We start from the raw sequence: 110409 nt of genomic DNA, 5'->3' as shown, positions 1-110409 counted from the left end.
ACAGACACAGACAGACAGACAGACAGACAGACACAGACAGACACGGACAGACAGACACAGACAGACAGACAGACACAGACAGACAGACACAGACAGACAGACACAGACAGACAGACACAGACAGACAGACACAGACAGACAGACACAGACAGACAGACACAGACAGACAGACACAGACAGACAGACACAGACAGACAGACAGACACAGACAGACAGACACAGACAGACAGACACAGACAGACAGACACAGACAGACAGACACAGACAGACAGACACAGACAGACAGACACAGACAGACAGACACAGACAGACAGACACAGACAGACAGACACAGACAGACAGACACAGACAGACAGACACAGACAGACAGACACAGACAGACACAGACACAGACAGACAGACACAGACAGACAGACACAGACAGACAGACACAGACAGACACAGACAGACAGACAGACAGACACAGACAGACACAGACAGACAGACACAGACAGACAGACACAGACAGACACAGACAGACACAGACAGACACAGACAGACACAGACAGACACAGACAGACACAGACAGACACAGACAGACACAGACAGACACAGACAGACACAGACAGACACAGACAGACAGACAGACACAGACAGACACAGACAGACACAGACAGACACAGACAGACACAGACAGACACAGACAGACACAGACAGACACAGACAGACACAGACAGACAGACAGACAGACAGAGACAGACAGACAGAGACAGACAGACAGACACAGACAGACAGACAGACACAGACAGACAGACACAGACAGACAGACACAGACAGACAGACACAGACAGACAGACACAGACAGACAGACACAGACAGACAGACACAGACAGACAGACACAGACAGACAGACACAGACAGACAGACACAGACAGACAGACACAGACAGACAGACACAGACAGACAGACACAGACAGACAGACAGACAGACACAGACAGACAGACAGACACAGACAGACACAGACAGACAGACACAGACAGACAGACACAGACAGACAGACACAGACAGACAGACACAGACAGACAGACACAGACAGACAGACACAGACAGACAGACACAGACAGACAGACACAGACAGACAGACACAGACAGACAGACACAGACAGACAGACACAGACAGACAGACACAGACAGACAGACACAGACAGACAGACACAGACAGACAGACACAGACAGACAGACACAGACAGACAGACACAGACAGACAGACACAGACAGACAGACAGACACAGACAGACAGACACAGACAGACAGACACAGACAGACAGACACAGACAGACAGACACAGACAGACAGACACAGACAGACAGACACAGACAGACAGACACAGACAGACAGACACAGACAGACAGACACAGACAGACAGACACAGACAGACAGACACAGACAGACAGACACAGACAGACAGACACAGACAGACAGACACAGACAGACAGACACAGACAGACAGACAGACACAGACAGACAGACACAGACAGACAGACACAGACAGACAGACACAGACAGACAGACACAGACAGACAGACACAGACAGACAGACACAGACAGACACAGACAGACAGACACAGACAGACACAGACAGACAGACACAGACAGACAGACACAGACAGACACAGACAGACACAGACAGACACAGACAGACACAGACAGACAGACACAGACAGACAGACAGACAGACACAGACAGACAGACAGACAGACAGACACAGACAGACAGACACAGACAGACAGACACAGACAGACAGACAGACAGACACACAGACAGACAGACACAGACAGACAGACAGACAGACACAGACAGACAGACACAGACACAGACAGACAGACACAGACAGACACAGACAGACAGACACAGACAGACAGACACAGACAGACACAGACAGACAGACACAGACAGACAGACACAGACAGACAGACAGACACAGACAGACAGACACAGACAGACAGACACAGACAGACAGACACAGACAGACAGACACAGACAGACAGACACAGACAGACAGACACAGACAGACAGACACAGACAGACACAGACAGACAGACACAGACAGACAGACACAGACAGACAGACACAGACAGACAGACACAGACACAGACAGACAGACACAGACAGACAGACACAGACAGACAGACACAGACAGACAGACACAGACAGACAGACACAGACAGACACAGACAGACAGACACAGACAGACAGACACAGACAGACAGACACAGACAGACAGACAGACAGACACAGACAGACAGACACAGACACAGACAGACAGACACAGACAGACACAGACAGACAGACACAGACAGACACAGACAGACACAGACAGACAGACACAGACAGACAGACAGACACAGACAGACAGACACAGACAGACAGACAGACACAGACAGACAGACACAGACAGACAGACACAGACAGACAGACACAGACAGACACAGACAGACACAGACAGACACAGACAGACACAGACAGACACAGACAGACACAGACAGACACAGACAGACACAGACAGACAGACACAGACAGACAGACACAGACAGACAGACACAGACAGACACAGACAGAGACAGACAGACAGACACAGACAGACAGACACAGACAGACACAGACAGAGACAGACAGACAGACACAGTCAGACAGACACAGACAGACACAGACAGACAGACACAGACAGACAGACACAGACAGACACAGACAGACACAGACAGACACAGACAGACACAGACAGACACAGACACAGACAGACAGACACAGACAGACAGACACAGACAGACACAGACAGACAGACACAGACAGACACAGACAGACACAGACAGACAGACAGACAGACAGACACAGACAGACAGACACAGACAGACAGACACAGACAGACAGACACAGACAGACAGACAGACAGACAGACACAGACAGACACAGACAGACACAGACAGACACAGACAGACAGAGACAGACAGACAGACACAGACAGACACAGACAGACAGACACAGACAGACAGACACAGACAGACACAGACAGACAGACACAGACAGACACAGACAGACAGACACAGACAGACACAGACAGACACAGACAGACACAGACAGACACAGACAGACACAGACAGACACAGACAGACAGACACAGACAGACACAGACAGACACAGACAGACACAGACAGACAGACACAGACAGACAGACACAGACAGACAGACAGACACAGACAGACACAGACAGACAGACACAGACAGACAGACACAGACAGACAGACACAGACAGACAGACACAGACAGACACAGACAGACAGACACAGACAGACAGACACAGACAGACAGACACAGACACAGACAGACACAGACAGACACAGACAGACAGACAGACAGACAGAGACAGACAGAGACAGACAGAGACAAGACAGACAGAAGACAGAACACAGACAGACAGACAGACAGACACAGACGACACAGCAGTACACAGACAGACATGACAGACAACAGACAGACAGACAGACAGACAGACAGACAGACAGACACAGACAGACAGACAGACAGACACAGACATAGACAGACAGACACAGACAGACAGACACAGACAGACAGAACAGACAGACAGACAGACAGACAGACACAGACAGACAGACACAGACAGACAGACACAGACAGACAGACAGACAGACACAGACAGACAGACAGACACAGACAGACAGACAGCAGACAGACAGACAGACAGACAGACAGACAGACACAGACAGACAGACACAGACAGACAGACAGACAGACAGACACAGACAGACAGACACAGACAGACAGACACAGACAGACAGACACAGACAGACAGACACAGACAGACAGACACAGACAGACAGACACAGACAGACACAGACAGACACAGACAGACAGACACAGACAGACAGACAGACAGACACAGACAGACAGACACAGACAGACAGACACAGACAGACAGACAGACACAGACAGACAGACACAGACAGACAGACACAGACAGACAGACACAGACAGACAGACACAGACAGACAGACACAGACAGACAGACACAGACAGACAGACACAGACAGACAGACACAGACAGACAGACACAGACAGACAGACACAGACAGACAGACACAGACAGACAGACACAGACAGACAGACACAGACAGACAGACACAGACAGACAGACACAGACAGACAGACACAGACAGACAGACACAGACAGACAGACACAGACAGACAGACACAGACAGACAGACACAGACAGACAGACACAGACAGACAGACACAGACAGACAGACACAGACAGACAGACACAGACAGACAGACAGACAGACAGACAGACAGACAGACACAGACAGACAGACACAGACAGACAGACAGACACAGACAGACAGACAGACACAGACAGACAGACAGACACAGACAGACAGACACAGACAGACAGACACAGACAGACAGACACAGACAGACAGACACTGACAGACAGACACAGACAGACACAGACAGACACAGACAGACACAGACAGACACAGACAGACAGACACAGACAGACAGACACAGACAGACAGACACAGACAGACAGACACAGACAGACAGACACAGACACAGACAGACAGACACAGACAGACAGACACAGACACAGACAGACAGACACAGACAGACAGACACAGACAGACAGACACAGACACAGACAGACAGACACAGACAGACAGACACAGACAGACAGACAGACACAGACAGACAGACACAGACAGACAGACACAGACAGACAGACACAGACAGACAGACACAGACAGACAGACACAGACAGACAGACACAGACAGACAGACACAGACAGACACAGACAGACAGACACAGACAGACACAGACAGACACAGACAGACACAGACAGACAGACAGACACAGACAGACACAGACAGACAGACAGACAGACAGACAGACAGACACAGACAGACACAGACAGACACAGACAGACAGACAGACAGACAGACAGACAGACAGACACAGACAGACACAGACAGACACAGACAGACAGACAGACAGACAGACACAGACAGACAGACAGACACAGACAGACAGACACAGACAGACAGACACAGACAGACAGACACAGACAGACAGACACAGACAGACAGACACAGACAGACAGACACAGACAGACAGACACAGACAGACAGACACAGACAGACAGACACAGACAGACAGACACAGACAGACAGACAGACAGACAGACAGACAGACAGACAGACAGACAGACAGACAGACAGACAGACAGACACAGACACAGACAGACAGACACAGACAGACAGACACAGACAGACAGACACAGACAGACAGACACAGACAGACAGACACAGACAGACAGACACAGACAGACAGACACAGACAGACAGACACAGACAGACAGACACAGACAGACAAACACAGACAGACAGACACAGACAGACAGACAGACAGACACAGACAGACAGACACAGACAGACAGACACAGACAGACAGACACAGACAGACAGACACAGACAGACAGACACAGACAGACAGACACAGACAGACAGACACAGACAGACAGACACAGACAGACAGACACAGACAGACAGACACAGACAGACAGACACAGACAGACAGACACAGACAGACAGACACAGACAGACAGACACAGACAGACAGACACAGACAGACACAGACAGACACAGACAGACACAGACAGACAGACACAGACAGACAGACACAGACAGACACAGACAGACACAGACAGACACAGACAGACACAGACAGACACAGACAGACAGACACAGACAGACAGACACAGACAGACAGACACAGACAGACAGACAGACAGACACAGACACAGACAGACAGACACAGACAGACAGACACAGACAGACAGACACAGACAGACAGACACAGACAGACAGACACAGACAGACACAGACAGACACAGACACAGACAGACAGACACAGACAGACAGACACAGACAGACACAGACAGACACAGACAGACAGACACAGACAGACACAGACAGACACAGACAGACAGACAGACAGACAGACACAGACAGACAGACAGACAGACACAGACAGACAGACACAGACAGACAGACAGACAGACAGACAGACAGACAGACAGACAGACAGACACAGACAGACACAGACAGACACAGACAGACACAGACAGACACAGACAGACACAGACAGACACAGACAGACACAGACAGACAGACACAGACAGACAGACACAGACAGACAGACACAGACAGACAGACACAGACAGACAGACACAGACAGACAGACACAGACAGACAGACACAGACAGACAGACACAGACAGACAGACACAGACAGACACAGACAGACACAGACAGACACAGACAGACACAGACAGACAGACACAGACAGACAGACACAGACAGACAGACACAGACAGACAGACACAGACAGACAGACACAGACAGACAGACACAGACAGACAGACACAGACAGACAGACACAGACAGACAGACACAGACAGACAGACAGACACAGACAGACAGACAGACAGACACAGACAGACAGACAGACACAGACAGACAGACAGACAGAGACAGACAGAGACAGACACAGACACAGACACAGACAGACAGACAGACAGACACAGACAGACAGACACAGACAGACACAGACAGACAGACAGACAGACAGACAGACACAGACAGACACAGACAGACAGACAGACAGACACAGACAGACACAGACAGACAGACAGACAGACAGACACAGACAGACACAGACAGACACAGACACAGACAGACAGACACAGACAGACAGACACAGACAGACAGACACAGACAGACAGACACAGACAGACAGACACAGACAGACAGACACAGACAGACAGACACAGACAGACAGACACAGACAGACAGACACAGACAGACAGACACAGACAGACAGACACAGACAGACAGACACAGACAGACAGACAGACACAGACAGACAGACAGACACAGACAGACAGACACAGACAGACAGACACAGACAGAGAGACACAGACAGAGAGACACAGACAGACAGACACAGACAGACAGACACAGACAGACACAGACAGACAGACACAGACAGACAGACACAGACAGACACAGACAGACAGACACAGACAGACAGACACAGACAGACAGACACAGACAGACAGTCACAGACAGACAGACACAGACAGACAGACACAGACAGACAGACACAGACAGACAGACACAGACAGACAGACACAGACAGACAGACACAGACAGACAGACACAGACAGACAGACACAGACAGACAGACACAGACAGACAGACACAGACAGACAGACACAGACAGACAGACACAGACAGACAGACACAGACAGACAGACACAGACAGACAGACACAGACAGACAGACACAGACAGACAGACACAGACACAGACAGACAGACACAGACAGACAGACACAGACAGACAGACACAGACAGACAGACACAGACAGACAGACACAGACAGACAGACACAGACAGACAGACACAGACAGACAGACACAGACAGACAGACACAGACAGACAGACAGACACAGACAGACAGACACAGACAGACAGACACAGACAGACAGACACAGACAGACAGACACAGACAGACAGACACAGACAGACAGACACAGACAGACAGACACAGACAGACAGACACAGACAGACAGACACAGACAGACAGACACAGACAGACAGACACAGACAGACAGACACAGACAGACAGACACAGACAGACAGACACAGACAGACAGACACAGACAGACAGACACAGACAGACAGACACAGACAGACAGACACAGACAGACAGACACAGACAGACAGACACAGACAGACAGACACAGACAGACAGACACAGACAGACACAGACAGACACAGACAGACACAGACAGACACAGACAGACACAGACAGACACAGACAGACACAGACAGACACAGACAGACACAGACAGACACAGACAGACACAGACAGACACAGACAGACACAGACAGACACAGACAGACACAGACAGACACAGACAGACAGACAGACACCGACAGACAGACACAGACAGACAGACACAGACAGACAGACACCGACAGACAGACACAGACAGACAGACACCGACAGACAGACACAGACAGACAGACACAGACAGACAGACACAGACAGACAGACACAGACAGACAGACACAGACAGACAGACACAGACAGACAGACACAGACAGACAGACACAGACAGACAGACACAGACAGACAGACACAGACAGACAGACACAGACAGACAGACACAGACAGACAGACACAGACAGACAGACACAGACAGACACAGACAGACAGACACAGACAGACAGACACAGACAGACAGACACAGACAGACAGACACAGACAGACAGACACAGACAGACAGACACAGACAGACAGACACAGACAGACAGACACAGACAGACAGACACAGACAGACAGACACAGACAGACAGACAGACACAGACAGACAGACAGACACAGACAGACACAGACAGACACAGACAGACACAGACAGACACAGACAGACACAGACAGACACAGACAGACACAGACAGACACAGACAGACACAGACAGACACAGACAGACACAGACAGACACAGACAGACACAGACAGACACAGACAGACACAGACAGACACAGACAGACACAGACAGACACAGACAGTGTTTGTCCATGATGTCCATGATGGACACGCGCTCGGCTCTGCGGACCTTCTCCTTTTCCAAGTCCCAAGTCGCGCTTTTTATTAAGTTTCAGCACTGATGTCATGAAAAAGGTACAACAATCACTGAGACATCTTAAAGACATCATTATGATTATTGACAGGTTGTTCTTTGTTATAGGGAATTTGGATGTCACGAATCCTTGCATAATCTTTCAATCCGTGTCACGGTTAAATGTCATAGGGACCTTCAATCAATATTACAATCATCAGTGTCACCACCATCATAGGTGTCATTAAGTGTCACTGCTTGGCTGCGGATTTGTCATAGAGCCAATAAGAAATATGTATGTCCTTTGAAATGCACTTGTTAATGTTTTACGCAATTTTATATGTGTTCATTCCCAAAAACTCCAGGAAAAGCCACCTGTTCTAAGCAAAAGAGTTTACTAACTTGACAGAAGAGTCACAAATAGTGCCCTGGGGCAGTCCATTACCATCTCAGTAGCTGAGATGTGTTAAAATGACAAAACTCTCTTGTAAGCATTTTTATACAATGATCACTGCTTTTACAAAATATTTTTAAGGTGATCTGTCAGTCATGATATGGTAAAGAAGAGCTATCAAATTTTCACGCCTATAGGGCACAACGACTTAAAGGGTGCTATCTCAGTTGCGGGTGCAACTTCTGTATTTAGTCCATGCAAAAAGCGCTCTTGCTCTATCGGCCAGCGTATCTTTTAAAAAATCGAGCAAAACTGAGTTTGAGTGTGCTTTATTGAATGTGCATTCACGTTAATATAATTCAAAGCATCCAAACACCTGCAAATCCTTCAGGCCCTCATCTTCTGAATCCGAAATAGAGTTTCGCTTAGTAGGCGAGTTCTCCATCCAACGTGGTGGCATTGCCAGCTTTGGCAAAAGCTCAAACTATAGTGATAGCTGACACTTTATTCCAGGCATCCACAAATCGTCGCGTAACTCATCCGACGCTGCCTCCCAGTCTTTATGTAACTAGGTTCATGAATAATTACTCTTCTGATGTAATTATCAATCACTGCAGGCAGACATCTTATTCAATTATTGACATTTAATTAAATAGATTGCATCATGGATAAGGACCTTAAGGGAAGATGTAGCAAAGCAACAAAACTTCCCCCTTGTCTTCACGTATCCTCTCGAAAAGTAATTCGCGTTAGGTTTTAAGGCCATAAATCAAAACAATTACAAGGTTGTTGATTAATTCAACATGCGTAAGCAAAAACAACATTTGTAACTATAATAACAATCAAGGTATTTTAACAATAACAGAACAGGAAACTAAAACCAACACTCATTTGGATTAAAACAATCACGCCTTCATTTGACCTAACAATCCTATAACAATTACATAAAGAAGCCCGAAGTGCGTCACGAGGTATGCACACTATACCAGTGTTATGGAAGTGGCAGTTATCCCGAGTCCTTGCTGCCTCCCGATCAACAGCCCTCAGAGCCCGATATTGGGTGAGATGTAGGATAAACAATCCTTGGATAAGAAGTCCACGTGAGAGTGGACCAGGCGGCTGTTTATGACCTCGAGCCGAACAATAGGAAGAATGATTTAACAAAGAAATGGATTACTACACATACATGTATAATAGTAATACAGAATAAACCCAACATTCACCCGTTTTATAATATGTCTGTTAATAATCATTTCTTAGTAATCACAAATGGAAATGTCGGGTGACTGCGATTTTATCCGCCTACTCCTTACTCACAAGGCTGGTCTGATAAAGAAAGAACATGATCATTTTCGTCCAATTTGTCCTCGGAATTACCGTACTCCTGGACTCCACTGCTTTCCCCGGTACGTTTCATAAGCAGAGATATACTTAGTGTAATTTAGAATTTGTAGTGGCAATTGCAGCAGTTATAAGTCGGCTTAGCAAGCAGCGTAAACAGGATAAGACAACACCCACACAATGTCAAGGTAATAGCAAAGATGGCTACAGAAAACGCAACAGATATGGCCAAATCCTTACATTTTCCAATGGTCTTATACCACCAGTCTGCAAAGCGGACAATTCTACTCCAGACTGCTTTTGCATATTGCGGTTTTAGGGTCTGCAGGCCACAAATGGCCCTGGTTAGGGACCCATCGGGTGTCGTGTTGTTCGGTATGAAGGTGCAACATTGTTTTCCAAACATTTTGCTCACGCCCCCTTGCTCCGCAAGGAGCTTCTCCACCGCTATGCGATACTGGAACGCCATCAGACTGGTAGCTGCCCATTGCTCCTTTATGGCCACGAATCCCTGTTCAGTATAATTTCCAAGTTTTTGGACATTGTAATGCAGGTAATTTATCCCATCCACATTTTTGTTTTGGGGACCGCCATCCTGCTGCGATCTGATAAGCCAGCTTATACTCATCTGGAACGCCCCGGGGGATGCCAATCGCATCAATGTATGTTGGATCTCCTTCCCTCCATGCCGCTCGACAATGTCGGGAGGGACCCTTCACCACACCAGATTTCTGAGCAGCCTATTGGATCTCCTCCACTGTAGATGGAAAAACAGACACCGGTAAGAGCAGTGAGACCAAAGCACCTAGTCCTGCCGCATTTCGGCAGGAGTCGTATAATTTATCTCCACCACACCACCACCATAGGTCAGAATGTGGTATCAGGGGTGCAGTTTGTTTTAGAACGCCGACACCCCACGTCTCATTTATCGCCCCCAGCTTCAGACCAAGCCCTGTTGGGTTTAAGCAGGTAAAATGATTAAACGGTGGAAAAATTGACTTCCCATTTACTCCGTAACAGGATAGACACTGTTTCAATATTTTTCTGTACAAGTAGGACGCGTTTTTCATTTGTAAAAATACTTTTCCCAAAGAATGGTGATTGAGGGAGTTTTTATATCCGATCGTATTTTCCCTTGTCTGGTAGTTTGTTCTAATCCTTTGTAAGACAGTTTAGTCTCAATTGAAACCCTTTCGCCAATGGAGACGTCAAACCCAATATAAAAGAGTTCCCTATAGTTTTATGGTATTGCTTGCTGAGCAATAATCTTTCCAATCAATATTTGTGTTTCCCGAATCTTATTGAGTCAGAAAGTTTATCTTACCCGTCCCCTCAATCTTTCAATTGATACCACCCTTTTACAAAAGCAGCTCCACAAAGTGCTTGCCCCTTTTCTTTACACTCCATTAACAGCACCCAATTATCCCCGTTTGGGAAATCTCTGTTTCAGAAATAAATTTCACAAGTTAATTGGTCAGTCCAAGCTTTCCAATCTTGACCAATTTCTGCAACATGGCTTTTCCCAATCTCCATTTTGGGCTGTTATGTACCATACATTTCCCACAATAGATTGATCCCTTGTATGGCAACCGGGACGTTGCCGAGTCCAAATATATATTTTCAATCTTGAATGCATGTCTGGAAATTTGATTTAGTAGGTAATGTTAATCAAATGTAAATGTTGCTCGCTTTACCCTCCCGTAAAAAGGTGTATCCTCAATTGAAACGCCTCCACCTTTCTCTCCAACTGGAGTAAACAACCCTACTGTGGAGAGGAATAGAATCACAATCATCATTAATCTCATTGCCCCAAAAGCAATAATTGTTTTCAACATGACTTTTTGTCTTTGTTTAGGGAGTTTTTCTCTTGAAACATTTCGATTTAGACAACCTTCCTACTGTGGGAAAGGTGCATCCATGTCCCCCTTTCAGCTATATGATAGCCGTTGGCGTGGTTAGCAACACTTGACATGGATCCTCCGACTTTGCGTTGCTCCAATGTTTCTTCTTTATGCTGCGTATCAGCCCCCAGTCTCCAGGAATCACCGTCACTTCGTCAGTTTCCTGTTGAATCTCCCTCTGATAACTTAAATTTGGTGCGTTTTTTTCTAAAGATTTCCTCACGTATTCGGCTAGATTTGCCTCATCATCCAATTCTCATTGTGTAGTGAATAATAGCAATTTGTAAAATATACCAAACAGGACTTCATATAAGGTCCGCCAATTGTGGATGGTAGGCGCAATAATTTTGCAACAAAATATGAAACTTAGTGCCAATTTCTTCAATTATTTTATTAACAAAGTGGGTGCCATTATCACTATACATAGTTTCTGGAATTACCTATCGTAGAATGATATCTTACTTAATTCAATAAAATCCAGATGTATCTTTTGAAATGGATATGTAGCTTTTGAGCATTGCCCGCGTTTTGGCCGTACAGCCCCATTGAGGTTATGCCTAGCATAAGTCAAACATGCTATGTATATAGATTTAAACCATAAGCTTTGTAGTGACGTTGTAGCAAGGCCACCACCCTCCTTGTCGAGACATAGGACTTCCCTTGACTCAAGCTAAGCATGCTAAGGTCCCAATTTGTTTTGTTTTTACCAATTTCTCCCGCCATTCCCAAGGCCTATTGGCGATTTCAGAAATCAATTCCAAATTCCCAAATTATTTTCCACCTTGATATTTTATTGATAGATTGTCTCGGTGGCCTGCCAATCAAAAAACACAAAAAGACAAACCATCATTCATGCTCACACTCATAAACAGAAGAATTTAGTGTTCAACCAGTCTAGCATCCATAATTTCCTTTTGTGGGAGTAAACTGGAGTACCCAGAGAAAATCCACAAATTCTTGAGGACGCCAGGAATACCCCACATTCCGGAAGGTCTGGATCCACTCCGCATTCATTAGTAGATCTTTGAACCATAAGGTTGATGCGCTAATCATCAGTCCTTTAATACACACACCCCCACTCTAGCATTTTAACCGTTTGTAAAAAAAAAAATTACCTTCATGTTTCACATCAAGTTATACCCTTTTTAATGCTACCAGTTTAGCTGTTTGTTCCCAGAATTGAGGTGGCAATAGTTTCACCTCTAAGGTTTTTCTTTTCTTTAATTCGCACTCAAATTCAATTCACAGCCGTCATGACCTAATGGCCCCCTATCAGTTTTTTGGAAAATCCCAATTCCCTCTAATAGCATGCCAATAACCTTTTAACGCGGCCATTCAAATTTGTTTCAACTTCATCCTGGTGATAAGATAATGTCCCCCATTTGAAAGACAAATTCCTCCACGCCAATTTTATGCGACATGACGCCGTCTACGGCCTTTATCACGTCGTCTTGAGTCCAAATTATACGAACCAAAATAAAAGGGGACTGCTCACTCCCCACATTAGGGTTGGCAACCTCGATCACCGTCAAATTTTCCCATCCCATTTTATTCATAGACCACCCATCTATCTAAATCGTCACTTGTTTCAAAACATGAAAGGCCCCACTAGAATTTGGGCATCCAGCGCAAAATAGAGCCTATTTACACATTTGTCTCGAATTTGTTTTAGATATGGGTTCCCCAATTCCCCAAATATTCCAGAATTCATGCACCAATACATCCTGTCAAAACCCAAAGCGACTACCATAATCTATTTCTTAGCCAGATTTTATCGTAATACAGAATAAACCCAACAGTTTGTCATCGGACATCCATCGTTCCCAAATCGTTTGTCTTATACCAGTGGAACCTCAGCGTTGTCTTTTTTACTTGTGGAAGCTGATTTTCCTGCTTCCTTCTTTTGCGAACCATGACCTCTATATGTTGAGTTTCCTCGCTGTATCTCGATTTCCATGTTCCTCCAAATCAAATCAAAAGCCTTTATTGTCATCATACACAGTTGCATAAAACAAAATTGGTGGTGCTACTCCACAAAGTGCGTTTTCCAAGTAAAAGCTGTGAAAATGTGAAAATATAAAAAGTCACGTCCTGGCAAGGTAAATTCTAAAATATTGCACAATATAAGATATTGACAATAATATTTATGATATATATAAGATATAACAGCAGAATGCCAAATTATGAGTCCAAAATTATCACTTATTTGGGTCTTTTGCCGAGAAAACGCACCTTATGGAGAAGCACTACCAATTTGGTCATACGTAGTTCTGGGTATGATGACAATTACGCTTTTTTTGTTGATGACGATGACGACAAAGTCTATGTTCAATTATTATATTGCACATTGTTATTGCACAAAAGGGATTGTCTATCGTGCCAATGCAAGTTCCATGTCCCGATGGCTGTGAGAAAAAAACTCCCTAAGTCTATTTGTCCATGCTTTGTGAAACCTGTAGCGTCTGCCAGAGGGCAGCAGCTGGAACAGGTTGTAGTATGCGTCCCTAACATTGTTTTGCTGAGGTGGGCTGGCAATTGTCATCCAGTGAGGGCAGAGAATAGCCGATGATCTTCTGGGCGGTGTTGATCACTGTCTGAATGGCTTTTCTGTCTGCTGCCGTGCTTCCAGCGAACCACACTGTAATGCAGTATGCCAGGATGTTCTCCACAGTGGCTCTATAGAAGGTTACCAGAAGCTTAATGTTCAAGTTGTTTCTCCATTGTAAACCTGAGTACTCATTTCTGGGCCTTCTTCACCACAGCCGTGGTTTTGGTGGACCAGGAGAGCTTGTCCGTGATGTGGACGCCAGGAGTATCAAAAACTGGACCCTGTCTACACATACTCCATTTATGAGGAGTGGGGCAAGACCTGTGCTGCATTTTTGAAAGTCCAGGATTGTTTCTTAAGTTTTCGTGGTGTTCAGTGTGACATTGTTAACCGAGCACCACAAAGACAGTTTGTTAACCTCATCTCTGTAGGCCGATTCATCCCCTCCTGAGATGTGTCCGACCACAGTGGTGTCATCGGCAAATTTGATGATGGAGTTAGACTGGTGGGTTGGTGTACAGTTGTGTGAACAGGGAGTACAGAATAGGACTCAGTACACAGCCTTGAGGGGAGCCAGTGCTCAGTGTAATGGAGGAAGAGAGATGACCAAGTCTAACAGTTTGTAGTCGGTTGGTTAAGAAGTTCTCTATCCAGCAGCAAATGGAAGAGGGTAGTCCAAAGGGGGAGAGTTTGTCAATCAGAATGTCCGGTTTTATGCTGTTAAAGGCTGAGCTATAGTCAATGAAAAGCATCCTCACGTAATTCCCACTGTGTTCCAGGTGGCTCAGTGCTGTATGTAGAGCAATGACGATAGCTTCCTCAGTGGACCTGTTTTCTCTATAAGCAAACTGGTGAGGGTCAACTGAGGGAGGGATTGTATTCTGATATGACAGTCGACCAACTTTTCAAAGCACTTCATGATCACAGGCGTGAGTGCAACAGGCATATAATCATTCAAGCTGTCAATGGTTGGCTTTTTGGGGACAGGAATAATGGTGGCAGATTTCAGGCAGGATGGTATGATGGATTGTTACTCCGTCAGGGCCAGCAGCCTTCCTGGTGTTCACAGACCGCTTTACCAGTCTCACTTCCTGTTCCTGAAACTTCAGTGTATTGCTGCAGGGTGGTGGTGGGGGTGTTGAGCCTGGGTCTGATTTGTCAGTCTCAAAGTGGGCAATAAAACGGTTCAGTTCCTCCGCTAGTGAGGCATGTGCGTTAACAGACATATTATTGTTATTGTAGTTGGTAATATGTTGTATTCCCTGCCACATTTTCTTTGGGTTATTTTCTGTCAAGGGCTCCTCAATTTTCTTAGTATATGCTGCCTTGGCCTTTTTAATGCCTCCTTTCAGCTCTGCTCTGGCAGCTCTATATTTTATCTTGTCAGAGGGAGGTGTTACGGCATTTGATGAGTGCCTGTGTGTCATTGGTCATCCTGGGTCTTAGGAAAAAACGGTATCTGTTTATTTATAGTGATGTTATCAATGCAGTTTTTGATTTAGGGAAAGTACAGTGTCTGTGTAGTCCTGGACGTTGTCGTGCTCGAAAAGTTCCCAGTTGGTGTGGGAAAAACAGTCCTGCAGCTGAGAAAGGGCCAAGTTCTTATCTTTATTTGTGGCCTTGTTAGTCTCCGGAGTGGAGTGTATGCGGGGATGATGGATTGGCAGAGATTATCTTATCCAGCCAGGTGAGGGAGGGAAGTGGCTTTATAGGCATGTTTGATATAAGAATTAACATGGTCAAGAGTTTTGTCTCCTCTTGTGTGATACTTTATCTATTGAATAAACTTAGGCAGAACAGTCTTTAAACATGCTTTGTTGAAGTCACCAGCGACAATAAAGACTCCATCGGCGTGGTCAAGCTGCTGTTTGTTTACAGCCGATTGCAGGAGGTTAAGTGCCGTGTTAACGTTCGCATCCGGAGGTATGTAGATCGCCGTTGCTATAATGAGCATTAGCTGCCTAGGTAAATAGAGGGGTGTACGCTGTATTGCCAATAGTGTTGACGATCCAACGGTCACAACACCATTCACCGTGTATAAACACGCAAATGCCCCCTACTTTGCTTTTACCTGTCAATTCATTTGAACGTTCATTTCAAAATAGCATTTGGCTAGCTAACAATGACGCAGCATCAGGGATTTGCGGGTGTAGCCACGTTTCCGTGATGAGAATAATGTTACAGTTCCTAACAAAGCTTTTGGTAGCAATCTGAAGTTCCAACTCACCCATTTTGTGGGTGATGGATCTGGCGTTGGTCATAAAGATACTCAGAAGCGGTGCTGGGTGTGGTTGTTGTCTTAGCTTAGCAGCGAGGCCCGCCCGGCATCGCTTTTGCTTTCTCTCTCTTCGCTGCCTCCTACATGCTCTGAGTTGGCTCGGGGGTTTCGTAGGTCCGTTGGTAGTCTGTTGTGAATTTGGATATATCGCGTCTAGGTCCGAGAGTAATTAAATCCTGGCGACTGTAGAATCACTGACGACACCAAACTCGAGAGCATAGAGCCGCTATGTTCGTGCGCGCCGCCATCTTGGATCTGAAATGAATACCAGAAGTTTAAGATTTTGTGGCAGCCATAATGCTTCTAATGTCAACATATCTCAATTCTTATGATGGTTTAAATTACTCCAATAGTTATCACTTTTGAACAATAAAGTAAACTGAAGAAATTGGAATTCCGTTTTATTTAAAAATCAAGGCTACTCGCGTCTAGCCAATTCGAGCACGTTTAACTACGTAGGTTTAGCCAGCAGTGCCCTAGGTAAGATGGCCGCGCCCCAACCTAGGTAAGACTGCCCATGCCCTGAGCAAGCAGTGATAGGAACGTGAGTTTTTTTTTTTTTACATTTTGATGCAAGATACGTACCATATTTTCACCCCTATAAAACACACCGTGTGATACGGCGCAATCTCATTTGCGGGTATATTTTCTGTTTTTTTTTCAATACATTGACGCCTCGTCCGATAAGGCGCTAGCACTACATTTGGCTTGCATATTTTATGCTAGCCACTAGTATACCTTTGTTACACTATCCGCTAGTGTATGTAATACTACCTGCTAGCGTTTTTTTAGGCTAGATACTAGCGTGTTTTTGTTTAAGGCAGCACGTGCAAAACTAAGTTTGATAAGGCTTTATTGAGGTAAATAGTATACTCTGATACAAAGAGTTCGGCGTTTAACATGCTAGGCTCCACTGTCAGTCAGAGTGGGAAATCTTTTTGTATCCATAAATTTCTCAGACCTGCCATTTCTTGCTCTTCTTGACGTTTTCTACAATTTAAATAGAATCCTGAGACTACCACGGATCAGGTGTATTTACACCAGGGGTCTCAAACTCAATTTACCTGGGGGCCGCCAGAGGCAGAGTCTGGGTGAGACAGGGCCGCATCAGGATTTCCACAAGAAAAGCGCTGATAAACATTCCAATGTTAACAAATATATTTATTTTTGAACAAAAAAATAATGAATTAAATAAATTAACTTAAAGACGAATAACGAAAAAATCAATCATTAATACAGAAATAAAATCATAATGAGCATACAGTAGATATACAGTGGCTGGCTAAGTGGAGAAAACTAATTATTTAAATTCCGTTTCAAATGTTTGTGTTAACAGCTCTTAACCTTTAACTTTCTGAACTTGAATGGAACATTGAACATGAAGCGCTTCTTCTCACATAGCTGAGTCACATTTGGCTTGAGGGAGGAAGCAGTGGAGACCCTCAATAGAGCTTGAAGATGCTCATCAGTAAGTCTGGACTTATTGAAGTTCAAGGTGGAGAAGAGTTTCTCACACAAGTATGTGCTCCCAAAAAGGCACATGGTCTGCTTGAACATTCGGGAAAGTTCAGGGAAGCTGGAGGTCAACTCTCTCAAAATTTGCCCAAGCTTGTCTGCTTCTCCAGTCACCTCCCTGAACTTGGCTTTGAGTGCAAAGTTGCACTGCAGGTCAATGAGCTCCATTTGAAGCTCAGGAAGGGCATCTTGCACATCAAAGGAGAAGGGGTCGGCAAAAATATGAAATGTGGCTTTGTGTGTTTTAAAGTCTGCAAATCTGTAATCAAATTCCTCCTACAGCTTCAAAATGGCCTCAACATATTTCTCACCACTGAATGGTGTGCCTGCATCCACAAGAGCCTTGCATGCTGGGAAATGGCAAAGGTTTGCCTGAGAGAGCTGGGCTTTCCATAACACAAGTCTAGTGCAGAATGCTCCCACATTGTCATAGGCAGCACTGACAAGTTGCCCCTGGCCTAGTAGCTTCTTGTTCAGTACATTAAGCTCATATGTGATATCAACAAGTAAAGCTAAGCCATTTGGGATCACTTAGCACAGGAACAGCATCCCTGTCTATCTCCATGAAGTCTTTTACTTCTGCTCTCAACTCAAAAAATATCTTCAAGACGTTTTCCCTTGCTGAGCCAACATACCTCAGTAAAGTAGAGCACATTCCAATCTCTGACTCCATTTCCTCTTAAAAAGCATGGAACCTTCTGTGCTTTAAGCCCCTGGATCTGATTTGGTTGATGCATTTCACAACGACAGACATCACATTGTCAAACTTCAGGCATCTACTGCAAAGGACTTGCTGATGGATAATGCAGTGCAGAGCTATTGCCTCCTCCAGACCCTCCTCTTCCAGTTTTTTGTGCTCCCAGTCCATTCTTCCTCCTCATCATTGATGGGGCTCCATCAGTTGTTATTCCAACAAAGCTCTTCCATGGCAAACCGGTATTCTCAATGGCATCATAAAGCTGGTAAAACAATTCCTTAGCGGTGGTCTGGCCATGCATTGTAATTACTGTGCGCAACTTCTCCATCACTTCAAAATTGGCATCAACACCACGGATGTATATTGCGAGCTGGGCAGTGTCTTTGATGTCTGTGGTCTCATCAAGTGCCACTGAATATATACTGAAACATTGCGCTTTCTCACACAGTTGATCATAAAAGTCAATTGACGGTTCAGAAATGCGCTCTACCACGGTGTTGGCAGAAAGGCTGATGTGGTTGAACTGACTTTTCTTTTCTGGACAGACAATATGTGCAGCCTGTAATATGCACTTTTTGATGAATTCACCTTCTGTGAATCGCTTTCCTGCTTTAGCAATCAGCCCACAAACAGCGTAGCTAGCTTCGACTGCTGCATTACTTTCTTTGGTAGCCTTCTTGAAGAAATCCTGTTGCCTCAGAAGACATGTTTTAAGATTCGCAACCTGGTTGGCCTGGTATTTTTCGTACTCAGCATGTCTCGTAGTATAATGACGTTTCAAATTGTATGCCTTGTGCACCGCAACTTTTTCAGTGCAAATGAGACACGTTGGGGTGCCCCTGTGCTCAAAAAAGAAAAATTGCACTCCCCACTATTCTTGAAACTGTCTGTGCTCATCACTGACTCTTCTCTTCACGGCAGGCTTTGAAACAGACATCTCTGGGGCTGTAATGTGTGTTTTCACTTGGAATGAGTTGATTGAACTTTTAACTTTCAGATGCGGGTCTGTGGCGCATGCGCACCTTCGCTCTTCGATCGTATTGGATTACGGCAGCTCTCCGGATTTCTCAATTGTAATCATTACGCACTTACTGTTAAGTTTCAGTTTCACTCGCGGAGATGGCTGCAGACACAGACACAAGCTGGATTGAGACCCCTGATTTACACGGAGACATTATACACAGGTTGATTCTATTCACCACCAGTCAACATTGATTGGATCTTTCAGAGATCTTCACTGAACTTCTGGAGTGGGTTTGCTGTACTGAAATTAAATGGGCCACATAATATTGCATGGGCACTTTTCTAGAGTAAAAGATTTACAATGTAAAAGAGCATTAATATCAAAATATCGCTCGCTCCCGGCAGATCTATTGGCGTGTGTGTATATGCTTTCACTCGCTCGCTCCCAGCAGAGCATAGCAGATAGTTTACTGTTGAAAGCAATCAACCAGGAAATCTCTCACTCTCAAAATTATCATCATGAGAGAAAGAGCATGTGCACACACACTGTTACGACTCCCCCTGGGGTATGATATACCAGGGAGTCGCAACTATCACAGCAGACAGGTTAGGTCAATGATGAGTTCGGACAAACACTGCAAGTAGCCTTAGTTATATTTTATTTACAATAAAGTCATTAAAACAGACTACGGGATAACATAGGGGAAGCACAAGATATTAAAGTGGCACCCTCAAATAAACACGGTAAAACTCCCTCCCAGACAGGTGTCCAAATGAACACCCACAAAATACAGGAAATAAGACCGAAGAATGCCACTGTTAAACTGATGTAATATAATCTAGACAGGGGAATAACTGTGTCTAAATGCACAAACTATATGTATGCCTGCAAAAGCAGCTGTGTTGGCCTGGGCAGGGCTTTGTCACAGGGGTGGAGCCACAGCTGCAAGTACCTGAAAAGAAAATAAAGCACACACCTCCTACATAGTGTGTGTCCAGGCTGCCAGCCGTAACACACACCAATAGATCTGCCGGGAGCGAGCGATATTTTGATATTAATTCCCTTTTGTACTGTCCATGCAATTGCAAACTCACTCTTTCTCTCATGATGATAATTTTGGTTGCTCGCTTTCAACAGTAAACTTTCTGTCTCGCTCCCTCTCTCTCCCTCTCAAAAGAGGGAGCGAACCCGGCGACTACAAGACCGGCGACCAAAAGACCGGCGACCAAAAGACCGGGCAACCAAACATCCCGGCGGCCAAAAGGCCGGCGACCAAACGTCCGAGCACCAATTTTAGAGTGTCCAACTTTAGTGTCCAATTTTAGAGTGGCCTACAATGCATCTTTTTGGGATGTGGGAGGAAAATGTAGTACTCAGAGAAAACCCACGCAGGCCCAGGGAGAATGCAAATTCAATACAAGTGGACTGACCCGGACTTGAACCCAGGACCCCAGAGCTGTGAGGCTGACGCGCAAACCACTCATCCGCCTGGCCGCCCATTCATGGATATTAATCATTACATTTTATTATTACTAAATCATTTATGTGTAGTAGACCTGCACCTGCTGTGGCAGGTGTGATACTGGTGTGTGCCCATAGTGAGCAATGATGATGTTGCTCACATTGGTACTCAGTGTGCAGAGGAAGGTTGTCTTTCTGCCCAGACAAACTAAAAATTAGAGGGAACATTGAAAGACAGGCATATTAACTTATGATATTGACCTTAATTATATGTATTTGATTCATACATTATCTCAGAAATATCGCAAGATGGTTATTCTTAAGATTTTACCTTCAAAGTAACACATTTATGCTCCCCATTAAAACCATAAATATGGAGGTAAAAATTCAGAATCAGGGGGCTGTTTATACGTGAGAATTTGTAAAATTCAACAATTTTTAGGCAATTTTAGGGGTCCGTCTTATACGCACAGACGGCTAATATGCGAGTAATTACGGCAATTAAATTCGAGAAACATGGCAGCACTCCTCTTTAAGTGGCACAATACGGTATCAACCGGCAGAAGGAATGGAAACGGAATAGTAGTGTCTGTTAGTCACTGGCACTCACTTACTAAATCCACAACGGGCGGCCAATGAGAAGCCAACTTACAAAATGGTCAATGTGTACATTGGTAAATAGGCTTTTATATCCTCATTTGTAATCATTCTTATTTAAATCTCACTAAATATGCCCTTATTTCACATAACTGTCTTATTCCTCCCTAGGTACAGAGCCCCAGAGCTCCTCTTAGGAACTAAGACCCAGACTACATCGCTGGATATGTGGTGAGATTCAACGCAGAATGATATTAGACTAGCTCGCAAGCTTACACCATTTACTTTTTTCTTTGCATATCCAAACAGTGGAATAATTCTGCATTACCGAATAATTTAATGTCATTGGACCATAGGGCTGTAGGATGCATCCTGGCTGAGCTTTTGGCACATAAACCTCTTCTGCCAGGAACATCTGAGATCCAGCAGCTTGATCTTATAGTTCAATTGTTGGGGACACCGAATGAAAACATCTGGCCGGTGAGAGAATCCATTTCCGTGAAGGTCCCCTCATTTTTTTTTCCACTGACCACTTTTAAAATGTCATATTTTTTCAGCTTTTATTTTGATGTTGACCCTTACAAGCAAATGCTTTGACTGCTGTTGGTGATTTGACCCAAAAGAGGATAACCATTTTTGTTTTCATACTGTTTGGCCTTATTTCTTTTCACATTTTAAATTTAATTGTCCAAGTCTAAAAGGTTGTGTAGGCTATCAGTCATGAGAGAAAATGTGTCAAGAACAAATTTTGCTCCACATTCAGGGTAATCAACTACAAACTGCAGTATTGGCATGTATACAAGAGACCCCAAAAAAGCCTAATTGTCATCATACCCAGCTGCGTATGACAAAACTGGTAGTGCTTCTCCATAAGCTGTTTCCCGGCAAAAGACCCAAAATAAGTGATAATTTCAGACTCATAATTTGGCATTCTGCCGTAATGTATACATCGCATCACCTCACGAGCGGATCACTTACCTCTCACTGTTTCTCACAGTCAGCCAATAGGAGGCAGATTACCGCCCAACGTCTTTTCATGTTAACTCACGAGTAGTAGTTGGTACACAGAAGAGATTGGGTTCGGGAGGGGTGGGGATTGGGTAAAATAGGGATTGGTATTCCTCTATGAAAAGGATTACGCGTGCACTGCTGCAGTTTGTTGAGTATTTTAACGAGTGTCCATACGCAAAGTGGGGCATTAAAAAAAACGGATAAAATATAATTAAAGACAGGACATACCTTTCTTTGCTCCAAATGATTTCATTATTTGAATGGATTCATGACATTTGGTGTCATTGTGTATTGACATGGTATAGATAAGATATATGGCATACCTATAGATGTAAAACTCGATTTTTTGCAGTTTGTAAAAGAATGAATGGACATAAATCAAAGAATAACAGAGCCAATCACAGCATAAATACAACCTAGATATTATCGCCATCCATAGGATTATTGTGCCTCTGTAAGGCCGGCATCTGGGCTCCGGGTCCCTTTTCTTCGATCACCCGCTGATGATCAGGACAGTGTCCGTTAGAGGGACCCCAGGTCAGAAAAGTCGCCCCTCGTTGTCTTGGGACGCTGCTTTAGCATGCCACATGCTGGAGTTGGGCGCTCGCTCCACCTCTTCCCATCGTCAGCCTCCTGGTCGGATCCGCTTTGTTTAGACTCCCAGGAGTAAAGTTTATTAGCAAAGGAAAAAAATCACTTTCATATTGATCATAGGCTCGGACATCAATGCTCTCACCTGTAGGTTGTGTAATAAATGGATATTTGTCATACACATGCAACACAATCATACACTCACGAATGGACACAGTCACATGGACTCCCCTGAAATGTCTACCATTCTTTTGAATAGGTTGTCATCCTTCTGTACCCAGGTGCATAGCCGAAGTCCAGCCATTTAAAAGAGTCTTCACTAGATGTGGGCTCAGGCGCTGGGTCCTTCGGCATACTGACTGCAAAGCTTGAAAAACCAATGAATACAATAAATGTTAGGTTTGTTAATAGAGAAAATAAGCTAGCGTCGTTGAATGTCACTAAATCAAGATCTAACGCAGACCGCGGATCAATCCGGATAGTGGAAATAGTAGTAGAAATACAGTTCAAAAGAAAGCAGTGGTCACAGAAAAAAAAAAAACACTCCTCTCCTCTGCCTAAAACTTCCGTTAAGGGAGGGGTGCGTTGCCCCGCTCCCTCTCTTTGCTTGGCTCCTCGGCAGTCATATCGCGCACTGACACACACTCACTATCCCAGACGTGCGCGCATAGCACTTACACACACGGAAACCTAAACTTTTTTATGATATTCAATAATACGCATATAATTAATTGGTCTGTTCTCATTAAGACTGTTGTGACTTATTTCAAATACAAGCTGGTTTGAATGCTCATAGGTGTGTCCAACCAAATGTCAAATAGAAATATTGACTCGAAATCACGGTTTCTTTTTAGTCACAATCAGAATTGATACTACGTTTCCTCCTGATGTGTATTCGGAGAACGTGACCTTCAATTCTACCGAGGTGCTCAACCTGAAATAATGTTCAAACAGACGTTACAATTAATCAACAGTCTATGGCTTCAACTAACCATTTAAAATTTTTCATTAGCTTCCGGAACAAAGTGATTCCCACGGGACAAATGGCTCGGGATAACGGCGACAGGTGAAAAACTGCCTTAAAAGCTCTTTTCCTTTTTCCAATGAGATTCCAATCAGCTGTTTACCAGCAAGACTCGAGCCATTTTATTTTTATTTTTTTATAAAACCCTACTCTTTTTCTTTGCCTTAGTGTGAGTCGGTCCTTGCCTCATGTCTTCTTCAACACAGGTCCTTTTAGAACAACATCATCAACAACAGCCACCCACACACACACCGTAAGGCCAATGAAATGGTAAAAAATCGTACCTTTTTAAAGCCGTTGACCCGCAATACGGTGTGCGTGCGGAGCAGCCAGCATTTAACGCTTCTCCCCGCTGCTCCGTTACGTGATTCCAATTATTGAGGTTCGAACAGACTGCCCGCTCAGGCAGGTAAGGTCTCATTCCACAATAGTTACAATATGTAAATAAAACTATGTTAGGGACACTCAAAACTCAAGAAGCGTGACGTGACAAAACATGGTCGAAGTCACACAAATCAGAAACTCACCTACAGCTGCAGCTGACAGGCTCATATCTTGATTCACTAACTACTTTGACATCGAAACTTGCTGCTTCCAATTGCCTTACTCACGGCCACAAGATTAAAAATTGCTGGAAAAATGGGCTGAAAAATTTGGTCGGACGCTCATTCTGCTCGCTACTCCATTTGGAGCTGGCCTGGAAGTTGGCCGCCCGGAAATGCCGTTTTCAGGACGGGCTGGCGAATCGGCCAGTGAGGTATTGGGAAATAGGCAAAAAGCAAATCCAGCATAACATTTTAAAAAGAAAACATTCCTGACATACATTAAGTGTATTGTAGCGATGCTTATGTGAGGCGGTGTGATGCTTTCGCAGGTGCAAGAGCTCTTGTGCACTACAGCGCTACCATGAGTGCAAATGGGCATGAGGCTATCCTGTTGCAATCCCTGGATGTTTCAGTGGTCTGAAACTAAAGCGGAGTTATTTTGCCATGTTCTCTACCTGTAGATTAAGAATGCCACACTAAATATAAAGCAAGAAGGTGGAAATATGTTGTGGAGCTGTTTTGGTTAAAAAAGACCTGGATCTCATAGAGGAAAAAAAAACCTTACATGGAGATGTTAAGGCAACACCCTAATATATCGGTCGTTGCCAAAATGGACATTGATCATAAGCATTTTCCAAAAATGGTTAAAAAAAAGTGTCTCGAGGATAATAAAGTCAATTTCTTGACATTGCCATCACAAAGCTCATCTGATTTCCATTAATAAATTGTGGCAAGATCCAAAATGGCCTATGCGAACAGTTCTCTCAGGAGGATTGGATCAGAATTCCAGCAGAATACTGTGCGAAAAATGGAAATGTATTTCAGTGAGAGCCATATAATATATTTTAAAATGTTACATCAACTAAATGTCAATATAATAAGCCTCTGAATGTATTCTTTTAAATAATGTCGTTATAACACTCACCATTAATGTGACTTCTGGTGCTGCATGGGTTTGCTAATGTCTTTGTAGTCGGGTTGGTACTTGGTGAGGTTAAGCATCATGCAAGCGTTGAGGTTTTCATCCTTTAAACGTGATCGTAGGTGTGACTTGATGTTTTTAAGATGTGAGAATGACTGCTCACATGCATACGTAGATCCGAACATGGTCAATACAGCAATACTCACACGCTGCAGTGTGTGGTATGTGAAAGAGAGCGCGTTCCAAGTTTTGAAAATCAGCTGGTCTTCGGGTTGGAGTTTTTTCATTTCTGTCTACGTGTGCTTGTTCGCCAACTCCGCTTTCTGTTGTGTGATTCTTTCCAAATCTTCATTCAGTGACTTGAACTTATTCACCCACATGTCTGAGGCCTTCATGTCAGCCACTTCTGCTTCAAAATCTCTGACGGAGACACCAGGGATTGAATTCAGGTCGGCTATGTTCAGTGAACACTCGTTTTGGAGGGGTGATGAACTCAAAAAGACGAGTGTGCTCACGAAATTCTCCAAAGCATGCTTTGAAGGACTGTAGGAGACTGGATGTGCAGCCAGCTAGCTGGTGGACATCAAGGTTTTGAAATGGCTCACTTGCTGTGCATGCATCTTTAAATTGGCTCAGTTTTTCAAAAGGTTGTAAACGACCTGTTTCAAGATCCGTGATGAAAAGCTCCAGCTTGTTTTCAAAAGCAAATGCAGCTTGTTAAAGGGATAGCACTGTATTTCCAATGCCTTGCAGTTTCACGTTGAGCTGGTTCACATGTTCAGCCAGAGCTACGAGATAGTAAAACTTGAGGAGCCACTCGGTGCTCAGAATGCCCGACGCCTTTCATTTCAAGGAAAGTCTGGATTTCGTTCAGGCAAGCCGCAAGCCTCTTGACCACCAATGCACATTGCTGTGCAAAAGCAGACCAGGATAGTTATTTACAACTTCATCCAGCAGTGTTTTAAACTGGCGATCATTTAAGGCTCGGGCAACCATAAAGTTGATCACACGAATGACCAGCGACATCACTTCGCCAAACTGCCTGTCACACATCTGAGCACAAAGTGCCTCCTGGTGTATGATGCAATGGAAATGATGTAATTTTGTCATTGCAAATTAGACACACCGCAGAACCCGCTCTCTCCACAGAGGCGAATTCTTCGGTCCATTCATCCTAAAATGTACGATACTCGTCGTCTTTTTTTTCTTTTCGCCATCTTCTTCGTCGAAGGGTTAGCTTTGAGCTAATTACTGAGCAGAGGGACTAATTCAAAAGGGGGCGTTTACCTGTTTTACCCAGCAACGGCAAACGTAGGGCAGTATCATCCAATTAAAATAATGGACAATTGGCCCTGCAGCCCTGAACAGGACATACACAGTGAAAAACCGATGAATGGATTAAAACAAGTGAGAATATTTTGTTTTATCTGCGAGCCATATGCAATCATCAAAGTACCATTCCTTTGAACTGCATTGTTCAAATGAATGCTAAATAATACAAATGAAACCTTTGACCTCAAAATAATTACATATTTTATTTTCTTTCTGGTTAGCAAGGCAAATTTAAATCATTTCTTCAACCCTCAATGACCTGAAACAAGAGTTTGTTCTGAATTGTTTTCAGACAGTGGGATAAAAAAAATGAAATGCGAGCTGATAAATTATGTGTTGTGTTTTACGCAGGGTTTTTCTGATCTTCCCCTTATCGAGCAGTACACTCTGAGGAAGCAGCCCTACAACAACCTGAAGAATAAATTCACGTGGTTGTCTGAAGCTGGACACAGACTGCTTAACCTGCTTTTCATGTACAATCCACAGTGCAGGTACACACCACACAGTATGCAAGCTCAGAAAACATGCAAATTGTCAAGAGTATTTTACTCTTAGTAACTTCTGCATCATTATCCAAGCACTGTGTATTATAGGGCAACAGGTAATGTTTCCTTAGATATTAATAACATTGTCAACGTGCACATGTTGCCTGTAGATATTACTAAAACCCAAGTCCATTATGGAATATTCTAGTGAACATGTGGAAATTATTATAAGATATCCCAAATTCTAAAACACACAATGTGAGGAAATATCACTACATGTACAATTGGAGCTGGGCGATAAAACAATAATAATTTTTGCCAACAAAAATAATTGCTCGCTCTCGCTCATTCTTTATTTTTTCTCTTTCTTTCCTTTGTTTCTCATTTCTCTTTTTTTCTCCGATAATTCAATCATTTTAAACTGCAATTACACCACTCGACCGCCACAAAGAACGGGGGCGCTGATGACACATTTATGTTCGTGTTTTTAGCATGGTTAGCAGTAGAGGAGCTAACACGGAGCATGAATGCAAAAGGACAATAACAGCCAAAATGAGCTATTATGAGATGGCCAACACCGAGCCCACGCAGGAAAAGATCTAAGTGAATTCTCCCCTTTTCTTTTCTTTCTTTCTTTTACGCTCGTTTGCTCTCTCTCTTTCGCTCTCTTGCTCTCTCCCTTTCGCTTGCTGTCACGCTTGCTCGCCCGCTCTTGCCTGCTATCTCTTTCTCTTTTCTCTCTCTCGCCCTCTCTTTTCTCTCTTTCTCTTTTATCTCTCTCTTTCTTTCTCTCTCGCTCCCTCTCACTCCCGCGCTCGCTTTTGCCTTCCCGCTCTCGCCCTCCCGCTCTCGCTCTCCCGCGCGCGCCCTCCCGCGCTCGCTCTCGCCCTCCCGCGCATGCTCTCGCCCTGCCGCGCTCACTCTCGCTCTCGCAGTCGCACTCGCTCTTGCACTCGCTCTTCCACCCGCTCTTGCACTCGCACTCGCTCTCTCGCTCTCGCAGTCGCACTCGGTCTTTCTCGCCCTTCCGTGCTTGCTCTCGCCCTCCCGCACTCGCTCTCTCGCACTCGGTCTTTCTCGCCCTTCCGTGCTTGCTCTCGCCCTCCCGCACTCGCTCTTGCACTCGCAGTCGCACACGCTTTTGCACTCGCTCTCGCACTTGCTCTCGCAGACGCTCTCGCACTCGCTCTTTCTCACTCTCACGCACTCGCTCTTGCACTCGCTCTAGCATTCGCTCTCTTGCACTTGCTCTCTCGCAATCGCTCTCTCGCTATTGCTCTCTCGCACTCGCTCTTTCTCGCCCATCCGGGGCTCTCTCGTACTTGCGCAATCCTTGGTGTGAGCTGAGAAAAAGTGAAGAAAAAAAAACATTTAGTCACAAATTATGTGACTTTCTACTCAAATAAATACGATATATTGGGAAATCTTTAAGGAAACGCATCACATTTAGGTTAGCAGAAGGAGATTGTGCTATCTAAAAGGTAACGGACCAACAGTAGTGCCAGGAGACTGGATGCTCATCTGGAGCACCAAGAAGAAACACTGGCACGACCCAAAGTGGGAAGGTCCATTCCAAGTGTTCCTGACCAACCAGAAGACCTGAAAATAGCCAAGAGGGGGATCTGGATCCACTTTTCATACTGTAAGAATGTTATCTTAGTTGAAACGTTTGAGGAGAAAGGTGAGGGAAAAATTAGCTTTTTTCTTTCCACGACAACGCTCTGGTAACCAAAACAAACAAATTTAAATTCACTTGGATTAATATATACAGACACTCAAACATACGTTTAATGTAACTTAACACAAAACTGAATTCTAATTAGTTGTTTGCCACGCCTCTACCCTCACGTTCGCTATCGATGGACTGTTTGCTGTTGTACTATGTATTCCCTTCAAAATATTCTGAAAATGATGCACACAAATGTCCTCACAATAGGATAACGCACGACCACTTGCCAACGAGAAGTAGTCATGTAGAATTAGCAATCGCTCCGCTACTCATTAGAACAAAAGTGCCTCTGGCCCACAACTCCCCGCTTGTAATATCTCTGGTCGCAACCGCTTTGAACGGCGACTATGAGAGAGAGTTGCGACCAGAAATATTAAAACAAAGGAATTGCGAGCCAGTATACCGCTGATGTTCTTATGAGCAGCGAACGAGAAGTAATATAATAATCCTCGTATTTGATAATAATAACAGGAAATGCAACAGCTGAGCTTACTATTGATTGTGGGCATTGAAGTTTTATTCTGAGAAAGAGTGCAATTGCCTATCGGCGTTGTGTGCACAAGTATACTTCATTACCCAGAAAGCCCTCTTTTTGCCCGTGCATGCGCGTTTCTTGATCGAAACACATCTGTAATTGTGTCGCGAGAAAATAATTGATCGAAATTTCCGTCGTAAGACGAGCATGTCGTATGACGAGCCGTCGCATCACGAGGTACGGCTGTATTGCCCTGGGGTTTATGTGGAGCACAGATCAAACAATCCCATCAAAAGGATTTTATCAGACTTAAATCATGATCAACCCACTGAATTAACATCTAGAAACCTTAAAAAAATCATAACAACATTCCACTAGATGCAAATCAATACATTGCCTGGACACACTCCACAGTCCTAAACATAGTATAACCCAGCAAACACAACACTTTGTGTGGGTTTATCTGCTGTTATGACAATGCTCTTCCGTTATACATTTCACTCCTTTGTCTAGTAATTTTTCATACTTTTCCCATAACGCACAGACTTGGGCAGATAAAGGAGAAAACAATAGTGAGTGGGGAAAAAACTACTGACCAAGTTTTATAGGAACAAATCACACTACATACAAAATAGATGACAGCCATGAGAACATTGGGAGACAGAAAAAAAGGACAGAAAAAAATCAAGACATACAACTGTCACACCCAAGTTTGACTGCACTTATAACCAACAAGCAGGGGGGGCTCGGCTTTACCGGGCCCCCCTGCTTGTATAGAACCAAAAGACAGTTGTGCTATTAAAATTCTCTGTTGAAAAATGGGTTAAATATGAAAAGAACATTTCAGTTACACACAGCACAGCAAACGTGTATACAGACGCTCCCCTACTTATGAACATTCAACTTACGAACAAATAGTACATACGAACATGTCTGCACATTGCGTTTATGTCGAAAAATGTTCACAAGTTTGATTTTGTATTGCGCGCCTTTTTCCAGAGTAGTGCTTCTTTTCGCCGCTAATACCAACTCCTGGTGCTATGAGAGCTCAGCTCACCCAGTTCGTTGCAGTGCGGAAGTGCGTGAACGTATCTCCAGTGCGCAAAGAACCTTTTTCATTATATTTCATCATATCTCGTGCATCCATTATTCAATATGGTTGGTGAAAAGCGAATGGCTTCTAGTGGGGGAGGTGCAAAGGAAGAGGCAAGCCATTTCATTTGAAACGAAAGTGGCAATAATAAAGATGCTTGATGCGCGTGAGAAAGTGGTGACTGTTGCACGGGAATACTACAACTTGAATCGTTCGACTGTCAGTACCATTTATAAACAGAAAGATCGAGCAGCAGGACCCAAATATTGAACGTTGCACAAAGGTTGCAAATCAATTGAATGATGCCATACCGCATCGTTTATGATGAAAAAAAAGAAACCTGTGCAATCATCATTAGGTAGCTTCTTTCGACCAGTTTCTCGTAAATCTCTCTTTCCATCTCTGTAATGTATGTATACAGTACTGTATGTATTCTCTCCATTTTATTAAATGATTTTTTCAGTACAAACCAATGCTGATTACCTATACAAACCTTAAACATACAAAGGCACTTATATAAACCTTCAATATACTTATATAGGCCTTAAACATAAACTATAATACAAAATATAGCACTGAATCAACTTCAATTTGAACAATTTCCACTCATGAACACTTTCAACTTATGATCAAGCGCTCGGAACCTAACTCGTTCGTAAGTAGGGGAGCGTCTGTATAATTATGTACAGGTATGATACAGAGGAAGTTCAGTAATTCAAATCAAACAAGCAAAATGTACAGTTATCATGTGAGGAGCAATTCAGCAGTTCAATTCAATCAAGCCAAAGCATCAAAATAAATCAAATTTGATATGGGACTTCAGCTGGGAAAAAGCGCCATCGCGTGTCCAATCATGGTTAATACCTTCCTAAACTACATAGGGTTTTTACTGGTATCAGAAGACATAGTAACTGCCGAGCTTTGTCATTGGCCCGGAAAGGGTAGATCGCGTAAAGTTGGCTCCCTGAAAAGTAGATCTTTGAGCAAAAAAATTTGAGCGCAACTAATTTTGAGGAATACGTCCAAATTGAGGGCGGCCCGGTGGTCCGAGTGGTTAGCGCATCGGCCTCACAGCTATGGGGTCCTGGGTTCCAAGTCACGTCCACCTGCGTGAAGTTTGCATGGATTTCCTCTGTGTATTGCAGTTTCCTCCCACATTCCAAAAACATGCATGGTAGGTTGATTGAACGCTCTAAATTGCCCCTATGTATGGGTGTGAGTGGACCTGAATTTTTTGCAACTAACAAAAAATGGCCCAAAGTTGCACTTTTCCAAAAACAAAAAAAATTCAACACTCTCGTAGAAATATCAGTTTTCTGAAAAACTGGGGTCCATATTTAACAATAGTCCGCTATGCATCCCTAGAGACATACATTTGCCAACTTTTGGTGAAAACCCCATTCAAATCGGACTTAAAATCTTGTCTCCATTTCATACACGCACTCACAAAAATTGTAATATTTATAGATTAAGACAAGACATTAAGTTATGTCCTACTCTTTTCTCTATTAGAACACCCAGTTTTCCTTGTTTGTCTAAATAACTACCTTTATCTATTTTCTTTTTTAAAACTCTTTTGTGCTGAATTTACTTTTTCCTGCTCGTATACCTTTTCCTCATTTTATTGAGGTGTTAAGCGCTTTGATTTTTGTCAAATTTTCAATCTTACTCACTACATGCTGTTTTGGGTTTGCATCAATAGCCCCCATCAATCAGGGCAGTAATTTCCCCGTTTTTTTTTAATTATATTTCCTTCTTTGTTTGTTTTTCCCTAGGCCAGGGGTGGCCAAGTCTGGTCCCCAACAGCCCCCATCCAGTCTGTTTTCCATATATCCCTGCTCTACCAATCCTGAATCAAATGATAAACTCATCAGCAAGATGTCCAGAAACTTCATGCCAATCCCGATTAATTGATCCAGGCGTGTTGGTGGAGGGAGACATGGGAAACTGACTGGATAGGGGCTCTAGAGGACTGGGCTTGCCTACCCCTGCCCTAGGCTATTATCACACACGCAACACAATCATACGCTTAGAATTTACCAATCCGGTAGGACCCCGACGCCCTTTTATCAGTTGCATCGACTATAATCTGTCTCTTCACCTATTAGTGACTGGTAGTTACAGGGTTTTACCGTCCCCCGGACGCGATCTCACCCATTCGCAATCCCCTCACAAATGGACCTTCATATGAATGATTCGCCCGAGTCGCCCATTCAATATGCTTTAATGAATTTATATTTATGATCGATTAATTGAACTCACACATTTGGAAACTTCTCACGAATGGACACATGGACTCCAAAATGTCAACTCTTTTTGGATAAGTTGTCAACCTTTGGTACCCAGGTGCAGAGCACAGGTCCGGCCCGTTAAAAATGTCTTAAATACCGTGGCCACGGTCTTCCCCAGATGTTGACTCTGCCCCTGGATTTCTTCCGTCATATTGATTGCCAGGTTCGAAGGACAAATATTTTTGATAGGTTAATGAAAAGGCATTCCCCAAATGAACGCAAAAATAAGGAAAGACAGTCTTCTGGAATTTTCACTTGCAATGAGAACGGCCATTGAGGCAACATCCCAACCCCGTTCTGACCTTACAAATGTTTTCAGTATATTATTACATTTGATGACCCTGATCACTATATATGTCTCAACTCTCAGGGGAGGTGTGAAAACAGAAGTGAGATGTCAATACTCAAAACTAATTAAGGTCTGGAAGTCTTGTGGATCCTGTGGTGGACGCAGGTGCAGTTCCCAGATCAGATTCGCAGCACTGTGAGGCGTTCTGGATCTTTGTTTAGACTAACTAAGGTTATGAAGAGCCAAGATTTTTCTTCGTTTCAAGCAATCATACAATAGTACCTTGCAATCCGAGCTTAATGCGTAACGGTCCGGGAATGAGCTCATCGTTTCCCATAGAAATGAACTAAAATCAAATTAATTTGTTCCAACCCGCTGAAAAAACACCAAAAAACAATATATTGGAATGGAAAACATTTTTATTTGTTCTAATTCGCCATATATGAACAAATTAATAAATAACTAGTGGTTTGATGTTTAATAGTACTAAAATTAGATGGATTTTGCGGAGGGCAGAGAGAGGACAGAGAAAGAGACTTTTTGCATGGCAACGCGCTCGCAACAAAGAAATTTAAATGAACTTGGATTATGATACAGACACACACAAAAATAAATTTAATCTAACTTTACACTAAACTTTATTCTAATTTTGTTTTGAATTTTTATACCTTTCTTCTCCCAGCCGGGTTGGCTTTTTTTGCCCCACCTTCACCCTGACTTTCAGCTGCAGTTTTTAAAAAGAACATATCATGGATTGTTTGCTTTTGTCTTCCCTTCAAAAACATTCGGAAAATGACGCACACAAATGTTCTTACAATAGCATAACTCACGAACACTTGACAACAGAAAGTAGTATACTCCTCTCGACCATTCTGCACTGACTAACGGGGAAAAAAAACGAAGAGTGAAGAGAGTGCTCAAGAGACATTTACATGAACGAGGGAGTTGCGGCGAGATGTTCTCATAAGCAGCCTGTCACATGAGCTGTATTCTTGTATATCAAAATTTGTCTCATATCTCAAATTGCTCGTATGGCGGGGCACTTGTATGTCAAGGTATTCCTGTACAATACAATTAAACCTAATAATGATGAGCAAGGTAAGTTTAATAATAGAGCAAAGCATTTCTCCATTGCAAGCAAATGTATTACAGTAATATGACATAATATCCGGACACTGGGAGGCAAACCCAACATGTGGAATAAGGTGCTCTGGTCAGATTAAACCAAAGTCAAACTTTTTGGCCACGCTGCAAAACGAAATGTTTGGTGTAAAAGCAACACAGCTCATCATCCTGAACACACCATTTGCACTTTCAAACATTGTGGTGTTAGCCCAGACATGGGCAAACTACGGCCCGCGGGCCATGTAAGGCCCTTAGGCTTTTTAATCCGGCCCGCCGACGTTGTCCAAATAGTTTTTGTTCCAGCATGCCGACGCCAGTGGCAGTAGCTCTGTCCAGTCTTTATTGTTTTTCGTGTTTTACAGCCCCCTCTATCTTTTTATAAATTACATTTTAATATTTCATAATACATTCCTTTTTACTTTACTTTGTACTTAATACTTTTTACTTTAATGATGAGTGATGAGTATGTTAACTCTTAAGTCCTTTTTTTCTGTTTGTTTCATATGTACTGTTAACGGATGCAGTTTTTTATGTATCTTGTGCGGCCAATCTGTCAAATTTTTAAAGTCATTGTGGCCCCAGACCGAAACGTTTGCCCGCCCCTGCTCTAGTGAATTTAACAATGCTGTAAAGTCAAATTAAGATGAATAAATAGTTAGCTTGGAAGTAAAATACTGTTGTTAACAACCCTCAACCCTTAATTCCCCATAAATTAGTGATGTTCACATGACCAGTTATAATGACCATTATTTAGACCTCCATATAAGTGCAATAACACTTAAGAATAGTTTCTCTTCTAATCTTGTATCCTTGGCCAAATGTTGCTTGTAACAGCAAAGGTTAAATCTTAAATCAGTCAATTCATGGTGGCTGACAACAGAATAAATGAAGTTGAAAAGATTTCCATTTGTGCATTTTGCATTTAGTCCAGTACTGTGACATGACGTGTTTTCACCAAGAAAGGATGGACCAGACACTACATTGTCCACCATGACTCAACAGTTAATTCTGCACTAATAATTAGGTGAGATAAAATACTGTTACAATTGAATGTAAATTATTGAGTAGAAAGAGCAACAACCCCTCTCACCCTTCACACAGCCAAAAAATAAAACCACTTTAATCTGTTAGGAAGGCTGTTATAAGAGCATGCCATAAAAAAGTGAAATCCAATGTTTTCCAATGTTTGACTGCTCAATCAATGACATATTTGCAGTGAGGGTCTTGAAATGATCAGAATGGCAGAGGTGTTTTGGGGAACAGTTGACCTACTTAAGGTCAGGTAAAGAGGTGAGGTAGGGCTGGTGGCGCTTGCTCAGCCCTCCATCCCAAAGTCTTCTGTAAACTTCTTGACCTTGAGGAGATCATCAGTGTTTTTCCAATGACGAATGAGCAAGACTTTCAGTTTTTCAATGTGCAAAACTGATAGATATACCCCAAATGATTTGCAGCTGTAATTGCAGCAAAAGGTGGCGCTACGAAGTATTAATGCAAGAAGGCCGAATAATATTGCACACCACACTTTTCAGATTTTATTTGTTCAGAAAGTTTAACAAAGTTTAAATTATCCAATAATAGAGTCGGTTAGTGTGTCGGCCTCACCGATCCGGGGTCCAGGTTCAAATTTGATTGAATGGGCCTGCATCGGTTTCCTCTGGGTACTTCGGTTTCCTTCCCACATTCCAAAAACATGCATGGTTGGCTGATTGATCACTCTAAATTGCCCCTAGGTTTGGGTGTGAGTGTGCATGGTTGTCGGTCTCCTTGTGCCTTAGGATTGGCTGGCTACCGGGTTGTCCCCTGCCTCGGAGACAGATGGGATTGGCTCCAGCATCCTCCGTGATTCTAATGAGAATAAAGCGGTCCAGAAAATGAGATGAGATAATAGAGTCTGGTGCTGGAGTTTATCCCAGCTAACTACGGGCACCAGGTGGGAGACACCCTAAATCGGAGGGCACAAGCAGACAGAGGAAACTTCATGATCACACCCATACCTAGGGGCAATTTAGAGTTCTCAGACAGCCTGCAGTTTTTGGAATTTGTGAGGAAACCAGGGTACCCAGAGAAAACTCACGAAAGCCTGGGGAGAATGCAATGCCTCGAAGCATCTGACTTAGTAAAACACACCTTTTAAAAAACTAGAATTAAGTGTCTTTGCACATTCATGGTGGGTTTTGTCCGGCTACTCCGTTTTTTCTCCAACATTCTAAAAACATGCAGGGTAGGCTGGTTCAAAACTCTAAATTGTCCATGAATGAGTGTGAATGGTTGTCCGTCTACTTGTCCCCCGCAATTGGCTGGCCACCAATTCAGGGTGCCTCCGGCCCGCAGTCAGTTGTGATCGGCTCCAGCACCCCCCAGCAACCCTTGTGAGGTTCAGAAAATAAATGCATGTAATGATTATCCATTTTACACGACTTTCAAGTATGTTGAACCACCAACGAGTAGTGTTGTACTTACCTTCAGTTCTTTTTCACATGTTGGATTAAAGTCTTGTGTTTACCCAGAGCAAATGCCAATGATTGTTTGGAGAGCTCCTACTTCAAGGAGAAACCTCAACGTGAGTAAACTGTTGCTAAATGCAATTGTTCCTTACGGTCTACTAATTTTAATCTGAATGTTATTTCTTCCTCTGTGTTGTGCAGCTTGTGAGCCTGAGCTGATGCCAACCTTCCCTCACCATCGCAACAAACATACTGCTTGTCAGCCAGAGAGCCATATGAAACGCAGCAAGATTTAGCAAAAAATGGGTGGACCATTCATACTAAAACTCAAATGGTGCAGTGTTTTGTACAGAGCGCTAGATGTCACATGCATGCGCACGGGGTATTTATTTCATGTGCATGAAATAGGTGGTGAGCTTACAAAGTCAAATAGCGCATCGAGCACATCTTTACAAAATCATCTTTAGAAAATAAAAACTCCCATCTGTGAATTTCACATTGATTCTTTTTGGGGTCTTTCCAAACGTGGAGCGTATTGGGGTAGACCTGCCAACTGGTTTAATAATTGTTTGTTCATGTCCAGCCAATGTGGCCAAACTGGTTTTACAATTGTTTGTTAGGACAGTGGAATGTAGGAGAAGCCAACTAGCTGGCCTTGCAATTGTTTGTTCGCATCACGAAGTGTAAGATAGCTAACTAGCTGGCCTTGCAATTGTTTCCTTGTATTGTGGAATATGGCCAACTCGCTTTGGAACTGTTTGTTTGAAACGCGCAGCATAAGATAGGCTGCGACAGTTTGTGTGAGCTATAAAAATATCATGTTTGCATACAACTTAAACCTGCTAATCTCTAACCATATTAGCCCAAAGTTTTGTTTACATAAATTCTGTCATGCATCACTGTTTCAGAAATACATCACTTTTTTAGAAATATTAACCTGAGTTCCTATATAAAGACTGACCTAGTGTTCAGTCAGAGAGAATGCAGTCCGGTAATAAACCTATTTCCTATTTAAATTGATCTCACTCTTTCTTAACCTGCTCCTGAAGTTGTATTTTCAGACCTATCAGAGCGCTCAACGCAGGAACCGTTTCATGCGTAATGTTTAGAGATGAGCACAATTATACGTGCACACGCCCAATTGTTCATGTGTTGTCGAGTGAGTTTTTGCCGGTTTATTTTCTTTAACAAAGACAAATAAAAACTCCCATCTGTGAATTCCTTTGTCATCTTTTTAAAAAAAAAAAATAATAATAATAATTTTATTCATTACCTTTTAAAAAAAAAAAAAAAAAAATTGTTCACGAGTCCGGTGACGAACCGTCCGGGGACGAAGCGTCTGTCGATGAAATGCCTGGTCACGAAAGTAAAGGGGTTGAATAATGTTGCACACCACCACTTTTCAGTTTGTTAAAAAAGTTTAAAATATCCAAGATATTGTCCCACTTCATGATTGTGTTATCTGTGTGCTTGTTGTTGATTCGAGGCAAAAAAATGTTTTTATATCTTTGTCACCCGAAATGTGGGGAAAGGTTTAAAAGTTCATGGGGGCCGAATACTTTTGCAGGGCACTCTATATACACACTATCATAATTTATCTTGTTTGCATTGTAACTCAAATCATGTCTGTAAAGACACTGACATTTTACTTGTATATATATAATGCCGAACCCTTCTCAAATAATGTGGTGGTCCAATGTTTGGTACATTTTTACCTTATGTCATAGGCCTTTTAATTATTTGAATTGAAGGGGAATACACAACTACTTTAGCACTTCACTCCTAGAAGTCAAGTGTTAGAGGATAGTCGCGTATTGCCCCCTTCTGACCCCTTCCAGGTGCCCAGATCTGTAAGATCACATGCCTTGCTATCTCTTAAAATGTAATTTGAGTTATGATAAACAAGATAACTGGTCGATGAAGGCATAAATATGGCTACGGATTTGTAAAGTATAAACACTTGGAAGCTTATTGACCAAATTGCTAAATACAGAGTAAATAATAATAATAATAATAATAGTAATAAAGCAATGCCAAATTAATTTACCAAGTGGTTTATTTCTAGATCAGATGGTGTCATTTGTGACTCTCTGAAGGTGTGCTCGATGTGTTTTACCCTTGTATCCATTACAACAGGGTTCCCCAAACACCGGGCCGGGGACTGATACCAGTCCACGAGCCACCAGTGCCAGTCCCTCAGAGAAATTTGTTACTGTAAATTAGAGGAGTTGTTATTATAATAATGATGGATATAATGCTTGGCTCTTTTTTTGGCATTGTGGACTGCCCTGGTGACACAGTCAAACACCTCCAAGTCCACAAAGCACATATTGGCTGGTTGGGTGAAAGCTGAGGACCCCTTTGTGAATGTGATGTTACCTATGCACCTATCGTTCCAGACAGTTTCTTTTTGTTTCTGTAATACAAGAAGTTCACATTAACCTCCTGACTACCAGGAAAAAATGTAGTCCAATCACATTCATTTTGAAATTCCCCAATCTAATTGAAGTAATTAGATTACTGCAAAAGAAATTTGGTTTCATTGGAAAGCTCTGAATGTTAGGTGTTTCCCAATGACAAGCATTGAACACGTGACTTTTGGACCCAATTGGCTTAAATCTGCACACCAATTTTGCCAACCTCAACACAACAATCACAAAAGATGTCCACGTCATTGATATAAATCTTTATTAATTCCCCATAAATTAGTGATGTTCACATGACCAGTTATAACGACCATTATTTAGACCTCCATATAAGTACATTAACACTTAAGAATAGTTTCTCTTCTAATCTTGTATCCTTGGCCAAATGTTGCTTGTAACAGCAAAGGTTAAATCTTAAATCAGTCAATTCATGGTGGCTGACAACAGAATAAATGAAGTTGAAAAGATTTCCATTTGTGCATTTTGCATTTAGTCCAGTACTGTGACATGACGTGTTTTCACCAAGAAAGGATGGACCAGACACTACATTGTCCACCATGACTCAACAGTTAATTCTGCACTAATAATTAGGTGAGATAAAATACTGTTACAATTGAATGTAAATTATTGAGTAGAAAGAGCAACAACCCCTCTCACCCTTCACACAGCCAAAAAATAAAACCACTTTAATCTGTTAGGAAGGCTGTTATAAGAGCATGCCATAAAAAAGTGAAATCCAATGTTTTCCAATGTTTGACTGCTCAATCAATGACATATTTGCAGTGAGGGTCTTGAAATGATCAGAATGGCAGAGGTGTTTTGGGGAACAGTTGACCTACTTAAGGTCAGGTAAAGAGGTGAGGTAGGGCTGGTGGCGCTTGCTCAGCCCTCCATCCCAAAGTCTTCTGTAAACTTCTTGACCTTGAGGAGATCATCAGTGTTTTTCCAATGACGAATGAGCAAGACTTTCAGTTTTTCAATGTGCAAAACTGATAGATATACCCCAAATGATTTGCAGCTGTAATTGCAGCAAAAGGTGGCGCTACGAAGTATTAATGCAAGAAGGCCGAATAATATTGCACACCACACTTTTCAGATTTTATTTGTTCAGAAAGTTTAACAAAGTTTAAATTATCCAATAATAGAGTCGGTTAGTGTGTCGGCCTCACCGATCCGGGGTCCAGGTTCAAATTTGATTGAATGGGCCTGCATCGGTTTCCTCTGGGTACTTCGGTTTCCTTCCCACATTCCAAAAACATGCATGGTTGGCTGATTGATCACTCTAAATTGCCCCTAGGTTTGGGTGTGAGTGTGCATGGTTGTCGGTCTCCTTGTGCCTTAGGATTGGCTGGCTACCGGGTTGTCCCCTGCCTCGGAGACAGATGGGATTGGCTCCAGCATCCTCCGTGATTCTAATGAGAATAAAGCGGTCCAGAAAATGAGATGAGATAATAGAGTCTGGTGCTGGAGTTTATCCCAGCTAACTACGGGCACCAGGTGGGAGACACCCTAAATCGGAGGGCACAAGCAGACAGAGGAAACTTCATGATCACACCCATACCTAGGGGCAATTTAGAGTTCTCAGACAGCCTGCAGTTTTTGGAATTTGTGAGGAAACCAGGGTACCCAGAGAAAACTCACGAAAGCCTGGGGAGAATGCAATGCCTCGAAGCATCTGACTTAGTAAAACACACCTTTTAAAAAACTAGAATTAAGTGTCTTTGCACATTCATGGTGGGTTTTGTCCGGCTACTCCGTTTTTTCTCCAACATTCTAAAAACATGCAGGGTAGGCTGGTTCAAAACTCTAAATTGTCCATGAATGAGTGTGAATGGTTGTCCGTCTACTTGTCCCCCGCAATTGGCTGGCCACCAATTCAGGGTGCCTCCGGCCCGCAGTCAGTTGTGATCGGCTCCAGCACCCCCCAGCAACCCTTGTGAGGTTCAGAAAATAAATGCATGTAATGATTATCCATTTTACAGGACTTTCAAGTATGTTGAACCACCAACGAGTAGTGTTGTACTTACCTTCAGTTCTTTTTCACATGTTGGATTAAAGTCTTGTGTTTACCCAGAGCAAATGCCAATGATTGTTTGGAGAGCTCCTACTTCAAGGAGAAACCTCAACGTGAGTAAACTGTTGCTAAATGCAATTGTTCCTTACGGTCTACTAATTTTAATCTGAATGTTATTTCTTCCTCTGTGTTGTGCAGCTTGTGAGCCTGAGCTGATGCCAACCTTCCCTCACCATCGCAACAAACATACTGCTTGTCAGCCAGAGAGCCATATGAAACGCAGCAAGATTTAGCAAAAAATGGGTGGACCATTCATACTAAAACTCAAATGGTGCAGTGTTTTGTACAGAGCGCTAGATGTCACATGCATGCGCACGGGGTATTTATTTCATGTGCATGAAATAGGTGGTGAGCTTACAAAGTCAAATAGCGCATCGAGCACATCTTTACAAAATCATCTTTAGAAAATAAAAACTCCCATCTGTGAATTTCACATTGATTCTTTTTGGGGTCTTTCCAAACGTGGAGCGTATTGGGGTAGACCTGCCAACTGGTTTAATAATTGTTTGTTCATGTCCAGCCAATGTGGCCAAACTGGTTTTACAATTGTTTGTTAGGACAGTGGAATGTAGGAGAAGCCAACTAGCTGGCCTTGCAATTGTTTGTTCGCATCACGAAGTGTAAGATAGCTAACTAGCTGGCCTTGCAATTGTTTCCTTGTATTGTGGAATATGGCCAACTCGCTTTGGAACTGTTTGTTTGAAACGCGCAGCATAAGATAGGCTGCGACAGTTTGTGTGAGCTATAAAAATATCATGTTTGCATACAACTTAAACCTGCTAATCTCTAACCATATTAGCCCAAAGTTTTGTTTACATAAATTCTGTCATGCATCACTGTTTCAGAAATACATCACTTTTTTAGAAATATTAACCTGAGTTCCTATATAAAGACTGACCTAGTGTTCAGTCAGAGAGAATTGCGAAGAAGGCAGGCTGTGAGAGGTTCACGGCTGTCGGAGCATTCTCCAACCATCCTGCAGTCCGGTAATAAACCTATTTCCTATTTAAATTGATCTCACTCTTTCTTAACCTGCTCCTGAAGTTGTATTTTCAGACCTATCAGAGCGCTCAACGCAGGAACCGTTTCATGCGTAATGTTTAGAGATGAGCACAATTATACGTGCACACGCCCAATTGTTCATGTGTTGTCGAGTGAGTTTTTGCCGGTTTATTTTCTTTAACAAAGACAAATAAAAACTCCCATCTGTGAATTCCTTTGTCATCTTTTTAAAAAAAAAAAATAATAATAATAATTTTATTCATTACCTTTTAAAAAAAAAAAAAAAAATTGTTCACGAGTCCGGTGACGAACCGTCCGGGGACGAAGCGTCTGTCGATGAAATGCCTGGTCACGAAAGTAAAGGGGTTGAATAATGTTGCACACCACCACTTTTCAGTTTGTTAAAAAAGTTTAAAATATCCAAGATATTGTCCCACTTCATGATTGTGTTATCTGTGTGCTTGTTGTTGATTCGAGGCAAAAAAATGTTTTTATATCTTTGTCACCCGAAATGTGGGGAAAGGTTTAAAAGTTCATGGGGGCCGAATACTTTTGCAGGGCACTCTATATACACACTATCATCATTTATCTTGTTTGCATTGTAACTCAAATCATGTCTGTAAAGACACTGACATTTTACTTGTATATATATAATGCCGAACCCTTCTCAAATAATGTGGTGGTCCAATGTTTGGTACATTTTTACCTTATGTCATAGGCCTTTTAATTATTTGAATTGAAGGGGAATACACAACTACTTTAGCACTTCACTCCTAGAAGTCAAGTGTTAGAGGATAGTCGCGTATTGCCCCCTTCTGACCCCTTCCAGGTGCCCAGATCTGTAAGATCACATGCCTTGCTATCTCTTAAAATGTAATTTGAGTTATGATAAACAAGATAACTGGTCGATGAAGGCATAAATATGGCTACGGATTTGTAAAGTATAAACACTTGGAAGCTTATTGACCAAATTGCTAAATACAGAGTAAATAATAATAATAATAATAGTAATAAAGCAATGCCAAATTAATTTACCAAGTGGTTTATTTCTAGATCAGATGGTGTCATTTGTGACTCTCTGAAGGTGTGCTCGATGTGTTTTACCCTTGTATCCATTACAACAGGGTTCCCCAAACACCGGGCCGGGGACTGATACCAGTCCACGAGCCACCAGTGCCAGTCCCTCAGAGAAATTTGTTACTGTAAATTAGAGGAGTTGTTATTATAATAATGATGGATATAATGCTTGGCTCTTTTTTTGGCATTGTGGACTGCCCTGGTGACACAGTCAAACACCTCCAAGTCCACAAAGCACATATTGGCTGGTTGGGTGAAAGCTGAGGACCCCTTTGTGAATGTGATGTTACCTATGCACCTATCGTTCCAGACAGTTTCTTTTTGTTTCTGTAATACAAGAAGTTCACATTAACCTCCTGACTACCAGGAAAAAATGTAGTCCAATCACATTCATTTTGAAATTCCCCAATCTAATTGAAGTAATTAGATTACTGCAAAAGAAATTTGGTTTCATTGGAAAGCTCTGAATGTTAGGTGTTTCCCAATGACAAGCATTGAACACGTGACTTTTGGACCCAATTGGCTTAAATCTGCACACCAATTTTGCCAACCTCAACACAACAATCACAAAAGATGTCCACGTCATTGATATAAATCTTTATTAATTCCCCATAAATTAGTGATGTTCACATGACCAGTTATAACGACCATTATTTAGACCTCCATATAAGTACATTAACACTTAAGAATAGTTTCTCTTCTAATCTTGTATCCTTGGCCAAATGTTGCTTGTAACAGCAAAGGTTAAATCTTAAATCAGTCAATTCATGGTGGCTGACAACAGAATAAATGAAGTTGAAAACATTTCCATTTGTGCATTTTGCATTTAGTCCAGTACTGTGACATGACGTGTTTTCACCAAGAAAGGATGGACCAGACACTACATTGTCCACCATGACTCAACAGTTAATTCTGCACTAATAATTAGGTGAGATAAAATACTGTTACAATTGAATGTAAATTATTGAGTAGAAAGAGCAACAACCCCTCTCACCCTTCACACAGCCAAAAAATAAAACCACTTTAATCTGTTAGGAAGGCTGTTATAAGAGCATGCCATAAAAAAGTGAAATCCAATGTTTTCCAATGTTTGACTGCTCAATCAATGACATATTTGCAGTGAGGGTCTTGAAATGATCAGAATGGCAGAGGTGTTTTGGGGAACAGTTGACCTACTTAAGGTCAGGTAAAGAGGTGAGGTAGGGCTGGTGGCGCTTGCTCAGCCCTCCATCCCAAAGTCTTCTGTAAACTTCTTGACCTTGAGGAGATCATCAGTGTTGACTGTTGGCCGAGTAATGGAAAGAGATCGCAGCATGTCTGTCTATGTGGGGAGGGGGAAAAAAAAATTCACACCAAGTTGGGTCTAATTGTCAGAGCACATAATTTTTGTACATAGATTTTTTCAGGTATTAGGCCAGGTACATTTTAATGAATATTAATATTTTTGTAAATGATGTATTATTGCAATTTATGATTTCTATATGATTTGGGATAAATTGGGACATTTTCATATTCAAATAAGTGAAATACACATCGATTAAAAAAAAGTGTGCCCCTACAAAGGAGCGTGTTTCATTTGACATGCAAACTGGCATTTTTATTGTTTTGTTGTACAATTTGAATTTTTTCTAAATTTCTTTGAGTTATTACATTAGTATTTTACAAGCAGCCATAGGTTGGATGAAAAAAATTAATATTTAAACAAAAAAATATTAAAGTGATCTCTGCTGGTACCTCCTCCAGAAATGCTCTGTTTACAAATATCCAATACTATGATTAGTTTCTAAAGTGAAGTAGTCCCGACTCAGCCAAAATCTTGGGACCACATTCAATACTGTCTGAGATTGACTCCAAAAACAATTATATCAGGTGCCAAAAGGATCGGGACATTGCTTGTTTCTATAAATGTTCTTTCTTTAATGTTACTGATTTACACAAAAAATGCCAATGTCAATTGAAATTCAAGCGAAGAGTCCAGTAAGGTTTATATGACTTCACATCCCCACATCAGTCAACTTGGCCTTAATATTTAAGTTTATAATATAAAGTTATGGCAGAACAAGCTATCTTCTATGCCATATAATCTATGGATATGATGACAAAGAAATACATGTCCGTTACCAATCAGGTTGAAATATGATAAATAGAAAAAAAATACCTAGGTATTTAGTTGATAAGAGAGAATATGTATCTAAGACCCTGCTTGCAGCAAAGTTATCATATTTTGTCATTTAATATACCTGGTATGTTAAATGATTTTTGCTTTTTTGAGCCTCACGTTTGTGCGCCGTTTAATATACCTGGGTATATTTAATATACCTGGGTATATTAAATGGCAACTCAGCTTTTTTGGCAAGATTTGTATGGTGTTCATGGGGAGATAATTATAGAATATTAAGTTCATTAAAATTCCAAGTCAGACTTTATTCAGCGGTAAGTAGTTTTAATCTGAGCAGTAATTAGCTTTAGTTTGCAAAACGTTGATGCACCCTGTCACGGCATAAAGAGTGCGTAGTGGATCATACCTCCCCGTTTGTGTGCCATTTAATATACTCGGGTATATTAAACAGCAAAATACGGTACTTCTTTTTTCAGCTGAGAAACAAAAATTGGACCTCAAACACAAAGATGAAAGGCCACTGATACATTGTTTGTTTGAAGATAATCAAACAAAATGTAAAAACACAACACAGCTCATGAATTGTTAGGTTGAAGCTAAAAGAGACAATTAATTAGACATCATCATCACCTAACGCTTATCTGGGGTTGGGTCAGCTTCAGCAGGGAAACCTAGACTTCCCACTCCACAGCTAATTCATCCAATTTTCCTGGTAGGATCCCAAGGCGTTCCTAGCCCAGCCAGGAGACATTGTCTCCCCACGGCCCTGAATCTGACACGGATCATACAGGGACCGTACCCCATGTAAAAGTTTTCGGTAACTTATAAACACAGTGTGCTCCTGACAAGACGGCTCTGGGAGCACGGTTGAACGCCTTCTCCAAATCCACAAAGCACATGTAGATTGGTTGGACAAAAAGTGATGAACCCCAATATAAGGACACCGAGCCGAGGGGCAATGACTATGCCTACAGCTGCTTGTTGCCTCTCATCATGAGCGACTCCAGTGTGGACGAGTGTCCATCCCCCTCGACAGGAGTCGGACCAGAGTCCGAGCTGTACTTCTCAACCTCATGCACCCAACAGACCAGAGGTGACATTCCACATTCCGTATCGATTGGACAGCCAAAGATCCCTCCTTTGGCCCAACTCATCGCACCCGACCTGTTTGGGTCCTCTCACAGGCGGGGAGCTCATGGGAAGATGTGGCCTCTTCAGGCTGTGCCTGGTCGGACCCCAGGAGTTCAGGCCAGGCAGTCGGCATCGTGCCCTATCCTACAGGCCCGGATCCAGAGAGGGGCCCCGCTCATCTAGGTCCAGGAGAGGGAAAACGTAGTTCGCTATTCTTATTCATCATAAGAGGTCTTCTGATTCATTCCTTGTCTGGTCGTTACTTCAGACCAGTTTGTCATGGGTGACCTACCATGGGCACAAGGCCCCAGACAACACGGTTCCAAGAATCATTGGGATACAAAACTGAATAAAATGTTTGTTTGGTAAATCCTCCAATATCAGGTCTTATACAGGTTATTGACCAAAATGCGCCTTTTTCTGGATATTGAGTTAATTTCACCAAATCAAAGTCAATGCGTCTAGATAAAGTAAAACATCCACCAACCATTCTTAAACCTTTTCTATTCCTGTGGTCCTCTTCTGGCTTTGTATACCTAGGGATACTATGTATTACGCCTGAATTTAGTGATTAGTTTCAAGATGATTTCATTTGATAAGGGAAAAGCTTTGGAGAGACAGATTTTAATCCTATGGCTGGGATGGAACTCAATTTGAAAATTTTGCACGCTACTATACCCAACATGGCGGCCAGGCACACGAGTGGTTAGCACATCAGCCTCACTGTTGTGTGGTTCTGGGTTCGATCCCAGGTTCAACCTTGTGTGGAGTTTGCATGTTTTTGTGTAGATTTCCTGCCCAGGCATGAGTGGGTTTTCTCCGGGTACTCTGGTTTCCTCCCACATGGCAAAAACATGCAAGGTAGGCTGTTGAATACTCTTGTCCGTCCCCTTGTGGCCTGCGATTGGCTGGCCACCAATTCAGGCCGTCCCATGCCTGGTGCCCGAAATCAGCTGTGATTGTCTCCCGTGACCCTTGTGAGGATAAGCGGTTCAGAAAATGAATGAATGAATATACACAATATAAATCCCCAAAACGTAAATGCATTTCTTGTATCTGTTATTTTAGTTTGAAATTGTCCGCATAACATTGCGGCCAGCTTTACAGTAATTCCTCGAATATTGCGGATATTGTAGACCAGACATGGGCACAATAATTGAAAAACCGCAAAGTATGATCACACCATTTATTACTACATACCATACTACAAGTTTTCACGCCTATACGAGAATTCAAGTACAAAACTAAAATTATCAAGAAATGTATTTATTAAATATATAAGCATATGAAATTACTGTAATGTATTAATATCTAAATAAATTGTCATGTTTTTTAAAGTAAATACTTTAAATACTGTACTATATATATATATATATATATATATATATATATATATATATATATATATATATATATATATATATATATATATATATATATATATATATATATATATAGTTGGGTTTATTCTGTATTACTATTATAAATATAGTTGTATTAAGTCATTTCTTTGTTAAATCATTCTCTTATTATTCTCAAAGTGTTGAGGTCATCAATAACCGCCAAGTCATCTTTAACCTGGACTGCTTGTTCCAGGATGTTTATACAAACAATTCACCCAATCTGAGTCTTCGAGATTCGGTGGTCCCTTTTGTAACGAGTCCAGGGCTTGTTATTTACAACATAGTGACGCACTTCGGGTTTTTCTTTATGTAATTATTATATGATTCTTAGATCAAGGAAGGCATAATTGTTCTAATCTAAATGTTGTTAGGTCTAGTCTCCTGTTTTTGTTATTGGTGAAATACTTTGATTGTTATTGTAGTTCCAGATGTTGTTTTTACTCATACGTGATGGAATGATCAACAACTCTGTAAATTGTTTTGATTCATGGGAATAAGAGTCGTACGAAAATGTCTATTCGGTGAGACGTTCGGAAGTTGTAGGAGAAACTCTGGCTTGCTGAATCTCCCCTCTGAGGTTTTATCCGTGATCCATTCTATTTAATTAAATGTCAATAATTGAATAAGATGTCTGCCTGCAGTTATTAATAATTACGAACGAGGGTAATGATTAATGAACCTAACATTTTTGGTCCTTCGGAGCCATGGAGGTCAATATACCGGAGCGAGAACCCAGGCGCTGCTGCGCACGGCGTCTTCAAAACCCTTGGTGGGCCGGAGTTTTCGACGGGGGCGCCTGGATTCTCGGCGGTTGAAGACTTTTCCTGCTGGAGGGAGACATCTGATGGATCTCGGGTAAGTCCACATTAATGTCTGCATGTTGTGACGGTGTTTCCAAATGCGTTAAAGGGACATTGTATGTGAGGTCCATTGTGGGCTGGTTTCGCGTCCTGGGTGACGGCGACAAAACCCTGTGTTTATACTAGTCAATGGCAGGTACGGTGGGGCACTTTGCTGGAAAGTGTCCTGTGTCTCAGGGGTAGGCACGAATATATTGTACTGGAGGTACAATGTTGGGGCTGGAAAGTGTCCTGTGTCTCAAGGGTAGGCACGAATATGTTGTAAATGTTGTATGGTGTTTGTTTGGTTTCTGCAGTAAAATTAAGATAAGCCAAGGAAATACAGTTGAAGGGGTGATAATATTAATAATAAATATAATAAAGTTAACTGTGTGAGGCACACGAACTCACTACAAAAAAGTAAAATATGGGAAACACGTGTTGTAAGGCGGGTTTGGATGACGATCCAAAAAATACGTCTAACTTGTAAGGATTGGAAAAAATTGGAAAGACAAAGCGCTTTAAAAATATTACACAGCTATATTTATGGATAAATAAATATGGGTTTGCTGGCCAGCTTAAAATGCATAAAATGCAGGATAATATATGCACAAATGCATAGAGGTAATATACATATATAAATAATATGTGAGTGGATAAAAGTGTAACAGCTTGTTCCACAGACACTAATGGCGAAATAAGGCCGGGGAGAAGTTAAAAATACTATTTTGGGAAAATAGTGGGGGCTCCCTCGGATAACGGGGATATATTTAAGACCGTGGCGGCGGGAAAGTACTGTTTGGTAAGGAAAAATAGCGGGGCCTCCTCGGCTGACGGGGAAAATATTTACCGAGATAGGTGACGGGCGCGGAGGAAGTTTAACAAAAATAAAGGGAGCTAGAAAATTAATGGGGACACTGGTATTTGATTTGGTTAATCCGGTTATGACGTTTTGTGATTACAATAAATTGGGTTTTTTTTTGTGATGCTTGGGCTTGTATAACAACAATTAGAATGGTTATTTCCAAGTGCTGGTGGTGCTTTGTTAATATAACCTATATGTACTGTCAATTTACAGCAATGTGATGGCTTATTGCAGCTTAGTTTTTGATCCCGTCCGCTAATGGGAAGATGGTGTTTAAAAAGACAAAAGAATATATACAAAATGATCATTTAAATGTTTAGCAGGGAATGTCACCTGTGTTTTTATTATGCTCTAGACTTGCCAAAAAATGTGTCGACTGCGGGGGAAGCGTTTCTGGTGCAGCGGCTGCTGATTAGATGGGAGTGAAACATGTGGGCCGCGGGGCAGACGATTTAACTGTGTTGGGCTTTCGGGAGCGTTCGGACCGTGTAAACGACTAAAATTTTGTGATCCCTTCCGTGAAGACATTATAATAATAATAATAATTGGCCTTGGGGGTGCTGAAGCAAACTTGAGGGCAGAAAATGGGTTTTTGCCATATTGTTGTGCTTGCAGCATACATATTCTGGATATATGGGGTCTTGGAAAAATATTGTGATGTAGTTGAATATCGGAAGAGGGGTTAATTTGACTGTTTAATGGTTGTCTTCTCTAAAAAGCGTTGTATTTGGGCACAGGGAAAAAGCTGGTTTGTAAACATAAGATAACAATGCTGTTTTCGCAGCAAGAGTGGAGGTCATAGTTAACGGCTTATGGCGTTTTCTGTTTGGACTTTTCAGAATAAGAACAATACATGGTCTGCAAGAAATGCAAGGTTATGCGAATGCTTTCGCATTAATATTTTGGGTTTTAAAATGAAATGTATTAAGAGGATAGAAAATCTGTTCAGTAAAAGGTTGATTTGGTAAAAAGCTTTGGATTTGGGAAATAGACCAGAATAGTCATTTTTGAGCAATTGTGGATTTCAAAGGGCTCTTAGTTAAAGGAAACTAGCTTTTGGAGGGTAAAATAATATTAATACTATTTCAGAATATTTTGATTGTTCAAAATACTTTAATCCAGGAGGTTGGCTGGTTAAAGAAAAGGCCAGGATGACAAAATTTACAATAGTATGGTATATTGGTGACAATAAGGTTTTTAAAACATTAAAGTTTGTAATTAGGAATTGCCTAACAAAAGGTTGATTTCTCTAATTTAATTGTTGTAGATTTTTGTTTTGGTAACAGGGAGCTATGGGAAATGACTCTTGTCTTAAGTAAACATCATATGAGGTGATTTACAAAGTATATAGTAGGTATTGAATTATTTGGCTGTTAACGACATCAGATGGGAAATTTACAATGCAATAGTGGCATGATAAAATTCATGGCATTCATCCAAATAATTAGGTGAATTGTAAATAAAATAATTGGTTTAGGATGAGCATATTTTCCCTAAGAATGGAGTAACATGGAATGTTTTTCAAAGTGCACTTGAAAGAACATTGTCTGTTGTCCTGGCGGGAGGAAATATGCTTTGTCACAGGTCATATTGATGACTTTAAGGATATTACGGATTGGATAAGCATTGGTCAATTGATACAACCAAATAACGTTGCTTTTTACTGCTTTAAGGGCATGCAAATTGGTGAGAACTTTAGCAACGATGGGGTTAATACGCCTGAATGTTACAGTGATAACGAGTGGCAATAACAAGCTTAGATAAGGGAGGGAAAGGAGAAATTCTCCAAATTCCAGAATCTGGCTTAGAAACAGGTTATGTTAGTCGTTTTGGGTTTTTGACAGGATGTGGTAGTTAATGAATTCTGGGAAATTTTGGGAAATTGGGGACCCCATATCTAAAACAAATTTGAGACAAATGTGTAAATAGGCTCTATTTGGCGCTGGATGCCCGAATTTTAGTGGGGTCTTTCATGTTTTGAAACAAGTGACGCTTTAGGTAGATGGGTTGTCTATGAACAAAATGGGATGGGCGAAATTCGCTTACAAATTCGCCGTGTTATCTTGGTTCATAGAATTTGGAGTCAAGGTGACGTAATAAAGGCCATAGGCGTCATGTTATATAAAATAGGCGTGGATGAATTAGTTTTACAAATGGGGGAGATTATCTTATCACCTGAAACAAGTGGAAACAAAATTGGATGGCCGCCTTAAAAGGTGATTGGCATGCTATTAGAGGAAATTGGGATTTTCCAAAAACCTGATAGGGGGCCATTAGGTCATGGCGGCTGTGAAAATAAAAACCTTAGATGTGAAACTATTGCCACCTCAATTCAGGGAACAAACAGCTAAACTGATAGCATTAAAAAGGATATAACTTTGTGTGAAACTTGAAGGTATTTTTTTACAAACGGTTAAAATGCTAGAGTGGGGGTGTGTATACTAAAGGATCTACTAATGAATGCGGGGTGGATCCAGACCTTCCGGAATGTGGGGTATTCATGGCGTCCTCGAGAATTTGTGGATTTTCTCCGGGTACTCCAGTTTACTCCCACAAAATGAAATTATGGATGCTAGACTGGTTGAACACACTAAATTCTTCTGTTTATGAGTGTGAGCGTGAATGATAGTTTGTCTTTTTGTGTTTTTTGATTGGCAGACCACCGAGACATAATCTATCAATAAAAGATCAATAAAGAAAATAATTTGGGCTTGAGTCAAGGGAAGTCCTATGTCTCGACAAGGGGGAGGTGGCCTTGCTACAACGGCACTACAAGGCTTAGGGTTTAAATCTATATGCATACCCACATATCCATTTCAAAAGATACATTAACAGATTTTATTTTATTTCTATTAGATCATATAGATATCATTCCACGATATGGAATTCCAGAAACTATTTATCGTGATAATGACTCCCATTTTGTGAATATAATAGTTGTCTACCATCCACAATTGGCGGACCTTATATGAAGTCCTGTTTGGTAGACCTTACAAATTGTTATTATTCACTACACAATGACAATTGGATGATGAGGCAAATCTATCAGAGAAAAAAAAAAAAAACACACACACACACACCAAATTTAGACTATCAGAGGGAGATTTTGCTTCTCAACAGGAAACGGACGAAGTGACGGTGATTCTTGAAGACTGGATGCTGATACGCAGCATAAAAGAAGAATCATCGGAACAACGCAAAGTGGGAGGGTCCTTGTTACTGAAAGGGGACACGGATGCACCTTTCCCACAGTAAGAAGGTTGTCTAAATTGAAACGTTTCAAGAGGAAAAATGCCTAACCAAAGACAAAAAGTCATGTTGAAAACAATTATTGCTTTTGAGGCAAGGAGATTAATGATGATTGTGATTCTATTCCTTTCCACAGTAGGGTTGTTTTCTCCAGTTGGAGAAAAAGGCGGAGGCGTTTCAATTGAGGATACACCTTCTTACGAGAGGGTAAACCGAGAAACATACACATTTACATTTAATTAACATTACCTACTAAATCAAATTTCCAAATTGAAAATATATATTTGGACTCGGGGACGTCCCGGTTGCCATACAAGGGGTCAATCTATGGTGGGAAATATGTGTGGTACATTACCAGCAAAAAATTGAAGATTGGGAAAAGGATTGTTGCAGAAATTGGTCAAGATTGGAAAGCTTGGACTGACATATTAACCTGTGAAATTTATTTCTGAAACAGGGATTTCCCAAACGGGGGATAATTGGGCGCTGTTAATGGAGTGTAAAGAGGACAAGCACTATGTGGAGCTACTTTGGTAAAAGGGTGGTCTCAATTGAAACATTGAGGGGACGGGTAAGATAAACTTTCTGACTTAATAAGATACGGGAAACACCAATATTAATTGAAAAGATTATTGCTCAGCAAGCAATACCATAAAACTATAGGGAACTCTTTTATATTGGGTTTGATGTCTCCATATGGTTTCAATTGAGACTAAACCATCTTACAAAGGATTAGAAAATACGATGGGATCTAACAACTCCCTCAATCACCATTCTTTTGGGGAAGTGTTTTTACAAATAAAAAACGTGTCCTACTTGTACAGAAAAGAAAAAAATATTGAAATAGTGTTTATCCTGTTACGCAGTAAATAGGAAGTCAATTTTTCCACTGTTTAATCATTTTACCTGCTTAAACCTTACAGGGCATGGTCTGAAGCTGGGGGCGATAAATGAGACGTGGTGTACTGGCATTCTAAAACAAACTACACCCCTGATATCACGTTCTGGTCTATGGTGGCGGGGTGGTAGATAAATTATACGACTCCTGCCGAAACGCGGCAGGACTAGGTACTTTGGTCTCACTGCTCTTACCGGTGTCTGTTTTTCCATCCACAGTGGAGGAGATACAATTGGCGGCTCAGAATTCGGAGGTGAAGGGTCGTCCCTCCCGACATTGTCGAGAGGCATGGAGGGAAGGAGATCCAACATACATTGATGCGATTGGCATCCCCCGGGGCGTACCAGATGAGTATAAGCTGGCTAATCAGATCGCATCAGGTTGGGAGTCTATCTTCTTTCTAATCACCCCAAACAAAAATGTGGATAGAATAAATTACTTACATTACAATGTCCAAAACTTGGAAATTATATTAAACAGGGATTTGTGGCCATGAAGGAACAACTGGCAGCTACCAGTCTGATGGCGTTCCAGAATCGCATAGCGGTGGATATGATCCTTGAAACAGGGGGCGTGTGTGCAATGTTTGGAAAACAATGTTGCACCTTCATACCGAACAACACGTCACCCAGTGGATCCCTCACCAGGGCCATTACTGGCCTGCAAACACTGAACCGCAATATGCAAGAGCCTTCTGGAGTAGATACGTCCGCATTGTCAGATTGGTGGGATAAGACCTTTGGAAAATCTAAAGATTTGGCTACATCCTTCGTGGTGACTATAGGCACAATGACCGCTATCCTAACATTGTGTGGGTGTTGTATTATCTCCTGTTTACGCTCCTTGCTAAGCCGACTTATAACTACTGCAATTGCCCCTACAAATTCTAAAGTACATGAGTTGTATCTTATGGGACGGTTTGGGGAAAGCAGTGAGGTCCAGGAGTACGGTAAATCCGAGGACCAATTGGACAAATATGATTATGTTCTTTCTCTTTCAGACCAGCCATGGGGGTAAGGAGTAGGCGGGAAAAATCACAGTCACCCGACATTACCATTTCATGATTACTAAGAAATGATTAATAACATACACATTATAAAAACGGGGAATGTTGGGTTTATTCTGTATTACTATTATAAATATAGTTGTATTAAGTCAATTCTTTGTTAAATCATTCTCTTATTATTCTCAAAGTGTTGCGAGGTCAACAATAACCGCCAAGTCATCTTTAACCTGGACTGCCTGTTCCAGGATGTTTATACAAACAATTCACCCAATCTGGGTCTTCGAGATTCGGTGGTCCCTTTTGTAACGAGGCCAGGGTCATCTGGCCAATAACAAGAATGTTGTTTCTGCCACGTCCATAACACTTGTGACGCACTTCGGGCTTCTTTATGTAATTGTTATATGATTGTTAGCTCAAATGAAGGCATGATTGTTTTCGTTTTAATGCCTTAAAGCTGTACGCAAAATACTGTTCGGGAGGGATACTTTGGAAGATCGCCTCCCTTAAGGTTACTTATCCGTGATTCAATCTATTTAATTAAATGTCAATAATTGAATAAGATGTCTGCCTGCAGTAATTGATAATTACAAAGGGTAATTATTAATGAACCTATCAATAATACTCAGACAAAAGTTGTTACATGGTGCACACAATTTGAAATGATAAAAAAAAGGTATAAAATACGGGCAAATCGTATAAATCGGCAGGTGTATTAATATTATTTTGGATGCAGAAAATATTTTAGGCCATTTCAGAAAATTGGTGCAAAAACATAATTTTCATATTATTGTCATACTTTGTTTAGTGTAATCTTAAATATTCTTTTAAGATGAAATCAATAAAATTAGAACGATAATTTAATAACATGTTGCGAACTCAAAAGGTGCCATCTTTAATCTCACTATGTAACAACCTAATTAAAGGAATCCATTTCTTGTTCTAAATCTAATTAATATAATATGTAATATGATCACCATGCAGACGATAGGCTCCAAAAGCTTATCACTCGGCACATTCATCCAGGTCATTTCTCGGGCAGCAGGGTCACCCGGCGAACAAGGCGTCAATAGGTCGTCCACCATAAGATTGTTGTTGCCGCGGGATGGCCCAGAGATCTGAAAAGGTGGAAACATTTATTGTATAGCAGCTAGAAAAAAATATGATTGCAGAAAGGACAATTCAAATCAAGAAGATCATATGTTCTTAGGCATTATGAAGGCGTATTAATGCCAGGAATGTCCAGAGTTTGGACTGGACTTTTTTTGGGTCCAGTGAATATTCACACTGCCGTATTTGCAAGAGACCCGGGATTTGACAACAAACCGATGCATGTGTGAACATCAATCATTGGATAAAACGTTACAGGTGAAGTAATATTTTAAATATGCAACTAAATACTCAGGGAGTATATACCTTTACAAGACTGCCTCAAAGGTATTGTGAAAATCAGTATACACACACACAAGTGATGTGTGCCAATATTGCGAAATTCCAACCTGGGTGTGCAGCCAGATTATTGTTTATGTACTTGTGGTGTCACTTAATTTGGAGTCTTGTAAAATAGACAAAGTTGCATGGTTAAGGTACCTGGCGGCGGAGAGCCACTAGGTAAGCAAAAGCAAATTGCAGCTTTGTAAGGAAGAAGTGAAATATGTGGGACATAATCTTATTACTACGATACTACATGTTTTTGCTCCAATACAAAAAAACTACAACACAAGTATATAATTATCATGAAGTGTAATATAAAATATTACATTCAGGAGCATATGGAAAGACTGTATGTAATATATATATAGATCCCTCTCTCCTCTCTCCCTCTCTCCCTCTCTCCCTCTCTCCCTCTCTCCCTCTCTCCCTCTCTCCCTCTCTCCCTCTCTCCCTCTCTCCCTCTCTCCCTCTCTCCCTCTCTCCCTCTCCTCTCTCCCTCTCTCCTCTCTCCCTCTCTCCCTCTCTCCCTCTCTCCCCTCTCTCCCTCTCTCCCTCTCTCCCTCTCTCCCTCTCTCCCTCTCTCCTCTCTCCCTCTCTCCCCTCTCCTCTCTCCCTCTCTCCCTCTCTCCCTCTCTCCCTCTCTCCTCTCCCTCTCTCCCTCTCTCCCTCTCTCCCTCTCTCCCTCTCTCCCTCTCTCCCTCTCTCCCTCTCTCCCTCTCTCCCTCTCTCCCTCTCTCCTCTCTCCCTCTCTCCCTCTCTCCCTCTCTCCCTCTCTCCCTCTCTCCTCTCTCCCTCTCTCCTCTCTCCCTCTCTCCCTCTCTCCCTCTCTCCCTCTCTCCCTCTCTCCCTCTCTCCCTCTCTCCCTCTCTCCCTCTCTCCTCTCTCCCTCTCTCCCTCTCTCCCTCTCTCCCTCTCTCCCTCTCTCCTCTCTCCCTCTCTCCTCTCTCCCTCTCTCCCTCTCTCCCTCTCTCCCTCTCTCCCTCTCTCCCTCTCTCCCTCTCTCCCTCTCTCCCTCTCTCCCTCTCTCCCTCTCTCCCTCTCTCCCTCTCTCCCTCTCTCCCTCTCTCCCTCTCTCCCTCTCTCCCTCTCTCCCTCTCTCCCTCTCTCCCTCTCTCCCTCTCTCCCTCTCTCCCTCCCTCCCTCCCTCCCTCCCTCCCTCCCTCCCTCCCTCCCTCCCTCCCTCTCTCTCTCTCTCTCTCTCTCTCTCTCTCTCTCTCTCTCTCTCTCTCTCTCTCTCTCTCTCTCTCTCTCTCTCTCTCTCTATATATATATATATATATATATATATATATATATATCTCTATCTCTCTACCTATATCTATATATATGCTTATTAGGAATGTTAAGTTCATCATTATTATAAATGTGACATTAATACGAGGCATTTTAATACATCTCTTGCAAAAGAAATGCTTGCTCCAAAGTTAACCGAAATCACTTTGGAGGTCACTTCTCCTTCACACCTGGACTTCTCGAGACTATGGTTCACCGCAATAGAACGGTAAATTGTTTCGGGAAGCATCCAACTCTGAAGACGATGAACAACAAGCTCTTGGGAACTGTGGAATTGTTTTGGGAAACGTGGCTTTTCAAGATGGTCCGCATCAATTTTCTCTAGGGAGGTTTGACAGAACTACAATAGTTTTGAGAACTGAGAATAATTGTTATGAGACTCTGAATAATGTTTAGACTTCTGTAATGCATGTTGTTTAAATCTTATGAGTATATTAGCAAAAAGGACACCGGGGTCTTCAAAATCATCTGACCGGAGGCGTGTGTGGATGGATTCTCTTCTTGCAAGAATAAAAAGATATGATCACAGATGCCTCCATTATTGAAGGGTGAACTTATTGGTGAATCTATCAATTCCATTAACTTTGATTTGCTTTGTACTTTGTGCTTTTGCTTTTCTGTTCTGTCTAATCACTCTCTAGCTACTGCCACCATGAAATTTCCCAAAAACGGGATAAATAAAGTGATCCATCCATCCATCCATCCATCCATCCATCCATCCATGGTGGTAAATAGTACATACGACACTGATTCCACATTCTGACAGTGGTGGACCGTCAGAGCCTGCAAGGCCATCTCTGTTGGCCTAAAAATATCTAAATCACAGACTGATGTCAATTATGTTTTGTCCATGAATACTTATTAAATAATTCCAAATTGTCAGTCACCTTCCTTTTATTGCTTTTCTCCTGGTTGCGTTGCTTCCAGATGTGTGTTTTCATATTTAAGCATTTAACCAATCACATTTCAGCTATTTGTTGCCAGGGTCAGAAATCTGCTTTGAGGCCTTCACAATCAGTTCTGCAGGCTCTGCTGCGTAAAAGAAGTGTCGATAAAACTGTTGCATTAACCAATCAGATTTCGAGTTGGAGACATCAATGCTTTCTCGCAGGCGTAGTGATACGTCATCACTTTCACCAACTATGATTGGCTAGTGATAGAGTGGACTGGCCAGAGCTACCAAACTCTATCTGGAGCGAGCTGCACAAGCAAATATATTGTTGTGTTGATTTAATAACAATTTTGACAACCCGCAATGGCCGAAGGAGGAGAAGAAATGGATTTGATTGCAGATTGACTGTCAAAGCCATTTTCGAGACGGACCAATCCAAGCTCATCTCCACTACTCAGCGGCAACCGGGCGTTCAGTCCACTCAGAAAGCTCTATTTTTGGATGAGAGCGACAGCATCTGCCTGGTGCCCGCACTTAGAGGGAACTCCAGCTTCAAATCAGTCTGCTGCCCTTCCAATGGCTTAAGGAGAATTAGCATCTTTATGAAGCGGAATTGAGGTTGGCGCACTGAAAGCGTACTGAATTGTGTAGCGGCCACTGCGTGCAACACAGGAGTACGGCGCAAGCCCGACCCAAAAACTGGTCAATATAGCCGCCACCGACACGCGACCCTTTGACCAAAATCCCTTTTTCCGGGATCAACTCCATAATTTTAAGTAGGTAATTCGTGTGTTCACGTATGTGTCCGTCTGTTTACTCAGCTCCCAATCGCAATTTCACCCCATTGGAAAAAGTCTTAGAGTTTCTTATTTTAATGGCTTAAAAAATAATTTTCCTTTTTTACATACAAATTTCATTCAAAATTGCTATACTTTTTAAATTTTTTAAAAGTATTTAGGTAGTAGGATTGTGGAACTAATTTTGCTAATTAAATGCGAAATAAGAATTTAGGTTACAAAACCACTTCTGGAATCAATTGATTTTGTAAGTAGGAGATACCACTGTGTCTTCTTTAAGAACCTATGTATTTTACAAGTATACAAAGTGGGAAGTTTGTTGTTTGAAGTCTCACCTTTTTAAAGTGTGTCGCAGACTGGACCTTCCTAACAGGCTGCATTAGAGCATCCCGTACGATGATGCTTATGTCAGCACCAGAGTAGCCGTCTGTTTTGTGAGCAAGCTGCCGCAGGTCAGTCTCACTTAGGCTGTGTGGTGTGTTGCCCAGGTGTAGACGAAACATCTGAATTCGGGCTGGTTCCTCGGGCAGAGGGATGTAGATACGCTTTTCAAACCTGAACAAAAACAAGTTCCACTCAATCATTATTATTGACTCGACACTGTATGGAGAGGCTTTCTTCCAGATCTGCTGGAAAATATCTTGTTTGGGACAGAAAACACTTTTCTTAAAGAATTGCAGTGACTTGACCTTCTTCGGATGGCAGCGTCAAGTACCCAGGGAATGTTGGTTGCTCCCAACACCAAAATGCCATCGTTATTGTTACCCACACCTAAAAAATGAATAAATACATACATTAAACAAGATCAATAGGCTTTTATATAATACATATGTACAGTCATACCTCTAATTACGCATGCCTCTAGGTGCAAAATTTCAGGTTTTGAAACCTTTCTATATGCTACTGAGTGCCTCAAGATAAGAAAAATATCCAAGCTACGAAAACCCCCAAAGGACATGTATTCCTTTTCCGTTATTTTGAAAATATTGTCGAAGATGCATTAATTCTAACTTTATAAGCTCCCTACATATACTGGGCTCTCATTGGCTGTCTCACAACCCTCCATTTTCTTTGACCCATTGTCTGCTTAAACCTATTTAGAAAAATGTGAAAGAAAGCAAAAGCGCGGATGCCGAGTGGGCCTAGCTGCTAAGCAAAGGCAGCAACCAGACCGGGCACCACTTCCTAGTATATTTTAAAATGGATGAGTTGGAACTTCATATTGCTACCAATAGCTTTGTTAGGAACTGCAACATTATTCTCATCACAGAAATGTGGCTACACCCGCAAATCCCTGACGCCGCGGTATTGTTAGCTAGCCGAACGCTTATTTGAAACGATCGTTCATAAGAATTAACAGGGAAAAGCAAAGGAGGGGGACTTTGCGTGTTCATACACAACGAATGGTGTTGCGACAGTAGGATCATTAACACTCACTGCTCCCCGGATTTAGAGCTATTGGCGATATGGAGCAGGGCCTTCTATGTACCTAGAGAGCTAACGGTTATCATTGTAAGGGCTATCTATATTCCACCGGATGCTAACTGTCAGCCTGGGTAAACATTATGTAGTAGGGTGCATTGTTTTGTGTGTGGATTATTTTTCTTCAGATAAATGGAGCTGTGGTTCTACCCCGGGGGCAAAGCCATGGCCAGGCCAACACAGCTGTGACTACTTCCCAATGATCATATGACCAGTGTAAGAAGCAAGATCTGATAGATGTTGCCGCTCATCTAGGGTTCACTCTGACCATGACTACCAAGCTTGATTCTGTGGAATCTGGCAACGGGTTGAAAGTATGATAGGTCTGAAAATACAACTTCAGGAGCAGGTTAAGAAAGAGTGAGATCAATTTAAATAGGAAATAGGTTTATTACCGGACTGCAGGATGGTTGGAGAATGCGACAGCTGTGAACCTCTCACAGCCTGCCTTCCTCGCAATTCTCTTTGACTGAACAATAGGTCAGTCTTTATACAGGAACTATAGTGTAATATTTCTAAGACAGTGATGTAGGACAGAGCTTATGTAAACAAAACTTTGAGCTAATATGGTTAGACATTAGCAGGTTTAAGTTGTATGCAAACATGATATTTTTATAGCTCACACAAACTGCCGCAGCCTATCTTATGCTGCGCGTTTCAAACAAACAGTTCCAAAGCGAGTTGGCCATATTCCACAATACAAGGAAACAATTGCAAGGCCAGCTATTTAGCTATCTTACAATTTGTGGTGCGAACAAACAATTGCAAGGCCAGCTAGTTGGCTTATCCTACTTTCCACTGTCCTAACAAACAATTGTAAAACCAGTTTGGCCACATTGGCTTGACATGAACAAACAATTATTAAGACAGTTGGCAGGTCTACCCCGATAAGATGAGGTAGGCAGATGGTGTCACCTCTAATGTAAGGGCTCTATTTAGGGATGGCGATCCACCACTAGTTGGCACCAGAAGCAGGATTCCTTATTCCATTGCTGGCTTAAGGGCAAACCAGAGGGAAATGGTACTTTACCTGGAAGATCCCCATATTGCTCTAGAGATGTTGCGTTTTCAATGTGAGGCTAAGGATAGGGAGTATAACTATAAGATAGCCCTCAAGAAAATGGAGTTCGAATTGCAATATGCCCATCAGCTAGCCGTCAAGGAAATCGAGAAGGAGATTGAACTTAAAAGGCTGGAGGTTCAACTCATAAGGAGTTCCAGTAGACTGGTGACTTCAACAAAGCGTGTTTAAAGACTGTTCTGCCTAAGATCATTCAGTCCTTGAAGTGAAACACCAGAGGAGACAAAACTCCAGACCATGGGAATTCTAATATCAAGCATGCTTATAAAGCCACTTCCCTCTTTCTCCTGGCTGGATCAGATCATTTCTACATGTCCCTCACCCCCGCATACTCACCACTCCGGAAGCTAACAAGGCCACAAATAAAGATATTAAAATAAAAACTTGGCCCGAGAACGTCAATTTTCAGCTGCAGGACTGTTTTTTCCCGCACCAACTGGGAACGTTTCGGACATCACAACCTTCAGGACTACACGGACACTGTACTTTCCTACATCCAAAACTGCACGGAAGTCACTGTTAAAAAACGGATATGGGGTTTTCCTAACCAAAAACCCTGGACGACCAAGGTGACACAGGCATTCATTAAATGCCATAACACCGCCTTCAGGTCAGGGGACAAGGTACAATACAGCGCTGCCAGAGCAGAGCTGGAGATAGGCCAAGGCAGAATATACAGAAAAAAAGAAAATTGAGGAGCACTTCACAGGAAATAACGAGCAGTTCACAGGAAATAATCCAAAAATGTGGCAGGGAATATAACATATTACCAATTACAATGACAATAATAGGTCTGTTAATGCAGATGTCTGACTAGCTGAGGAACTGAACCGTTTCTATGCCCGCTTTGAGACTGACAAATCAGACCCAGTCTCAACATCCCCACCACCACCCTGTAGCAGTACACTGAAGTTTCAGGAACATGTAGTGAGAATGGTAATGGGGTCTGTAAACACCAGAAAGGGTGCTGGCCCCAACGGAGTACCTGGGAAGGTGCTCACAGCCTCTGCTGACCAGCTAGCTGGAGTTTTCACAAAAATTTTCAATTGTTCCCTGCAACAATCCATCATTCCATCCTGCTTGAAATCTTCCACCATTATCCCTGTCCCCAAAAAGCCAACCATTGACAGTCTGAATGACTATAGGCCTGTTGCACTCACGCCTGTGATCATTAAGTGCTTTGAAAAGTTGGTCGCCCGCCATATCAGGAATACAATCCCTCGATGAGTTGACCCTCACCAGTTTGCATATAGAGCAAACAGGTCCACTGGGGATGCTATCGTCATTCCTCTACACACAGCACTGAGCCACCTGGAGCACCATGGGAATTACGTGAGGATGCTTTTCATTGACTATAGCTTAGCCTTTAACACCATAAAACCGGACATTCTGACTGACAAACTCTTCCACCTTGGACTATCCTTTTCCATCTGCTGCTGGATAGAGAACTTCTTGACCAACCGACCACAAAATGTTAGACTTGGTCCGCACCTCTCTTCCTCCAATACACTGAGCACTGGCTCCCCTCAAGGCTGTGTACGGAGCCCTCTTCTGTACTCCCTGTATACATACGACTGTACACCAAACCACCAGTTTAACTCCATCATCAAATTTGCGATGACACTACTGTAAACGCACGTTATAGAGAAGTACTACCAATTTCATCACACGCACTTTCAGAGTGTGATGACAAGTTTTTTGTTTTGTTTTTGGGTTGTACTGAGTCCTCTCCTGTACTCCCTGTACAGATTCGACTGGACACCAACCCACCAGTCTAACTCCATCATCAAAATTGTTGATGATACCACTGTGGTCGGACTCATTTCAGGAGAGGATGAGTCGGCCTACAGAGATGAGGTCAACAAACTGTCTTTGTGGTGCTCGGTGACCAATCTCACACTCACACAACGAAAACTAAATAAATAATCCTGTACTTTCGCAAGCACAGCACGGATTTGGCCCCACTCCTCATAAATGGAGTATTTGTAGACAGGGTTCAGTCCTTTAAATTCCTGGAGGTCCATGTCACAGATAAGCTCTCATGGTCTACAAACATGAGGGCAGTGATGAAGAAGGCTCGGAAACAACTACATTTCCTCATGGTACTTAGGAGCAACTTGTATACCAAGCTTCTGATAAACCGTTATAGAACCGCTGTGGAGAGCATCCTGGCATACTGCATCACAGTGTGGTATGCTGGAAGCACGGCAGCAGACAAAAAAAGCCATGCAGAGAGTGATTAAGGGCCCAGAAGATCGTCGGCTGCTCTCTGCCCTCACTGGAAGACATTGCCAGCCCTTGTTACCTCAGCAGAGTCAGGAACATTGTCGGGGACCCATACCATCCTCGTTACAACTTGTTCCAGGTCCTGCCCTCTGGCAGACGCTATAGGTCTCACAAAGTACGGACAAATAGGCTTTAGGACAGTTTTTTCCCACATACATCAGAACTCGAAATTTGCGGTAACGCAACACACAATCCCTTCTGTGTAATAAGGCTTTTATCGAGTCAATGATGATGACAAAGCCTATGTCCGATAATTATATTATTACTGTATTTTCACGACTATAAGGCGCACCTAAAATCTATTTTTTTTTTCAAAAGCTGACTATGCGCCTAAAAATCCGGTGCGCCTTATATATGGATCAATATTGAGCCGCGACAGGTCTCGCAATTTACGGGAAGCAGCCACCGACTCTATTTTTCCTGTAGAAGAAGTGCGCTGTGCATACTGGGAAATATTAAACAACGATTCACTTTCATTTGTGCGTTTGTATAAAGACTGAAATGGGTCCTATTAAGAGACACGCTCACAATGCAGAGTTTAAACTCAAAGCGATCAGTCACAAAGTAGAACACGGAAGTAGAGCAGCAGCAAGAGAGTTTAACATTACTGAATCGATGGTGCGGAAGTGGAGGAAGCATGAGGATGAGCTGCGCCAAGTAAAGAAGACTCAACAAAGTTTCCGTGGCAATAAAGCGAGATGGCCACAGTTAGAGGACACACTTGCACAGTGGGTTGTTGAACAAAGAGCAGCAAGTAGAAGTGTCAGTACAATCACTATTCGAATGAAGTCAACAGCGCTTGCACGGGAATTTAACATTAAATAATTCAGAGGTGGTCCTTCTTGGTGTTTTCGGTTTATGAAAAGATGTAATCTCTCCATCCGTACACGAACTGCTGTTTCACAGCAACTGACAGCTGACTTCCAAGAAAAGCTGGCAACTTTCCACTCATACTGTACAAACAAGATTACTGAAAAAAAAGATCCGGCCAGAGCATATCATTAATATGGACGAGGTTCCACTCACCTTTGATATTCCTGTGAACCGCACAGTGGATAAAACGGGAGCATGTACAGTGAATATACACTCCACAGGGAATGAGAAATCCTCCTTCATTGTAGTTCTCGCCTGCCAGGCTCTTGGCCAAAAACTTCCACCCATGGTTATTTTCAAGAGGAAAACTTTGCCAAAAGAAAACTTTCCAGCCGGCATAGTCAGCAAAGCTAAGCCGAAGGGATGGATGGATGAAGACAAGATGAGTGAATGGTTGAGATAAATTTATGTGAAGAGGCTTTTTTCAAACAGCTCTGTCCCTATTGATCTACGACTCCATGCACTCACATATCACCGATAATGTCAAAAAACAAGTGAAGCACACTAATTCAGTGCTTGCCGTCATTCCAGGTGGATTGACAAAAGAACTCCAGCCGCTAGATGTTGGTGTCAACAGAGCATTCAAAGCCAGACTGCGTACTGTGTGGGAGCAGTGGATGGCAGAAGGCAAACACGTTCACCAAGACGGGGAGTCAGTGCCGGACGACATGCGCCACCATCTGACAGTGGCTCGTAAATGCCTGGGCTGATATATCAGTCTCAACTGTGGTCCAAACTTTCAGGAAGACGGTAATTGTCCTCGAACTGCCAGACAACAACAGCGACACTGACTCGATCAATGACGACCTTGATGAGACGGAGCCGGATGTGTTGGATGGCCCATTCACTGAGATGGTCAATTTGAACACTTCAGAAGGAGAATTCGAGGAATTCTTAGATGAGGAGCTGATAGAGTGAGATTTGTTTTTTTTTTGTGTTTACAGTTTAGTTATTATCCTATTTCTTTATTGTTTTTGTACATTACGAGTGTCACTATATTGCGATTGCACTAACGTTTAATTTACCATAACAGTATCAGACGTTTTTTTTGCGTGTTGACTAAATGGCGGAAAAGTAAAATGTCATGCCTTGCTGTTGTTCAAAGATGTTAAAGATGTGTCACGAAAATGCTTTACCTCAGAGAAAATAATAAAACAGCTGTTTTGAGATTGAATGGAGTGGTGGAAAGCTTGTTTGTAATCTATTAATAAAGATTGACTGACCTATCTGACTGTTTTGTTGACATTCTCTTTAGCGCAGCACCATCTAATGGTTGCATAACGTAACTACAGCCTCTACTGTAGCGCCTTAAAATGTGTTGCACCTTATGTATGGAAAACGTTTTAAAATATGTCATTCATTGAAGGTGCGCTTTATAATGCGCTGCGCCTTATAGTCGTGAAAATACGGTATTTATGCTTGGGCAAGCTGTGGCTGAGTGACTTGACCTAAACCGCAGCCTGCGGTGGGCGAAATTGTGTCGCGTTGGCAGGCGGCGGGGTGTGTGGTCAGTAATTAGGACATTGAGGAGTTAGTCGATGGGCACCAAAACAGAGTATGAGTAAATGCATCACTCTGCAAAACACGAAGAATTCAATGAGAAGGCAGCCACAGCACAAATCAGAAAAAATGGCGGAGAAACAAACTTTGAACATCATTTTTTTTACACCCTGAAAACGTGTTCACGAGTGGTGCCCACTTTCACGTTTGCCATGTGCATTTTAGAAACATTAATAAAAGCTGTCAAAGGCAATTGTCTTTGTATAGTTTTTTCTTCAAAATCTACGTCAGCCAGCACTGCAGAAGCAGTTAAGAATCAGTCGTGCCTTATAAAATGGGTTTAAAATTAAATTTCAAAGAAATCATAAAATGTTAATGCTTTTAGTTGATTAATGTTGTTGCTTGATTTCTTAATGCTGTGTTTATTAAATGTGTGTTTGTGTGTTTGTGTGCTATTAGTAGGTGTGTGCTATCCCGGTAGCTTTCTCTTGTTTGCATGCGTTTCAACACAGGTAGATTTTGTATATATTGTATATAGATTGTGTATATTTGAATATTTGTTATTCATTTTGTGACATTAATAATTATTTTTCTGATCATTTTCTCTCATTTTTGTGTTTCCCACATCTTTCTTACAAAATTGGGACATAGGGAATTGGACCAGCGTGGATTTTCTCCAGGTACTCCGGTTTCCTCCCAAATTCCAAAGAAACGCATGGTAGGCTGATTGGACACTCGAAACTGCTCCTAGGCGTGAGCGTGAATGGTTGTTTGTCTCCTTGAGCCCTACGATTGGCCGGCCACCAATTCTGGATGTCCCCCGCCTCTGGCCCGATGTCAGCTGGGATGGGATCCAGCACCCCCGCAACCCGAGTTAGGATAAAGCGGTTTAGAAAAGGAGATGAGATTGGTATATTCTTATAATTTCTAAAAGGTTTAGGGGATAGTATAAAAGATCAGAGATGATATGTTATAATATAATGTAATATATACTTCTACCTACAATTATCCAAGTTACAAAAACACTTCTGGCACCAATGCATTTCATAAGTTGAGGTCGCAATGTCTATTATATAGTAGTTTTTGATCATCTCATAATTTTGTATGCTTTCAGAGGATTGCGTCAAAGAGCCCCCCGAAGACTAATTTCCTTATCGTGGTGGTGGGATTTGTATGTCCTCGGAGCTACATCGTCTGGAGCCTTGTGCCCCTGGTAGGTTCACCCATAGTAAACTGGTCTGAGGTGAGGGACCAGACAAATTACGACACAGAAGACGTCTTATGAGGAGCAACATTATTGGACGTCTTCCCTCGCGCAGAAGCGGGTCACTGAGGCCCCACTTTGGAGCCAGGCCCAAAGGAGGGTACATTGCGAGCACCTTGTGACCGGGCCTACACCCGTGAGACACCCGATGGGTATCCCCCCTCATATGGGCCACCTATGAGAGGGGCCAAAGAGGTCGGGTGCGTCGAGATTTGGGGCGGCAGCCAAGGAGGGATTCTTCGCGGTCCGATCCTCGGCTGCAGGAACTGGCTCTTGGGACGTGGAATGTCACCTCTCTGGTTGGGAAAGAGCCGGTGCTAGTACGTGAGATTGAGAAATTCCGTCTCGACATAGCTTGGGTTATGGTACCACTCCTCTCAAGGGGGATTGGACACTTCCACTCCAGAGTTGCCCATGGTAAGAGGAGACGAGCGGGTAAGGGCATACTTTTAGCCCCCGGGTCGGTGGCTGTATTTTGGGGTTTATCCGGGTAGATGAAATGCTAACGTGAGTAATGACAGTGAAACCTGGAGGGGAGTGATTGGGAAGAACGGCCCCCCTGATCGGAACCCGAGTGATGTTCTATTGTTGGATTTCTGTGTTCATTGTGGATTGACAATTATGAAGACCATGTTCAGGCCTGGAAGACCCAAACGTTTTGTGAAGGTCTTCTGGGAATGCTTGGCGGAGTCAACTGTCAGACGGAGTTTTAATTCCCACCGCCAACAGTTTCTCCCATGTTTGGGAAGAGGGGCGGGGGGGACATTGAGTGAGGACCATGTTCCTCACTTCTATTGTGGAGGCGACAGACCAGAGCCACATCCGCAAGGCCTGTCGTGGCAGAAATCCCAGAACGAGCTGGTGAGGGTTGCTGTCAGGCTCAAAAATGAGTCCTGTCGTGCCCTTTTGGCCTATGGGACTCCGGAGTCAGCTGATGGGTACTGGGTGGCCAAGTAGCACGCGGCTTTGGTCGTCTCTGAAGCAAAAACTCGGGCATGGGAGGACTTTGCTGAGGCCATGGAAAACGACTTTCGGGTTTCATCGATGAAATTATGATCCACCATCCGACATCTCAGAAGGTGGAATGAGTGCACCATCAACACAGTGTATAGTGGGGATGGAGGGCTGCTGACCTCGACTATTGTGAATCGGTGGAACGAATACTTTGAAGACCTCCTCAATTCCAGCGACAAGCCTTCCTATAAAGAAGCAGAGCTGGGGGACTCTAATCTCTGGGGTTGAAGTCACTGAGGTGGTTAAAAAGCTCCTCGGTGGCAAGGCCCGAAGGTGGATGAGATCCACCCAGAGTTTCTAAAGGTTCTGGTTATAGTGGGGCTGTCTTGGTGGACATGCCTCTGCAACATCACGTACACACCGGGGGCCGCATCTGGATTGGCAGACCAGGGTGGTGTTTCCCCTTTTTAAAAAGGAGGACCAGAGAGTGTGTTCCAATTATCGAGGAATCAGACTCCTCAGCCTCTCTGGGAAGGTCTATTCTGGAGTACTGGAGAGGAGGGTCCAAGTCAAATCTCGGAAGCAGTCTGAAGCATTTGGGATGAGAATCTGCACCTCCAAACCTGAAATCATGGTTCTCAGTTGGAAAAAGGTGGTATGCCCTCAGGGATCAGATTCTTCCCCAGGTTAAGTATCTTGGGTACAAGTGAGGGAAGAATGGACCGGGAGATCGACATTGGTTGGTGAGGCGTCTGGAGTGATGCGGATTCTGGAACAGTCTGTCGTGGTAAAGAAGGAGCTGATCCAAAAGGCAAGGTTGATCTTTGTTCCCACCCTCATCTATGGTCACAAGCTGTGCATGGATGACCGAAAGAACAAAATCTCCGATACAAGCGGCTGAAAGGAGTTCCCCCGCAGGATCTCCGGACTCTGCCTTAGAAATAAGGTGAGAAGTTTGGTCATCCAAGAGGGGTTTGTAGTAGAGCCGTTGGTCCTCCGGATTGAAAGGGGCCAGATGGGTTGGCTCGGGCATCTGATCAGGATGCTCCCTAGACGCCTCACTGGGGAGGTTTTCCAGGCACGTCCCACCGGGAGGAAGCCACGGGGTCGACCTTGGACATGCTGGAAAGACTATGTCGCCCGGCTGGCCCGGGAACGCCTTGGGATACTCCCGGAAGAGCTGGTTGATGTGGCTGTGGAAAGGTAAGTCTGGGCTTCTCTGCTGAAGCTGCTGCCCCCGCGACCCGACTTCGAATAAAGTGGGAGAAGATGAGATGAGAGTCAAAGAGGGTGGAATAAATGGTGACACAAGTAATACTATATCTTTCTGTCTGGCGGAACAATTTACCAATGCATTTTCGGCAGATGACATTAATTTCCTATACTGGATTGTTTTTTTAATAATTATTATTGTAAAAAGTATTGTTCTCAAACATGCAGAGCAACATGAACAAATGTACATAAAAATTTAAGTACATTTAAATGATTTTATGGCACAGTAATTGAATAATGACTGGTTAATGAATTAGATTTAGAGACAGCTTATGCTCACCCTGCATCTGGACCAGGAACTCTGTCTTAATGCGGCGAGCAGCTTCACTCTCATTCTCATTCCTGGAGCCACACAGAGAATCAACCTCATCAATGAAGATGATGGAAGGTTTGTGCTGGCGAGCCAGATCAAACAGGTTTTTTACAAGTCTTGAAAAGATAAAATAAAAAGGGCAGAAGGTTTAAGAGTTTAGTGCTGATAGGTTCTCCAATAGGTATTCCCAAATGCACGCACGAATAAAACAGACATCTGACTCATAACCGGTGTCTTGCAAGAGAGAATCGATCCTGACGTGTCTCCGTCCGAGATCATTCTGCCGTCAGCCGCCTCTCTCTCACATTTTATTTACATAAAATTTTACAACATGCATCTCAGTTCTCAAAACAATTAAAGGTCTGCCGGATCTTCCCGAGAGAGCTTTACATGAAGTCGATGTTTCTCCTAAAAATTGAAAGTACTCTGGATCTTCCCAAGGGAGTTTGATGTGAACCACTTTCAGAAGTCAATGTTTCTCAAAACAATTTTTGAAAGTCCTCCGGATCCCAAGGGAGCTCGATGTTTCGGTGTGAACAATAGTTTTGAGAATTCCAGCTGCAGAGGGGAGTGACCTTCCCGTTGTTTATCTCGGTTGCAAGCAGATGTAATAAAAATTACTTTTAAATGATAATAACCTAAGTAAAGCAAAGCATTCCTCATTGCGAGCAAATATATAATAAATGTGAGACTAATGACACTAACAAGTGCTTTTCTAATTAGGTCAGAACTGTCACCTTTTCCCATGGCGGTGATGTAGCATCTGGAGAATAAGTGGTTTCAGATCTTAGAAAAGAATACTTGGTCAATAGATCATCATAGGACTGATGTTCAAACTGCAGACTCCAGTTTGATGGGAGCGATATTACTTGTGAAGCACGGCCTGAGAATGAAGGAATCCAAGCACAAATCTGTTTGATGTGAATGGCAGTTGCAGCCAGTCTCCAGATCTAAACCTAATGAAAATCTTTGGAGGCAAGTCAAACTGAGTTTCTCAGCAACGGACACCTGACTGATATAGAAAAGATTGTGTGGAAAGGGCCAAAATCCCTCCATAGTGTGCAAACCTGGTGAAGAACTACAGGAAACGTTTGACCTACCATTGGTTTTCTTAGCCATTCAAATAATTATTTTCAGCTATATCACACAAATTAATCGTTTAAAAAAAATCACAATTCTGACTTCTGGATTTTTCTTTTTAGATTCTCTCTCACAGTGGACATCCATCTACAATGAACCTTTCAGACCCCTTTATGATTTCTAAGTGGGAAAACTTTCAAAATAGCACCGTGTTCAGATACTTATAGAACTGACTGTATATTATTATTGTTCATGTTATAGATAATGGTTGCTGACGTAGTGACTGAGTGTGCAGGCACATTGTCAAGGAAGTATCGAAACAGTGACACGAGTTGAATAATGTTCGACTACGTGAGTGTGCAGGCGCAGTGTCAAGGAAGAGGCAAGACATGAGCGTGTGCTTAGGTGTGCGTGGCTGTGCGTAAATGCTCAGTAGGGATCAAACTCATTGTTCATCTTTAGAAAGACAAAGTGTTATGACTAACTTGGTGGATGTTCTTAATAGTTTTGTGTTTGGTTTATTTAATTAAGGGTCAATACATACTAATGAACATATACATATTCAGGGTAATTAGTTCAGATGTTATTTGGTATTGAGTTCCACATATGTGAGGCATGGCTATGCTCATGCACTCTTTCTGAACGGAACTACACACTGACTTCTGGAGACAGCTCTTGTTTATTTGTTGGATTTTTATTTGTTGCAACTTCTTGCAGTGGTCCAAGAGCTTTGTGATTTAGGATTTTGTAAACTAAGGTGGCATCAGCATATTTTTAAGTATTGTCCAAGTTTGGGCGTTTGTGTTTTTTAAAGCTTTGACATTGATGGTATGTTTTTGTTTTTCAGTCCAATGCTTTCAGAGCTTGCTAAAAAATGGTTTTAGTGGTGTCTTGTAGGCCAATGACCAACATGTTAGGCAGTAAGTCATGTGTTATATGATCATTGTGTCAAAATAGCTTTGCTGACTCAGGATTTAGATTGTTTCTAATGAACCTAAAATTGGAGAAATTTAATTTAATTCTATTCAGTGTTTTTTATTTTATCTTTCATGTAAGGATAAGTAGTGGGTCAAGAGTTATTCCTAGGACAACATAGATTGTTATACCTCAGACAAAAACATTAAGGTCACTGTCATTTGTCGCTCTTTTCGAGAAGTACATAAAGACAGTCTTAGATGTTAAAATGGAGTTGGGATGTTTCAAGCTTATTATACACGCTTGTCATTGCATCTGTCCGTTCCCGTGCAGCAAGTCTTTTGTTCTCGCATGGACATGTATGTAATAACTTTGCTGTATGGACGACGGAGCCAACTTGCATGCGTGCCGGAGGCTAGTTTATTGATACTCACAGACAAGCTTTTAAACCATCAACATCCGGGTCGCCCGGTAAAACGTAATGCCCATAAGGGGCGATGGTTACGCCCACCGTTATTGTATCCATATATTACACTCCCCCCCTTAAACTATTAAGAATTAACCCTTACTTCAAAAATTGTAACTAACTTTTTACTGCTCTTACCACCATTTGACCCAATCTTTCACATTTCCATCTCAGGAACTCTTTTTCACATTTAGGTAGGAATTGGAACTATTTTATTCCAGGAACAAAGTCCAACAACTGATTGATCACAAAGTCAGTGGCATCAGAGGTGCTCTTACTCTTACTGGGTACCTGACCCCCAAACACCTCAGGGGAACTGACCGCTCGGTGGTCCGGTCTAACTGTTTTGTCACAGGCCACTGAGCCGGGTGAAGGTATTACCGGTGTCTCTTTAGCCTCCATATGTTCCAAAGGTGTCTCCTCCGGTGAGTACGGGCTACCACCTACTGCTCCAGGTGTGCCTTTCCTCTCCACATCTGCATGAAACACCACTGGGTATTTGTTCGTGACGACCAGCTGCTCATCTGGAAACGGCAATGTCTCGGGTCTGGATGGTTGGTTGTACAGCAGGTGGTCTTTGTGGACTGTGCGTCGGCTCACTCCATTCCACACCATATAGGTGACTGGTCCGAGTCTTTTTTCCACTATGCCTCTTGTCCACCTCTCCTTTCCTCCACGGAAATTCCAGATCAGGACCGAATCACCCTCAGACAGGTGTCTCAGCTTGGAGGCGGTCTTATCATGGTAGGTCTTCTGCCTTTGTTGTTTCCCTTCCACCACCCGAGTGAGATCTGGCTTCAGTAAGCTGAACCTGGTCCTGATTTGACATTTTAGGAACAGTTCCACTGGAGCACATCCCGTAACACTGTGTGTACTCCTGTATGCTATCAGGAAGTTAGCCAGCCGGTGCGGCATGTTGGGGTGACATTTTGTTTCCTTTCATCAAGCACTTGTTTCAGCAGTGATGCTTTCACTGTCTGAACTGCCCGCTCTGCAGCTCCATTTGAAGTGGGATAGTAAGCCGGTACCAAAGTTTGTTTTATTCCATTGCTCAGCAGGAAGGTTTTGTACTCCTGTGACATGAATTCATGACCGTTGTTGGAAACAATCTCCTCAGGAAGACCGTAAGACGAAAAGATGTTCCGCAGCACCTCAATTACTTTGGTTGCGGTGGATGTTGCCATGGCGATGACCTCAAACCATTTGGAATGACTGTCTACTATTACTAAAAAAATGTGTTGATCTTTTGTGGCAAAGTCAATATGTATTTGTTGCCAAACTCTAATCGTCCACTGCCAGCAGTGTAGAGGTGCTGCTGCTGGTAGCTTCCTCACACTCTGACAGGCCTCACATTGTTGCACAGTATATTCTGTGACTGTCCAGCTGCGGCCACCACAAGTAGCTCCTGTCCAAGGCCTTCATCCTGCATCCTCCCGGGTGTCCTTGGTGAAGATCCTGCAGTATTCGCTCTCGGTGTGCTAGTGGAATGATAACTCAAATTCCCCATAATATGCATCCTTGTTCCACAGACAGTTCATTTTTCCGGGAAAAGTATGGATGGGTTAAGTCTCTCGTCCTGGTTATGACTTGGCCATCCAGACCGAGTCAACTCCAGTACGTTACACAGGACTGGGTCCTTGAGAGTGCTCTTTGCAATCTCTGTAGCCTGCACGGGAAGCTCATCCACTACTGCGAAATAGAATATGCTGTTTTCCTCCGCTGTGTTATCCTTCCCCTTCCCCGGCAGTCTAGATAAGGCATCTACATTGGCGTTTTCCGACGACGTTCTGTACTCAATATTGTAATCGTAAGCCATCAGTCTCAGCGCCCAACCCTGCATTCGCAGAGCAGCTAAAGTGGGGATTCCCGACGTTGGTCCCAAAATGGCCAGAAGTGGCTTGTGGTCAGTTATTAAATCGAACTTTACTGTACAAGAGTTGAAGCTTGTGAAACCAAACATCAGTTTCACATAATGCAAAAATAAACAACAAAACTTTCATCACATAATATTAAACATTTTCTGTATTTATAATTTAGTAATATTACAATGTATGACTTCTTGAGAAATAACACCAGAAAATCCCTTGGACAGGTTGGAAAACACAATTAAGGAATCTAAAGAATTCTGATAAAAATGAGATTTTCTTTGAAAAAATTGTGCAATGACCTTTTTCCCCATATCACTCGAACCGAACCTTTTTTTCATTTGAGAACGACAAAAGTAATTCAACAACCAGCCATACACACGATTATAGTTAGCACAAAGAAATATTGAGGAGCATAAAAAACAAATACCATTTTGGAGCATGAGATGATATTTGGTATTTTCTTTCTTTCTTTTTTTTTAAATTTAAAATTATGTGGTAAACATGCCGTGCAGGCTGGTGGCCGAAAAATTGTTTAAAGAAAAAAGTAAAATGTTTAACTGTGTCCACTCTGCCTTTTGAAAATAGTCTATTATAGGCTTAACCCCACGACTTTCATTAAGATCCATGTAAGACGACATTCACTCGCTGGTGAATGAAATTACTGCCACACATAAACATGCACTGGGTTTGCTTTGACAGAGCCCAGGTTAGCAGATTCCCGATGTCTGGTACATGATTGACGACATGATCGTTTAAACATGGACTTTTTACATCTTTTGTGGTAACAAATACATTACATGTTATCAGTTTTAACAATCTTTGTTTTTATTAAGTATGAAACACCTACTGTATCTCGCATGGGAGCCATATTTGTAACAAAAAAATGATGACTGCGTCAAGGCAACGGCATATATGTACACAAAGACGAGAAAAAAACTCACTTGTGCCTGCCATTGTTCGCTCAGGGCACCGCCATCTTAACTTTTACCGGGAATTAAACGTGCTTTGACTGGCCAGACGCAAGTAGCCTTGATACATATGTTCGTAGTCTTTACCATGTCAGCGGAATAGTTGTTGAGGCTGATCGAAGGTCTTGAGGTCGATCATTAAAATAGCCTTGATATTTGCATAATGTGTTTATCTCATGCCATTATTGCATCCAGATACTTGATTAGGGTTGATATAACAAAACTACACCGGGACATACACACTTCCTGGTTGTACTGCTCACTGTACTTGACTCCCTTTTCGTGCAGGCAACACCCTTTCAGATGATTGATTCTTCTTAAGATTTTCCATTCAAAGTAACATATTTGTACTCCCAATTAAAATCATAAATATGAAGATGAAAATAGAGAATCAGGAGGCGTCTTATACGAGAGAAATCGTAAAATTCAACGATTTTAAGGCAGTTTTAAGAGTACGGCTTATACGTGGAGGCGATAAATATGCGAGAAAATACGGTATGTTACTCGCAACCTCAGGTGTGAGAAAACTCACAATGCAAACAGTGCAATAAAGAAACTGCAGTAAAGAAAAATATGGAGGCCCATAACTACCTGCAGTCCTGTTCATGACCAAACCCACCCCTCCTCTTTTTTTTACTTCGTACGTCTAATTTTTTATAAAAATCGGACATTACTATTAAAAATCAGACCTACGAAGTAAAAAAAAAAGGGGAGATGTGGGTTTGGTCATGAACAGGACTGCAGATAGTTATGGGCCCCCATAATTTCATACCAAACAAAATAAAATAACAAAAGTTAACATACTTCTCACTTTCTCCCAGCCACTTAGACATGAGGTCTGAGGAAGAGACAGAGAAAAAGGTGGAGTTGTTGGCCTCAGTGGCCACAGCCTTTGCCAGGTATGATTTCCCTGTTCCTGGTGGGCCGAACAGCAGGATGCCTCTCCACGGTGTCCGATTACCTAAAAACAAATCTGGTTGTCAATCTTGTCTATGACAAATGGGGCATGAGGAGTACGTCTGTATATCTGACAGGCACTGAATAAATTTAAAATGTGTAACGTTTTACCGTGGACACAATTAAAATTAATTGACGACAGCAGCTTGTTTGAAGTCCACATATTGTACTTATAGCGCTCCGCCGGCTTGAGTGTGGCTTCACCGGTCTGCGGTCCTGGGTTCCAATCTAGGTCAGTGCAGCTGTGTGGAGTTTTCATGTTCTCACTGGACCTGTGTGGATTTTCTCCAGGTACTCTGGTTTCCTCACAGATTCCAAAAACATGGATGGTAGGCTGATTGGGGACTCTACAATGCCCCCAGGTGTGACCATGAATGTTTGTCTGTCTCCTCATGCCCTGTGATTGGCTGGCCACCGACTCAGGGTGTTCCCCACCACTGGCCCAAAGTCAACTGGGATAGGCTCTAGCACCCCCACAACTCTAGTGAAAATAGAGCGGCTCATAAAATGAATGAATGAATATTGTACTTCTTTAAACCCAACTTCACAGGGTTTGCGATGATCCAAAGTTCCTATGTGGATTTCTTTTCAAACCTCTGAGGATTTAAAGCTGACATTGCATCTTTTTTGTGGCGTTTTCTGACCCCTTCCAAAATGGCTTGTTTTGTGAAGCTAATTCCTGTGATACATTGCATTTTTTCTGGGGGAATTTATTTTGTGTAATTTCATAAAAATGAGAAAATCCACACTGAAACTCGCAAACAGAAGCCACTCCACCTTCCTCTATAACTATATCTAAAATTATCAATGAAACAGCAATGAGTTCAACACCAAGTGTACCCAAATGTTAAACACCCTGTTTTCTGGTTATAATACGTAAATTTACCAAAATATATTTTTTTATCAGGGAAATATCTAATTGAGTTTTATAGTGTAATTAGGCTTGGTACTGTTTCAAGTTATCATCGTTTAAGATTGTTGATAACTTGTTTTTTGGTAGCGTACAAAGACCATTTCAGTTTGTGTTTTTATAGTCCATGTTGTTTTGTCTATCTATGCTCCATTTGTGTGTGAATATTCATCATTGTTTGGGCAGAAGGCTATTATATAATAGTTGATATGAAACAGATTAAAAAAAAAATATTATTCGGTAAAAGCAATTAGAAATGTAAGAATTATCTTATTTTGAAATGCCACACTATTAAATCTGAGTGGTTTATTTCAACACATGGGGTGGACCAATTTGTTATTTGAGTGACCTCTTTGGCTCCTTGGTATTTTTATTTTATTTTTTTAAATTAGGGACTTTCACTTTGAAGCCACCACACTGCATTTATCTTAAGGCCCATAATACAGACTGTGACTCAAATGAGGGCCTGCTGCCTTAATTTGGTCTTTTCGACTGAAGGATGGCCTGACAGCAGTAAAATTTGTACATCGACAATGGGTTTCCCTGAGTGCTAATTTTGCTCGTGTGATATGACTCATATTGCCCTTAAATGGTTTATTTATTGCAGTTTTTTAACACCGTAGCAAATGCATGATAATCGAAAACTGTCAAGTAAACACAAAACCAAACAACTTGGTAAAAAAACAGATTTTTGTCGCTTTGGGTTTGACAAAATGCATTGGTGCATGAATTCTGGAATATTTGGGGGATGGGAATCACATATCTAAAACAAATTTGAGGTAAATTTGGAAATCGATTCTATTTGGGCACTGGATGCCCCAAATCTGTTGGGACCTTTCATGGTATGAAACAAGTGATGAAATTATGTTTATGTTCAAGAGTAGCACCTCCAAAATGTGTTAACAAAACATCAACCTTTGAGTAATGCTTTAAGTAGATAGGTTGTCTAGGAATAAAATGGAGTGAGCAAAATTTGAACGGAATACGAGATACATTGACGACTACTAAAACAAACCTTAGAGGTGAAATTATTGCCACCTCAATTCTGTGTACAAACAGCTATAAAGATAGCATTAAGAGAGGGTATAACTTAATGCAAAACATGGAGGTCCACTTTTTTCTTTTTACAAACGGTTAAAATACTTGTTTCAATGTCACAACTTTTCCGTTAATGAATTATTGGCAACCAGGTAGTTAATCAAAGCCACTCGCATGGCAGTCACTCATGCTGACTGACTAGGGCAGTGCTTCTCAATTATTTTCTGTTAGGCCCCCCCTAGCAAGAAGAAAACTATTCGCGCCCCCCCCCCCCCCACTTCCCACCGTGACTATAAATAAAATAATTTTATAAAATTGTTAATGTACAACATTTTATCCTTATTAACATTAAAGAAAATGAAAAAAGAAAGAAATATAGTCAAACTTACAAAGAATAACTTTATTAAATCTTGTTTTAAGTCTGCAAAAGAAAAGATTTTAAGTGCATCAATGCCTGAAATAAAAAATAAATGAGAGCACCACTGCCAGCTACTGTAGTGGATGCGCAATTACACTTTATACTAGTGCGGCCAAATAAAATCCTGTTCCCCAGGGTTACACTGGACTAGGGCGACGAACAGTGGCAATTGAACTTCCAAAACAAATTTTTATTTGTAGATGTGTGGCACGCAAATATAATACATTAATTACCTAGTTCCTTCTGGAATGATTATTCCTGATAGGGCAGTAAAAGGGGGCGAACTACCAAGAGGCCCCACTGGGGATGGTGGTTTACACCTGTGATGAAAATGTACGGGCCACTGATGTATGGGTGAACGACCCAAATTGAAAGACTAGTGATTAACGCATCAACCTTGCAGTTCGAGGATCTACTAACAGAAGCGGTGTGGATCCAGACCTTCCAGAGTTTGGAATATTCCTGGTGTCCTCGGGAATTTGTGGGTTTTCTCTGGGTACTCCAGTTTACTCCCACAAAACAAAATTATGGATGCCAGAGTGGTTGAACACTCTAAATTTCCGAGTGTGAGCGTGGGTGATGGTTTTTCTTTTTGTACCACTACACAACAACTAAGTTGGTTGCAGAGCATGCTTAACCTGTGCTCGGCATATCAGTGCACGATTTGGAATTCCAAACCCATATTGTGTTAACAAAATAATTGGCTGGATGGACAGAAGGTTCCATATCTCGTTATTGTAAGATAATATTGTAAGATAAAATGTCAAAGTCAATTGGCAATTGTTTGTTCACATTGTATCAGTTTTTAGAAAGTATAGAAACATCATTGTCATAAGAAACTTGCCCCAAGTTTGGTCGTTGTCATGGGGACTTCACACTGATTAACCGGACTTTGCCCAAAGTTTGGTCCTTGCCATGGAGACAAGCCACTGATTAATCAGACTTATCCCAAAGTTTGGTCCTTGTCATGGAGACCTGTCACTGATTAATCCGACTTTGACCAGAGTTTGGTCGTTGTCATAGAAACCACACTATGCCCTGTTTTACTATAAAAGACAAACCCACTGTTCATTAGATCGATTTGGAAGAACATCCCACTGAACAGGACTCCACTGTTGACCTCTCTCTCTCTCCACTTTGGAGTCTGGTAATAAACTTATTTCCTATTAAAGTGATCTCACTCTTTCTTAACCTGCTCCTGAAGTTGTATTTTCAGATCTATCATACTTTGGTGCCGAAAACAGGGACCCAACAGCCAACAATTGCCGGAGCGACGACGGAGCGGCGACGGAGCACGACGACAGCATCCTCCATTGAAAGGGTCAACCCGGCGGACGTTCCCTCGCAGCTTCGGTGATCCTATGATGAGTGCCCGAACTAGGGCAGGTTCAGAACGAGAAAGATCGTGAGTTCACCCTTTGATTTCTATCTCCGTGAAGTGTAATAATTTGAATGAGTATTATCACTGCGGTAGTATTAACAGTTTCGGTCTGGGATCAACTTACGGTAAACATAATAGTTTTTGGTCTGGGACCAAGGTGCATAGAACATTATTTTGGATTTGCAATGAAGGAACCGCTGGCAGCCACCATTCTCAGGACTTTCCAGGGCCGCAAAGCGGTTGATATGCTTCTGTGTATGCAATGTTTGAAAATGTTGCACTCAACAACACGTCCCCCAATGGGTCCCTCACCTGAGCCGTTGAAGACCTGACCCTGAACCCAACCGGAAACGAGGCACTCTGGAGTGAAACTGTCCACCTTGTGGCAGACTGGTGGGATAAGGCCTTCGGCAAATAAAAAAAAAACAATTGGCCTTCACTGAGGTGATATCAATAGCTGTTTTGGCTATTACTTTGACAATGTGTGGGTATTGTCTTTTCCCATGCTTACGCTTTTTGCTAGACTGACTTAAGAGTTGATACAGTAGCTCAAACAAATTCCAAATTACAAGGATTGTGTCTGCTTATTAAACAGCCTACTGTTGATAACATTGATTTCCAGGACTAAACAAATTATAAGTGAAGAAATATGTGCTTGCAATGACGTTAATAGACATTAACACAAGGCATTTTAATACATCTCTTAAGGAAATGCTCGCTCTAAAGTTAACCAAAACAACTTTGGAGGTCACACCCTTATCACACCTGGACTTCTCGAGACTAAAGTGCATGTAACAGGCTGCACACAATGTCTGTCCAGAAAAGAAAAGTCAGTTCAACAACATCAGCCTTTCTGCCAACACTGTGGTAGAGCGCATTTCTGACCTGTCAAGTGACATTTATGATCAACTGTGTGAGAAAGCGCAAAGTTTCAGTGTATATTCAGTGGCTCTTGATGAGACCACAGACATCACAGACACTGCCCAGCTCCCAATATATGTCCATGGTGTTGATGAAAATTTTGAAGTGATGGAGGAGTTGCTCACATTAATTCCAATGCATGGCCAAAGGTATTATTTCACTAGCTGTGTAATGTCATTGAGAATGCCGGTTTGCCTTGGAAGAGATTTGTTGGAATAACAACTGATGGAGCCCCATCAATGATGAGGAGGAAGAATGGACTGGCAGCACAAAAAACTGGAAGAGGAGGGTGTGGAGGAGGCCATAGCTCTGCACTGTATTATCCATCAGCAGGCCCTTTGCAGCAGATGCCTGAAGTTTGACAATGTGATGCCTGTCGTTGTAAAATGCATTAACCAAATCAGATCAAGGGGCTTAAAGCATAGAAGGTTCCGTGCTTTTTTGGAGGAAATTGAGTCAGAATATGGGGATGTGCTCTACTTCATTGAGGTACGTTGGCTCAGCAGTGGAAATGTGTTGAAGAGATTTTTTGAGTTGAGAGCAGAAGTAAAAGACTTCATGGAGATAGACAGGGTTGCTGTTCCTGTGCCAAATGGCTCATGGACTTACCTTTTCTTGCTAATATCACACATGAGCTAAATGTACTGAACAAGAAGCTACAAGGCCAGGGGCAACTTGTCAGTGCTGCCTATGACAACGTGAGAGCATTCTGCACTTAACTTTTGTTATGGAAAGCCCATCTCTTTCAGACAAACCTTTTCCATTTCCCTGCATGCAAGGCTCTTGTGGATGCAGGCACACCATTCAGTGGTGAGAAATATGTGGAGGCCATTTCGAAGCTGCAGGAGGAATTTGATCACAGATTTGCAGACTTCAAGACACACAAAGCTACCTTTCAAATGTTTGCGGACCCCTTCTCGTTTGATGTGCAAGATGCCCCTCCAGAGCTTCAAATGGAGCTCATTGACCTGCAGTGCAACGCTGCACTCAAAGCGGAGTGGAGAAGCACACAAGCATGGGCAATTTTTGAGAGAGTTGACCCCTAGCTTCTCTGAACATTCCCGAATGTTCAAGCGGAACATGTGCCTTTTTGGGAGCACATACTTGTGTGAGAAACTCTTCTCCACCTTGAACTTCAATAAGTCCAAGTATAGGTCCAGACTTACTGATGAGCATCTTCAAGCTCTGTTGAGGGTCTCCACTGCTTCCTCCCTCAAGCCAAATGTGACTCAGCTATGTGAGAAGAAGCGCTGCGAGGTCTCTAGCAGCAAGAAGTAGGCAAGAGAAGCTGTGTCCAGAATATTTCATGTTCAATGTTCCTGTTGGGTTTATTCTGTATTACTATTTGATGTACCTTCCCTTAAGGTCCTTATCCATGATACAATCTGTTTAATTAAACGTCAATAATTAAATAAGATGTCTGCCTGCAGTGATTGATAATTACATCGGAAGGGTAATTATTTATGAACCTATCAGTTCCATTCAAGTTCAGAAAGTTAAAATTTAAAGAGCTGTTAATACAGACATTTGAAACGGAATAAAAATAATTAGTTTTCTCTACTTAGCTAGCCACTGTATATCTACTGTACTCTCATTATTATTTTATTTTTTATTACTTATTGATTTTTTCATTCATCTTTAAGTTAATTAATTTAATTCATTATCCATTATATTTGGGTTCTGCTGTTCGATCTTTCCGTTTATAAATGGAACGATTCAAGTTCTATTCCCGGGCAATGCTCACCACTTTCTCACGCGCATCAAGCTTCTCTATTATTGCCACTTTCGTTTCAAATGAAATGGCTTGCCTCTTCCTTGCACCTCCCTCACTAGAAGCCTTTTGCTTTTCACCAACCATATTGTATAATGGATGCCCGAGATATTTATTGATAGAAATAAAATAGGTTCCTTGCGCACTGGAGATACGTCATGCTCTTCTGCACTGCAACGAACTGGGCAGAGGAAGGTGGATGCTGGGTGAGCGGAGCTCTCACAGCACCAGGTGTCCGTATTGGCAGCGGAAAGAAGCACTACACGGAAAAAGGAGAGCAATACAATATCAAACTTACGAACATTTTTCGACATAAACGCAATTTGCAGACATGTTCGTATGTACCGTTGTTCGTAGGTTCAATGTTTGTAAATAGGGGAGCGTCTGTATATTAAAATTGGACGGATTTCACGGAGATGAGAGACACACGGACGGATAGAAGGCGGTGGACTGTCCACAGCAACGCACTCATAACAGAACAAACAAATTTCAATTAACTATCCTTTGTAGCCAGGTGACCTCCTCGCTACGGAGTTCCCGCAACAACTCCAAATGTTTACTCTCCTGGAGCTTGATTAAATCCTGTATCACCAGTTCTTCGTTGTGTTCAGCATTAGGTCATTCACATCTGCCTCGTTAACCTCCAGCCCCAAGGAATTTCCAAGTAACACGATATCATCCATGACGATGAGCAAGCTTTGTGACACTTACTACACTTTCATATTTTTCAATTCTTTCACGCTTAACATTGATTCTCAGGGTTCGCCTATTCTTTGCACAACTCTTCACTTCACCTGTTTGCTTTGGATCCATTGTTGTTCACTTTGTATCATGCATTGACTAACGGGAAAAAAACACAGGAAACTGCAAAGCTCCGCCCAGTCCTCGTAGATATATTTTATATACAAAATAGATGCGGCACAAAAGACAGTGCGCTACAATGATAAACAGCCTCTAATGTCTTGGCCACCTGGCTTTCTTGCATCTCAAAATGTTTCTTGTATCGGGAGATAATTATTTCCTTGAAATTTTACTCATCTCGAAATGTTCATAAGTCGAGGTACCACTGTATAAGGACAACAAAAGCATTTCATTCAATTCAATTCTTCCCAGCACTCCCACAAACTTATTGGAACAAAATGGTGCACTCCATTCGGCAATGGTTATGGTTATGGTGCTAAAAGCCTCGACGAGCTCAAACTTTTTTCCTCAAACATCTACTTTTTAAGGAACCAACCTTGCACGCGATCTACCCTTTTTTTCCAGGCCCCTGACAAATCTCATCAGTTATGTATATGCTCAAGGAGCAGGACCCAAAATAGTGTGGGGGAGGTAGAAATCATGCTTGGACTCGCGGGGGTGCTGTTTTCCATCTAAGATCCAATATATTTTCTTTTTTTTGCTTGATCAAATCTTACTGTCATACAATCCACCAACATTAGCGATTGACTGCTAGCTCGCGATCGACGTACGAGCATTTCGAGATACGAGTAAAACGTCAACCAAATAATTATCTGTAGATACGAGAAAGCCAGTTGGCCAAGACATGAGAGGCTGTTTATAATTGTAACGTCTTTTTTGCTGCATAATCTTTTGTGTATTACATATATCTACGAGCATAGGGCGAGCGTTGCATTTTTTTCAGTGTTTTTTTCCATCACTCATTGCGAATGGCGGAGCAATTGCTACGACTGTATATTACTTCTCGTTGCCTGTTCATAAGAACATCAGTAGCTGATAGGTTCATTAATAATTACCCTTTGTAATTATCAATAACTGCAGGCAGACATCTTATTCAATTATTGACATTTAATTAAATAGATTGGATCACAGATAAGTAACCTTAAGGGAGGCGATCTTCCAAAGTATCCCTCCCGAACAGTATTTTGCGTACAGCTTTAAGGCATTAAAACAAAAACAATCACAAAGAAATGAATTACTACACATATATGTATAATAGTAATACAGAATAAACCCAACAGTAGCACTGGCTCACAACTCCCTCTTTGTAATGTCTATGGTCGCAACTACCTTTTGTAGTGTCTCTGCAATCACTCGGCGAAGCGTTTCATTTTTTCAGTGATAGTCAGCCTGTTCCTGTCCCTCACCGTGCTCCCGCATCCCCAACAGATCACTGCATAAAACACTGTAGATGCCACCACAGTGTTGTGAAAAGTACTCCGCTGTGTCCTGCACACTCCAAAGGACCGTAGACTCCTCAGTGTGAAGCTATCTCCTTGCCAATGTTGAGTTCTTCAGGTGATGGCTGTCGGGTCCTAATAGATTGGTTGAATTTCTTTGCTTTCTCTAGGTGCATAAACTCTAACTTTGAGCATTTGCAAGGAGTATGTCTGACCAGAAATATGTTAATATGTTACTCTCTTGTGGTAGTTTGGTAAGTATCCATATCTTTCGCTTAGTCATTTCCACTTGAAGTTAGTTGCATGAACTACGCAACAGCATTGCTACTTAGTGAGTTTTCTTTTCATTATATTTTCACTTTGGTTTACAATGTTTTACCAAAAATAACACAGAAACATTGCTTAAATAGGTAAAATTCGTCAGCATTTCTTTTGAAATTGACCGTTAGTTGTCCTTACTTTTTCCTAAAAGGAATGACTCCTGCTTTTGTATACCTTGAACAATGTGAAAAATACAAAATTTATTTAGAACATTATATTGCATTTCACAATGAATGGACGTGGTAAGTAAAATGGCGAGGAAATAACAAAAACCTTTAAAATAAAAAAAAATCATGTAAATTGCTGATTTTTTTTGTTTTTATTTTCGTGAATTTGATACAAATTCGTATTTAGCAGTTTGGTAAAGACGGGCGCAGAAAACTAGATTGGTTTGCACATCCATTTCGTTCATTGTAACAATAACAGTTATAAACCACTTTTTAAGGCTGATTTTCTCCTGCTTTAGGCAGAAAATACTCTTAATATCCACCAATAACTGTGTGGATGGTATAATCTGAATGGTGTTATATATTCAAAGTATATTCTTACTAGCCATAACTCTATTGACATTACAGTGGAATCTTGAGATACGAGCTGAATCCCTTTCGGGACTGAGCTTTTATGTCAATTTACATCTATTTCCGATAGAAGTGAACTAAACACAAATTAATTTGTTCCCTCCCTCTAAAAAAAAAAAAAAAAAAAAAACTGGATATTACGGTGGAAAAAACATTTTTCTTGGTTGTGATTCAGCATCTACTAATAGAGTAACAAATAACTAGTGGTTAGATGTTTAACAATAAAATGAGGCATTATTTTATAAATTAAACGGGACGTCCCTAGAGAAGGTGAGTAAACATCGCCGTAAATAAAAAGTCATAAATGCATTGCGGGAATAGCGTAATATACAAACTGTAATGATAAAAAAACTTCTATCAAAAGAAATGTCCAAAATGGTATCGGGAATCAGCAAGGAACTTCCATCCGACATGAAGTTTATGCTTAAACATTTTCCTGATCAATGCACTCGTGGAAGAAGGGTGGAAAAATAAGAACAAAGATTGGGAGGAAAGATTGTTGGTGGAAACATTAGAAGCTATTAAAAGGAGATTGCAAGTTAAAAAAGGCTTTGAAGAAAGGAAAAAAGCAAGAAAAAATATGTAAGCAGTTGGAAGACATTGAAGTGTGAATTGTTCATGCTCAGAAGAGCTGAACAAAGAACCAGCAAGACAGCTTTGATTGACGTAAGGCCCGACGAAGAAACAACGGGGATCCCTGCCCGTACCAGTCTACTTGCACAGATGCAGCCACCACTCCCCCACTAAGCCAAGGAAACAGTGTGCAAGGAGGGGGGCTGGAATGAATACCCAACAGGATCCTCTGAAATTACGCAATGCCTCTCATATTCTACACAATGAAGCAAGAAGAGGTGGGCCAGAGTCAGCAGATGCCGCTGCAGGACCAGGAGGAGTCGTCAAAATGCAGGCGAGAGGACAAAAATAAAAAAAATAGGAGGACAGCTCTAGCCTTCTTTGATGGCATTTCAAGGACCTCACTCTGACCTACCACCATGGGCACCACCAAGTCAGATGTATCCCATGGTTAAAGTGGCAAACCCACACTTCCAAGGGAACGGAGATCGCGATCAAATCATTCTCATCCACCGTCCATGGACCGAGTCCAAATGGACCAAAGCATCCACGGGACCGGGAGACCCAATAAAGAACCCAATTGAATGGTCCAATAATTTTGAACAGCTGAGACAAAGTTTCCACCTGAATGGAGAGGAGACAAGAAGAGTGTTCACCATGAGTCTGGGACACAACTCGGTCAGAGTAAGAGGAAATTTCGACGAAAGAAACAATCAAGGAAAAGTCCACCCCAATGACGCGCAAAACCTAACGCAGCTGGTGGAAAGAATCCTGACCCGAGTACGAAACAAATGGCACCCAACACCATGCTATGACAAAATCAGAGCCACGAGACAGGAACAAAAAGAAGGAATTCATAAATTCAGAGCAAGATTTGAAGAAGTGTTCAAAATCCACAGTGGGATTGTAGCAGACAAAAATGAGCAAGGGGCATACCAAGCCCAATTGAGACAAGGGTTCCTGGAAGGGCTCCAGCCCCAAATCAAAGGGTTCGTGCAGAAGTACTGTGTCACATACCGAACCAGGCCAATGAATCAACTAATGCAGTGGGCGATTCATGCCGAGGAGAGACACAACCAAAAGCAGGTAAGCTCAGGAGTTATTACTCCGACCCAAGCCATGGCCTCATTGGTGAACCAAGAGTCATCAGAAGTATTCTACCACAGAGGACTTGGAAGAGAAAGAAGCGGAGGAAGACCCGGCCCACCAGGGAGAGCAAACCCAGATGACAGGTGTTACAATTGTGGAAAGAAAAGACACTTTAATCAAGATTGCAGAAGTCCACCTAAGGGGAACCAGAGTTCAACACCGTTCAACCCTGAAAATCAACATCAAGAATGACGCCAAAGGAAAGAGAAATGGAAGCCTAACATGGAAGAGGAAACTGTACTCAAAATGAAAGTCTATCAGTCTTCTTAAGATCTCCCTATTTTTCTTTACCTTTCTGTTGTGGCACTCCGTTTCCCTGTGCACTTGCGCTCTTTAGTGCAAAGTCAGTCTTGAAAATGGCTTGTGACAGTAAATTTGCAACCAAATCCATTTCTTATCTTCCTCCAACCATTGTGGCTTGACAAAACCGCTATTAAATCCACACAACAATATATCTGCTCGTGCAGCTCGCTATAGGTACAGTTTGCTAGCTCTGGCTAGTCCACTCTATCACTAGCCAATCATAGTTGGTGAAAGCGAAGACTTATCCCTATGCCTGCGAGAAGGCAATGATGTATCCTTATGCATGCGAGAAGGCAATGACATATCCCTACGCCTGTGAGAAGGCCTTGGTGTCACCAAATTGAATTCTAATTGGTTAAAGCAACAGTCTCATCGACGCTTGTTTAATGTAACAAAGCCTGCAGAACTGATTGTGAAGGCTTTGAGGGAAATTTCTGACCCTGGCAACAAATCATGATTGAAATGTAATTGGTTAAATGCTTCAATATAAAAATACAAATCTGGAAGCAGCGGAACCAGCGGAAAAGCAATGAAAGGAAGCGAACAGAAAATTTGTTCATGGACAAAATATAATTATCAGTTTGATTCAAAATTATTATTTCAAAATAAAGAAAAAACAAAACTAAAATGCTATGTATTTTGATGGCTATGAATATAATTCTAGGAAAAAATAAAGTATCTTGCATAAACCGTAAAAAAAAACCTCACGTTCAGTCCACTCCTTGCTCGGGGCTAGTTAAACATGCTCAGACTGGCAAGACGAGAGTACACTTACTTGTGTCTGTTATTTCTCGCTCGGGGCGCCGCCATTTTGCCGTAGTTAAATGTGCTCTGATCATAGTGTTTACCATGTCATCACATCACAATAGTTAAGGCTGATCGAAGGTCTTGCAGTTGATTGTTTAAATATAAACCTGGATACCTACGTAATGTGTATGCTATTATTGCACCCAGAGAGGGACTTGGTGAACACTACCTATAGCACTATGGCCATATTTCGTAGTTGTACTTGCATTACTTCCTTTTTTAATTTGTCCACGTGCATGATAGATCTGAAAATACAACTTCAGGAGCAGGTTAAGAAAGAGTGAGATCAATTTAATAGGAAAAAGGTTTATTACCAGACTGCAGGAAGGTTGGAAAATACTCAAACAGCTGTGAACCACTGAGTCTGTCGTCCTCGCAATTCTCTCTGAATGAACACTGGGTATGTCTTTATATAGGAACACAAGGTAATATTTCTAAGACAGTAATGTAGGACAGAGTTTTTGTCATCAAAACTTTGAGCTGTGGTTAGACATTTGCAGGTTTAAATTGTATGCAAACACGATATTGTTATAGCTCACACAAACTGCCGCAGCCTATCTTGTAATGTGCGATTCGAACAAACAGTTCCAAAGCGAGTTGGCCACATTCCACAATGCAAGGAAACAATTGCAAACCCTGTTAGCCCGCCTATGTTACACTTCGTCAGGCGAACAAACAATTGCAAAGCCAGCTAGTTAGCTATCTTACAATTTGTGGTGTGAACAAAAAATTGTAAAACCAGTTTGGCCACATGGCTCGACATGAACAAACTTATTGTTTGGTAGGTCTACCCCACAATTCCCTCCTTTTGTGACTATGAAAATATTGAAACTTCATTCGTTACCGGCGCTACTTTTAAATGAAATTCTTCACAAATCACTTGGAACTGGAGTCTAGACCGACCAGAAAGGGGCGAAAATCCTCACGCAGTTGAGGGAAAATTCCTCCCTTGACCTCCCGCTTTGGACGATCTCCTGGTGTCTCAGAATAAGAAAGACATATAAATCAGCGTCAGACAGTAGCACAACATCAGGGTCAGATTGGGATATGGTTTGTTGCATGGGTATACGAATTAGCATTAGCTGGGTTTACACAATCATGGTAGTTCGACTGTGGCATTAATGGAACGTTTGTTCAAAGCTGAGAAGCAGGGTAAACAACAGGTTGGGATAACAAGCACGAGAGCAATGACAGTTACACATGGTAGTAGGGCTTTCAAAAGTGTCTGTGTCTATGAGCCTGAGAGGAACCAGTCAAGCCATTCTCGTTATGGAACCGGATATCCAGTCACAGCAGTCCGCATGTTCCTCATAGCCTGCAGAGCATCAAGGACCAAGCAAGACGCACCAGCAGGGATGAAGGCGCAGCACGAGTGTCTCCACACACCATCTTGCTGAGTGGCCACTCCGTCAAGAGCAGGGCGGCCCTGGACAATCACCTGGGCCATGGTGGCTACCTGGGCTTCTCGGCCTTCCCGGAGCCAGACTGATGCGCCGACACAGGCCCGGAACCTGCAGTCAATGGTCTCCAGACACAGGGCGTTCCTTGCTACACGTACCCAGGGGAACAGAACCATTAGGATTTTGGAGGAGACTGACCAGTGTTTGTCTTTTAGGGGCCCCCACACTGGATCCTGGTCATGAGCTCCGACACTCGTTCATCAGCTTTGACGGTGGTGGCCAACTTGGTGAAGTTAGTGGTCGAAATCACACGGTGAGGTCAGTCCCCACATGGAGATGACTAGCACTTTCTTTTTCTATCCTTGACGAGTACCAGGTCGCTTGGGGACAGGACCTCTTGTGTGGGACACTGAGAAGATGTCAGCAGATTATTTGCATTTATCACAGTTCTTTCTTGGAACATTTTGCATAACCACTGAATAAGAGAATCTGTTTCTCCAGTCTCCTCCACCATCAGTCTGAGTCTTACTGTTCCATTGGTTCTTTCAATGAGTCCAGCACTTGGGGGGCGGCAGGCACAATGATACCTCCGGTCGATTCCAAGATGCCGTCCCATAGCTTGGATCAGGCGGCTCACGAAGCGAGCACCACCATCACTCCAAATGACCCGTGGTATTCCATGGGTTGGAATGAACATTTTTGCATATGGCTTTTGCGACTGCTGTGGCGTCCATTTTCTTGGATGGACATATCTGAACCCACTTGGTCAATGACCACAAGACAGTACCTGTATATGCCACCTTGGTTCAGCTCGATGAAATCGAAATCCATGTTGCGAACCTCGAAGGGATTAGTCCCTGTCTGCCTTGTTCCTCGCTTGTGTAGTTCATTAACTTGGGAGTTGTGTCTACAGCAGGTGAGACAGTTTCTGCAATTCTTTTTAAAAGTAGGTTTGGAGACCTCTGGGAACACGAATTGTTTGTTGTACTGTATGTCTTTTCTATGCACTTGCCAAAATTTTTTCTTCGACAATTCCTTTCTACCCTCATCAAACCTTCCATATCCTTCAAATTGGGACAAATTGCCCCTCCACCCATCGCGGCAGACACACTCCACACTACGCATCCGCACATACCCCACATCCGGTAACACTCCGATCTCCATCCCGCAGTCTGGCAACAAACCCATCTCCCTTGTCATTTTCTGACCCATATTAATCACTTACTTAATAGTTTAAACAACAATTTTATTCTAAATTTACAGAAGTCCCTGATTTATTCTTGTTCTACTTACATTGGTCCCAGAACAAAAACTATAATGTTTGACGCACGTTGGTCCCGGACCACAAACTATAATGTTCTACGCATGTTGTTCCCAGACCAAAAACTATTATGTTCACCATAAGTGGGTCCCAGACCGCAAACTGTTAATAATACCGCAGTGATAATACAAATTATCACACTTCACGGAGACAGAAATCAAAGGGTGAACTCACAATCTTTCTCATTCCGAACCTGCCCTAGTTCGGAGACCCGTCACCAGATCACCGGAGCGGCGAGGGGACGTCCGCCGGTTTGATCCTTCCAATCGAGGATGCTTTCGTTGTGCTCCGTCGTCGCTCCGGCAATTGTTGGCTGTTGGTTCTCGGGTTTTCGGCACCAAAGTATGATAAATCTGCAAATACAACTTCAGGAGCAGGTTAGGAAGGAGTGAGATCAATTTAATAGGAAATAGGTTTATTACCGGACTGCAAGATGGTTGGAGTATGCTCAAACAGCTGTGAACCACTCAGTCTGTCGTCCTCTGAATAAACACTGGGTTAGTCTTTATATAGGAACACGGGGTAATATTTCTAAGACAGTAATGTAGGACGGAGTTTATGTAAACAAAACTTTGGGTGGTAAGATTAAGTTGTATGTAAACACGATATTTTTATTGCTCACACAAACTGCCATAGCCTATTTTATATTGCACGATCCGAACAAAGTGCCAAAGCGAGTTGGCCACATTCCACAATACAAGGAAACAATTGAAAACCCTGTTAGCCAAATGTTACATATCATCAGGCGAACAAACAATTGCCAGGCCAGCTAGTTAGCTATCTTACAATTTGTGGTGCGAACAAACAATTGTAAAACCAGTTTGGTCACATGGCTCGACATGAACAAACAATTATTAAGCCAGTTGGTAGGTCTATCCCACAGTGCAAACCACATCCTCCCTTTCGGAACACAAAGGCGGTGAGTTTTATAGGTGTGAAAATATGGTAAATATTAATATATTAGTCTTTTGATACGCTTAAAACTGTAGTATTTGATAAATACAGTACATGAAAATTTTGGTTGTGTACTACAAAAGAGAATAGCAGAAGATACCCAAATCTATGTGTGGAAAAATTCCATTGTGCTATCAAATGACTCAAGGCTGTATTTCAAAAGGCTGCTTTAACAAAATACTGAAGGTAGGCTGTAAATATAGTTGTGGCTATAACATGGTTCAGTGCTTAACTTTTAATGAGTGCAACAAAAAAAAATCAAACATTTCTGTCTTCATATTGTTAGGACCCGCTGAAAATCAGAGAACTTTTACAATATTGAGGCTGTTTAAAGTTATAAGGAAAATGTATTTGCTATCGTGTTTTAAAAGTGATGTCTACAAGAAAAACCTTTAATGAACCATAATGTATTTTTAATTCCTTCATTTCTGATACCTGTAAAAAGGTGTGGGAATTTGATTGGAAGAATGACAGCCTCTTTTAGAGCTTCCTTGGCTCCTTCTAGTCCAGCCACATCATTCCACCTTACATTGGGCTTTTCCATTACAATTGCACCTGGACAAAGACATTGGCATTTAGGACTTCTGGAGTGTGACATCTATTAGTTGTGACATGCTTGTGCCAGGCTAAGAGGACCAACTCAGTTACAGGGATAATGGTAGAAAAACTATATTTAAATATGAAGTATTTTCACCACGACAAAGAAAAACTCATGAGATCTACCCACCATGAATTTGGTTAATCTGATGAAGTTTATAACAATTGCTGATGGGGTAAGGCACCTAGCAAGTATTGGGATTAAACATATGGATTTTCAAGCATGTTTTTCTCTAAACGTATTTTCATGACTATAAAGGCACACAAAAAAGTCTCCAAATTAGACTGATCATGCAGGGCGCCTGATCATGCAGGGTGCCCTGTGTAAGCCCCGAGCTCCAAAGCCTGACTGAGCACTTCTTGCCGACACAGTTTTAATATAGAGAGAAGGTGGACGTGGGTGGGATCAGACGCTAAAGGAGGACGCTGCCGAAAGTAAAGTTTCCAGCCGGCGTCATTGTGAAGGCGAACCCAAAAGGCTGGATGGACGAGGAGATAATGAGAGAATGGCTACGTGAGGTGTATGTCAAGCGACCGGGTGGCTTTTTTCACAGCTCGCCGCATCTTTTGATTTGCGACTCTGTGCGTGCTCATCTCACATCAGCGGTGAAAAAACAAGTCACAAACATGAACTCAGAGCTTGCCGTCATTCGTGGAGGCTTGACTAAAGAACTCAAACCGCGGGACATCGGCATCAGACGGGCTTTCAAAGCAAAGTTGCGAGCGCCATGGGAACAGTGGATGGTAGCTGGCAAACACAGCTTTACGAAGGGTGGCAGGCAGCGGCGGGCTAGTTACGCTACGATTTGCGAATGGATTGTGGCCGCCTGGGCGAATGTGTCTGCTTGCACGGTTGTTCGATAGTTTTGCAAAAGCCGTGGAGCCACATGGCAATGACGGTGACTGAGAACGAAGAGAGGGGATCCGGCATTTTTGATGACTCATTTGGACAAATGTTCAATTCGGACACAGAAAATTAGGACTTTGATGGATTTGTGGATGATGATGACATTAATACATTGTAAAATGGCTAAATAAAGTACAACCAAACTCAATTTTGCTTCTGTTGCCTTTTTAAAAACGTGTTTTTAGCGTGTGTCCGTACGTTTAAGCTGGGTATCCGGGCGTTTTGTCGACGGACACTTTGTCGCAAAACAGTTTGCCTAACCTTAACCACTATTAAAGAAGACAAATGAAATTCACATATTCTTTGTTAAAGAAAATGAAACAGCAAAAACTCGCTCAACAGAATCAACGTGACATAATAACTCAGATTCGTTGATTCTTCATAACAAATAGGGAGACATCTTGCAAAAGGCGAGTTCTCGGGGGCACTGAGTTACTATTAACTGTTTGGTTTTTAATCACGAAATGATGTGGCTACGATTCTGACTGAAAGCTGATATTTGTTATAAAGTATGCCAAAAATACTGCATCTCTAACTTTGATATAGACACACCAGTTTGATTTTAAATCAGGCAATCTATTGTCCTTTCAAAGAACAAATTCTATTGACTCGATTAATAGGAGCGAATGGGCCTGTTCTTAAAATGGCCGACAAGCGACGACGTCTAGCTCCGTTGCCTCACAATGCGCATCAGAAATGTAGTCTGTATAATACACGATACCTATGGGAATACCAAGCACAAAAAAGAAGGAAGACGACGAAGAATTTCTTTCTTTTTAATGGAAATGTTTAATAAAATAATTGTATTTATTGCTTTTTATTTTAAAAACAATCGTTTGCGAGTCTGGCGACGAAATGTCCGGTCATTTTAAGCTGGTGGTGTATATTTTGCCATGCCCGGCTGCGTCTTTAAAAACGGTGCGTCCAATGTGTGTCAAATTCAGAAATAGCACTCGTTACTGACACTACGGCTTTAAATGCAATGCGCCATATAGTCGTGAAAATACGGTAGTTTTAATTGTTTAGATTTGTAAATTATCTCATAAACTGAAGTAAACTCAGAAATTTTTGTATTTCAAATGTTGATCATTGATGCAAAATGTCCTCCGATTCTGGAATCAGCTATGACCCTCAAACATTTCAATACTACTATGATAAATAATTTGTTTTCATATAATGCAAGCAAGAAAAATACAACATGCTTATTGGGATAGGTGTTGGGGAAATGCAGTCAGTTAAATAAGTATTTGAACACCCTGTTATACTGCTAGTTTTCCCGCTTACTAATCATTGGGGGGGGGGGGGGGGGGCTGAAATTTGCATCATATGTCCACTGTGAGCGAGATCATCTAAAAGGAAAGATCTAGAAATCCCATTATCAGTGTGATACATCTGAAAATAAACATTGGAACACATGTGACAACCAATGTTAATATTTGGCACAGTGGCCTGTCTTTGAAATTACTAAGGTCAAATATTTCCTGTAGTTTTTCACCAGGTTTGCACACACTACAGGAAGGATTTTGACCCACTTCTCCATCCACAGAGATCTTCTCTACATCTGTAGGGTTTGAGCTGTCGCTAAAAAACATGGACTCTGAACTCCATTCAAGAATTTTCTAATGAATTTAGGTCTACCTAATCCACACCTAAACCTTGGTTTTCCTGTGACCGGACGTTTGGTCGACCGGAATTTTGGTCGACCGGACGTTTGGTCGACCAGACGTTTGGTCGACCAGACGTTTGGTAGAACAGTTTCGCTCGCTGACAAGTTATGACTGAGTTTACTGTTGAAGACAGCTCTCAAATTTATAATAATGAGAAAGTGTAATATCTAAATATTTAATATCAAAATATCAATGAGAGCACTCATTTAACACCTCGGCTGCTTTCTATCAATGAGCACCTATTTAACATATCGGCTGCTGCCATTGATTGCCATTGATGGCGGTAGGCGTCCAACAAACCTTCATTTTCTCTGGGAGAACTTGCAATATAGCAAATCAAAAGCTCAAGGAACATACGATACTATATTTTCTAAAATTAAAGAGGGAGGTATTATGGAGCCTCGTTCAATAACTGTTGATTTTGAAAAGGCTGCAACAAGTAGTAGACAAGGAAACAGATGTCCTTGCAGAATTTCTCCTCTACTTTGAGACTACTTGGCTAAGTGCTGTTTTAAGGGGAAGGCGACACCATCCAGACTTGGCTATCCCCTTATGGAATGTTAGACAAAAGACCTTGCTGGGAATACCGCCCACAAATAATTAAGTTAAAGGTTGGCACCGCGCATTTCAACGTAGAATGTCAGTCGTCCATCCAAATTTATGTCGTCTTATGAACAAACTCAAATTAGAGCAAAATGACTGGGAAATAACAATACAACAGGCTTCATGCGGTATTATGCTCAAACAGCAAAAACACATACGCAGCTGTTAATGAGCGGTTGAAAAGTCCCTCGTAGGACTATGAAAACCCAGATCGATTTGCAAACAAAGTACAGTACCTACAAGCCATTGTGTATTATTTGTGAGTTTTACTGTTTTAATAAAAAACTTCCATCTGTGAATTCCCTTTTTACAGATTTTTAAAATAATTTTTGTACAGAATTTGTAAGTTTTACTGCTTTAATAAAAACACCATCTGTGAATTTGGCTTGTCTTCTTTTTCATAAAATATTTTACTTATTGCCTTTTATTTTAAGTTACGGGCTCAAAGTATACTAAGACTTTTATTTGTTTGATAAAAATGACCAGGCACACCATTCAGTGGTGAGAAATATGTGGAGGCCATTTTGAAGCTGCAGGAGGAATTTGATCACAGATTTGCAGACTTCAAGACATACAAAGCCACATTTCAAATGTTTGCGGACCCCTTCTCATTTGATATGCAAGATGCCCCTCCTGAGCTTCAAATGGAGCTTATTGACCTGCAGTGCAACTCTGCACTCAAAGCCAAGTTCAGGGAGGTGAGTGGAGAAGCAGACAAGCTTGGACATTTTTTGAGAGAGTTGACCCCCAGCTTCCCTGGGAGCACATACTTGTGTGAGAAACTCTTCTCCACCTTGAACTTCAATAAGTCCAAGTGTAGGTCCAGACTTACTGATGAGCATCTTCAAGCTCTATTGAGGGTCTCCACTGCTTCCTCCCTCAAGCCAAATGTGACTCAGCTATGTGAGAAGAAGCGCTGCCAGGTCTCTAGCAGCAAGAAGTAAAGTTCGGAAAGATAAAATTTAAAGAGCTGTTTATACAGACATTTGAAACAAAATAAAAATAATTAGTTTTCTCTACTTAGCCAGCCACTGTATATCTACTGTATTCTCATTATTATTATTTTTTTTATTACTAATTGATTTATTTTTTATTTATCTTTAAGTTAATTTATTTAATTCATTATTTTTTGTTAAAAACGTTGGAATGTTTTATCAGCGCTTTTCTTGTGGAAATCCTGATGCGGCCCAGCCTCACCCAGACTCTGCCTCTTGCGGCCCTCATGTAAATTGAGTTCGAGACCCCTGATCTAGAGTATTGCAACATTACATGTTCTCCCAGAGTGATTGAAGGTTCATTGGATGCCTATCGCCGTCAATGGCAGCAGCCGATGTGTTGAATGAGTGCTCTAATTGATAGGCAACAGCCGATGTGTTAAATGAGTACTCTTATTGCTAGGCAGCTGCGTCCGGTCGACCAAACGTCTTCCGACCAAACGTCCAAGTACCTGGTTTTCCTGGCTTTGTGCTTTGGGTAATGGTAATTGTCATGTTGGGAGACCCAACTAGGACCCGTCAATGCCCAGACTGAGGAAAGTAAATTGTTCCCAAAAATGTCACAATACATGGCCAGGTCATCCTCTCCTTCATACAGTGCATTTGCCCAGTCCCATAAGCAGAAAAACAATCCAATGCTTCACGGTAGAGATGGTGTTCTTGAGATGATCATTCTTTCCGCTCCAAACTTGGTTAGTGGAATTATGAAGAAAACGTTTCCTTAGGACTCCTCAGTATCATCCAAATGAACATTGGGAAACTTAAGATGTACCTTGACATGTGCTAGTTATAGCAGGGGAACCTTTCGTTCCATGCATGATTTCAAACCATGATGTCTTACTCTATGTACTCACTGACCTTTTCAAGTAGGATAACTTCCACAATTGGTGGTTGACTAAATACTTATTTGCCCCACTGTACTACCAAGAGTCACCTTGGAAACAGTGGTTCCAACCCTTTTCAAGTCATTGCCCAAGTCCTCTCGTGTAGTTCTGGGCTGATTCCTCACCTTTCTTAGGATCATTGAGACACCATGAGGTGATATCTTCTATGGCTCCACTCCAATTGAGATTGACCGTCATGTTTAGCTTCTTCCAATTTCTATTGATTGCTCCAAAAGTTAATCTTTTTTTTTTTTTTTTTACCAAGCAGCAGAGGTGTTGAAATACTGGTTTGGAGCTGTTGAACAATGAACATTTTAGACCCGTCCATGATTTCAGAGTGGGAAAACTATAAAGCGTGGTGATCAAATACAGTTCTAACTGAGTGTATATTATTCTAAAAATTGCTATCGCGATTGGCCTAATATTGAATCCATACAGTTGTGGTAAAAAGGTTTACATACAGTTGTGATAAAAAGGTTTACATACACTTGTGAAGAACATAATAAAATGGCTCTCTTGAGTTTCCAGTTATTTCTACAACTAAGATTTTTTTTTGGTGGAGTGATTGGAACAGATACTTTGTCACTAAAAACATTCATGAAGTTTGGTTCTTCTATGACTTTAATATGGGTCAACAGAAAAATTGATCAAATCTGCTGGGTCAAAAATATACATACAGAAACAAATTAGCAATTTTGTTGACTTGAAAGTTGTCGGTAAAATGAGCTTCACCGCATGGCGTCTTAACTTCTAGTGAGTCATTATGAGTGACTACAGCTGGTGACTTCTCTGAGGCCATTTGAATAGGGGTTGTTGGATGCAAACATCCACAAACGCTACAATGGGAAAGTCAAAGGTGATCAGCATGAATCTGAAAAAGCGAATCCTTGACTTGAACAAGTCAGGAAAGTCACTTGGAGCCATTTCAAAGCAGGTGCAGGTCCCAAGAGCATCAGTGCAAACAACTGTTTGTAAGTATAAAGTGCATGGCACTGTTTTGTCACTGTCACGATCAGGAAGAAAACGCAAGCTATCACCTGCTGCTGAGGATGACCTTCACATTCTTCAAGATAATCTAAAGTCATCCGCCCGAAGATTAGGTCTTGGCCGCAGTTGGGTGTTCAACAGGACAATGACCCCAAACACATTAAAAAAAATGGTAATGGTTTGGCTAAATGAATGGATGGATGGATAACTTTATTCGTCTCGTATTCCGGAAATTTCATTGTGGCAGTAGCAAGAGGGTGATTAGACAGAACAGCAAAGCAACAGCACAAAGTACAAAGCAAAATAAAGTAAATGGAATCATCAAACCATTAAGACATGAAAGCAGCAAAAACACAAAACGAGCAAGTGTGTAGTCCCATGTGTGACAGTGTAGGCATGGCTGAATGGTTCCAAAAAAATAAGTAGCAGAAAGAAGCCAGGCTAACAGAACAAATAAAGTTTTAAAAACATGAATGTAAAAAGTATAAAGTACAAAGTAAAGTAAAAAAGAGTGTATCAAAAAATATTAAAATGTATTTTTTTTAAAAAAGGTAGATGGACTGCAAAACACCAATAAAAATACAGGTGGACAGAGCTACTCCCCTAACTTAAACCCCATTGAGAACTTGTGGACAATGCTGAAGAAACAAGTCCATGTCAGAAAGCCATCAAATTTAACTCAACTGCACCAATTCTGTCAAGAGATTCTGGTCAAAGATTCTACCAGAAGCTTGCCAGAAGCTTAAGGATGGCTACCAAAAGTGCCCAATTGAAGTGAAAATGCCCAAGGGAGATGTTACCAAATATTAGCGCTGCTGTATGTATATTTTTGACCTAGCGGATTTGGTCACTTTTTTCTGTTCACCCATAATAAAGAACCTAACTTCATGAATGTTTTTTTGTGACAAAGAAGTATCTGTTCCTATCACTCCATCCGAGAAAAATTAGAGTTGTAGTAATAACTGGAAACTCAAGAAAGCCATGACATTATGATCTTCACAAGTGTATGTAAACTTTTGACCACAACTGTAGGCGTATATTATCTATGAAACTTGTATTCTGATAATAAGATGTCCAGCCATTACTGCAGCATGTAACTTTTTCCTTTTTGTTCACTCACCCACTAGTTGTTCCTGAAGTTTCTTCTTCTCTGGGTTTTCCCCTTCACTGTCACTGTCGCTTCTGCACATAACACACAAATCTCAACTTTAGAGTTTGAGTCTAACAACACTTGGTATCGATACATATTACTATTTCTGTGCGCACGTGTGTGTATGCCTGTTAGTGAGGTCGGAGTGAAATGGAGACAAGACCGAGAGTCCGATTTGAATGCGGTTTTCACAAATAGTTGGCAAATATACACCTCTAGGGAACTACTTTGGCTGTTTTTCGCATTTGGACTCCAGTTTTATAGAAAATCCATATTTGACAAGGGTATCACATTTTTGAGGTTGAAAAAGTACAACTTTCGGCCATTTTTTTCGGTACTTGCGAAACTTTCAGATCAAAACCAATCCGTTGTGTAAAAGCACCATGACAAGGACAACATTGCACGTGCAAAATTTTCCAGGTCACTCGTGACATCTTGCTAAAAATCGATAAAAAGCCTCGATTTTGGACACTTCCAAAAACAGCCATTTCATACGGACTGTACACCATTTCCACATTTTAGGTCCGATTTTAATGCAGGTTTCAACTATGGTTAGCTTCAATAGTGAAATGTGTCATATCAGGGCCCAATTTTTGAATTTCGCCTTTGGTTCTTCAAAATATCAATTGAAATCGACCTCGAGGTTGCAATTTGACCTTTGACCCAGTTTTTAACACATGCAAAACTTTCAAACCACAGACCATTACAGTTTTTGCGGAACTACGCAGGCACACATGCAGCATTTATCTGCTTTATAAAGTGGCTTCTACTGTCAAGCTACAAAACGACAAAAACCCTTGATTTTCGACACCCTTAAAACCTGCTTCATGTTTTCTTTCACTTGTCAGGGTCCGTCCCCATGAAAGAGAATTTCATTTTGACATCTCATCTCATTTTCTGAACTGCTTTATCCTCATTCGGGTCGTTGGGTTTACTCGAGCATATCCTAGCTGACTCCGGGCCAAAGGCGGAGGACACCCTGAATCGGTGGCCAGCTGATTGGGTCAAAGGTCAAAACTCAAGGTACCAAGGCAAGGCATCCGGAGAAACCCACACAAGCCAGGGGAGAACATCCAAACTCCACATAGGTGGTTAGGACTTGGATCCGAACTCAGGACCCGAGAGCTGTGAGGCTGACGCACTACTTACTCGCTCCACCGGGCCACCCTCTATTTCCAATTATTCCTTAAAATTAGAGGTCCTCAAGATCTACTTTTAAAAGGAACCAACTTTACGCGATCTACCCTATTTTTCCGGGCCAATGACAAAGCTCAAAGTTACTATGTCTGCTGATGCCAGTAAAAACCCTAAGTAGTGTAGGCAGGTAGTAATCCTGCTTGGGCACGCGATGTCACTGTTTTTCAGCTCAAGTCCCATATCAAATTTGATTTATTTTGACGCTTTGGCTTAATTGAATTGAACTGCTGAATTTCTTTTCATATCATATCTGTACATTTTGCTTGATTGATTTGAGGTGCTGAACTTGTATCATACATGTACATAATTGTATAGACATTTGCTGTGTTATGCGTGTAACTGAAATGTTCCTTTTTCATCTAACCCATTTTTGAAAAGATATCTTTTATAGCACGACAACTGTCTTTTGGTTCTAAACAAGCAGGTGGGACAGGTGAAGCTGGGCCCCCCTGCTTGAAAATAGATATAAAAAAATGGGACAATTAGAATTCCTGATATCACGAGGAAGGGCTGGCAGTGGGTGTACTTTTTTTGCAACAGTATCGCCAGCTGATTGGCATTACGTATTACCGTGTGACCCGGATGTTGATGGTTTAAAAGCCTGTCTGTGAGTATCAATAAACTAGCCTTAGCCTCTGGCATGCATGCAAGTTGGCTCTGTCGTCCATACCGTAAAGTTACACTACTCCCTTGACAGAGCTCTTTGCAGTTCGATGCAGGCCCTTCTATCTACCTAGGGAGCTAACGATAGTCATTGTAATGGATGCTAATATTTGCACGGCATTTAGCCTCCTACTAGCGTCTGTAAACAAACAGCAGCTTGACCACCCCGAGGGAGTCCTTATTGTCGCCAGGGATTTCAACAAAGCATGTTTAAAGACTGTTCTCTCTCTAAGTTTATGCAAAACGTGAAGTGTCACACCAGAGGAGACAAAACTCTAGAACATGTTTATTCTAATATCAAACATGCTGATAAAGCCAATTCCCTCCATCACCTGGCTGGATCAGATCATCTCTGCCTGTCCTTCACCTCCGCATACACTCCACTCCGGAGGCTAACAGAGCCACAAATAAAGATAATAAAAACTTGGCCTGAAGACACCCTTTCTCAGCTGCTGGACTGTTTTTCCCGCACCAACTGGGAACTTTTCGAACACGACAACCTCCAGGACTACACGAACACTGTTTTTTCCCACATCAAAAACTTCACGAACGTCACTGATAATAAACAGCCACAGATTTTCCTAACCAAAAACCCTGGATGAACGAGGAGACACAGGGACTCATCAAATGCTGTATCAGCCCCTTCAGGTCAGGGGACAAGGTACAATACAGTGCTGCCAGCAGAGAGCTGGAGGCATCAAACAGGGCGAGGCAGCATATACAAAGAAAATTGAGGAAAACTTCACAGGAAATAACCCAAAGAAGATGTGGCAGGGAATACAACATATTACCAATTACAATGACGATAATTTGTCTGTTAACGAAGATGCCTTACTAGCAGAGGAACTGAACCGTTTCTTTGCCCGCTTTGAGACTGACAATTCGGATTCAGACTCAACACATCCACCACCACCCTGCAACAGTACAATGAAGTTTCAGGAACATGAAGTGAGACTGGTAATGCAGTCTGTGAACACCAGAAAGGCTGCTGGCCCTGATGGAGGACCTGGGAAGGTGCTCAAAGCCTCTGCTGACCAGCTGGCTGGTGTTTTCACAAAAAAATTCAATTGTTCCCTGCAACAATCCATCATTCCATCCCTCCTGGAATCTGTCTCCATTATCCCGGTCCCTAAAATGCCAACCATTGACAGCCTGAATGATTACAGGCATGTTGCACTTACGCCTGTGATCATGAAGTGCTTTGAAAAGTTGATCGTCTACCACAGTGGTTTTCAAAGTGGGCGGTACCGCCCCTCGGGGGGTGGTGTGAACTTTCAGGGGGGCGCTGACGAATAAACAGGCGAATGGGGGGCGTTGAAATAGTGATGGGGGCGATGGAGCAATTACAGTAAAATGTGACGTTGGTGTTTGTAGAAAGACCGGAAAAATTGATTGTCTGTAATAAAAAGTCGACAAAAAACAAGCTTTATTGAAACAAGAAACGTTGTCTGCTCGAGCGCTCACGAGCAGCGCGCATATACCGTATATCACTAATTGTCGCGAGTTTATCGTCGATGCAGGCGACTGGGGAAACCACCACCATCCAGTCAGCCGCAGAGGAGCACACAATAGCGCGCCATCAAGTTGTTTTTCATTGCTTTTCCGACTTCCTACCTGGTTGAAAGGGGGTTCAGCGCTGTGACAAGGCTCCTCACCAAACAAAGAAACAAACTTAACATCACAGAGCGCGGTGATCTGAGACTGCTCCTGACAAACCTTCATCCTGATGTTGACAGTCTGATTGCAATGCACCAAGCCCACCCATTTCATTAGGCAGGACAGTTGTTAATGGTTACTCGTTCAGTTTTACAATTTATTTCAAGTTCAGTTCAAGGTGTTGTAATTGAAGAATAAATGATAACCATTTTTGTTTATTAAAATTGTTTTTTTTAGTCTTCAAACTGTTTGTGATTGAAGAATCAACCAATTCTTGTGACATTTAGCAATATAGTCGTTCTAGCGTTCGTTGGAAAGGGGTAAAGAGGGGGGCGTTGGCATTTTGGCCCGGCGGTGAAGGGGGCGGTGGCCAAAAAAGTTTGAAAATCACTGGTCTACCACATCAGGGATATAATCTCTCCCTTAGTTGACCCTCACCAGTTTGCTTATAGAACAAACAGGTCCACTGAGGACGACATCCCCGCGGCTCTACACACAGCACTGAGCCACCTGGAGCACCATGGGAACTATGCCAGGATGCTTGTCATTGACTATAGCTCAGCCTTCAACACTATAATTTAACACTACTACCCCTCCTACTACCCCTCCTCTTTAATCTTTAATCTTTATAAAACGTGATTTATGGGTGTGAGAGCGTGTATGTATGTATGTATGTTGATTATTTCGCTGTTTGTCCAAACCGTGCAACGTATAGAGTTGATTTTTTTTATGATGGCCAGAAACGGCTGTCAGATCCTAATAGACAAGTGATAGAATTCTTTCACCTTCTCTAAGTGTGTAAACTCAATCTTTTATTTGTTAAAGAATCATTTTAAAGTGCAACAATTGTCTTTTGCTTCTAAAGAAGCTGTTTGTAATTTAAAAAAGACTGATTGTATTGGGATGCATGTGATATCGGTGTTGGATTGGATACCTTTATTCATCCCGTATTTGGGAAATTATATTGTGGCAGTAGCAAGAGGGCGATTAGACAGAACTGCAAAGCAAAAGCACAAAGTACAAAGCAAATCAAAGTAAATGGAATCATCAAATCATTAAAATATAAAAGCAGCAAAACACAAATCGAACAAGAGTGGACAGAGCTACCGTGGCCGCCGCTTAAACAGCGCCATTGTTGTATGTCCCTTTAAATACATCGGATAAAAGACCACTTACTTGTCATTGTTCTGTGACTCCTTCACAGGCTTCTTGCTCTGTTTCTCTTTATTCTTCAAGTAATCCTTGAGTTTCTCTGCTCTGTCCAAATATTGCATACATTTTGCTCGAATGCTTTCCTTCGCCTTGTCACTGTGAACCTCATCTGTGTGTGTAAAAAAATTATAACACTGAAAACCAATGCCTGCTAACTCCATCGTAATGAACATGTGCTGAGCCCACTACTACTGCTCACATTTAATGGCATGAAGGAAATACTCCACAGCATGTTGGTAAAGACGCAATGCCTCCTCATAATTCTTTGACTTGTCTTCTTCGGTGGCTTTGGTCACCAGATCAATAGCTTTCTGACAATGACGCAGGGACATATCATAAAGAAATAATAATGCACATGAATCGAGGTTGGTATCTTGTTTCCATAACCCCAAAAATAAATAGCAAATTGACCATTAACATTCAGTACTACATGCCCATGAATATATTGCAGACCAATCCGTAAATAATGTAACATGCGAGCACGTACCACCGAAAAGCGGATGGTTCTGCAGCGCGCTCAACAACTTCTAGCATAACATTGTCAACTATAATAGGCAGTTTTGTAATACTATGGTTTAAAAAAAATCTAACGGCATTTTCTTATTAACAACGATATACTTGCATGAAAAGCAGTCTACCTGCAACGTTGACGTTGACATTTCATCACACACTTTTGCTCTCCAAGCGGATGTATTTCATCAATTACCGAACGTTTGTCAGAACACAGTCTGAGATTAACTGTGCGGGGATTTTAACAGATACATTGAAACTATATGACAAGACACACTAATTCCAGTGCAGTTGGTTAGCAACAAAGACAGCTCCGCCCTGAAGTTAAAGGAAACATTCAACAACATCCGGTTTGCACCCTCAAAGCTCTTTGATTTGTTTGTGGCAAATTTATTTCAAAATGAAATTAGAATGACGTCATAGCGTGTGTTCGGCTAATACATTTAGGCCAGTGCTTCTCAAATAGTGGGGCGCGCCCCCCTGGGGGGGGGGGGGTACCTGGGGGGGGGGGGTCGTGTAACCCTGGGGAACAGGATTTTATCCGGCCGTACTAGTATAAAGTGTAATTGCGCATCCACAACAGTAGCTGGCAGTGGCGCTCTCATTGTTACTTCTGTCATGTTTGTGAGAGTGCAACATTTCACATGTTGTACCTATAACACTTTTATAAAATGATTTTATTTATAGTCACGGTGGGAAGTGGGGGGGGGGGGGGGGGCGTGAATAGTTTTCTTCTTGCTAGGGGGGGCCTAACAGAAAATAATTGAGAAGCACTGATTTAGGCATACATATAATCAACTGTCTGAATCAATCCAACCCTCAAACACTTTGTTATGACTATAAAACCTCTACTGCAGCCACAGGAGCGACACACAAAAAGCATCAATAATAACTTCATACAATTTATTATTTAGGAATATAGTCACCAGTTGTACTGTATTGAAGAAAAGAGCCAGGACAGTCATCAATTTAAGTCTTTTACTTAGAACTAACAATGCAACAACAGACACCCAAGTATGAATGAGCGTAATAGGTTGGAATACATCACAATAGCCATATTTTACTCACCATTGTCCAGTTGGAACACCTAACTGCGTCCAAGACCCAAACTTCAGGCTGATGACTTTAGGGTACCTTGAAGAATTTGAAGGTAATCTTCCTTCTTCATTATCCCATTTACTCTCTGTAAAGAACCAGTTCCATTAGCAGCAAACAGCCCCAAAGCGTAATACTACCACCACCGTGCTTGCCGGTAGGCATGGTGTACTTGGGGTTAAAGGCCTCACCTTTTCTCCTCCAAACATATTGCTGGGCATTGTGGCCAAACAGCTCGAATTTTGTTTCGTCTGACGACAGAACTTTCCTCCAGAAGGTCTTATCTTTGTCCATGTGATCAGCAGAAAGCTTCAGTTGAGCCTTAAGGTGCCAGTTTTGGAGCAATGGCTTCCTTCTTGCAGGGCAGCCTCTCAGTCCATGGAGATGCAAAACACGCTTGACTGTGGACACTAACACCTGTGTTCCAGCAGCTTCTAATTCTTGGCAGATCAAAATGATGATCTTGACTAATTCATTTGAACTATTTCTTGCCAAGTGGTATAGGTCTAAAAATTATTTCATTCTTTGAGTTCTAGCTTTCAAGAGCCATTACAAAAACAATCATTTTACTTTTTCAAAATAAATACATTATCAATAAGCTGCCATTCTAATAAATATTTTATTCTTAGAGTTTTAGCATTCAAGAGCCATCATTTGACTTTTTTTTTTAATATTAAACATATCAATAAGCTGCCATTCTATAAAATATTTCATTCATTGAGTTTCAGCTTTCAAGAGCCAGTACAAAGAATCATTTATTTGCTATTTTGATATTAAACACTATCAATAAGCTGCCATTTTAAAAAAATATTTAATTATTTGCGTTTTAGCTTTTGTGATGTAGTACTGCCCCCGCTGGACTTTTTCTGGATTTCTTCTGTTCTGAATGTCCTTGTTATTCCTAAATGAATCCGAGGGCTAACTCGCCGAGAGGGCATCTGGCCGAACGTAGAATTAATATACACAAATACACATGTATGTGTATATGTGTATATGTGTATGTGTGTATGTGTAAATGTGTATGTGTGTGTATGTGTATATGTGTATATGTGTATATGTGTAAATGTGTATGTGTATATGTGTATATGTGTATATGTGTATATGTGTAAATGTGTAAACGTGTATGTGTGTATGTGTATATGTGTATATGTGTATATGTGTATATCAGTCAGTCAGTCAGTCAGGGTCCCGTAACCCACCTGGGTCGTAGAGGCACCGTGATGAAGATTCTTGAACCATTTGTATCCATTTCTCTCGGTCGCGGGCGACTACTTGCGTTGCGTTGAGGCCATATCCCGTCCACTCCTTGATATTGTCCGTCCACAATTTCCTCTGGCCATCTCATCTGCGTTTGCCACTGACATTTCCTTGGAGAATGACTTTGGAAAGTCCATTACCCCTGACGACGTGGCCGTACCACTTGAGCTTATTCTTCTTTACGATTGACAGGAGGTCTTCATACTTGTCTACATGAGCAGTAATTAGACCCCGAATTTCATCGTTTGATACCCGGTCTCTGTAGGTGATACCGAGAACCGTCCTGTAGCATTTCATTTCCAGTGCTTGTATTCTCCTTTGAAGCTCAGCAGTCAACGTCCACGTCTCACTTGCGTAGAGGAAAATTGACAGGACGAGGGCACGCAGCAGCTTGAGTTTCCTGCGGAGGTTGATGGATTTGTCTCTCCATATCGGTTTCAGTTTGGCCAGTGCTTCGAAAGTTTGAGCTGCACGAACCAAGACTTCAGCCTTGGAGCCTTCGTTACTGATGGTCGATCCAAGGTATTTGAACTGCTTCACAGTTTCTAACTGGGAGCCATTTCCTGCAATCTTGCACATCATAGGCCTAACACTGTTCGTCATGATTTTCGTTTTCTCGGCGCTGATCTCCATGCCATATCTTGCTGCTGCTTTGTCAAGGCGAGCCACAAAATAGGCTAGTTTGAGTTCAGAACCTGCGATCAAATCGGTATCATCTGCAAATCTGAGGTTGCTGACCACTCGGCCACCAATGCTGACTGAACCAACATGGTCGTCAAGTGCATCCGTCATGATTTGCTCAAGAAGTATGTTGAACAGTGTGGGGGATAACAGACATCCCTGTCGTACGCCAACCTGGGTGTGGAACCAGTCGCCTACTAAACCTTGCACAAGTACTGCGCTGGTAGCTTTGGCGTACAGTTCCTGTATGATCTTGGAGACCGTTGAGCCCATGTTGCACCTCTCCATTGTCGCCCAAAGTGCATCATGCCATACCCTGTCGAACGCTTTCTTGAAGTCGATAAACACATGGAATATATCTCTCTGATGTTGATCATACTTTTCACACAGCACTCGAAGATTGAAGATTTGTTCGGCAGTGGATCTTCCTTTACAGAAGCCAGCTTGTTCTTCGGCAATAATTGCTTCAGCTTGGGGTTGCAGTCTATTCAGGATGACCTTGAGCATTACTTTGCTAGCATGATTGATCAAACTGATAGTTCAGTAGTTCTGACATAGTTGCAGATTGCCTTTCTTCGGGATTGATACGATCAGTGACTGTGTCCAGGTCGACGGCCATTTACCGGTCTGCCATATCCGGTTGCATATGATGGTGAGGATGTCAATAACTGCTTGGTCTCCGTGTTTCAGAAGCTCTGCTGGTATGTTGTCGGTACCCGCTGCCTTTCCGGATTTCAGTGATTTGATGGCAGATCTAACTTCGTCCTTGAGAATTGGGTAATCATCGTCAA

The 110409-nt window shown here is 42.1% G+C and overlaps 2 protein-coding genes across 7 annotated transcripts; one reads left to right on the top strand and one right to left on the bottom strand.

The window, feature by feature from the left end:
- Nucleotides 1-15143: 15143 nt before the first annotated feature.
- Nucleotides 15144-43503, top strand: cdk10 (cyclin dependent kinase 10). Of its 2 annotated transcripts, none has more exons than XM_077711917.1 (7): nt 15144-15427; nt 22606-22665; nt 22791-22914; nt 28211-28350; nt 37854-37906; nt 37992-42343; nt 42429-43503. In XM_077711917.1, the coding sequence occupies exons 1-6, from the start codon at nt 15375-15377 to the stop codon at nt 38084-38086; spliced, it is 525 nt and encodes a 174-aa protein (XP_077568043.1). In that variant the 5' UTR covers nt 15144-15374; the 3' UTR covers nt 38087-42343; nt 42429-43503. The 2 variants fall into 2 exon arrangements, with proteins under 2 accessions (XP_077568043.1, XP_077568044.1); XM_077711918.1 differs by lacking the exon at nt 15144-15427 and adding an exon at nt 22283-22511.
- A 1448-nt stretch (nt 43504-44951) lies between these two features.
- Nucleotides 44952-106984, bottom strand: vps4a (vacuolar protein sorting 4 homolog A). 5 transcript variants are annotated; one of them, XM_077711911.1, is made up of 11 exons: nt 106714-106979; nt 106275-106405; nt 106040-106184; nt 101318-101379; nt 93993-94112; nt 77419-77575; nt 71285-71433; nt 60982-61063; nt 60628-60847; nt 56854-56994; nt 44952-45686 (listed from the first exon to the last, which is right to left on the bottom strand). In XM_077711911.1, the coding sequence occupies exons 1-11, from the start codon at nt 106737-106739 to the stop codon at nt 45552-45554; spliced, it is 1368 nt and encodes a 455-aa protein (XP_077568037.1). In that variant the 5' UTR covers nt 106740-106979; the 3' UTR covers nt 44952-45551. The 5 variants fall into 5 exon arrangements, with proteins under 5 accessions (XP_077568037.1, XP_077568040.1, XP_077568039.1 ...); XM_077711914.1 differs by having other exon boundaries at nt 44952-45690; nt 106714-106975; XM_077711913.1 differs by having other exon boundaries at nt 106275-106386; nt 106714-106972.
- Between the last annotated feature and the right edge of the window lie 3425 nt (nt 106985-110409).

The sequence above is a fragment of the Stigmatopora nigra genome, unplaced genomic scaffold (genome assembly GCF_051989575.1).
Source record: "Stigmatopora nigra isolate UIUO_SnigA unplaced genomic scaffold, RoL_Snig_1.1 HiC_scaffold_61, whole genome shotgun sequence".
Taxonomy (NCBI): Eukaryota; Metazoa; Chordata; class Actinopteri; order Syngnathiformes; family Syngnathidae; genus Stigmatopora; species Stigmatopora nigra.
This window is presented reverse-complemented; position numbering and strand designations above follow the sequence as displayed.

Coding starts and splice junctions, on each gene's coding strand:
- cdk10 (XM_077711917.1), top strand. CDS start 15,375: ATGTGTCCGACCACAGTGGTGTCATCGGCAAATTTGATGATGGAGTTA. Junction 15,428..22,605: donor TTGATGATGGAGTTAGACTG/GTGGGTTGGTGT, acceptor ATTCCTCCCTAG/GTACAGAGCCCCAGAGCTCC. Junction 22,666..22,790: donor ACTACATCGCTGGATATGTG/GTGAGATTCAAC, acceptor ATTGGACCATAG/GGCTGTAGGATGCATCCTGG.
- vps4a (XM_077711911.1), bottom strand. CDS start 106,739: ATGAAATGTCAACGTCAACGTTGCAG. Junction 101,380..106,039: donor GAGTCACAGAACAATGACAA/GTAAGTGGTCTT, acceptor TGTTATGTGCAG/AAGCGACAGTGACAGTGAAG. Junction 45,687..56,853: donor TGGAGCCTATCGTCTGCATG/GTGATCATATTA, acceptor CCACATAGACAG/ACATGCTGCGATCTCTTTCC.